This window comes from Mauremys reevesii, linkage group 6, assembly GCF_016161935.1.
Source record: "Mauremys reevesii isolate NIE-2019 linkage group 6, ASM1616193v1, whole genome shotgun sequence".
Taxonomy (NCBI): domain Eukaryota; kingdom Metazoa; phylum Chordata; order Testudines; family Geoemydidae; genus Mauremys; species Mauremys reevesii.
In genome coordinates, this window is record NC_052628.1 from 53,034,241 (window position 1) to 53,178,419 (window position 144,179).

At 40.1% G+C, this 144,179-nt stretch overlaps 1 protein-coding gene across 11 annotated transcripts; it reads right to left on the minus strand.

Annotated features, from left to right (window-relative positions):
* Nucleotides 1-9,586: 9,586 nt before the first annotated feature.
* TMEM161B (transmembrane protein 161B) lies at nucleotides 9,587-110,066 on the minus strand. Of its 11 annotated transcripts, none has more exons than XM_039543215.1 (14): nucleotides 109,191-109,681; nucleotides 105,327-105,504; nucleotides 87,720-87,823; nucleotides 83,806-83,889; nucleotides 80,288-80,385; nucleotides 78,361-78,517; nucleotides 63,771-63,922; nucleotides 63,140-63,200; nucleotides 61,159-61,299; nucleotides 57,532-57,645; nucleotides 56,099-56,273; nucleotides 52,523-52,619; nucleotides 51,700-51,812; nucleotides 9,587-9,622 (listed from the first exon to the last, which is right to left on the minus strand). In XM_039543215.1, the coding sequence occupies exons 2-14, from the start codon at nucleotides 105,381-105,383 to the stop codon at nucleotides 9,602-9,604; spliced, it is 1,374 nt and encodes a 457-aa protein (XP_039399149.1). In that variant the 5' UTR covers nucleotides 105,384-105,504; nucleotides 109,191-109,681; the 3' UTR covers nucleotides 9,587-9,601. The 11 variants fall into 11 exon arrangements, 9 of the variants coding, with proteins under 9 accessions (XP_039399149.1, XP_039399147.1, XP_039399150.1 ...); XM_039543213.1 differs by lacking the exon at nucleotides 9,587-9,622 and adding an exon at nucleotides 12,401-12,718; XR_005600098.1 differs by lacking the exon at nucleotides 9,587-9,622 and adding an exon at nucleotides 16,996-17,011 and having other exon boundaries at nucleotides 51,332-51,812; nucleotides 109,191-109,677.
* Nucleotides 110,067-144,179: the final 34,113 nt, after the last annotated feature.

Genomic DNA, 144,179 nt, shown 5'->3' on the forward strand with positions numbered 1-144,179 from the left:
GGCCCTTGGTTCCAATGTTTTCCTTGATCTTTTTTATTAGTTTCTAAATTATTTTCCACATACAGTATTCTCTGCTATTCCCCTGTGTTTTGTTCTTCTAGAGCCACAACGTGGCTGCTCCCCTGTCACCTCAGCCTGCTAGTCTCTTTGAAGCACTCACTGGCTCCAACACTGATGTCAGCTCCACATTCTTGCAGCTTAAAGATCTACATCCTTGGTGTGAAAGGCAAATACGCCCTGTAGCTGTGTGCTTACCAAACCATCCATCATCTCTTGCTTTTTGAACACATAGAGTATATTGGTGTGTTAGGGAGAAATTAATCTGGTGAAACTGGGGGGGAGGGGGTCAAGACCACTTCAGAAGAAATCTGCATGCAGATTCGTTCCTTCAGCAGCAACATCATCCACCCTTTCCCCCCTAGCTCAGCAAGCAACAAACTTGACCTTCCAGAGCATTTCAAGGATTGCAACTCTCTAGCCCCCTCCATTCCCTTCCAATAGAGCTGTGCGTTCCTCCTTCGGGGAAATCAGCTCTGGATGGAACCAGCGCTCCAAACCTCGCATGCTGAGACGGGCAGAAACAGGCAAAGGAGGGAGGCGGCTCATGAGCGTATCATGACATACCTAACGCTGACCTAATCCAAAAGCAGCTGTGGCAGAGAGAAAAGGAGACAGGAAGGGAGGAGGGGGAGGAGGAGCAGAGGGGTGGGGCACAGAATTCATGAGCTGGAGAGGTGATTTGCATCCCCTCTGATGATTGGCTGCCGGGTGGGGGCGTGTGAGGGAGGTTTTGTCTGACTGGTTTGCGGGGGAAGAAAGGGTGTTAATTCAGCTAAAGAACCGAATGGTACGTGGGGAGGCGAGGGGGCGCACAGTGCTGGCCAGGCCCACTAGGGGGAGCGGTGCCCCATCTTTGCCCTGGAACTTCTTCCTCTCATCCTCCCCAAGCCTAGAGAGTGCCGAGAAACCTGTGATCCCCCCCCCCCCACGCCCCGTTCCTCCCTCCTCTGCCTTCATGGGGGATCCGCTCTTTTCATTACAGGGTATCACCTCAGTAAATAGTCCGAGTTTAAAAATAAAAGCATTTCGGCAAAAGGAAGGGCAGGAATATAAGGCGAGTGCATGAAAGAGAATGTGTACGTGGAGAACACACTTATACAGACAGACGCACACTCACACCCCACCTGCAGTCACACACACAACACAGTAATCCAGTCATATACTCTTCATTGGCAGGACAAGCTTTACAAGTGTTCCTACTGTAAAAAAGACAGAATTCCCAGGCAGCGACAGTACATCAAGCCTCATGATCCGGCTTGTCATGCACAACAGCCACACACAAATAGACATCCACACACACACAGGCAGTCGGACACTACATTCGGGGCGCACGTAAATTTGGGAAGAGATCAAAAATAGTATAAACTAATTCACGTCATATGAGGTGTAACTGTTTCCCAAGGATGCTTTCCAGGATGCCCCAGAAAGCTTCACCTGAAAGGCAAAGAAGCCACTTTTTAAAAAAGATCCAGCTTATGTCATTTGGTAAAAGTGGAAAGATTCGCTTTTAAAAAAAAAAGAAAGTCTATATGTGCACTGTGGTATGTTTTCCTAGGTCTTTGGGATACACAGCTCTTCAGAAGCCCTTCACTTAGCTTGCATGGACTGCACACAATAGGCATAATTAAATATTCTATATAAGAAGAGCTACCTCTGTATTTACTATTCTGTTCAAATATTTGATCTCTTTGCTTGTTGACATTTTTATGGGGGGGAAGGGATGAGGGACACTTTCTAGGAATTTAGTGAAGAGGAGAACACGAGAGTGATGCTTTAGTTACCTGCCCTCTTTTATATTGCATGTTTTGTTTCGTTTGCTACAGTTAATGTATGAGATCATTACTATTTATTATCATTATGACGATATCTTACAACTTTGTGTAGGAAAAACTGGTGGGTTGCTAGGTCAAATTTTATTCTTTACACGCCAAAGAAATCACTTCCCAAAAGACATCAAAAGCATTAAATCCGCCTTCACTTTTATTTTGTTCTCATAACTTATTTAATATTTATATTAAACTCGTTTTCTTCCATTATTTCATCAACTGTGGCTTTAGACATATGTTAGAGAAGTAGTAAAATACTAGTTATCTATGCCATTTCAAAGCTTGATTTAGTCATAATTTAATTACAAAAATAACCTACCAAGGAATGAGTACTTTCATTGAAGCGATCATTTGGAACAATTTGCGTACAAAAAAAATGCTTCACATTTTAAAAAGTGCTCATACGTGTGTGTGAAGTGCTTTTACGGTCCAACATAAATTAATAGTTCATAGTAGTATATCCATAACGTAGCAGAATTATTCTCACGCTCTCATCATTCTTACAAACAATAAGTAAGCAATTGTCAAGAGGAACATGTATAAAACTGAAACTTACACCTAAAGTGAATAAGAAGTGTGACAAACTACCTATAAACTGATTATTGTCTGGTTGTTACTTCAACGCTTTCAAGGAGAAAAGTACAGAATACATCAGACTCTTACCAAAAAGGAAAAAGAAACTAGATTTCTAAATTATTCCCTTAGTTGCTCTCTGGAATCCAGTTCCCTGATTTATATTATTTTTAACGAGGTGTTATGTTTGTCCAGAAGCCGATCTGGAGTTTAAATAAGAGGATTTAAGAATATTTTCCTTCTGTAGCCGCCCCTCCTTCTCCTCTAAAAAATAAAGATAAAATTCAGGGCGGGTGGAGGGATCTACTGCTCTACTGCCTAGGGGAAAATATGGCTACAAGTAACATGACTGCAGCCTGAGACCGCTTTCATTTTGTTTTAATTTAGCAAAAACAAATCTCAGCACTCTTCTCTCCGATGTTTTGATTTACACAGATTCAGAGTCATCAGCCATCAAATGTCGCTGGCTATACACACAATAAACCCCATTTGCACATATGTATACACCCATGTCTATAGTTTAAACATAGATTGCATTGCAGATTCCAAATGCATGGAAGTAATTGTAGTAATTTCTAAGGGAGTTGCACATGACAAGAGCCTAATCCAGGTTGCTGTTTTCCTTCTGTGGTGCTGAAGTGAATCATCCCGTTGCACCTAAATCTTGGGGCTGTTTGTCTCACTTGCAGGTAAAAATCAAGGATTTCTTTCTTTAAAATTAACATTTTGCTTAATTAGAACTTTTCCGCAGTGAAAGGGAGAGAACTATAACAATGAAAGTGGTGCTTAAATAAAACATCATCCTGCGGAGGCAGAGGGAAGCCGTCATGAGCTATCTTTTCCCCCTTAAAACAAACAACCCTTCCCTCTATGTTTTGCGACTGCAGAAAACACGCGGGGGTAATCGAGGACACTTCCCGAGTTCTGTGATAGTTTCTCACGGCTCACTCAAATTCAGAGAGATTTAGCTACAGACATTTTGTTAAACCCTGCACAAGAATGAAAGCTACTTATCATGCGTCCGCTGTCTCGTGCAATGTGTTGTAGCCAATTATAAGCAATTGAAGCAATCATCGTTGTTATGGGAGAGGGAGGGAGGATTTCAAATAGGAATCCTATGGCTTTAGGACGCTAATTTGGGGAGATTGGGGGAGAAGCATCTACCGAAGTTATACAAGGGAGAGGAAAGGCGAAATCTATAGCATCAATCCAACTTTGTTTGTTTTCAACCCCCCCAAATGCAGTTTTAGTTACACCCGTCACATCAAATCCACTCCCTAGTTTGTCCAGTGCAAGGTTAAAATAAGGGCCAAAGGATCCACCCCCTAAAATAGGGGGCACCTGGAAGCTTCGCGGGACTGTGGTTTCAAACCACAGCTACTAGTTTGCGAGTGGAATGGGGCTTACTGGTGCCACGGCTCCAGCAGCGGGTTCGCCCGCTGGCTGGTGGGGGACACAGTTCTCAGAAGTGCTCGCTTGGACTCCAACTGCTGCTATTTGATGAAGTTCTATGAGCACAGTATCATGGAACCATAGCGTGTCTCAAGGTATCAAGATGAATAATGTGCCTCCAATGGTAAAGAGGACGGTTTGCCATGAATTCTACCCTTATTCCTCCTCTTCAGCTTCAGAGCTGCTCGGGGGAGGGGGATATATCAAAGCACTGACGTGTTTCCCCAACACCACTTTAAAAAGAAATATTTTTAGCAAAGGGAAATTTGGAAGAGTGAGGAGGCGATGGCAGTTGTCACAGTATAGCTACAAACAGAACGTGAATTTATGCAAGAATCAAAACAAGCAAACAAGCCAGATCAATATATTTCAAGATGTTACCAAATCGCCACCATAGCGACCCTGTCAACCTCTTCTTCCACTGCGTAAGCTAAAAGGTTGCAAGGTTTGTCCATAGCACAGAAATTCCAAGCGTAATTTCTCCACGCAGTGGAACAATCTGCGAATGCATCTGTTCAGGGCCTGATCCTGGTCCCATTGAACGCAATGGCACTCTGCTTTGACTTCAGAAAGATAAAGATAAGTGCGCATGTTTGGCCTAAAGCCTTCTTTTACCTCTCAAGAAAACTTGTCCGACTCTGTGAAGCGTTTCTACGTCCTGCTGCATCCTCGGCACAAAATCTAAGAAACGGTGATATCAGACGAGGAGTTTGGAGAAAATATTGTTTATCTCTTCATTTAGCACAACACTTAGGAGCTGGTGGGGACGAAAAGCACCCAACAGCTGTGGGGAAAAAAAACATTTCCTTGCTACTTCACTGTACAGAGTGTGTTACATGACTAACATTTATGCTGCTAGAAGGGAAACAGCCAGTTTCCACAATGAGAAAATTTACAGTGTTGGATAAAGAAATAGCCTTTGGTTTCTGGGAAGTATCGCTTAACTCAAAGTATTTATGTTCCAAGCTAGCAAAAAAGTTTGGGGTTTGGGTCTGTGTTTTGGTGGGACTTAAACATACATGTAATTAATTCTAGACTGTGTACTAGCAGAGACTTGTATATTAAATGGATACTTGGAGAGATATTTAAAATATTTTACCCTTATACAGTTCAAAAATATAATATCAAAAATGTACAAATTTACAGAAATCTGATTGTAAAAAGCTGACACTAAGGTGTTCTGTTTGTTTTTCCAGCAAAGAGATTTCACTCATGTTTTAACTTAATTTTAAATTAACTTTAAGTCTAACAAACTGCACATTAAGGCTTTTTAAAAAAAATGTGAAAGATCTTACTATCTGTAAACATAGTACAATAAAAAGGATCTATTTTACTCTATAGAGGAGTTTCTTACATAACTGCATAATAGCTTGAAAAGTCTATGCATAGTGCCTGAATAATTTAACAAATATAACTGTGACACCCAGTGCAAAGTTGTGCTTTGCTGGGTGATATTTAACATCAATACCAAATCATGTTCATCTTGTTTTTCATAATTCTTTCAGTTTATGAATCCTGAAAACTGTGTAGCCCATAGTTAGTCCAATATTTGCTGTGCTATTGTAAAAAAGCTCACTACCAAATGTAAGGCTTGTAACAATAAATATCACTTCATTGATATAAATGCTGCAAGAAAGCCTGCAAGTTTCCCCCTCATCCCAGAATTTTGAGACATCAATTCATTACATTTCAAAAGAAAAACAGATGTAAAAGAAATTATGGCTAATATAAACTTTCACATAAAGCTGATCTGCTCCCCAAATCTCCTCCCCACACTGTCCTTCAACTATATAGTAAACACTATAATTATCATAATTTTCAAACTTTTTCATATTAAATCACATTTCCAAACTGTGCAGCATAATAGACATATGAGCTACACATTTAGAAAGCTGCCAATAAAATGTTTAGCTTTATGATTGAAAATAATATTCCCAGAATAATTTGGAAAGTTTTTGAAGCACACAATAATTAGGTTGGCATAATAAACGTATTTTTTTAAAAAAAGATGGTAGAAAAAGTACAGATTTTTTTGCAACACAATTACAGGGCACAGGGTATACAGGATTGTAAATAGGACTGCAAACTTAGTATTCAGTATTGAAAATTGTTAGCATTATTGTTGAAACTGCTATTCACAGATGAATTTCATAATCGATGCAATATTCAGAATAATTAGTGCTAAAGATGGTAAACACAAATCTCAATTTAAATAAAAATGTGTCAAATATGCAGACATTTTGCAACAGTCACATAAAGCACAAAATATTCAGTGTATTTGAGTTTTACAGGTTCACTGGTTTTGTTTTTGCAAAAGCTGTAATTGTTAATACAAAACAAATTAGAGTCTAGAGATTTTTGTTAGTTCTTATGTACCACTCATAACACCTAGACTTTGTGTGTCTGCTGTCAATCATCGTTTCTCTCAAGTAAGATTTAACAAGGTAGTGTAGGGAAAGCTCTATTCGCATCCAGCACTTCTAACAGGTATGGTAACTCCATCTCACATAGATGAAACACTTCATGGAAAATTTCTTTCTAGGACAACAGACACTGTGTGAACTAAAGGAGAGTTGTACTGGCTTCTCCGTGCCATTGGAAACGTTTTGTTCCAGAAAACGTAAAGCTCATGGAAGTTCATGGGAAAGGTCTGCCATGTCAGAATCATGTGCTTTTGGTAATGGCCTGAAAGTATTCAGTCAAGGAATACATGGCTGGTTGAGTTGAGTGCATTAATACCATTCATTATTTTGTAATTTTCTCTTGAGAACAGATGGTTCATTTCACAAATTACGCAATCAAGGACTGTCTAAGATGTGGGCTATGATAGTATCCTTGTTGTTGTCACTTTCCTCCTGTTGTCGCCATAACTACTAGATTCTTTTCACCCCTTCTTGCACACAGATCATTTAATCTGAGCAACATTTTTAGGAGTCATTTGATTACAATAAAGAATAGTTTGTTTTCACTTCAGCCAAAATTCTGATAAATTCATTCTCAGGTTACTAGGGACAAACATATCCCTTGACAATAATAGTGGCTCTTCTCCTCCCACAATATCTCAGAGTTCCATCATAGGAACCAGAAGATTATTTTCACCTAAAATAGACCAGGAAATGAGTATACTGCCAGTCAGCCCATTGTTATTTCATCTGATTGCACAAGCTAACTGAAGTCAGGCCCCAGACGTAGCTGGATGGGAGCCTCCATGGACAACTCAGAAAGCTGCAGGAAGTAGTTTAGAGATGCAGTAGGAGGCACTCTGGAACTGTACTGAATTAATTCCCCCATATGATGTAACAGATATTGTTTTGCAACTGAGACATCAAGTGAGGTCATTACTTGTGATCATTAAAAATTCCATGGCATTTTTCAGGAGGTAGGGGCACATTCAAGTGAGAGTAATTACATTCTATCTAGTAACATTTCCTTTTGCATATGATTGTTCTTCTGCAACAAACTGTTGCATACTGTGGCCATCTACTGTTACAAAATTGTTGTCCCCCAATCCTGCAGTGGCTGTATTTTAGTGGTGATTCCTTCCCTTCATCCTATATAGTTTGTGAAGTGCTCTGGGTGAAGAGAGCTATAAAAATGTAATAAATACAAAACCCTCACAAAAATACTGAGGGCCAGACCTTAGGCCTCTTTTCCAGCTGCTTTGAGCTGCTCAGGTACCACAAAAGCAACTGGAAATGCTGCAGATGGCAATTTGCTTAGCATAGTTGAATTCCTTTGGTGGTAAAAGCTGGTGTGCCCAGCTCCAGGTCACCCATTCCCAGCCCACCCAGGCAAAGGAAGCATGTTAGGGGTATGCTGAGACAGTAGGGGCCTGGCCAGTGCCCCGGCACTCTGGCAATCCCTGATTAGTCCAGGCTCCTCTAACTGACCCCTCCCTGTCCCACCAGGTGCCCCCATCTTGAGGAAGCAGAAAGATGGCATAGGGCCTGTGCTAAACATAGCTTGGTTGGGTCTAAGAATCAGACTCAGGATATTTGTCACAGATCTGGGAATGCAAACCCTGTTTGTCATTAGGGATTTTTTATTCATTAATTATTATTATTATTATTATTCTGACGGTGTTTCCAGTGGAAAGGGGCATGGGGGAGCCTCTCTCTAGCACACCAGCGAATACAATATAAACAGGATACTTAACTATTAAACTTGGGACATTTTGGTGGAATGCCACTTGAAATAAACAGACACCAACATCAAAATACAGTAAAAGCTTTGTTATCCAGCATGTTGGGGAAATGGGGGATGCTGGTTAGTCAAAAATTCTGGGTAACTAAAAGTTATACTTACCAATGGAATACCAATTTTCAAAGAATTAGAATACAATAAAATGAATAAAGTATAAAATAGTATGCAGGTACTCACCAATCCAGTAGAAGTACTGCACTGCAGTGTGCTTGGTTTCTTGAAGTACTTACGTGTATACAGGTAAAGTTTTCTATACAGTAGGTTATCTTATGACACTACATATCACTATGGGCAGTGCATGGCATACACCCAGACCACTAAATATACACTTAACTCTAAATTATACTGAACATAATTTAATCTTTCTTTGATGATTTGGAAGACACCTCAGTATCTGGCAGTGCCTCAGTGTCATCATTATCAACATCAATTATCATTGTAGATGTAGAAGGTGTAGAAGATTGGGTTGAATCTGTAATGACCCTATGACACACCCTAGAAGATGCTTTTTTGAATAAATCCCTGATATCAGCTTGCTTACTTGTCTTCTGCCTCTTTTGCATAAAAGTAGAGTGCACAATGTGCAATTGCATAACCTCCTGGGCAGTATATTAGTCCCAGTTACTAGATTGTATTGGGAGATATCAGAAATGCCAGTTAATAGAGCTTTCCGGTTGATAAAGTGCCAGATAACGCAGGTTTTTGTGCATATAAATGTTGAAATGAATATAAATATACAGCTTTTGGTACTGTAACATCAAGGAATGAAGGTAGTTAGTCAGAACAAGTAAACAAAGACAGCATACTTAGCTGCTGGTGGCTATTAAAGAATGTTTACCACTTGCATCAAAAGCTGCATCAAAGACTTGGCCAACACAATCTTGTGTTTGTTGTACAGGCCAAAACACTTGTAAGCATCTTATTACTACTTGTCTGAGGCTCTCTTCATCCAGTTGTGAAAAGCAAAGAGCTTTTATAAATTGTCCCATTACAGGAGCACCGAAGTCTCTGTAAGATCTTTTCTTTCTAATATTGTTTTATCTACAGCAAAAGAAAACTCCACTTTCCTTTAATGATCTGATCTTGAAGCATCTCTGAAATTGTCTGAAGTATTTCATTTGGCATAGTGTTACTCAGTGGCAATTTCAGAAGAGACAATGCTACTTTGCATTATATCACCTTATATTTTTCCATAGAGACGTAACAGGGCACCCCAAGGACTTCTGGGGACCCTTTGTTAAATTTCCACAGGCAAATTGAAGGGAAGGTTGGGCTGAGTTCCCTGCTTCCAACGGAATTCAGCTCAACTCTGGACTCTGCTAAATAATCCTTGCTAGAGATTAGTTTTATTCCTGGGGTTATAAAAGTACTTCAGAAGAACAAAATATTTTCCTTGGGCATACTTGCCATTTTTGCAGTCTTGTGTATTTTCTAAAAGATCTCCAGTCCCTTTCCCCCGGCCATCCAAGTTCTCCTCACGGAACACCTCACAAATTCACTAGGCTTTTCTGGAACAAAGTAGAAATATTTCCAGCAAATGCACTTAATATAACCTGATTTGCCATTTGGTTCTGCTGCTGCTCCCTTATATTATGGGTATGAGGAAGCATTTTTGTTTCAAGGGAAAACAAAAGAATATCCTCTGTCCCTCACTCCTCCACACAACAAGCACGTTCACCCTTACCACAGCCTAAGTGGGGAGAGGGAATTTTTGTGGGACCTACTAGTCCAAATATTGGCATCATATCATTGCCCTCATATTGTACATATTCATTACTTTTTGTACAGCTCCTTAAGGGCCAAGTGCTTACAAAGACCAATTTATTTTTTCAGATTAATTTAGTACTCGTGAAAGGTACTAGGACTGACAGCTCTGGGTACTGAAACTGTTTATCCCCAGAATGGGTACACCACAGGCAGTGCAACATCCCCCCCACAGCCTACCACTATGCTTGTTTTTTTGACCTGGCAGGAGTACTTCCAGAGATGAGGAGGTAGTTTTAGACTCCATAGGCCAAATCCAATTGCTACTGAAGTCATAGAGCATTTCCATTTACTTCAAGTAGAGTTGGATCATGCCCCATGTCCATTCAGTTCTCAGTCTTTGTGCTGAGACTTACATCAGTGCTAATTATTGCCAGATGTGGTATTTATTGTGATATGGACACCCATCTCCTAGGAAATGAACTGAGTTCAACCAATGGCCACTGAACAGACATCAACTGGTGATAGCTGGGCTGCCCTGGGTTGGATTTGCACAGGCCATCTAGAGGCAAAAGGTGCTGTATTACTAATTCTCCAGGCCAACCAGTCACCTCACCATTCTGAGAGAATCTGGAAACAATCTGTTGTAGCCTAAATCATAACTGAAGGTGAGGGAACAGGAACCCTTCTGTGCCTACCTCTGCTTCATGGAGTAGTTGCTGCATTCAGAGTTCCTGAGCTTATTCACTCACTTACATTTCTGACACAGCTCTTAAAAAAAAACTTGCCACTTATTGCCTGACAGCAAATATGCCAACAGTTAGCTGATAAATAAGAACTTCTGTGAAGAGTGACAAGACACTAACCCTGTTGCAGATTGTCTGCCTGGCAGACAACAGTGAAGCATGTTTTCAGCCAGAGGAACTGGAAGATTTATTTACTTTTTGAAAATCATTCTTGTCTGGTTACCTCAATTCTGAACTAGAACACAAATTTGAAGGCTTTTTCCTAGTTAAGATTTTTATTGACAATTATTTTTAAAAGAACATAAATACACACATGGTACACTGTACTTGGAAGTATAAAATTAAAAAACAAAGAAAGTTTTCTCCCCTGACAAATCCTGTCCCAAATGTCCATTTGGTTAACTAGTACAACAATGGGAATAACTAGATCCTAATTATTTCACTGTATGCAAAAAACCTTTGATCAGTTTGATCAGCAGATATGTATAAGACCATAATTCAGCCAGGCAGTTAAGCATATGCTTAACTGTAAGCATAAGAGTAATGTCATTGACTTCAGTGGGACTCATATGCATGTAAGTACCTTCTTGAATAAAAGTCTGTATTTCTAGGAAGAAAAACTAGATGAAGAGCAGAAAGTTGATAATGGGAGATATAATTTTAAAATTGAGACTTGTCTAGTGGCTAGAACAGAAGAGTAGGGGTTACACCAACTGAAGATCTGACTAAGACTTAGAACTTTTCGTATCTACTTTTGGCTATGTAGCTGGCACACTTTAAAAAAAAGGTTTCTTAGGAAGAGATGTTTCAAAAGTGTCATCAATTTTGGGGTGTCTAATTTTAGATATTCAGAGCCTGATTTTTCACTTGTAAATCTCATTGACTTTAGTTGAGGTTGTGAGTGTTTAACACCTCTAAAAATCAGGTCCTGGGTATCTAAAGTTGGGCATCCAAATTAGAGGAGACTTTGAAAAGTTGTTTTTTTAAACACCTCTCTGTACTCTCAGTTTATTCATCTGTAGATGAAAAAACATTTCCTTTCGAAGATCCATCAGCCGAGGGCTGTTACTGAGATAGGCACCTCAGAGTCCATTGCAGTAACTTGTTGAGTAGAATCTTTAGAATTTAAATTTCTTCCCCCAGCACGTGGCACAGATACAGGTCGCAAAAACTGGATTTGCTTTTTCCTCCACCATGAGTAATAGGATAGACTCAGTCTGGGAAAGAAGCTAGGACTCAGCTCAATTGGAGCTAGGTGCCTTAATACCTCTGAGGATCTGAACCTTAGTTCTTATCTCATAATCACCTTTCTTCCCCCTTCCACCTCTTCCGCCCCCACCCAAAATACTGTTCTCTATATTTGCTCTTTATTTTTTGCATACTCCATTTCCAAAGTAACCTAGAAAATAATGGTAATTAGCTGTATAACCAAGCCACGGTATTTTATCTGTAGATTCCATTGTTAAATATCTATTAGCTTGGCTCTTCAGATGAGTTATAATGGACTGGTAGGTCTGAAAATAGGCATAAGCTTTTTCAGGGGGTGAGGAATAGAGGGGGACTACTTCTGACTGATGCCACTTTGTAGCCTGATGCCCCATCTCCATGACATAACGTGAGCAGAGAGTTACTGTACACTGGTAAACAGCTGCTGCATTCACGGCTGTCCTAAAGCGTTGCCAGATCTATATGAAAAGTGAGATCTCTGACATGCTTGTGGATTTCAAGAGAGTCAATCCTGATTTACGCTGATGTAAAGTGAAAGGCGAATCAGACCCATTGTCTTCAATAGATGAAAGAAAATATTTTGTTTCAATTCCCATTCTAATAAAAAAAATTCACTGCCATGATTAATATAAAAAGAAGTTGTTACAACAATGTGTGTGAAAACAATTTTTGCACCTTTTGCTATAAATATGCTAGTTTATTGCATTTGTTCCTCTCCATATCCTGGATCCTATGGGATTGTGACATCAGTAGGCCCAGTAAATACAAAGGTTATTTCCTCACTCCCCGTCCTCTTTGCTCTCATACTTTGCTCTCATTGAAAAGTTTTCCTCTCTCCTTCTTTTGCTGCTATTTGTCCACAGCAGTTGCTTCTGCTTTTGCAGGAGGTGCTGATTCTGTTCAATTACTCTGGGTGGGGCTGGCAAGCTAAGGGAAAAGAACAAAAATAAAAGTTGACAATCTTGTGTCCAGGGCCAACATTAGGAGTTAGCTGCTCTGTGACATACAAACCTTAACCCACAGTTCACAATCTTTTAAAATCAGGTGGGTGGGGGCTGCATGCATGCACTCACACAGGCATGGGGAGTGAGGATCATTAAATAATCTCAACTCCAAAACTGATAGCTTAAGCCTCATACAAGAAGACGTATGCATCATCTGGGCATCACTACTACCACATACATCAGTACTAAGAGACAAAATATTTGTCAGTCTAGTCCTATCTATAAAGGCCACCACGCCACTTTCCTCCAAAAGACTTCTAGAATGAGAAAAAAAAAGTTAAAAGAGCAGAAAACAGGGGGTAAGTTACAAAAAAAATACATTGGTTTCTCCTCTCAGATACTAGGAGGGTGGGAAGAGAGAGCTACAATAAAAGGTGAGTTACTTTCCTTGTTGTGCTTCTTCTTTTCCCCATCTGATCTATAGGGAAAGTCAAGGGCAAACAGCAATACCTAGAGAAGGAAATACCTGATTGTACTGGAGAACCTTGCAACTGAAGAAGGCTCTTGCCAAATGAGGGGCAGGCCTCAGGGGCATCACTAGATGAAATAGGGGTCTTTCCAACAATAACGAAGGTACCAATCCTGAGAGACTAGCATTTCTGCTGAAAGAAACCAGGAAATGGCAGGAAAGGTAAAGGACACCTATTGTGATGTGGGATACATTGGACAACAGGACAGGGAGAAAAAGACTGTTGATAGGAGAGAAAAGGTTTCCTCTAAGGAAGAGAGAATGCCATCAGGCCAAAAGAAAAGACTTTTGGGGTTCAGAGTGTAGATGGATCTAGAGACTCAAATGACACTGAAAAATTGCTCTGGCCCAGTGAAGGGAGGGAGCCGAACCAAAGATGTCTGATAGAGCCTGAAAATTGTCAAGAGAGACAAGGGCCTTTGCCATTCTGGTGTCCAGTATTATCCCCAGGTGTGAAAGGACCTGAAAAGGGAAGTAGATGGGAACTGTCCTGATTGCAAAGGAAATTGGGATGCTTGATACTTCAGAATCTTGTCCTGTAACCATTTCAGCACATCTGGATCAGGATGTGGTTGCTTTAAGTAGGTCTACACTTGTGGCAGTGTGTAGAATACAGACACTGCACACCCAGTTAGCATGGGTATAAATAGCAGTGTGGACCATGAGGCATGACTTAGGTGAGTAGAGCACTTTACATGCCTGAACTCTAGGGCATATGCCCTACACAGTTCTCTATACTGCTGTTTTCATTTGTGTAGTGTCCTGCTGCCAGAGCCTTTCCCCACTTCAGTTAAAGGCTCTGGCAGCAGGAAAAAGCTCTGACAGAGGGGAGGCATTGGGGAAAGATTTCTGCAATGGGGACCTGCTGGAGACTCCCCCAACTGGAGCTTTTTGCTGCTGCATGTAGCTACACATTTCAGTGACAAGAGAGGCTAGAGCCTGCTTTTACTATGCCCTGTAGCTACGAATATAGTTCCTGTACCCTACATGCCACTATTTAAGTGTAAACAAGGTGTTAGGGAAAGAGATATATTACCCTCCCCACACTGATGAAGGTTGGCCACCAGAACCATTAGGACCTTCCTGAAGACAAGAAGGTCAGGCAAAAGATCGAAGGGAGCTATGACAATCTAGTAGTGCTGTTTGGAAAACATGGCAACAGCCAAGTGGATGGGAATGTCCTGAGCTCAGCTGAGGAAAGAAAGTTGCCTCATAAAATGGACAGGAGAATAAGTGTGAGGGATTCCATTTGAAAGCTGCATTTGCAGAAGTTCAGGAAACAGAGTTTGAAGATAGGCAAGTGTGTTATTGGGTACTCTGCCCTTAAGAGCTGAGCTTCCCAAAACAAGAGAATGGGCAGAGCCCTATGAAGCTCATTATGCACAATTAATTGTAACCAGACAGAATAAAGCAGCTCTCTTGGAAGCTCCATCAGTAATCATTGAGTAATCACTACACACTCTGCTGTGCCCAAACTCGCCCTGCTTCAGTACCTTCCTTTCCAAGGGTCTATCATCTTTTCCTGTACTCCACTCTAACCTTCCTGGGTTACTCGTCAGTCTCAGCACACTCAGATGTGATAAGAAACAGCAGTATTCCCCTTCAGAAGCTAACTTTCCCCTAACCCCTTGGAACGAGCTGGGTCTGTCTTATACAGACCCCCATGCCCCTCCCACCTCCAGCAGCCTCAGAGGATCATGGTTAATAAGATCCAGCTGGCCTGCCTACAGTTGGTTGAGGCTTTTTGTTTGTTTGGTTGGGGGTTTTTTTTGGTGATGGGGGGGGAAAGAGGGAGGAAGGAGTTCCCCAACCCATGTGACAGTTCACTGTCACAGGACATATAACTGCCATTTGTGCCTTTGAAAAATCTCCCCCCTAGTCAGGGATGAAAGTGAGCTGGTACTGGCCCATACGCAGCCCACGTCCCTGCTCCTTTTGCCTCCCATATCGGCGGACCAGCCGGTAGGGTCCGTACTGGCAGGGCCATCGATGGGAGGGTACGGGGGATGAAGGGACGTGGCAAAGGACCCTCCTTAAAGTGTTGCAGTGGTCGGAGCCCCAGGCCCTTTTAAATCACTGCTGGAGCCCTGGGAGGCAGGGGCCAGGCAGCGTAGATGGGCTGGCTGAGGCAGGCTGCCCCCAGCCCCACCTCTTCTGCACTAGGCCCCACCCCTTCCAGGGGTCAGAGCCAGCCCCAGTACCAGTAAGATTTTATTATTACGTTCACCCCTACCCCTAGTTAGTCATTAAATGGCTCAATTTTCAGAAGTACTTAGAACTAGCCATTCCTTTTCACTTCAGTGGAAGCTGGAGGTTCTCAGCATGTCTGAAAATCAGGCCATCAATGCTTTATTTCCTGTATTTTAAAACTGTATAAAAAGTACAGTATACAAAATATCTGTGATAATATATTCACTTATTAAGGAATTCCTGATGAGTTCTCTGAAGAGATGACTGCATTAGACTCATAATTATATGAAGAGCTGGGTGAATACTGATGCAAAATTTATGCGAATATTGGTTCAACATTTAACGAACTTTCTTCAGCCATTTTCATGCCCTTTGTGGGAGATTCTGGCCCCACTGAAATAAATGGAGACAGGATTTCATTCCTTGTTTGCTTTCCTTGAATACCCATGCAAAGTGAATTTTAAGTACTCCCCCACAAATATTCACGCAAAGTGAGTTTTAATTCCACTTACCACAAAGCTTCATGCCAGAAATTTGATTATAGTTACATTCATTCACTCAGAATACCATGTGATTTCAAACAGCAATCAGTAAATGATACTAATGACAAGAAATAATTTTGAACAAATAAAATCTAAGAAAATTGCAATTTGTTTGCAGAAAATAGAAAATTTAGAATAAAATATTTGTTAGGGATATTCCCTCTTCTACTCATGAGTAACATATACATGAATCATAGTGTTTATGATATACTGTAGATAAGACATAGCTAACACTTCTTTCTGGTTTTGTGGAGAGGCGCTATTTATTTTACAATAGAAAATGTCACAATATCAATATCACCTTTCAACCAGTTCCTCCAATTTTGGCTTGGCTTCCACTCCTTTTCCAGGATGGGCAGCCATTTGCTGTCACCACCAAATGGACTGAAGCATTTTGAGAACTATTTTTATGTCACTTACAAAAAGGCTAAAAGGATAGATAGCCAGGAAAAGAGCTATGCACCCAAATCAAATAACTTATGCCAAAATAACACAAGGACAAGCAAGTGATGGAGGAAAGTGGTCAGAGTTTCTAAAGAACATCTGAAATAGAAGATCAATTTAAATTCACCAATTTATGCAATGCAGTGGTGATTTTATATAAAATATGTAAGGACAAGTGACCTCGTGTCCATGTGATTTAGCTGCTGCAAAGACTATGCATACTAAGGGGAGATAGACACTTTCAGGTGCTCTGACTCATTTTAGAGGCACAAACTTCTTCAACATTAGCCAACAAAATGCCTCAAAAAGCTTTTAAAAACATGATAATTAGCTTTTGGAATATCAAAAGCTTTCTCCCTCTCTGAAAGAAGTGAGGAATTGTTTTTAACCTGGCTAAACCCAACAACAAAATTAGGTTGACTTTATGATAGAGTTGGTATTTCCCCGCCCCCTCACCCCAGGTCAGAATGATACCTGTGCATCATGTAGGCACCCTACATAGGTGATGGTCTTGGCAAATGAATCTTATGGGCAGGAACATTCCCAGCCAGTGCATGTAGAGAAGACAAACCTGGGAAGATTAGGAGAGCATTTACAGGTTCTGCATATGACTGTACTAAAAGCTCTGTTGAATTGCTACAGTGCTGTTTGAGTCAGTAACAAATTGAAGCACTTTATAAAATTTGTAGCTCTTCAATAATTTTGAATCACTCTAAAGTGCTCGTGCTGCAACCCATATACTCTTTCTTAACCACTGCAAATATATAAAAGGCACATCATCAAAATGACAGTAATCAGCCCACTCATTCTCAGGTGTGAAATTATTCTGTATTCCCCCCACACACCTTGTTTTTGTTGTTTACCATGTGCAAAAAATGGTCATAGAGACACAAAGGAAAAATCCATTTTTGACATCCCCATGTAAGCAAATTTCTAGAACATTTTTAGATAAAACCATTCTCAGCTATTTTATGCCAGGCTGGCTAAGCGATCATCTGATGGTCTTTTAAACAGCCATCCCATGAACAAGAAGAGAAACAGGAATGGGGTTAAATGAATCTGCAGGTATATTCCTCTTAATTGTACAAGTGTTTTGTGTTGATAGTGAGGGCAAAAGAAAAGGTATACATGGAACTGTAAAGTGATGTTGTGTGTACTAAGACATACTAGTATATATTAAATTAATCATTTTCCCATTACCCACACCACACAGTGGAGAGCAGTATTGAATTGTCTAGTACAGGTGTTCATAACTGAAGTCCATATACATTTCTGCAGGTCTATCCACCTTCTTTTGCATGCACAGTTACTGTGAACATATGTGCAATTCTGTCCTTTGTAAATGTAAACCTTTGTTTTAAATGATTTGCATGTGCAGATGTGATGATTGTGCATTACACAAAAAGGCTGGTGGACCTCAGGCCTCAGTTTATGAATATCTAATTTTAATACAACTACTTTCCTTACACTGAAAACATATTCCTTTTCAAATTCATCAAAAACACCAGAATATAGGTGGTGCAGTAGGTTAACACTAGCACATTAACTTTGACACCAAAGTTCAAATTCAGATTTCTGTCACCAGTTGTAACAATCTATTCTCTGTGGGCCTGATCCCAAAAGCCATCAGTCTCTCACTGGCATACATTACAAAACCGCAGCACAGTTTGCCATACAAGTTTGTCTTTGCCCAGTAGCACTGAAATAGAGATGGTTACCGAGCTGCCTTGCTAGAATTGCAGAAGAAACTTCTGACATAGTTAAAGTAATCAGATAAACTATGTCAGCAAAAATGAGCAAGGTGAGCCAGTTGCAAACTAAATGGGCAAAACAGCAATAAGTAAGATAGCTTGGAGGGCATATGCACAAGAGTTCAAATCTCTGGGGAACAGCTTCATGCAGCTCTAATCAATTTTTAAATGTGCTTACTTTCATTTTTTTGTAACTGAGTTCAAACTAAGTATTTCACACTAATTTTGTAACTATTTATTTGCATCAAAAGACATGATAAACCTGTCACTAAATTGCCAACACTTCAATTAAGATTTCTCTTCCTTTATTAAAATTAATCAAAATCCTTTCCTTTGATTCAAATGGGTCTATGCAGTCATGCATTGATGTGCATGCCTGAACTGCCTGTTTACTTTACTGGGGTTCTGGGCACACAACAGTAAGAGGAAAAATCTCAAGTGCCAGAGAGATATATGGAGTGAAAACTGGTTTCAGATTGGTGTTCACATTACTATAAATACAAGTAAAAACAGAAAACAGGAAGAAGCAGGACCAGACTAGGTGGTCTGGGGAAGATGCTCTTAAACATGAGGACTGGCAGCACAAGCAAATGACATTCCACAGGCGTCCCCAGACAGTTTAGTAGCATTATGAAAGAGGGGTCTGCATGTGTGTGTGCTCACCCACACCTTCCACAAGATTAAGGAATTGCAGTTCTCTCAAATCTGTGTAAAGAAAATCCTAACAGCATAGGAGAGGAAATGGGCAGAAAGGGGTTACTATGGTATGGAATAGCCATGCCCTCCCAATTCCAATAATTCTTTAACTAACTGGGTTAAGTATGAGCATTGGCCCAATGGAATGCATATATATTTGGAGAATATCTGGGATAGAGGGGAGTGGTAGACTAGTGGAGAAGTCAACTGAAATTGAAATCAGCGAACATTGCATTTAGAACCTGACTTCTCCTTCAGTCCAAGTCACTGGGGATGTGGCAAGTGAAAAAGAAAAAATTTGGAGGAAGAAAAATGTTCTCTGTTACCTAAAATCAGTAGTTTTAATGCATTTGGAGACCACTGTTTAGAGCACTTCCTATCAAAGGATGCTTCTTCTGTGTTCAGCTTTAGAACATAGTGTTAATGTAAATAAATCCCATGTTAGTCCCAGAGGGACACTTATCTGACTTGAGTTGCTGTTTGTGCTAGCTTTTTTTTTTTTGGTGGGCGGGGGGAGGGGCGGGAACATTCATGTGTGTCTGTCTGTCTCCTTCACTTGGAACTCTAACATAAGCACATAAGAACTCTATGGGAGCTGCAACTGATCAGCACCTTTGAAGTTCAGGTTACTTTTATAGATGCCCAAATATGGATTTAAGAGGCTAACTTCAGATATCAAGGTTTGAAAACTTTGGCCTAAACCTCTCTTCATATGTTTCTCCAGCTATAAAATCGGATAATGATATTTACCCACAAACCTGACACTGTTTACATTTCTGATTCACGGCCAGTGCAATTCTGTCAGTTCAGCAGTGGAAACTTAATTTTAAACATTTTTTTTAATTGACAGACCTACTAGAAATACATTGAAGTGATTATTTTAAAACTTCCTGAAGAAAATTCATTTGCATAGTGATAAGCTCTCATATACAACAGCACTAGTCTATTTTCAAAGCATTCACTTTCTACCATATTTTTTCTCCCTCATTCTCTTCCAGTTAACATTTTACACCAGCAATAGTTATTGTGTGCTCTTCATCTTTAAAGGGACACTGTCAACATGAAATCTAGTCAATTTGTTTGAAACAAAGGTAAAAGGTTTCAGATATTACACATGCCCATGGGTTCCACTGCCAGTCTGAGTTAAAAGTAGAGTTTTCCACCTGACATGATATGAAATAGAGAGACAAGGTAGGTGAGGTAATATTTTTTATTGGAGCAAATCCTTTTGTTGAGAAAGACAAACTTTTGAGATTATACAGATCTCTTCTTCAAGTCTGGGAATGGTACTCATTGAAGGAGAAACTGAGGAATCATCTGCACCTCTCATGCTCCAGAAGAGACCACCTCCAACTAGAACTAATCTCATACTCCCACACACTGGAAGGAAAAAAAAATCAGGAAACCTACCTGAAGATCAGGCAAGAAACCCAAAACAACTATCAAAAACCCTAACCACAGATATCCAACAAAAAACAAAAAGCGGAACCAACTACAACAACTCCACACCTGCGGAACTATTAACTAAGGTTTGTAACCTGTCCTTTAAATCGGCTTCGGTACCCGATGACTGGAAGTTAGCTAATGTAACGCCAATATTTAAAAAGGGCTCTAGGGGTGATCCCGGCAATTACAGACCGGTAAGTCTAACGTCGGTACCGGGCAAATTAGTTGAAACAATAGTAAAGAATAAAATTGTCAGACACATAGAAAAACAAACTCTTGAGCAATAGTCAACATGGTTTCTGTAAAGGGAAATCGTGTCTTACTAATCTATTAGAGTTCTTTGAAGGGGTCAACAAACATGTGGACAAGGGGGATCCGGTGGACATAGTGTACTTAGATTTCCAGAAAGCCTTTGACAAGGTCCCTCACCAAAGGCTCTTACGTAAATTAAGCTGTCATGGGATAAAAGGAAAGGTCCTTTCATGGATTGAGAACTGGTTAAAGGACAGGGAACAAAGGGTAGGAATTAATGGTAAATTCTCAGAATGGAGAGGGGTAACTAGTGGTGTTCCCCAAGGGTCAGTCCTGGGACCAATCCTATTCAATTTATTCATAAATGATCTGGAGAAAGGGTAAACAGTGAGGTGGCAAAGTTTGCAGATGATACTAAACTACTCAAGATAGTTAAGACCAAAGCAGATTGTGAAGAACTTCAAAAAGATCTCACAAAACTAAGTGATTGGGCAACAAAATGGCAAATGAAATTTAATGTGGATAAATGTAAAGTAATGCACATTGGAAAAAATAACCCCAACTATACATACAACATGATGGGGGCTAATTTAGCTACAACGAGTCAGGAAAAAGATCTTGGAGTTATCGTGGATAGTTCTCTGAAGATGTCCACGCAGTGTGCAGAGGCGGTCAAAAAAGCAAACAGGATGTTAGGAATCATTAAAAAGGGGATAGAGAATAAGACTGAGAATATATTATTGCCCCTATATAAATCCATGGTACGCCCACACCTCGAATACTGTGTACAGATGTGGTCTCCTCACCTCAAAAAAGATATTCTAGCACTAGAAAAGGTTCAGAAAAGAGCAACTAAAATGATTAGGGGTTTAGAGAGGGTCCCATATGAGGAAAGATTAAAGAGGCTAGGACTCTTCAGTTTGGAAAAGAGAAGACTAAGGGGGGACATGATAGAGGTATATAAAATCATGAGTGATGTTGAGAAAGTGGATAAGGAAAGTTATTTACTTATTCCCATAATACAAGAACTAGGGGTCACCAAATGAAATTAATAGGCAGCAGGTTTAAAACAAATAAAAGGAAGTTCTTCTTCACGCAGCGCACAGTCAACTTGTGGAACTCCTTACCTGAGGAGGTTGTGAAGGCTAGGACTATAACAATGTTTAAAAGGGGACTGGATAAATTCATGGTGGCTAAGTCCATAAATGGCTATTAGCCAGGATGGGTAAGAATGGTGTCCCTAGCCTCTGTTCGTCAGAGGATGGAGATGGATGGCAGGAGAGAGATCACTTGATCATTGCCTGTTAGATTCACTCCCTCAGGGGCACCTGGCATTGGCCACTGTCGGTAGACAGATACTGGGCTAGATGGACCTTTGGTCTGACCCGGTACGGCCTTTCTTATGTTCTTATGTTCACACCTATAGAACACCTCTGTGGAGAAACCATGACACAAGATCCACCACATGGACACTACATGACACCCTAAAATCATCACTTCATCAAGACTACTCTCCAAGAGACTGAACTTCTGCCCTATCACAGAGTCATATACCATACTAACATGTGGAGAACTAGAAAAATTATTTTGCTTACACAAAATTTTTTCACAATGATGATGACACCATTCACAGCTACCACATCCCCACTGACAATCATAAGAAAAAAGAATCCGCTTACTGGACACCCCAGAGTGGACGAAACCACACATTTGATCATTAAATTGATTGATTCTGGAAAAAAAATGGACTGAAATCCTTAAATACACCCACCACAGTCTCTTCACTGCCAAGAAGACAGCTATATAGTCCCTGAAATCCAACCACCAGATAGTGAAGAAACCAGCAGATAAATGGGTGCCGTTGTAATCTTCAACCACGATGACTATGTCAATGAGGCCAATCGACGAGATATCTGAGATACAAAGACGATATTTTCATCCTCTGGACAGATGACCTGAACTCCCTCATAGATTTCCACAACTTCAACCACCACTCATCCAAACTCTCTCTAGAACATTCTCCACTAACATCAATTTCCTGGACCCCACAGTCAGTTTCAGCAATGGAATCTTACAGACAACTATATGCAAGAAACCCTTAGAACATCACATCTACTTTCACAAATCTAATAACCACCCCAAACACCCCAAGAAATCTGTTCTCTCCAGCCAGGCACTCGGATAACACAGAATATGCTCCAAGAAGAAAGTCTGGGATATACACCTTAACACACTTAAAATCACCTTCACCAAAAAAAGGACACTCCACCAGAGAAGTAGATTGCATCATGGAATGGGCCACCCAAATACCCTGAGAGAACCTGCTTCAATAGAGAAACTCGCCTCCTCCCCCATAGTTGCCACCTACCAACCCACACTGGAACCCATATGGGGTATCATTAAACAATTACAAGCCAGTCTCAGTGAGAACTATGTCCTGAAATCTTTTTTTCCTGAACCATCTCTTCTGGCCTTCAAACAACCTCCAAGCCTTGCCAAACTCATCAGCAGAAGCAATCTCCCCACAGATGAGGACAAACCAACTCAAAGCATCACCAGACCCTTCCAAAACAACAGATGCAAAAGCCAGCACTCAAAGTCAGTCAAACTGACAGGGCAGGCAGGTCAATGAGGGAGTCAAGAGCCCATCTTCCATGTGAGCGGTGGCTGCCAGGGAAGATTAGAGCTGAGCAAAGGAAAATGCAGCAGGCCAGAGCTAAGCTGGGGGGAGAACAGAGGGCCAGAACCAGAGGTGTCAAAGAAGCAGCTCAGAGGCAGAGCTGAGCTGGAGGCAGAGAAGCTGCCCAGAGCCAGGGAGTTAGAGCCGTGGAGACCAGCAGCATCAATGGTGAGCCAGGACTGAGCTACAGGGGGACCCATGGGACCAGAGCTGGAATAGCGGAAGGCTGGCCACACCACAAGTAATACTAGAGCTAAGTGTGGTGAGCAACTGGGGATCCTGGGCAGAAATGGCCCAGTGCAGGGAGATGTCACCAGACAAGAAAGCCCTGAAGGCCAGACTTGGAGGGGCGGGGGTGCATGAACCTGCTGGGATGGTTGATACTGGGGAAAAGAGTCCTGCCCCTAGAACCTGGGGGTATGTAGTCACTACCAAAGCAGGTGTCTTACCTGCAGTATCACTGCAACACAGCCAGGTCCTGGGGAGGAGGCCTGGTATATATAAGGAATAGACTGTAATTTTCTTAAGTTCCAGAGACTACTGTTCATGGTGTTCCCCATGCCCATAAGGTGGGGTTCCTTCTTCTTTGAATCTTTTCCATTTTTCCTTTGTTGTGTTTGTGTTTTTACAGTCGCTGTTTAATAAATTCTATTTGGTTTAAACTCAATGTAGTGATCACTCGGTCAGGGAAGTGGCCAGTGAGGAATGGGGACACCCTAGCCGCTGTCCTATGTGACCCATGATGAGACCAGGAATCCTGTTCCCAGCCTTATTGGGGTTATGAGGACTCTGCCACAGGAGATTTGAAGAGGAGTCCTTGAGGTGAACCAGGCATCTGGGTAAAAGGAGCTGGGATGGGGACTCAAATCCTTTTGCTGTCTGATTACATCATGGTAATATAGAACCCAAGAAAATTCCCCAATAGTGGGACCATTCTCTCACTTACATACACATGCCTATCACAACATGTGGTATACCTCATCCAGTGCACTAAATGCCCCAATAATAACAACTATGTGATTGAAACAAGACAATCATGTTCTTGAATCAACTCACACAGAAAAATGATAAAAGACAAAAACACTACATCACCCATGGGTGAACACATTTCACAAAGTGATCATTCCATATCTGACCTTTCAGTCCTCATCCATAAAGGAAATCTGCACAACACATTCAAAAGACGAGCTTGGGAGCTTAAATTCATAATTTTGCTAGACTAAATATCATGGGCTTAATAAAAACACTGGATTTATGGCTTATTACAGGAACCTGTAACCTACTAACCCCCCTTTTTTGTCCTACAAAGGTGTTAACAGGCCACCTCACTTTGAATGGTCTCTTACAATACATGTTAACTACTTATGCTAAATAATCTGTTACACCCTGTATTTAGCTGTGAAACTGGTTCTCTTCCCAGAGCTGTGAAAGATCTCCATGTAGCTGGAAAGCTTGTCTATTTATAGGACCAGAAGTTGGTCCTACAACATAATATTACTTCATCCACCTTGTCTCTCTAATGTCCTGGAACCAGGACAGCTACAAAAACACTGCAAACAACTGTGTGAAATACCCACACAAAATAAAAAATGAATCTGACCAACTATACAGTATCGACCGACTACTGGGAGATACAGTGAAATGGACTGTACACTAATTGCTGCCAAATACACACCAAAAAAATCTAACCTTGCAGTTGCAGCATTCTTAAATGTTACTTATTGCAATAACAGTCACTGCACAGAACTAATTCTTTGTCTGACTGTGTCCCTTTAAATATAATATTTGGGTTGTTAAGAACATGATACGTAATTGTGATTTAAGGTACATCAGCTGTATATCACTGTGAAGCTGAGTGAGGCCTAATTAGTGCTTGGATAGAAGACCTCCAGAAAAGGCCAAGGTGCCAGAGGGAGTAGAGTGTGATATTCAGTAGACAGCACTCTTCCCTTTGGGTAGGCTGACCAGACAGGAAGTGTGAAAAATCGGGACAGAAGGTAGAGGGTAATAGGAGCCTGTATAAGAAAATGACCCAAAAATCGGGACTGTCCCTATAAAATCAGGACATCTGGTCACCCTGCCTTTGGGTTACATTTGATGCTGGGGGAAAGTGTTGCTGCCAGTGCAGGCTTCTAGAGGAGGTGTAAGACAGATCCTAACAACTTAGTCATTAAAAAGCTTTTGTCGCTTCCCATAAAAATATGGGTATTCAGCTAGGATGATGGGGCTAATTTCTATTTAGGCATCTGCATTTTGTTCTTATTCTCCTTGCAGCTTCAATTACCTACATTCTTCTTCTTTACTTCTTGCTCTTCCGGGTTGTGCTACTGTGCATTGTTCCATCCCAAAAACGTATGCATTATCTTGCTGGGGGCATGATTCACATATGCACACACAGCCTCCAGGTAACTGTTCTGGGATCTTTTGGGATGAAAGGCACTTTATTAATCCATACTATCAGGCAGACTTATACAAGGGACAAAATACACACAGTTTGGAACCAGTTTTCCAGTGACCCTGTTTATAACAGCAGACTTGTGAAGCTGTTATATGTATCCTGATGCTGTTTTATTGACTGTTGGGACGGACGCTTAAGTGAAACCTTCTCCATATTATGGGGTTCTTTGTAGAAATAAATTTTTTTTTTAAACACATTATAGCTGAAGGTAACGTGTAATAGCCAGTTATACTGCAGGCTCTAATTCAACAAGGTACTTGAGCACCTAACTAATTTTAAGAGCACCTAACTAATTTTAAGCACATCTTCCATCCTCTCCCCAACTTTATCTGACATTCCTCCCCACACCCACCCACCCAACAGTGTTCAGGCTTTTACTACATTTAGCTTACAACAATATTAGAACAATCTTGCTTGCTGCTGCCTCTCAAATTTTGAGACCGATGCTGTAGTTTGGCATTTTTATTTTTGAGTATAGAATATTAAACCTTAAATGAATAAATGTTTTAAATTTCACTATTCACACTTTCATATACAGCAGACAAGCTTTAAAACAGATAACTGGCAGACAATTTCTTTCAGTATTTTGACAATTCTATTTTTATTAAGTATATGGTAAACCATTCAAATACAAATGTTTCATAGTTATTTTCTCAGGATTTGATAACCCTATCACATAGAACACAGAAATAAACCTTATACAATTTTTTACACTGTTGATTTAGAAGAATCAGAAGATAGATGAAAATTAGGATTCTTGAAACAAGCCATCTATTGTCAAATTGAATTCCATGTAAGCAACACACTAGCATGTAGATGTCCTGACCATTTCAATACTTTTATTTCTCAATATTTCACAACTTCAGAAGCTTAACATGAACTAATTCAGATGTGAAAAGGTAAGAAAAGTAAATGAAAAAGTTCAACATGAAGGAAAGCATGTGTCTGTAACTTTTCCAAAGTACCACTATTCCAAGCCACTTTCAATTTTCATGTTACAGAATCTCGTTACTTGCAGTTTATAATAAATATTTGATATTTTTAAAGAGCTGAGTAATTAAGTGAACACAATAGATTCAGAACATTGCACAAAACAATCCATGCAGGACAAGGAAACCATCATTCCTAAACTGCAAACTCCACAATCACATCCCAAGTATGAGGGGAAACAGCAGTTGGGGGTCTGATTTTCTTTTTTAATAAATTTTAGTTTAGTTAATAAGAATTGGCTGTAAGCATGTATTTGGGTAAGATATGAAATATTCATTAACCTGGGAGGTAATGTATCCAGTCCTTAGGAATTGGTAGAACTTTTTTAGCTGATGAATAAGGTTTTCAGTAATCCTCATCATATTTGACTTGGGTGTCTGGGTGGAGGCCTAAGGCTGGGTTACTTTAAGGGAACTGTGTTGTTGGCTTCTGGGTAACTTGTGAGGTATTACAGAAGCTGTTTTGTGCTGGCTTGGTAAATCCAAGTATTGGAACATTGACTAGCTTTGGGGATTGTCTGACCCATTCTTTGCAGTTCACCTTAAGTGACCTTGGTTGGCTTCCCTGGGACTCCGGTCACACCCCGATACAAACAAATTAGTACTTCCCCTTTCACAGAGTTAACTAGCGATTTTAGGGGGCAGTAACTATCACCCATCATCTCATACATGTTGGTCCAATCAAAACATCTCTATTACATACTGTCATCCTGACTTTATCTTTTAGGAGCAGTCAGTGTTCTATTATCCTTGGGGAATGGTTTTGTACCATCCTTAATATCAAAATGTTCTGGTACCACTTGATATCAGGATGTGTTTGTGTGTGTACTCTGTGAGTAGCACTTCTTAGGGATGTGTATTTCTGCAATATCAGCCCTGTTTCTTGCCAGATTCTGTGAGCCTCATAGCAGGCCTCTGATACAAGGGCTTATGTCTCAGGCTCTCTTCCTACGACTTGCATCCGACGAAGTGGGTATTCACCCACGAAAGCTCATGCTCCAAAACGTCTGTTAGTCTATAAGGTGCCACAGGATTCTTTGCTGTTCCTACTACAGTAGCTGTACTGCTTCACAGGGACTGCACCATCAATGAGACAAGATGCCTTCAGTAAAAAGGGAACAAAATCAGGTGCAGGATTTAAGACATCTATTGCATGGACACGTTCCACCATCCAGAAAGGGCTTTGCCTCTGAAAATCCCTTGCCCCAAAATACCACCATGGAAGGCTACAGAGTAACAAAATGGTGGGAAATGCCAATTATTTTGGAGAACCTGGTTCCTTCAGAACATCTTCCTCTAGGCACTGACCGTGAAAGAAAACATTTGTGTACTCTAAATCAAACAAGAGCTGAGATGGTAAAATCTGGTAACAATATGACCAAATGAAAGCCAAGGAATGACCCCAACTGCGACTGTGGAAAGTCTAAGCAAACACTCGAACAGTGGGTGATGTAGTGCTCTGTCAACATCCTGTATGCCTAAGGAACTATCTGAGGTAAGTGAAAACAGCAGATCTTGGCTGTGGTTTTGGAGTGATAACCTATGATGATCTTGAATTGTACAGCCCCCCCGCCCCAATTCAGCCAGCTACAGGAGTAGGACATATGTGCAGTGCTACAGTTCCAAGCTTCTCTTCTCCTGCAGCTTCAACTACTGGGCATCAAATTGACGTTCCTTATCCCAAGCAGTATGTAGCCTTCGCGGGAGCAGGAAACAGGCAAAAGAAAAAAGTTGAGATGGAAAAAGGATTCTAGAGAAGAGGTAAGATGGACAGAAAAGTGGCAACTGTGCCAAAACATGACACGAGAAAGACAGAGGCACGTCTTCCAATCTACCTTTGGGGCCTCCAACTAAAAAAGGCTGAGAAACACTGCACTGGATTATCAGAATCATCTCTGAGCAAGTTGGAATACTTCAAGTGCCATTACCAAAATCCAGTTTTCAAGTATTGTATTAACAATTAGGAGACCTAGGGAGTGGCACAGAATTCTCCTAATGTATTCTGCAGCCACCAAAAAAACAGCCATCTCTAAAAATCCTGTTGTTTGCTTTCTCACATAAGCCAAGGAGTTAATGTGTAATGAGAATTGAGATTTGTATAAAGAGGGCATGGAAAAAGAAATAAATAAGGGACTAAGAATAATTATATCTTAATTCTGAGAACTTCAAAGAAGACACAGTGGGTAATCTAGGTTCTGAATTTGGAGCTGCCATTCCAGACAATAGTTTGATACAGAGCCAGCACACAGAAAAGCATTCGCTAGAAGCCAGATAGAGACTGATTTCTCATAACTTCAGCAATGTCTCCCTTCCTGTCAAAAACTTCCACTTGTTCTTGAAATGAGAAACTCAATAACAATCTTATGTAACCCAAACTAGGAAAAATGGATCCTTGGCCCTGTGACAGACTAATATCATGGACAAACCTTATGGAATTAAGATACACAATTCAGTGAAGTTAAAACATATTGAATTTAGTTTAATACCTTTGTGGTACATTGTATTAAAAATGCAATTGTGTATGTGTTGTCATAGAATTGTATGACTGGGGATGCTAATATAATTCTTCTGTTATGAGCCCTTTGAAGCCACCTCCTGGACAGGATCACATATACTAGTTCAAACTGGATTCTCCAGGGACCAACAGAATTTTGGATAAATAGTCTGTTTTTAAAAGGCTCAGGGCCTTCTTCCTGATCACTAAATGGACAGGACCCCTGTCAAGGTTCCTCCCCCGCTCTGAACTTTAGGGTACAGATGTGGAGACCTGCATGGACACTTCTAAGTTTAATTACTAGCTTAGATCTGGTAACACTGCCACCATCCAGAAATTTCAGTGTCTGGATCACTTTGCCCCCCCAAAACCTTCCCCTCCTGGGTAGCCTTGAGAGGCTTTTTCACCAAGTTCCTGGTGAACACCGATCCAACCCCTTGGATCTTAACACAAGGAGAATTTAACACCCCCCCCTTCCCCCACCAATTCCTGGTGAGTCCAGATCTAATCCCCTTGGATCTTAACAAAAGGAAAAAGTCAATCAGGTTCTTAAAAAGAAAGCTTTTAATTAAAGAAAGAAAGGTAAAAATTATCTCTAAAATCAGGATGGAAAATACTTTACAGGGTAATCAGATTCATATAGCCCAGAGGAACCCCCTCTAGTCTTAGGTTCAAAGTTACAGCAAACAGAGGTAAAATCCTCTCAGCAAAAAGGAACATTTACAAGTTGAGAAAACAAAAATAAGACTAACACGCCTTGCCTGGCTATTACTTACAAATTTGAAACATGAGAGACTGATTCAGAAAGATTTGGAGAGCCTGGATTGATGTCTGGTCCCTCTTAGTCCCGAGAGCGAACAACCCCCAAACCAAGAGCACAAACAAAAGACTTCCCTCCACCAAGATTTGAAAGTATCTTGTCCCCTTATTAGTCCTCTGGTCAGGTGTCAGCCAGGTTTACTGAGCTTCTTAACCTTTACAGGTAAAAGAGATATTAACCCTTAACTATCTGTTTATGACAACCCCTAGTCCCTAGAGGGCCCCAATCCTTTGGGAAGGGTTGGAAGGACTGGTACTACTGGGCCCCCTTAAGTCATAAAAACAGTCATACTGGGTCAGATCAAAGGTCCATCTAGCCCTGTATCCTGTCTTCCGACAATGGCCAATACCAGGTGCCCCAGAGGGAATGAACAGAACAGGTAATCATCCAGTGATCCATGCCTTGTCACCAATTCTCAGCTTCTGGCAAACAGAGGCTAGGGACACCATCCTGGCTAATAGCCATTGATGGACCTATCTTCCATGAATTTATCAAGTTCTTTTTTGAACCCTTTTATAGTCTTGGCCTTCACAACATCCTCTAGCAAAGAGTTCCACAGGTTGACTGTGTGTGGTGTGAAGAAATACTTCCTATTAATTTCATTTGGTGACCCCTAGTTCTTGTGTTATGAGTATAGCACTTCCTTATTTACCTTCTCCACACCAGTAATGATTTTATAGACCTTTATCACATCCCCCCATAGTCGTCTCTTTTCCAAGCTGAAAAGTCCCAGTCTTAGTAATCTCTCCATTCCATACTCAATCATTTTTGTTTTCCTTTTCTGAACCTTTTCCAATTCCAGTACATCTTTTTTGAGATGGAGCAACCACATCTGCATGCAGTATTCAAGATGTGGGTCTACCATGCCTATATATAGAGAGGCAATATATTATTTTCAATCTTATCTATCCCTTTCTTAATGATTCCAAACACTGTTCACTTTTTTGACTGCCCCTGCACATTGAGTGGATGTTTTCAGAGAACAATTCACTACTCCACAATCTCTTTCTTGGGGTTTAAATTAGCTGTTACCACTCATCATTTTACATCTATAGTTGGGATTATGTTTTCCAATGTGCATTACTTTGCATTTATCAACATTGAATTTCAACTGCCATTTTGTTGCCCAGTGACCCAGTTTTGTGAGATCCTTTTCTAGCTCTACACAATCTGTCTTCGACTTACCTATCTTGAGTAATTTTGTATCAGCTGCAAATTTTACCACCTCACTGTTTATTCCTTTTTCCAGATAATTTATGTATATGTTGAATAGGACTGGTCCCAGTACAGACCCCTGGGGGACACAAGTATTCACCTCTCTCCATTTTGAAAACTGACCATTTATTCCTACCCGTTGTTTCCTATCTTTTAACCAGTTATCAATCCATCAGAGGATCTTCACGCTTATCCCTGACAGCTTACTTTGCTTAACAGCCTTTGGTGAGGGCCCTTGCCAAAGGGTTTTATGAAAATTTAAGTACACTATATCCACTGGATCCCCCTTGTTCACAGGCTTGTTGACCCCTCAAAGAATTATAGTAGATTTGTGAGGTATCATTTCCCTTTCCAAAAAGCATATTGCCTTTTCCCCAACAAATTATGTTAATCGATGTATCTGACAATTTTGTTCTTTATGACAGTTTCAACTTGTTTGCCCAGTACTGAAGTCAGGCTTATGGGCCTGTATTTGCCAGGATCACCTTTGGAGCCCTACCACATTAGCTATCCTCCAGTCACTTGGTACAAAAGCTGATTTAAAGGATAGGTTAAATTGATAGGTTTCATGAGGGATGTACCTGAATACTTGGATGCTAATATCTGAACTGTATCAGTATATATATTCACCTAAATTTAAGTTAGTGCTGATTATGTACTATATGTATTTTATGATCTTTAAACCAACCTTTGTACTTTAAATCTGTCCGAAGTTCCTTTGCTTTCATGCAGCATGGCTGCTGACCCTTGTGGTACCCCTTTACCTGCATCCACCATGCAATTTTTTCATAGATGTCCATGTTTCCACAGCTGATCCGTAGCTGCGGGTGCACAGCCTCTTCTCCCCACAGACCCCGTTGATCCACTGACTGCTGGCTACTGTAGGCAGGAGAGCATCTAGGGTGTACTCAAAGTCTGGGTGCTTGTTCTGATCAGAAGCTGTGATGAACTTGAAACCCCAAGGAAGCCCCTTGCATGGGTTCTGGAAGGACTGCACCAGCCACAGCCCACACTACAGTTGAGGTGATTTCAGGTAAGTTTATTAGCATGCGTGTAGGCTCTTTTATTGTTTTTATGCTCTAACATTTTTTTATCTTAACTGGGTAGTAATTTATAAGTGTGTGCCATCATGCTGTTAACTGATTCAGAAAAGAAAGAAAGCAGTCCTGGTCAGGCAGACTGCCTGTTGCTAGGGATAACACAGTGAAGGCAGGAAAGGAAGAGATGCACGTCTCCACCCATGGGAGGTGAAGACCACAGACACTGGAAGCCTGGAGATATGTCTACACTATGAAATTAGGTCAAATTTATAGTTTTTTTAGAAATCGTTTTTATACAGTTGTGTGTCCCCACACAAAATGCTCTAAGTGCATTAAGTCAGTGGACTGCGTCCACAGTACTGAGGCTAGCATTGACTTCTGGAGCATTGCACTGTGGGTAGCTATCCCGCAGTCTCCACTGCCCACTGGAATTCTGGGTTGAGATCTCAATGAATGCCTGATGGGGCAAAAACAGTGTCGCGGGTGGTTCTAGATAAATGTCATCAGGCCCCCTCCTGTGAAAGCAGCGTCAATCATTTTGCACCTTTTTTCCTGGGTTACCTGTGCAGATGCCATACCATGGCAAGCATAGAGCCTGCTCAGATCACCATCACTGTATGTCTCCTGGGTGCGGGCAGATGTGGTACTGCATTGCTACACAGCAGCAGCTCATTGCCTTTTAGCAGCAGACGGTGCATTACAATTGGTAGGCGTCGTCGTCGTCATACACCTGGGTGCTCTTTTAGCCGACTTCGGTGAGGTCGGTCAGGGCACCTGGGCAGACATGGGAGTGACTCAGTTAGGTCATTCCCTTTTCAAGTTTCATCTCATGGAGACTCAGCCCTACTGGCAGTCGTACTGCACCATCTTCTGGCGAGCACCCAGGAGCTGATGATGGCTAGCAATCGTAATGCACTCTCTGCTGCTAGCCTAAGATGAATAAGATAGATGGAGTGGATCAAAACAAGAAAGAGACCAGATTTGTTTTGTATTCATTTGCTCCACCCTCTCTCCCTGCCTCCCTCTCTGAAATCAATGGCCTGCTAAGCCCAGGGTTTTGAGTTCAATCCTTGAGGGGGCCATTCTGTGACAGTTGTTTGTGATTCTCCTTGATGCAAAGCCACCCCCTTTGTTGATTTTAATTCCCTGTAAGCCATGTTGTCAGTCGCTCCACCCTCCCTCAGAGCAATAGCCCAGAGCAATTGTTTCGTGCCTTTTTTCAGCACAGACACCTTAGCACTGGGAACATGGAGCCCGCTCAGATCACTGCGGCAATTATGAGCACTGTAAACACCACACACATTATCCAGCAAGATATGCAGAACCAGAACCTGCAAAAGCGAAACCAAGCAAGGTGACTGCAGTAGTGACGAGAGTGATGAGGACATGTACATAGACTTCTCACAAAGTATGGGCCCTGGCAGTGTGCATATCATGGTGTTAATTGGGCAGGTTCATGGCATGGAACGCTGATTTTGGGCCTGGGACATAAGCACAGACTGGTGGGACTGCATAGTGTTGTGGATCTGGGACGATTCCCAGTGGCTGTGAAACTTTCGTATGCATAAGGGCACTTCCATAGAACATTGTGACTTGCTTTCCCCTGCCCTGAAGTGCCAGGATACCAAGATGAGAGCAGCCCTCACAGTTAAGTGAGTGGCAATAGCCCTGTAGAAGCTTGCAATGCCAGACAGCTACCAGTCAGTCGGGCATCAATTTGGAGTGGGCAAATCTACTGTGAGGGCTGCTGTGATCCAAGTAGCCAACGCAATCAAAGAGCTGCTGCTATCAAGGGTTTACAGGTTAACATGCAGCACAAACCCAACCCCCCCCCACACACAATTCTCTTGGATCATAGCCACGCGGTGGGGGGAGGGAGTGAAGCCAACAGCAGGGAACATTTCTGTTCAGCCACAGGCAAACAGCCCAGCAGGAATGGGCACCTCTGGATGTCTGCTTAATAAAACCACCCTATTTCAACCAGGTGACTATGAATGATATCACTCTCCTGAGGATAACACAAAGAACAGATGTTTCAATGCCAGCAAACACCAGGACCATATGCTGCAATGCTTTGTTCTGCAATGATTCCTGACTATGTGCTACTGGCCTGGCGTGGTAAAGTGTCCTACCATGGAGGATGGAATAAGGCTGCCCTTCCCAGAAACCTTTTTCAAAGGCTTTGGGAGTACATCCAGGAAAGCTTTATGGAGATGTCCCTGGAGGATTTCTGCTCCATCCCCAGTAGCTGTACTGGCCGTGAATGCCAGGGCAAATCAATCATTGAACAAGCTTGCTTTTAAACCTTGTATAATATTTACAAAAGGTAAACTTACCAGAGGTTCCTTCTCCGCCTTCAGGGTCCAGGAGCCCACCTTGGAGGGGTTTGGGGGGGGGGGGTACTGGCTCCAGGTCCAGGGTGAGAAAAAGATCCTGGCTGTTGGGGAAACTGGTTTCTCCACTTCCTTGCTGTGAGCTATCTTCGTCTCCAAAACCCGCTTCCGTGTTGCGTTCTACTCCATTGACGGAGTCAAAGCACAGGGTTGGGGTAGTGCCGGCTGCATCCCCTAGAATTGCATGCAGCTCATCATAGAAGCGGCATGTTTGGGGCTGTGACCCGGAGCGGCTGTTTGCCTCTGTTTTTTTGGTAGGCTTCCCTGAACTCCTTAATTTTCATGCGGCACTGCTGCGAGTCCCTGTTATAGCCTCTGTCCTTCATTCCCTTGGAGATTTTTTCAAATGTTCTGGCATTTCGTTTACTGGAACGGAGTTCAGCTAGCACGGATTCGTCTCCCCATACAGCAATCAGATCACGCACCTCCCATTCGGTCCAGGCTGGAGCTCTTTTGTGGTTCTGGGACTCCATGGTCACCTCTGCTGATGAGCTCTGCATGGTCACCTGTGCTGATCAGCTCACCATGCTGGCCAAACAGGAAATGAAAATTCAAAAGTTTGCAGGACTTTTCCTGTCTACCTGGCCAGTGCATCTGAGTTGAGAGTGCTGTGCAGCTCAGTCACAATGGAGCACTCTGGGATAGCTCCCAGAGGCCAATACCATCAAATTGCGTCCACACTACCCCAAATTTGACCCAGCAAGGCTGATTTCAGTGCTAATCCCCTCGTCGGGGGTGGAATTAAGAAATCGATTTTAAGAGCCCTTTAAGTAAAAAAAGGGGGGCTTTGTCGTGTGGACGGGTGCAGGGTTAAATCGAGGTAATTCTGCTAAATTAGACCTAAAATCGTAGTGTAGACCAGGCCTGAGAGTGGGTGCTTTTGCTTGACCCACGGAGGATGAAGATAGGTGCAGTTGTGTGAACTGTGATGGTCACCCTCCTCTAGTGGCTAGTGAGCTACGAAGTTTGAGAGTCTGCTATTGTTTCTAATTAATGAGTTCAAGATTAGTAGGAACAGAGTTCAATTTCTACCATTGGCCCAGGGTAGGGGCATTGGTTAGTTATTTATTTTTGTTAACCATAAAGTATTACAAAAATCATGATTTTAACACAACATAGAAAAAAAGATCAAACCATGCTTAGGCCCCCAAGCCTGTCAAAACAAACTAGTGAATAGATACTGGCAGTCACCCACTGAAGGCATCGAAGGACAGGGACAGAGTCTTGACCACATTGTTATCCTTGCAGGATAAGGGCCTTTGTTTGTATTCTTATATTTTTAACCCTATACAAGAGAATCTAAAACGGGCTTGGGACCAATGGCTGCAAATGACCAGGTAAAAATCTCTTGTTGGACTGGAAATGTCTTAAATTCCACATACAATGATACAAAGTACCGGTAAACTTTAAAAATAAGAGGAAACTCCAACATTTAAACTGAGAACTTGTTACCAATATTGTTCAAAACCTCACAAGAGCTACAAAGGCAAGCATGGCTAGCGTAGATTTTCTTCTGAAGTGTCATTGTGCCATTGTTTATGACCTCTTATTATAAGAGGGAACAACCCTTTGATTATACGCTTCCCTAACACCAGCTGTATGGCTGAAGTTGTTGTAGGAGCTTTGGCCCCTTTTATAAAAGTCTTCAAAGGCGCACACGCACACACACACACACACACACACACACACAAAGAATTTATTTACAAAAAGTCTAGGGACAGACAGAAGCTAAAATATTAGTACGCTGAAGTTTCTCCTCTGACTTGTGGGCTGGATAGGAACATGCCAATACAACTACAGCTTATTCCCCACTACTCAAAACTCATGGGCCAAGCCTCAGAAAATTACGAGTTATAATTAACAAAAAACCCAGTGTGTTTGTTTTACTGTTTTCTGGTTCCTGAGCCTTTAGGTTACACTTTGGATGTTTTAAGCTCTTCTCCACAACCATAAGGGCTATGAACTTATTTTCTTAACGTTATCACTGAACAACTGCAGTAGGTGGGGTCTTAAGAACCTCAAACTTCACAAGACCACGGGAGTTGGCAACACTAATTTTTATGGTCTAAAATGAACTAGGAAGCAACTGAATAATAGCCTGGATCCTCTTAGGAGTTAATCTTACCTACATGAAAGATGGACAGTAGTGCCCAAGAAAGCTCTGCCAGCTCCAGCACTCTGTTAGAAGAACTGATAGCAATTAAACACATCACTTTGAGGAACCAGTATTCAAGGTGCTCAAGACAACACAAGCGAAGTTTGAGCACTGGGGAAGTTCCAGAAGATTGGAAGAAAGTTAATGTTGTGCCAAATCTTTAAAACGGGTAAAAGGGATGACGCAAATCATATAGGCCTGTCAACCTGACATGAACCCTGGGCAAGATAATGCAGTGACTGATCTGGGACTGACTCAAAAGAATAAAAGGAGGATAATATAATTAATTGCAAATCAACATGGGTTTATGGAAAAATAGATCCTATCAAACTAATTTGATATTTTTTGATATTCCAAATTTGGTTGATACAGGTAATAGTATTGGCGGAATATATTTAGACGTCTTCTAATGGGTTTGACTTGTTACACCACAACATTTTGATTAAAAAACTGGAACTATATAAAATTAACATGGCGCACGTTAAATGGGTTAAAAATTGGTTAGCTGATAGGTCTCAAAATGTAATTATAAATGGGGAATCATAATCAAGCAAGCCTGTTTCCAGTGGGGTCCCGCAACTATCTGTTCCTGGCCCTACTCTAACATTTTTATCAATGACATGGAACCAAAAAACACCTCTGATAAAGTGTGCAGATCACAAATTGGGGGAGTGGTAAATAATTAAGAGAAGTTTTTGATTCAAAGTGATCTGGATCACCTGGTAAACTGGGCACAAGCAAACACTCATTTTAATACAGCTAAAAGTAAATTTGTACATCTAAAACCAATTAATGTAGGCCATACTTACAGGATGGGAGACTATCCATCATGACTCCCAAATCTTTCAGAATCATTGCCTCCCAGGATAGTCAGACAAATATGAGTATCCATTGTGATGTTGTGGCCAAAAGAGTTAATACAATCCTGGGATACATGAACAGGGAAATTTCAAGTAGCAGTACAGAAGTTATTTTACCTCTATATTTAGCACTGGTACAACTGCTGCTTGATTATTATGTCCAGTTCTGGTGCCCGCAATTCAAGAAAGATGTTGATAAATTGGAGAGGGTGTCAAGAAGAGCCATGAGAATGATTAAAGGATTAGAAAAACATACTTTATAGAGATAGACTAAGGGCTTGTCTATACTTATGACTAAATCAGCACTGCTGCGATCAATGCAACAGTGTCGATTTAGCGGGTCTGGTGAAGATCTGCTAAACCGATTGGAGAGTGCTCTCCCATTGATGTCTGTACTCCAGCTCCCAGACAAGTGTAAGGTAAGTTGGTGGAAGAGTGTCTTCCATCAACACAGCATGGTGTAGATACCACTCCAAGTGGACCTAAGTTACGTCGACTTCACTTATATAATTTACATAACTGAAGTAGCGTAATTTAGGTCAATTTACAGCTTCAGTGTAGATTAGCCCAAAAGGAGCTCAATCTATTTATTTTAAAGAGAAAGTTGAGAGTGACAATTACAGTCTATAAGTACCTACACAGGGAACAAATATGTAATAATGGGCTCTTCACTCTAGCAGAGAAAGGCATAAACACAATCCAATGGCTGAAAGTTGAATCTACACAAACTCAGACTGGAAATAAGGTGTAAATATTTAACAGCGAGACCAACCAATGGAACAGTTTATCAAGGGTTGTGGTTGATTCTACATCACTGACAATTTTTAAAACAAATTTTGGTGTTTTCCTGAAAGATATATTCTAGGAATTATTTTGGGGAACTTCTATTGCCTGTGCTATATAGAGGTCAGACTAGATGATCACAATGATCTCCTCCAATCTTAGAAACTACGAAAAAGTCTCTCCATGACCCCGATCCTGCAACTGGCTCTCTGGGGGCAGATCTTTGTAACTGCACGGAGCCAGTTGTAGGACTAGTATCAGAGGCATAGCCGTGTTAGTCTGGATCTGTAAAAAGCAACAAAGAGTCCTGTAGCACCTTATAGACTAACAGACGTATTGAAGCATAAGCTTTCGTGGGTGAATACCCACTACATCAGACGCATGAGTTGTAGGACTGTTACTCACATGACTAAAGCCTCATCTGCACACAAGAGTTGTATTGCTTTAACTATACCAGCATAAAGCACTACAATCCCACCAGTGTGGATGCAGCTAGGATAGCTCATTCCCAAATAGGAAGTGGAAAAATACTATGCAGGTATAAGCACATTTATTCAGGTACAACTGGACCCACACTAGGTGATGTATCAGTTTAACTATATCGATTTAAAAAAAATTACCCCAACCCTTATACTGGAGCAAAAATAGGACCAGGCCTATGATGACAATCATGTCACAGAGAAGTAATTAACCCTCCCTCCCATGCACAAATTGAACTAAAACATTACAAGTGTGATAAATTTCTTCCTTTAAAGTTTCTAAAATATGTTTTCAAAACACTAACAAAAAATCAAGTTGTTTGTGGGATTTTTTAAACAAAGCTAAATCAATGAAACATTTTGACTAGCTCTATTCAGTTAATTAGGTTGTCAAATAGTTCCTTGGAAGTCAGAGTTTTGCACAAATTTTCAGAACCAGTAACTAGTATCATTTGCAAGATTTATAAATATACAAAAATCAAATTTAAGAACGAAAAACATTTATAGATCTTTGGTTTTAAAAGTTGCCTTATTTCAGATTTGGGCAGCACTGTATAAAATAATGGAAGTTATACTGCAGCCCAGTATATGTCATATAAAATATGTATATAACAAGTATATGTCATTTAAAAGGTCAGGTTGCACTGCATAAAAGCAAGACATATGCCAACTAAAGATTAGAACACTTCTATTACACTAAGCAAATTCTAAAACACCAGCATTGCATCAAACATTAAATCCCTCATTTGAATTAAAGCTTTAAATAGGCAAGCAGATTAAGAACATAAGAATGACCACAGTGGGTCAGACTAATGGGTCCATCTAGCTCATGATCCTGTCTTCTAACAGTGGCTAGTGCCAGATGCTTCACAGGGAATGAACATAACAGGGTAATTTATTGCATCCTGTCCCAGTTTCTGGCAAAAAGAACAGGAGTACTTGTGGCACCTTAGAGACTAACAAATGTATTTGAGTATAAGCTTTCATGGGCTACAGCCCACTTCATCGGATTCATAGACTGGAACATACAGCAAGAAGATATTTATACATACAAAGAACATGAAAAGGTGGAAGTACCCATACCAACTGTAAGAGGGCAGTCAATTGAGGAGCTGCTATCAGCAGGAGGAAAAAAAAACCTTTTGAAGTGATAATCGAGATGACCCATAGAAGGTGTGAGGAGACTTAACATGGGGAAATATTCAATTAGTGTAATGGCCCAACCATTCCTAGTCTCTGTTCAAACCTAAGTTAATTTTATCTAATTTGCATATTAATTCAATTTCAGGAGTTTCTTTGGAGTCTGTTTTTGAATTTTTTGTTGTTGTAAAATTGCCACCTTCAAGTCTGTCACTGAGTGGTTAGAGAGGTTGAAGTGTTCTCCCACTGGTTTTTGAATGTTATGATTCCTGAGGTCAGATTTGTGTCCATTTATTTTTTGGCATAGAGACTGCCGGTTTGGCCAATGTATATGGCAGAGGGGCATTGCTGGCACATGATGGCATAGATCACGTTGGTAAATGTGCAGGTGAACGAACCCGATGGCATGGCTAATGTGATTAGGTCCTATGATGGTGTCACTTGTATAGATATGTGGACAGAGTTGGCACTGGGCTTTGTTGCAAGGATAGGTTCCTGGGTTAGTGTTTATGTTGTATGGTGTGCAGTTGCTGGTGAATATTTGCTTCAGGTTGGCAGGCTATCTGTAAGCGATGACTGGTCTGTCTCCCAAGATCTGTGAGAGTGTGGGATCATCCTTCAGGATAGGTTGCAGATCTTTGATGATATGCTGGAGAGGTTTTAGTTGGGGGCTGAAGGTGACGGCTAGTGGTGTTCTGTTATTTTCTTTGTTGGGCCTGTCCTGTAGTAGACGACTTCTGGGTACTCTTCTGGCTCTGTCAATCTGTTTTTTCACTTCAGCAGGTGGGTATTGTAGTTTTAGGAATGCTTGATAGAGATCTTGTAGGTGTTTGTCTCTGTCTGAGGGATTGGAGCAAATGTGGTTGTATCTTAGAGCTTGGCTGTAGACAATGGATCATATGGTGTGTCCTGGATGGAAGCTGGAGGCATGTAGGTAAGTATAGCGGTCAGTAGGTTTCTGATATAGGGTGGTGTTTATGTGATCATCACTTATTAGCACAGTAGTGTCTAGGAAATGGACCGCTTGTGTGGACTGGTCTAGGCTGAGGTGGATGGTGGGATGGAAATTGTTAAAATCCATGGTGGAATTCTTCGAGGGCTCCTTTTCCATGGGTCCAGATGATGATGTCATCAATGTAGTGCAAGTAGAGTAGGGGCATTAGGGGATGAGAGCTAAGGAAGCATTGTTCTAAGTCAGCCATAAAAATGTTGGCACGCTGTGGGGCCATGTGGGTACCCATAGCAGTGCCGCTGACTTGAAGGTATATACTGTCCCCAAATGTGCAATAGTTGTGGCTGAGGACAAAGTCAAAGTTCATCCACCAGGTTTGCCGTGATATTATCGGGGATACTATTCCTGAGGGCTTGTTGTCCATCTTTGTGTGGAATGTTGGTGTAGAGGGCTTCTACATCCATAGTGGCCAGGATGGTGTTTTCTGGAAGATCACCAATGGATTGTAGTACCATCAACCACAAACAAATTATAAAATTATAAAATTTTATAAAATTTTCCACCCAACAATGACTGGGGAGCTCAAAAAGCATAATCTTTGTATTTCACAGAATTTTATTAAATTAACATCAAAACTTACAATGAGCTTTATTACTATGTTCATCAACATCAGGAAAATGCTGCCTGACACATGCTAACACTTTTCAAGCAAAACAGAAAATTCTTCTTTAATTCTCCAAATAAACCATTAGCAGCACTAAGCAACAATTTCTTACACACAGTGTAAAAAACTAATGTATAGTAGCTTACAGGAACAAGTTTTCCCCAAACCGTGTGCTACATACATTAAATATACTAATTGCTAAAGCCATTTTTAAGAGCTAAAAGCTCAACGCTCTATAAGTGCTTCCTTTGGTACAAACTTAATTCAATGCAAACAGTTCAATTTACAAGCACTTTACATGTAACATGCAAAATAATTACCTCCAGACTAGGCATCTAATAATGTTTATTTCATCACTTTTTTTCCCTGCTGAATCAGACCAATCACGTTTAATAGATTTTTTTTTAAAGCTTAAAATTTAAAGCGTGCAAATTCTTATAAAATATAGTTAAAAGTCAAGCTGGCAGCCCACTGTCCTACCAAAAGCATTCAACAGTACATAAGGCTGCTATTAAAAAATACAAAAATTAAAAAAAAACTGTACAACAGTTAACACTGGTCTCCTGTTTTGGATCCATTATGTTCAGCCCCCTACGTCCATGTAATTCCTGCTCTTTTGTATCCTAGATTTGACCTCATTAATGCTCAACTCCTGCAGAAACTTCCACACTTGCTAAACTTTAAACCGATGAATAGTCCCATTGAGATCAAGTTAAATACACAAGTCTTTGCAGGACTGGCGCTTAAACTACAAACCTGGAGCAAAGCAGTTGTTACAAACTTCTTTCGAAGTCAACCATTCCATTGCAGACAGTTCCAACATTATAGAATTGTAATTTCTTTAATCTCAAGTATGAAAAAAGTGTGAAAGTGTAGGAGGAACTGAGGTGTTCTTACAAATACTGTAAAGGGAAGGCAGAATTCTTGGAATATTTATGTGATAAAAGCAAAATCAACTTATTGGAAATTAAAAGATATATATGGTTAAAATATTAGCCATGAGAATTTATTTTTCCACATTAATCATCTATACATATACACATACATACACACACACACACATATATAAATGAGTTAAAATTAAATTCCCATGGCAAGTTTTTAAGGACTAGCTGATCTCCTTTTAAGAAAATGCAGGCTCTCTTCTAGGTATGCATACCTACCAAGAGAAGCACAAAGGCATGTGCACAACTTTAGAAAATGTCTGTTTGAAATGTCATTTCCTAGAATCTGCTCTAGAATGTGCAGGTCCAGGCACTTTAGTAACACCTTGTGTGCACAGAAGATGGAGTTTGTTCTTTGTATAAAAGCTGTTGGTAATATTGTACCCTCATCCTCTGTTTTATTTTTTTTTTTTTAAATGATGTGGCTTTGCCAATACCAGTTGGGTTCCACTATGTTAGCAACTTTTGGAAGACCTCTGCAGTACACCATAGGTGTGCCTGATTTTAAAGCACTACGCCATGCAACTTTGCTCAGAGCAGGTCTAATCAATATGATGTTTTAAAACAGTGATAACTGGTAGACAATCAAATGAAGGTGCTCAATCTTGCCAAGATGGTGGAACTGAAAGTGTTTTTGAAAACTCAACCTAATCTAGAAAGAGGGGCTTGGAAGTTTTCCGTAAGATTTGGCCTTTTCCATTGGCAAATACAGATTTTTCATCTCTTGTTCACAATCTGTTACTATGCCAGCACAGTTCTAAGAACAGGATGTGTGGATCTATGTACCCATTACTAACAAAAGCTATCTCAGTAGCAACAATTGTGAGGTTATACATAACATTAATTTTAAAGTTCTCAGTAACAAGGATAGATTTAAAAAATATTTACAGTCTGGAGATGTGTACAGTTTGCAATAATTTACAGTTTACAAGAATTTTTAACTTGAGTGAAATTCTGGGCCTAAACAATTTAATAGTATTTTTAAGTACAAATATTTGCTTATACTTAAAAGGGAATGATACACTAGGATTAAAAGCAGGTTTCCCCCCCCCCCCATTTCTGCCACAGATAAATGTTTTCCCACGCTTGTTCTTGAAAATGTTTATCTACTCAAATTATGCAAGATAGTTAACAATGCAAGATAACTAAAGTGGAATATGGGCATGATTTAAGATAGGAAAACCAGAAACAGGAGAAATAAAGATTTTGTTGGCACACCACGTTTACACATGTAAGAATCAGATTTACAACATGGAATTTTTGGTACACTTTTCTTTGTTTTACCTTTTATGAAAAATATTGTGAATACCCATCTGCTTTTGAAATACATAAGACAACGGGACATAACAGGTAAACAAAGTTACAGAGAATACTGAAAATTAGGGCAAAGCATCATTTTATAAGCATAAAACATAAATCAGGTTTAAAAAATACAGCAAAACTATCACACAAAGTAATTGCAAATGGACAACCAGTAGGATTATTCAAAAAGTTGCTTCTTTAAATGCTACAGAGGTTTACTACTTGTGCTCCTGGGGGAATTCTGCACCACTGTGCACATGTACAATTCATATCCCCTACAAAAATGTTTTGCTTTCCTGCAGAAAAATGACTTTTGACAGGGAACCAAAGGGAAGCTGCAAAAGCAGTTACACGTCCCTCAGGCAGCCTGGGCATGTTGGCTTGGGTGCCTAGAGCAGCCAGTGGAGATGTAAGTCACTGCAAGGGGTGGGAGAAGATGGGCTGGGTGTGCAGACATGCAAGCAAAAAAGAATCTGTCCCTCTCACTCCCTATTGTGGTGAATCCCATGTGGAGGGTTAGGGCTTCTGGGGGTTTGGAGGTATGTGTGAGGTAGACTCTGTCCCTTCAGGCAAAACAGAATGTAGCAGCCTGCCAGCTAAGTTGTTCCCATAGTTGTTAGTGAACTGTTCCCATTCTTAGTGAATTCCCCCTGGGAACATAAAACAGGCGTAAAAGTTTTAAGGCTCCTTTACATTGCCAGAATGGTTTAAAGGAGCCTTATTGTAAATGACAGTGATCTTATCAACGCTTATAGTGCTTTAGTGATTAGAACTGGTCTAAATTTTTGGACTGAAAAATTTTCCTATCAAAATGTGCTCCAAGAACTGTTTACTGTCGGCCTTTCTGGAAATGGTCAGTAGCAAATATAAATTGTGAGTTTGACTCCCCAGCCTTTACCTGCTCTTCAATTGCCTATGATGAATACTGAGCATATGGATGCATATATTTGTTGACTAATAACTAGAAATAAAGGTGCATCCGATGAAGTGGGCATTCACCCACGAAAGCTCATGCTGCATAACGTCTGTTAGTCTATAAGGTGCCACAGGATTCTTTGCTGCTTTTACAGAACCAGACTAACACGGCTACCTCTCTGATACTAGAAATAAAGAGTCAAACCTAGCTACATTCTAATTAGACAAAGGGAATTTGGGGATTTCCTCCAAAACTCCCCACTCCCATGCTCCATGCATTGCATTGTAGTTTAAATAAATTACCAAAATAATTGAAACTGGCATGGTTATATGGCATTATTTTTACAAAATATGAGGAATTTTAAAATATTCTGCACAGAATTTTTAATTTTTAAAGCGCAGAATTCACCTAGGAGCGTACAAAAGTCATGAACATACTGTGTTAACAGAGATTGCAGATCTCAACTTCTTCCCTTCCCTGATTTTGAATAATGGGAATCTGAACCTAAGGAACTGTTTGGTATTTACAGACTGATACCAAGCTTGTACTTGTTATAAATTATACTTAAGTATATACTTAATATATATTAAGTATATATTTATTATGCTTATTAATTAAGCATATACTTGTTACAAATTCATCAATCTGGGCTTCAAGTTTAAAAAAGAATCAACATGTAGAAACATCTGATCTAATTGGAGGCACTGACATGAATAAACATGAGGACATGTTCCATGGCATCAGCATTACAAAAAAATTTAATTTGCATTAAAAACACTGTTACAACAAAAGGTATAAAAATACATATATACTGGTTCTCAAAACAATGACGAGTACATCCTTATTCTCCTGACAACCAATGATGGGAGATTTCCAAAAGGACTTGGGCTGTGGTTTACTTTTCTCTGGGCTTCAGCAAATAGCCTGAAAAAAGTTACACACTTTGTGGAAAAATGAAACAAACTTCCTTGTAAAAAAAAGTTAAGCAGACTGCAGTAAGGAAGCCTTAGACCAAAATCCTGACTGGTGCAATGTGGGTATGCAAGTGAGTAAGAACCACTTAGGGAGGCTTTTCCCATCCACCCCTCCCATCCCCACAGCAGCAGGAGGGCATTCCAACCTCATGCTGGGAATGACGACTAGGTACCGCACCACAATGTTGCCACTACTGGCGAGCATGCTGGCGCTTTTCAAAGGAGAAGCAACATGCATGTCACTGTACAGCGTGACTGGCTGCCCTGAGCCATCTTGCCCAACAACAAGACAGTGTATCCAATATTTCTGTTAATACTTGTACTCTCCAGAGTAAGTCTTTATCAGAGAGGCCAAGATTTTGCCCTTAATACTTCTTTGGGGGATTTATGCTGTAGATTAAAACAACAGTCTTACCTATTTGTTATTTTACAGTAAATGTTCATCTTAACATTTAGAACACTAGTAATCTGCTGTCTTTTATTAAGATCCCACTCTGACCTAGGAACATTTCTTTAATATAAAACACTTCAGCTCCTTTTGCCTGAGTATTTTCATTCATGATTTCTATTTTTACTGTGGACATTGTTCTTCAAGCTCAAGTAAAATGTTTAGTAGCTTTGTGGGGGGAAAAACCAATGGCAATAGACTATGTGTAGTAGTAAATTTGGGGGCTATTTGGCTGACAACACAAAGTTCCTCTATGGAAAGCAAGCTAAGACTTAAAAAGGAAAAGTGTAACACTGTTCTTTGAGAACAAAAAAGTATAGAAGCTTCCATTTTACAGCATCACTAACTTCACAATATTGTATCTATGAGGACAATTTTCATGGTCATATAAGTTTACTGTTAAACATATTAAACCTAAGACATCAATTAGCAGTGGTGAATTCTGCACCCATAGGTGGCTGACAAAGAGAGAGCTGTTTGGATGAGATTAGCTGGGATTTTCTGTATACAATAACCATACTATATACTCAGAAGTCGAGTGTTGTGGTTTAGACCTCTAACGTATCTTCATGGCACAGTGCTTGCTTCTAGGTAAGTTTGACTTTACAATTAGAGCATAAGTGGCTCCCTGTTCACAAGTTCGCCATCTCCTTAGAATAAAGAATAGATGTTATGTAACACTGGGTTTGAGCAATGAATCTTCCAAGGCAGCTCTTCTTCCATATAATGCTCGGCGTTCTCTCTCTCGGATACCACATGCCTTTTTCCTTTGTTGTACTGGTTGATTCTTATGTAAGAAAAAGAGGTTTAAAAAAAAAAAGAAGAAGGATACAGAATTTGTGGTTGCAAACAACTGCAAACTTTTAGGCAGCTGGGAAATCCTGAAGACCTCTAATTACTGAAATATCTACATGCTGATAGTACAGCCCAAAAGGCACTCCAAGGTGCCCTGCAAAGTGAAAAATACTGGTTATTGACCTTTTCTCCTTTCCTATGATGTATAAAAAACATTTGTAAGCTTAAAAAGAGTTCCTATCAGGAATTCATGGCTGGTCTTCCCTACTTTTTGATGACAACTCAGAGGTCTCAAGCCTGGTCTAGACACAGACTCCTACCAATTTAACTAAAAAGATGTTATTTTAAACCAATTTAGTTAAACTGACGCAAGTTCATGGTTTGCTATTCTTATTTCAGTTTAGTTTAATCTTGTTAAAAATAAACAGATCAAGTTAAACTGAAATAAGCCACTCAAATTCAGTTAAAACACAAACTTCAATTTAGGTAAACTAGTGGGTTTAAAAATTACACTCTTTAGTCAAGTCCTTGGGCTCACAAGCCACATCTTCTTAACGGAATGGACAGGGCTGTTGAATCTTTACCAAAAACATCTTATCTCCCAGTTCTTTTTCTCAGAAAGAGACCATTCATGAAGAAGGCCACACAACATTAGCCTGACTAAAAACTGCTTTCCCAGTCAGGTTTCACTTGCTTTATATTTCTGAAACCTATTAGTTTTCTGCAGCTGTCCATACAATCCTCCAAAAGAAACTAAGAAAACCTTATTTTTGTAATGTAAAAAAGGAGAACGCCTGCCAAAGTACATACCTGATAAGCCTTCTGTATACATAATAAAGATGCAACAACTAAAAAAAGAGCACAAACCTACTTTTTCTTTGCAGGTTACTGATGAGAATGGCAGACAGATACACGAGGGTAAGAGATAACTACAGATGACTTAAGATGAAGCACAAGACAGGTTATTCATTTGCTCATGAAGGTGACATTCAGCTATAAGTCAACAGATGTGTTTTATACCATAATCACTATAGGAATGTCTTTTTTTTAAAAAAAGACTTCTTCTTTGTCCACTTCCCCCATGTCAGAAAGATTTTCTGACCTACATAGGTTTTGTACAAGAAGTCCTCTAGATTATGCAGGATCTAAGTCAATGAAAGTCACTGAACGGAGACTATCTTTCACCCATAGCCAACCTGCAGAACCACAGAGTTGGATGCAATATTCAAGAGGCAATGGCTAGAAATGGTAATCAGAACAAAGATAGAAAGATAATCAAGCTGTTTCTTGATGTATCGATGTCAGTTCTCCAAGTGTATCAGTTTGATCAGTGTTATTTCTGAAGAGTAAGACATCTGACACTTGTTAACAGCTCTATAAAGCCCAACCATATTAATAATTGTCTTATATAAGACACACGTCTTTTTTATAAAAAAAGTCTTATACAATCACTTAATTTTCAGTTAGGAGCGGTGACAACAAATCTATGGGGATGGAAATTCTATTCATGTATAGAAATGCGGGTCTTCTCATGGGTTAAGTATCCTTCAGAATCTAAATTTCATTGCTACTCTTCAAGTTGCAATGATAAGCTTCTTAAATAGATTGATACAACTTTGAAAGCTGAGTTTGCAGTCAGAATGAAACACTAAGAGAGACTTCCCCCCCCTAAATGGAGCATTAATAGGGTCCTACCAAATTCATGGCCATGAAAAATGCATCACAGACCGTGAAATCTGGTCTCCCCCCGTGAAATCTGGTCTTTTGTATGCTTATACCCTATACTGTACACATTTCACAGGGGAGACCAGCATTTCTCAAATTGGGGGTCCAGACCCAAAAGGGAGTTGCGGGGGGGGGGGGAAGGTTATTTTAGGAGGGTTGTGGTATTGCTACCCTTACTTCTGCGCTGCCTTCAGATCTGGGCAGCAGCTGTTAGCCAGACACCCAATTCTGAAGGCAGTGCACTGCCAGCAGCAGCACAGAAGTAAAGGTGGCAATACCATACTATGCCATCTTTACTTCTGTGCTACTGCTGGCAGAGGCTCTGCCTTCAGAGCTGGGATCCTGGCCAGCAGCCATCAGTCTCCAACTGCCCAGCTCTGAAAGCAGTGCCACTGCCATCAGCAGCGCAGAAGGGTAGCAGTACTACAACCCCGCCCCACAACTCCTTCATGAGTCAGGACCCCTACAATTACAACATCATGAAATTTCAGATTTAAATAACTGAAATCATGAAATTCACGATTTTTAAAATCCTATGACCCTGAGATTGACCAAAATGGACCATGAATTTCGCCCTAAGCAGTAACCTTGGAAATCTAATTGTAACTACTTAAAGGCTACCTTATTCTTTCCATTGCTAATCATATACAACACTCACCCACCAAATGGGACTGTCCAGTATTGCTGGACCTGTCAATCATCTGAAAGGGCATTTCTCATAGGAATGTTTCAAGTTTTGAATTTATGAAGTCAAATATTCTTTAGGCCATTCAGGTAGTGAATGCCATTGTCACTTATTAAAAATTAGGGTATAAGTGAAGTTTACAGCACTGTTAGCTATAAAGTACTATATCCTACAGTAATTGGCAGGATCTTAAGAGGTTTTTCAGGATATTTAAGAGGGAGTGTGCACAGCGGGGGATGCAGGTGAGAGGTGGCGGTATATAAAACTTATTAAGGTAACAGCAAATGAGCTAAAATATTTTTGAATGCTTTCAAAGCCATTTGAAAGAGAGAGGAATTGATAACTCTCTCAAATCCTTAATTTTCAGTATTCTTTGATGCTTTGTTTTCTCATACCACAGATTTACAACATTTAAATTAAACATTTTCTAAGTCTTTCCATTTCTGTTTACTATATTCCAAGCTTTACACAAATAATTCAAAGAAACCCAAAAGCGTTACCCATATTTTCTATGTATGGCTAATATTACTTCCTCATACTAAAACATCTTTTTGCAGTACACTTTTTTTTAAAGTAAATTTTTTAAAAAATAATTAATTCTCAATTCCGCATTTCTGATTACAGTATACACAACTGAAAAAAAAACTGTCATTCTAATTTGTTCTCAAAGTACTCAACTTAGGATCTGTTATTCAAACTAAACAAAACTTGTCAAATTCGTACTTTACTCCTCCTTACTATACATTTTAAAATTAAGGTACAGAAAATATATTTCTGAGACTAAAATATCTTCAATATTTCTACATCAGCAGGATAACCTCACATTAGACTAACAAATGAAGATCACAGAGAGCAGAAAAGATAAGAGTAACAACTTCTGGGTCAATCTCTTTCAACAAAATTGCAAAGGTTCTTTATTAAAGTTAAGTACCTTTGTAGAGGCACCAAAAATGAATAGCCCTTTCAGCTGAACTTTCAAAAAAAATTTAATTTTCATTCAAAAAGAGATCTTGAACTCATTAGGTACATATATGTCCCTATCCCACTGCCCTGTAACATACATTCAGCAACTTAAAGAATCAATATTTATTTTTATAGACTCCATATATATTATATATTTAATATATAATATATATACATATACTTACAGATACATACACACTCAGCAGGATTATAGGTATCCTTTTTAAACAGTTTGATCAGTGTTGATAATCTATTCCAATTATTTTGTGAATTGAATGGAATTTATCTATTACCTGGAAAAATGAAATTTTAAAGACCCAAATGGAATTTGTGGATCAATAGTAGCACCAATACTGTTCTTGTGAGGGTTTATATGGCCATTACTTTAAAATGACTGCAGGGATTGAGACAATATATATTTTTCTAATATTCTTCTTACAGCATGAGCATTCCTGCACTTCTTAGGCAGCAATACTTGCTGAGTCCATGCATTTGTTCCTACCCTAAATTCAAATATTACATAGCCTTCTTTACTGTAATATACAGTATTTCTTCTGTCCTGTTGGACTTTTTTGCTTTTCACACAGAAAAGTGATCAATATCGTTCCAACAGAAATTATTCTCTCCCCATTGTATGGCTCAGTTTCAAGACTGTTTAACTAGGCAGCCACCATTAGTGTTACTTGTACCTCAATACCACTAAGAGTCATCAGTCAACGACTGAAGTAATATACAAAGTTTTGAGGGCAGCTTACTGTTAATGGAACACAAGGTACTCACAGGCACTACCCTTTTAACTAGCCCTCCAATATCAGCCACACAAAAAGGTTAGTCACAGTTCCAATACCAAAATTCAGCAGTTAGTTACTTACCATTCGGTAACAAAAGTTAAACCCACTTGTGATTTGAAGCAACAATATTCACCCTGAGAATACAGAGGAAGCATTTAAGAATAAAATCTGATATGTGTTTTTCCTTCACGTATGCATTCTTCCATTTTTTCTTCAGCCCCTCTGGGGTACATGGGTTTGAACCGAGAAGTTAACTTCAGATATTTCCTTTGTGAGCTGATTATTCATGCCACAGTCAGATACTGGTGATAGAAAAGCCCAAAAAGGCTTGTGAAGAAGAGGCAAGCAGCAATCCACCAGGTGAGAAAAGACAGGAGTCCTCGGAACAGGAGAGGAGTGAAAATGTTCTTTAGGCTGCCCAATGCCATTGTTATTTGTACTACAGTTACCTTCATCTTCCCATCAGCAGGTGGAGACTCAGAATAAACTGAATTGGGGAGTGGACTGTTCTCCATTGGAAAGTCAGAGCTAGATTCTGGATAGATGCCCCAGGAATAATTACCTGTTAAAAGTAAGATAATAAATGAAGCAACTAGATTCCAACTCTTTTTACTTCAGTCAAGTCTATAAATATAGCAGCAGTACCCATGACATATTAGAAATAGAAAATTCTTCCTAAATAACTTTCTAAATATAAAATTGCAAAATGCCTGATGTCGACTCCCTAATTACACTACAGTAGATCTGGTAAGACAGTGTAAGACATATCCTTCATGATGGTCTGGTGTTGCTCTATTCTTTTATTAATACTAGAACAAAATCCATGCCTCATTTATAAATAGTGGTCAAGAAGTCCATGCAGTTTTAAGGATAAGACTTGAATTAATATTAGAAAATGTCATTAACAGATTTCCATAAAATGATACATGTAAAAAGCATAATTGATAGTTTTTTACATTTTATAAACAGAAAGATCCATGTTTCAATATACATAAAACATCTCAATTTGTTTGTTATACTAAATAGTTTGCCTGTTGGATTATTAATCACAAATAGGAATTAACATCTGGTTAACAAGTGTCTTAATCGGAAAGAAGACAGAATAGTCTTAAAGCTACTACTTTAAATGACAAGAAAACATCTTTCTATATTATTGGTTACACATGATTTCTTTTAATGGACAGATATAAAATGATAAAAGCCTTTCATAATAGGATCAGAAAATTTTTTAGTAAACATATGCACTGTTTTCCTTTATCAAATTTTGCTTACCTAGTGTTTTCAAAAGCAGAGTTGTATGAAGCAGCATTACCAAAGGTGCCACATACTGCAATGCAATTACACAAAGGTAATAAAATACTCGGGCCACCTGAAACCAACAAAATCCTTATGAGTGACTTAGAATGCAAAAAATCTCAACACAGCTGACATGTTATGAATGATCATAGCAAACATTTAAATACAACTGTCAGGAAAACGGAGCAGCTTAAAGAAATGTGATCCTTATGAGAGAAGCTAAATTCTAAAGATTTTTCCCACCAGATTTTTAGTGTCTAAAAATACTGTCTTCAAAAAGACTTTTCATGAAGAATTTCAGACTTAATAAAAGTTTCATAATACCTAAAGAGCTCATTACTTTACTAGTTATTTCCTTACAAAAGGCAGAGTTAAAAAACCCATTCATCTCACTTTTTCTAAAAAAAATCCTATCATTCAATGATCTGCATTTCTATACACTAGAAGTTTGTTAAAAAGTAGTCTGAAAGTTAATGTACTTTGGATAAAAATTTTCAAAAAGTGCTGGAGTGACTCAGAAGCCTAAGTCTCATTTTCAAAAGTGACTTAGGCAAATGCTTAAGTCCCACTGTCTTTCAATAAGACTTTGGCTCCTAAGGGTCTAAGTCAGGGGTGGGCAAATTTTATGGCCTGAGGGCTGCATCTGGGTATGGTAATTGTATGGCGGGCCATGAATGCCCAGTGGAGGAGTAATGTGGGGGGGGGCTCTATAAGGGATGTTACCGAGGAGCGGAGGGGGGCACTCATGGGGTGTGGAGCCGGGGGGGGAGGGCTCTACTGGGGCAGCACTGGGGACTCCTAGGGTCCCTGCCAGCAGTGACACCAAGACAGCCGTACCAGGCACCATCACAGGCAGAGTCACCCTAGCTGAGATGGTTGTGGCCCCTGGGTGGTTTGAGGCTCCTAAGGGTGGGGCCATGACCGGGAAGGGATCAGGCACGCTGCTGCATAGGGGCAGGGTGAAGACATGCCTGCACAGTGTGGCTCTGCCTGCCGGAGGATGGTGCTCAAGGGAGTGAGAGTCGGGGACTGGAGAGCACCAGGCAGGCGGAGCAGGGCAAGCCCCCAACCCCACTCTCTGGCAGGAGCTAGAGAGCCCAATAAAAATGCCTGATGGGCCGGAAGCTGCCCATGGGCCGCAGTTTGCCCACCCCTGGTCTAAGTTCCTTTTGGGAAATGGGACTTAGGTGCTTTTGTTTAACAATGTAAGATATTAGTAAATGAAAATGGTCAGAAAAATGAGAAATACAAATAGAAGCTCCATGGTTAATTTAAGTGGTTAACAGAATTCACTTAAAGAATCTTCACTTCAGATTTAGATTATATTTTATTGTACTCCACTTTTAAATTATTTTATTTCTTCACAAGGAGTGGGTCCTCCTCTCCTAATCACTAATGTTACATTATTTATACACAACTGTTGACCCAAAGTGCTGGAGAAAAAATAAGAGGACAAAGTCAAAAAACAAAATCAGCAATGAAAAAGTCAACTCTATATCTTAAGTAAGAACAAAATATTGGCCTTGCCTAAAGGATGAAAAGGCATGGAATTCTTTAAAATAGCACTAAAAAGAGGGAAGGGTTTTGAGATGAAAATGTGTCAAAAAGACAGTATGGGGAAGAGAGTTCCAAAACACTGGGTACTGAAGAGGAAGTATGACAACCATGGAACCAAAGCATAAGATGATGACTGTTCTCCCCTTTGATAGAATATGATCAAACAGAAAAATAGCAACCAATAAAGGAAAAGGATTTCCTGGTTACAGCAACAGAAGACCAAAAAGAGTGGAGGTGATACATAAACAGTAAGATAAAACAAAAATTGATTTTGTTCAGTGGCTTTGGACTGACTGAAAAGGAGGATTTTGGAAGACTGAAGTAGAGGGCAATGTTTGGAACAGGCTTTTGCTATATGAAAATTACAAAACGTATACACCTCTACCCCAATATAACGCTGTCCTTGGGAGCCAAAAAAATCTTACCACGTTATAGGTGAAACCACGTTATATCGAACTTGCTTTGATCCGGAGTGCACAGCCCCACCCTCTGGAGCACTGTTTACCGCGTTATATTCAAATTCGTGTTATATCGGGTCGCGTTATATCAGGTAGAGGTGTAGTTAACTGAGATATTTAGATTTCAGAGCAGCAGCCGTGTTAGTATGGGTACTTCCACCTTTTCATGTTCTCTGTATGTATAAATATCTTCTTACTGTATGTTCCATTCTATGCATCCGATGAAGTGGGCTGTAGCCCACGAAAGCTTATGCTCAAATAAATGTTAGTCACTAAGGTGCCACAAGTACTCCTGTTCTTTGAGATATTTAGATGTTGCATTTTCCAGATAACATGAGAAATATGGGTGCAGAAAGATTCTGATTAAAGAACTCCGAGGCTCCTAGCAGCAACAACTGGACTGATTCTGGTACTGATGATCGTGAGAAGAGCCCTGTGAATAAATCCACCTTAATCCTGAAGTCCCACACTAGTCACCATGCTTCTGACTAAAAACTATGGGCTAGAAATCCCCTTTGAAGCCCTTTTACGGCCATTGCTTAATATTTTGCAGGTGACACAGATACTACACTAATAGTCATAGTGATAAGTACTATTATTGAAAAACCTAAAATAGACAAGCACATTTTTGTGCTATATGGACACTTTCCAGATCACATCTCCCATGGGACAGACTAACATGCTGCACTCAGTACTTCTCTGCAAAATGAGCCTATCCCCCCAAATTGTTGCATAGTGGCCTTACAAATTTCTATCCACCCATTTGGCCACAGTAATTTGACTGCTAAAAGAAATAATTATTCAGTGTTATCATAGTAACAAGATGGACAAGTATTTGTACATCCAGGCTAGTACATTTTTGTGACACTTTTACAAAATTGCCCTATCATTCAGCTCTGTATATTAAAAAAAATGCTTCCATTTTATGCTATATATTTGTATATAGTTCCTTTCACAGTTCAAGGATCTTTGCCCATTTAGCACAATATACAGCCATACAACCTTATCTTTGCCTCTGAAAGTGGGAATATAACCACACCCTTGCTTCTCCTAACAAAGCCACCCACTGCCTCTGTGCCCACCATATGTCTAAATCACCACTCATTCATACACTCCACAGACCTTTGCAGAAGTCTGTGTCCCATTAATCTGGGAAATACAGTAGCTGATTGCCAGAGATTATGCTGGACAAAAAGGTTGCGATGGGTACAGTTCTGTGATTGCCTGTAGGGTCTTCTTAGGACATGGAGCAAAGGAAGCAGAGTTTAGCTGTGTGGCTGTGGTGTGTGGAAAATATCAGTTCAACTCTGCATTTTCTGGATTTGAGGGGGTTTCCCCTTGCAATGGGAGCCTTCTTGTAAAAAAATAAAAAAAAAAAAAAAAAAAAAAAACCACACTCAGGAAACCTCCCAGTTTACAATTTTTGGATGTGAATTCTGAGCCTGTGGAAAGGAACAAGGACAGGGCAATGTGTTGTGCCTAACAAGCTATGTTAAATCACTTCATACATTTACCATTTTTCTTCCATTCTACTTACCATTTTCTGCAGATCAACCGTACTTATTCTGCCAGCCTCCTTTTTCATCTGATCCACACATTTCTGTGCTAAATTAAGGTAGGCTTGCAGGTGTTTGCGCATCATGGCCAACCGTAAAGCGCACAATAGGATAATTATCCACAGTCGTACCGTATCAAATGTTGCTTCTGACATTCTGTGGATCATAACAGCATAGTAATATTCTCCAAATGTCACCCCTATATATACTTAATGCTATGTATCTGTTTACATTATATTATCTGTACAAAAAACTTGACGTCTTGAAGGAAATATTTAATATAATTATTTACATAGCTCATGTTCAAGCAATATACAATTTTCCTTTCTCCCTTAATTCCTTACACTTCCCACTCATGCCATAGCATTAGGCCTATATAAATATCCAAGTGACTGCAATGGGAAAACCTGGGAAGTTCTGTCAGTATTGAAGATTTCAAGCAATCTAGAATAATAAGAACTATGCATTCCAACTGCTTTAAGATTTGGAATCTTCACTATACAGCTGTAAAATATCAACGGAAGTAAAGCCTAATTATATCTTTGGCCCTCTAACCAGGTTAAATGCCAAGTCACTGCAACAGTTTTTCTAATTAAAACAAAACAAAAACACTAAAGTACAAAAACTCAAATTGTAATTATATTGAGTTCACTGCCAATGCAACTTTCTTTGGCATACAAAGTGGTCACAACTATTAGACAGCTTTTATTTCTAGAAACAAAACAGTAAAAAAACTTTAAACTTATTTTTACTGTGATAGTTATTTTAATTTTTTCAAAAAAAGAATTACTTAGCTTCAATAAATAAAGTGACACTGCAGCCTCTCTCCAATACACAAATCAGGAAACATGTAGGGTATGTTTACCACTGAGACTATACTAGTATAACCTCCTCTACAAATGAAGTTAGCTACTCTACTGACCACACTGCAAGGTAACACCCCAGCTAGAAAGAGTGATTTGATTAGCAGCACAGCAATTCTATTAGAGTGACTGGATTAGTAGCTGATGAATTATGTTAACTCAGCTGCTGCATCACCACTACATTATTAGCTCTCAGGTGTCAGCAGCACTTGAGCTTCAAAACACATCCCGTAATAGGCCAGCTTGTTCAAACTTAAAGCACCACTTAACTCAAGCTAGACATCTGTGTGCACACAGAGTTGGGAAAACGCTAGTTATAGCTTGAGAAATACTGCAGTGAAAAACAAGCCTGGCCTATGCTATAGCAGCTTCCTAAGGATATGGTGGAATCTCTGCAGGGCCTATGCCAAGGATTCCTTCCATGGTCAGAACCAGGGATTTTAAGGCCCCTTTACGTCACTTCAGCCCTTTTACCTGGCATAAATGGAACAGAATGGGGGTGAAGAATCTGATCCTAAGACTTCAGAACAAATGTTAAAAAGGAACCTTACAAAGGTATGCTCTCTTTGCCCAGAGGTGGGTTCATAATGTAGTCCTTGGTGATTGGTTTTACCCACAATAAGACCATAAGTAAAGGTGCCAAGAAGTTTATATGCAGCAATGTTCTGGAAGGAAAGAGAAAAGGAAAATATATTTCATACATACGATCATTACACTGGTAATCCAGATTTTCGTACCTACCAATTGTTGAAAATAATGAGGCTTGGCAGAATATGTTTTAATATATTTTGACTGATAATATCATTGTTTAATTTTAAGCATTCTTTTCAATTTTTATAGATTTCAATTTTCACAGTGGCAGGAATTTATGAAGCGAGTCAGATAATTATTTAATGCCGGTAGTCATTCAGTGTCAAAAAGTTAAAGCTTGATAACTGTAAAATACAAAGTTGTAAACATCACATGTAAAAATATATAAAGTAAATATCCTTAAATAAAACAAACTTAGGAAGCATTTTTCTGACTTTGCCTATCAGTAAATTTCAAACAATCATTGACGGAAGTATCTTTTCTTCAGTTTGTATGTATGCCGAAATAAATGTTTACTGACATACCATATATACTCATTCATAAGCTGAATATTTTTGGTAAAAAAAATGACGCATCAAAGAGCGGGGGTGTACACCAAAATTTGATGATTTTAAACTCTATGGCAGGGGTCGGCAATCTATGGCACGCATGCCAAAGGTGGCACACGAGGTGATTTACTGTGGCACACTGCTGCCAGCCTGGTGTCCCCACCGCCAGCTCCTGGCTGGCAGGGGCCAGCAGATGGAACCCCAGACTGACAGCGGGCTGATCAGCCCGCTGCCAGCCAGGGTCCTGGCCGCTGGCCCCACTCAGCCTGCTGCCAGTCTGGGGTTCCATCCGCCGGCCCCTGTAAATGTAAAATGTATTACTGGCACATCAAATCTTAAATTACCGCAAATAAATGAAGACTTGGCACACCACTTCTGAAAAGTTGCTGACCTTTTCTCTATGGAATCATTGAATCTAATACACTGTAGTTTTGTTTACCTGGAGCATCTGCAGGCATGGAGCCCCTCAGCTTCCTGTGGCCGCAATTCGCCATTCTCAGCCAATGGGAGCTGCAGGAAGTGGCTCCATGCCTGCAGACACTCCAAGTAAACAAAACGTCCCGACCCGCCAGGAGCCAAAGTTTCCCCTGAAATACAGGGTCAGCTTATGAAAGGGTCATACAGTTTTTGCTATTTTTACCTATCCATTTTGGGGGGTTGGCTTATAAACGAACAGGCTAATGAACGAGTATATACGGTATACCAATAAAAATCAAATCCTTCCAAGACTAAAAATAATGTGGGAGTTTCTCAATAAAACTGTGAGAAAGTGGTGGAAATAGATAATTTTTCTTTTCTTCAGCATGCTTACGGGATTTTAACAACAAAAGAATTAGCCACGCAATTTCATGATAATGATTAGATACTGTGGTGAAAGGTGCGCAACTTTGAATAAACTCCTATTTCAGTGTATTCTAATGAACCATAAGGAACCATATGTTACACAGCAACATGGTTAGTGACAGCTGTTGTAAATATCTACATTGGTATAATGTATGTTTAATCTAAGAACTCAGTATCTCAAACTGATAATTATGGACAATATTCAATTCCATTAGTGGAAAGTGAGATAAGTAACACATATGAATAGTTTTGTACTATTGAAAAGATTAGTTTGTTATTCACACAGAATCAGGGAAATATTTATCATTTCTGGCAAGTCAAATTTCCCAATTTTGTATAGATTTTCTTAATTGGGAACCTTGACTAACTCAAAGTGAAATTTGGTACTTGCATACAATTATAGCTGCTCAGAGAGAAAACATTGAAAGATAGTAGATCATTTCTAGAATAGTTACTTTTAAAAGTATTGGATTCACAGCAAATTAAACTGGATGGTTAAAATAAAAACCAAGTTGTGGGAATGCAAAACAAGAATGAACTTTTTTTTTTTTAAATGAACCTATGGCCTGTGCAGATAAAGCCCATGCTCAGTTCCTCTCACAAAGCTAATATCAGTACAACCTCAAAAGGGCTTGATTGTGCACCCATTAAAGTCAATGGAAATTCTATACCCACTGAAGTCAATGGAAATATTAAGTGTTGGTGCCAGAGCAACATTGCAATATTAGCTGAGTCAGACTGCCCATATTCCCATATCTAAAGAAAGTGCTACAGTACAATAGGGGAGACAACCAGGTGACTAAAAATTTATCCTAAAAATATCAGATGTCACTCAATTAAAACACTATTAAGACTCTTAAAACCATCTGTATTTGTATTTTCAGACGCATCTCATCATGCAGTCTGAGTAACCCACTGGTTCAGAAATAAAAAAGCAGTGCTAGCGATGCAGTGTTGCTAGGGAACACTACAGCATCAAGGAGCAGCTCAAAGCAGCTCAGCAGCTTGTGAAAGGCTTTTACCTGCTCTTCTGCTTATTTAAGTCACACCATTAAATTAGTGGACTAGAATGTGTAAAGGGGTGGCAAGAATCCATTTTTGTCCCTTGGAGTAGTGTGAAAAAGGCTGAAAGCGCTCAAAGCAACCCATGGTAAAGGGGTGGATGGGTAACTACAGAAAACACACACACACATGGTGCTGCTGAAAGAAAATTAAAAGGATTATCAAAATTAAACATTAAAAATAGCCACACCAACAAGATTTTTTATTCTATACAATATGTCACCAAGAACAAGTATAATTAAATATAAGGATATTACAGTCCAGGATTGTCAGTGGGGATTAGGTACTCAGAAAACCCTGAAGGGAAATTTAAAATGTATTAAATAAAACATGTCTGAATTTGGGCCTCTAACTAGGTAAGAAGCTAGATTTGAAAATGTGGCTTTAATCTGGTGTCAACTCCCACGCCCCAATTAAATACCTTTGATTATATAAATAGCATCATAAGTAATAGCCACTTACCTATTCAACCTTATTGAAAATGACACTTGCATTTTATTCTTTAGCATTTTAAAAGATGCTATTCTATGCCTGCTGCAGTTTGAACTTGCTCTTCCTACATAGTTTCCTAATTGCAATGTATTTAATGTGTAACAAATATAAAATGAAGTTGCCAAGTTTCAGTCAGAGGATTAAGAGAGAAAGACAATTAGGGGTTATTTTTTTCTGCTTAGTTTTGTTTTGCTTTCTTTTCTTTTCTTTATTGCCCTCCTGAAACCACTTCTCTCCACACTAGTCTCTTTCTGTTTTCTGCCCCTAATCTTACAAACAGTCAGGGAACAGTGCACATCTGAAACTGGCAGTGTGACTCTCTCCATCACCATTTCCTAATCTGCCTAAAAATGTGACCAAAGTGGAGAGCCAATCAGTGTGAAGCTCCTATACGAGGAGAGAAAAGAACATTCCTTTATCAGCTCTCCAGTCATCTAGCGAAGGCCGGTGGTAGGTATGGATGGTGCAAAGGAAACTAGCAGGCCTGTTGGAAGACTAGAGAAAACAGGTGGGAAATGGGGGAGGAAGTCCTAGTGAATCACTAGTTTCTCACTGGAAATGAATTGTATTACTTCTTTGTACATAAAAAAAGATATCAAAAGACTGAACAGCACTTATCTATGTATATATATTTTCTCTTACTGTGTTATTTTTCCTGTTGCTAAATTCAGAGCATCCAGATGCATTTGAGCCAGTCGTAAGCCAGGGAATGTCAAAAAAGCACCAATAAGTGAACAAAGAACAGCCAGGAACAGTTTGAAAGTTAGTTTAGACACGGGACCTCTACAAAAAAAAAAAAAAGAGGGGGTGGTTAAATTTTAAAGGTTTTTCCCCCCCGAACACTTCATCCCATCTCCCCAATAATTAATTATTAAAAAAGGGCAAACAGCAAAAAGGCATTCATTCAAGATTTTGAAGAAAGCAGTTTAACTCCATCTTGCTAGGATGCCAAGACTAGCTGAGCCTACAAATTACTAGCAATAGATTCAGCAACGTAGAATAAAAACTGAGTAAGCCCACGCAGACTGTACATTTAAAAAAAGGCCAGAAAAAACTTCTACGCAGAAAATAGAAACAATCTTCCAAGAAATATTGTGTACGTTTGGCACTATGTAGAAAATAATCTATAAAAAAAGACATTAACTGTAAAACACAAAAAATAATCCTTCAAATATTGAAGTCTAGTGAAGGTCAAGAAATAAAAACAGCTAGCAGAAATATTTAACAATGTCAACATATTGTGCTTGCATTCAACCTTTACTCACTAAGTAGCTCTCCAGTATCTTAAACTATTGTTACTCTAGTTACCTATCACCATTACATAAGTGGATAATTCTAATTCACTTATCTTCCAAGATGACGACTTTTTAAATTATTGAACCATTCAATATTTTCATAAATGTAAAATGGATTTAAACAAAAAACTAGAATCAAGTATTTGAACTTTTTGCACCCCTGTGTTCAGGATTATGCAAGAATCAGAAGACCTAAATGATGCAATACAAATAGAGATTACTATTAATAGGGGGCAACAAACAATAGAGTCTAGGGACCCATACAAGAGAATTTCAGTAGATGCATTCATAATCCATCTCATTCAACTCTCAAGAGATGCCATGACCATGCAATCACTGCCTGTAAATTTCCAAGATACTGCAGTGAAGTTCAAAAGGGAATGAGGACAGACAGGCATTAACTGGAAAATTAATTGAAAAGTTAGCAAAGCACGATCAGAATAATTTACAAAGAGGACAGATTGCAGATTAGGAAATGCAAAATGTTCAGTAGAGGTTATTTTTAAGGTTGATTTAGTTAATACCCAGAGTCCTCAGATACCCCTTCCCAAAATTATATTAAATTAATATGGTAGTTTAGAATTAACACCAAAAGAAATTCAGTCATGTTCCCAAAGCCATCACAATTCACTTCATACAAGGGTAAGTATTACTGACATCCTCTAAATATTTTAAAGCATAAATTAACAAAACAGATATATTTAAAATATTACTTGCAAAAGGGACTATTTATAGTTATTGTGATAGTGTATGTGAGCAACATCACTTTGATTATAGGATATGCCTCTGTCAGTCACATAAAACTTGGGGGTCCTGAGGCAGATGGATCATATTTCCACAAGAGGCAGTATAAAATAACAGTCTGAACACAGAACTAGGAGCCAAAACTGACTTCTGCTCTCAACTCTACCACAGGCTCCATCTGTAACCTTTGGCAAAGCATTTCACCTCTCAGTCCTCTTATCTATACAGTGAGGACAATACTTATCCTCAGGAGGTGTGTCGAGGTTTACGTAATATGAAGATGAAGTGGTTATATAAAAAGTAGTAGAAGAAAAATGCTTGTAATTTTGAACTGTATTTAATAATTTAATCTAACATTTGATTTTTAAAAAAAAAATTAACAAAAAGCATTAGACCAAGCAAGACGTCAAGTAATTTGAAAGTAGAGCATTGATCCAGCTCTTTCACATTAATAAACACAGTACAAGAGCAAAGCACACGAGTGAATAATCAAGAGACAAAGGCTCACTACCAAAAAACAAGTGGTATGGTAAAAAAAAATTATATTAATGTAAAGCACACGGGTGTACTTTTCAGAAACTTACTGGGATTCCAAACCTTGCTTTTCAAGAAACTGCACAGCACTTTCTGAAAAATTTGAAAACCCTGCAGAGAGAGATTTTATTTTTAGATTTTATTTTTTAAAAAAATCATAGTGCAAACATGGAATATCTCTTGAAAGAAAATGCTAGGAAACAGAACATCTTTTAAACAAGTTTTCATGTCTGATTTAGCTCTTTCATGTGCTAATTAGTATGCCACAATGCAATAAAACTTGGTTATTAGCAGGAACAGTCTTTGAAAACATCCCTTTGATATTTGTGCACTCTATGAACATGAATAAAATTTACATTAATTCTTTAAGAATATAAGTAATTTTTCAGTATCAGAGGAGCCTCACTTAACTGTGTGAGGTTAAAAGGGGTTAAAAATAAAAAAGGTCAATGAAGAGTTAACAAAAAAAACAAACAACCTACACAGAAAAATACTCTAAAGTAAAGCAAGGCAATTACACAAGATGTACTTTTAATAAAATGTTTGGGAATGCAGATTCAAAAATGTCTCTAAAATAGAATTTGTTTTAAAACAGATACTCTAAAAAAAGATATCTGAAGGTATAATATTGATACATGACATTAAAGTAAACAGAGCTCATAAATATTGTCATAAAATTACCTGATTCAAGTCCAAATTCTAGATAATTTTCAGTTACAATAAGGATTGCCATGGCTTTGACAAAGAAAAAAAAGCCAAAGGTGACACAAACAGATCTTTCACCTCCATCTTCTACTTTGAAGTAGTGAGTGGTCAATGAGAACAGTATCTTGCTACATAAGAAAAGTTAAGGAAAAGTAATTTGTAGAATAAAAAGAATTATACCTTAAGATGACTAAGAAGCTATTCCATACATTTTGCTCTAGATGTGCAAATTGCAAATAATGCAATATTTTTATTAGACCAAATACAGACAGAATTATGCTTCATAATGTTGGAACATTTATTATGCAACTGACATTACATGACAAAATGGGATTTTGGAAAGATGCCATTTAGAATTTTTTTCTTTTGACTTATGGTCATAAATATCCAAAATATTCAATTATTTTACAAAAATTAGAATATTGTTCTATATTAAAAACTTGTTACAAGTTAATACTTCTAGGAAAAATGGAAGCTTGCAAGCCAATACACATTTTCCAAAAAACAATTGCACAATATTTATCAAATGCTGTAATTCAAGATAATATATTTAACTCTAATATTCAAAATAGCCAAGGTTATATCTATAAAGCAGCAAATGAATACATGCAATTCTAACTCCCAGTGGTAGTTGCACATCCCAGTGTCTTAAAGTTTCTTAATTATGAAAATCTTAAATAGCAAAATCCTGACTACTGAAGTCAACGACAAACTCCCATTGACTTCAACAGGGTCAAGACAATGATTTATAGGAAGGAAATGGATTTGTGCCCACTTTTTGCTGCTTCTTTATATAGGAAAAAAAACTCAAAAGTTTTACTTATCCCTTGCTTGTTTTTTACTTCAGAGAAATCAAGATGTCTAGTTTAGTCATCCCTCTTTTCCTGAAGGCCTTTTTTTGAGGACTCAGGAGGTATGGATTGGGAGCTCTCCCTATCCTTAACTGAAAAGAGGAACGTTGAATATTTAGCACAAAAGCTTTTCCTCAAATATTTGTTAAGCCTTTGAGTTACACAAGTGTTAAAAAAAGTCTGTCTTTTTTTTTTTTTTTAAACTAAATCATATCCCCTCTCAATCAGGCTTCACTTTCTTGGTACTTATGAGAACAAACCCTACTTATTTCCAATAATTTACTTTACTCATTTCATAAAAATGGAAATTCTATAAAAATGCAGTGACCTATATATAGCCTTCTTGAAAAAAAATCAGGGTAAACAAGACAAATATTTCTTGAGAAAACTTTTTGGTATTTTAAAAAACGCTGACCACCTGGACTGTACAGAAGTAAGCATTTTTATTACTATGCAGTTTATTATCATGTGTTTGAGAGTTATCAACTATAGAAGTTAATTATTAGCAAACTAAAAACAAATCAGTAATACCTAGAAAGGAATTTCAAAAGGGAGAGGTAGAGATTCTACATATCTTATGCACTCTGGTAAAGTTCTTTCATATAACCTATCCGCCACAAATATGAACATCTAAGGTCGCCTGATCTTTTATTAAGCATTTTTTAAACTTTCATTGACTCCTCCTCCTTTTAAATGCATTTCTAAATATAATTAGATCCATAACTGCATAACAAATTAAAATCAATTTTTCACTATATACTTTCAGCTCTTATTACTACAAGCTGCAGTCTGCTGTAATTGAATTTATTTTTAAAGTGCAGGAGATCAAATCCATATTCAAAGAAAATAGTTGTGTCAATGAGACCACACTACCCATTTAGAACAGAAAAAGGCCATAGAAAAAACATGAAATAAATGTAAGCCATAACCTATTTTTCCATTACACAACACCATAAACATTTATATTAGTACAATATTTTTAAGATTATAAAAGCATTTTAAGAACAATCTATTTTACTTAATTCATTTTAGTGAAAAAACTTTTGAATAGCAAATGCGCTTCTGGACACACTTTTTCATAACAGAATATAGAGGATTCAGTGAGGTGTTGTACTTCACTACTCTTATCTCAGTGCATGTTTCCCTGCATTTCACTAACATGTATATAACTAGAACAATATACCCTTTAACAAGTGGTTTTCTAAGGGATCTTAAAATTTCACCAATAGATAAAATAAACGTTTGGTGAAATTTTACGATCACTTGTATCTGTGCGCGTGTAAATACCTTATAGGAGAAGTACATAAATAAAAAAATTCTCTTGAAATTTTAAATTTAAAAAAGTCACACCTACTGGATTGGTGGTATTTACCTACACATTTTAAAGTGCTTTATGTAGACTGGCAAGCGTCATTGACATTTTATAGATTGGAAAACTGAGGCATAGTGTGATGAAGTAGTAAATGGCAGACTCATGAATCAAATCCAGACCACCTGACTCCGTCTTCCATACTCGTCACTGAATGACAAATGGTGATATCCCACAACGTATCAGTCACTTGTGGTAATTTGCATTTTCTTCATTTTGTGCAGTTTGGATACGATTTTTTTAAATTACTTAGTTTAGGTCACATGGGGTATTAAAAACTTGTAAAATCTGTGCAAAATACTCTATTAAAGTAATCCTGAAGGGGCTTAAGTAAATAGCAATTCAGGAATTCCTTCACACTAACTTACCACATTGCTATGATACCAAGGTTAATCAATACCTTACACAGAACACAAAAATAAATTTATTTTGCTGAAATATCTGCACATGTACTCTAAAAATGAAAAGTAGAAGAGCAAACTAGTCACTGCATCCTATTTCTATTCTGAAATAGCTTCTTGCCGAAAGAGTAAATTTGATGCCAATCACCTCTCATAGACCTTAATTATGTCAAGTATCAGAGGGGTAGCCGTGTTAGTCTGGGTCTGTAAAAGCAGCAAAGAATCCTGTGGCACCTTACAGACTAACAGACGTTTTGCAGCATGAGCTTTCGTGGGTGAATACCCACTTCGTCGGATGCATCATGCTGTAAAACGTCTGTTAGTCTATAAGGTGCCACAGGATTCTTTGCAGCTCTTAATTATGTCTTAACTGAAGTTTACCCATTCCACCACCCAGTCAAGTTAAGGAGACAACAGAAGAAAAAAACCATATGAAAAGTAACGAGTCACCTGTCTCGCTCCTGAGTTCTCATAGCATGATAGGCTGCACCCAACAAGACATTTTTGGACGGGAAATTATTTTTCTTAAAAGGATTAGGAAACTTAAGTTACTTAAAAGGCCATGTTTTTATGGTTGTACAAATGAAGACAAGCTGCTTCCAAAACGCAAAATACCTATTTTTGACCACACAGCTAACTACCATTGCAACAGTCAGGATCACGTGTGGGACTCCATTTAAAAGCATGTTCCCCAGGGAAAAACAAAACATATGCTAACATAACTTAGGCATATTGTAAAAAAACTTTTGTCTTAAGATGTCCCAATCAGTTCTTACCATATCAGATTTTTTTTAGGGAATTTCCTCCTTATTAATTTTAAATTGAAACACATTCACTGTCCCAATAGATGCTATTGCTGAAAGATCACTTCTCCCATTTTCTTCCTCTCTTGTGCCTCCCAGTGCTAGGGATTCAGTTTTAAGTTTGTAGGATCTGTAAGTATGTTGGCTATTAATTGCTACGTCTAAATTGTAATCGAGTGTCTAGCCTTGGGTTTTTCTTTTCTTCTTTTTTAAAGGCAGTATGAACAGCAGTCTTCAGAATCATGAAATTTATCACTCTACAAGTAACCGGTTATCCTAACCTACAAACCAGTTGTATGCCAAGATTTGAAAACAATACAGTAACAAAAACACACTACTCAAAACATATTGAGTTTTGACAAAGAAAAATGTTACTGCTTACAATGAATCCTGCATCCTCTCAAAATTATTAAATGCTAGTGTGATATGGGCCAGGTGGTACAGCAGGCCTTCTAACTGCGGCCTCCAAGGTACAGACTGTCATTGAATCTTCCTCAGTCTATCTGGAGATTAAAAGCTTCACTGTTCTGTTCAGCTATGAGGCAATAAAAGATCTTCCTGTACTGAAACTCTTAATCTCGGTTGGCAACTGTGTGATAACTTACTGGGGATGTCTGTCATTATACTTTAAAGTTTTGAAATGTATCATTCATTCAAGACTAAGTTCCCGTTGAGAAACCAAAAGTATACATGGAATAGTTTGCTGTTCAGAACTTCATACTATATATCTATTCCATCAATATATAAAAAGCTACTATTTGCTTGTTGCACTGAATCACAACTCCTGTAACAAATAACTGGAAAGCTCTCAGATCAGTCATCACCTCTAATTTCCATAGGATTCTGTTGGCATCCTAAAATACAACAACAAAACAGGGGTAAAAGCATCTATTATCAAAACAAAAGCTGTTCTGGAATTAACCCCTTATTGGCCATGTTGCCTTCTGTTGATTTTATGCAGTTCAGAATATCAATTTTGTGGGCATATTTATAAAACCTGACAACTTAACTCTTTGGGCCAGAGCTGTTTGAGCAATTGACCGTGTGCTCCCTGGTCATGGGGCCATTCTATGCTGGCACTGGCCCCTCAGGTAAACTGGAGTGGAACTATACTATATTCTGGCTGCCAGAGGCCTTCATGGGCCCTGCTGGCAAGCAGGGATCACTGCTGCAATCTGGCCATGCACCCTCCAGATGCAGAAAGCAGTGGTGGTGCTGATGTGGGAACTTGCAGCCCCACCCCACTTAGTGAATACTCCCAATGCATGGGGAACCCTCTAGCTTCAATTAAATCGGATTTAAATTTTTGTACTACAGCATATTTAAGGTAGGGTAAAGGATTTTAGGGGGTCTAAGGAAGCTTGTTTTAACTGCTTGTTTCCTTTGTACATAAATTATAGTGTTATTAAATGAAGTGGCAACACCCAGTTCTAGGTGCCCAGTATGGTTTACTCATTATTCCTTCTTACCACAAGACATCAGACTACACCCAATAAATACATTTGTGGGATTTTTTTTTTTATTTAGAATTAATCAAGAACTTGAAAATTCATTCAAAACAAGAAGTATGGCTATCTGTAAAAGTTTAGATATTTGCTATTATTGGATTACAGAATTTAACAACTTCAATTTCATTTGTGGAGCGTTCGTCTAAGACGAAAGGCCACAGAGTCAGGGTTTTCATGTAAAAATTAGAGCTGTTTTTTTCTTCTACATTATTAATTTCACTAGCCTCATTCTGCAAATTGCACGCTAATGAAGAGGATCTTATTAGTAGATTTTCATAAATGCACACACAGAAAAGTACTGATGCAAACAATCATTTTTTCCTCCTCTAATGGGTTTTCCCTTCTCTTAACCCACAGTAGCAGTCAATGCAGACCTCCTGCTGCAAGTGCTAATTCATTTTGTCTTACAGTGCAAACTTTCAAACTCCTGGAATCAAGATAATATGAGGTCTTAAAAATCCTTTCTGGGGCAAGATTTGTTATTACTCTGATTCAGTATTGCTATTTTTGGCAACAAAGTCCCACATATAAATCCGCTAATTACAAGAGAAGAAACCTAAAGTCAAATTTTAGTGGACATTTATCTATACAAGTATTTTTGTAGAAATCTTAGCTATTTATCGATGTGAATAAATCTTTTCACTTGGTCAGTAGTTGGTACTTACATGTAACAATGTCCAGTGGAGGGAGAGGTGGGAGACCAGTGAGCTCTTGAAGTTAACCTATACCTGTTGTATACATTACAATATACTCCAATTTGATTTAATATAGCAGCAGGAAGGTCCAATAGCTGACAATTTTGGGTATGAACAAGTGGTTAACTTGAAGTTATTCTATCCATTCATGGTGAACTTCAGAGAGCTCTAAGGTCTCTCTCACACACACTAATTTATGTAAGGCTGCACGCTTGTATTACAAAGCTTTACTCCTGGGGGAATTCTGCGTCACTGCACATACACAGAATTTATGTCCCTGAAGACTTCTTTGCTTCCTTGCAGAAAAAATGACTTTCTGACAGGGAAGCAAAGGGAAGCCACAAAAGCAGTCATGGAACCTTCCCCGGCAGTATGTTCTGGGTGCCCCTGGCAGCCAGCAGAGAGGTATATCACTGTAGGGCAGGGGACGGGACTGGTGGCTCCTACTCTGTGCTGGGCTCAGCGGCTAGTCCCGGCTGGGCTGGGGAGGACGGGACTTCCTCTTCCCCTGCATGACATCCGGGGCTGGGTCAGACCCACCTCCAGATTTCTCCCCCAGCTGCAGGAAGCTCTGCAAACTCTCCCCATAACTCCTCAGCTGCAGAGAGAGGGATTTCTGTACAGGGAGCTGCTCCCCCATCCGCCCAACCCTCGTGCATCCAGACCCACTCATTCTCAGAGCCTCACACCCCCCTGCACCCAGAACCCACCCATTCCCCCTGCACCTGGACCACCCCGCTGAGCCACCCAGATCCCAACCTCACTGAGCCCCAACTAGCTGCCCCTGAGATAAGGGATACATTAAACACACACTCTTTGGAAAACACAAGAAAGAAGAGTTAAGACAGTAGTTCTCAACCTGCGATCTGTAGCTCGCCTGCGGCCCATGTGACATCCTCATAGCCATCCAGGTAATATATATATTGTGTGGATGCAGCTCACATGACACACAGGAAGCTGCATATGTGACCCACAAAGGCAAATAGGTTGAGAAACACTGAGTTAAGGTAAAAACTGTTTCTGATCCCACACTGTCCATTCACTGTCCATCCAAATTTAAGAGACAGCCTTACTCTTAAACACTACATCTTCAGCAGTGACAGTGAGCCCTCACTAAAATATGTCTATCCGATATATGTACAATCATAAGATATATACACCGCTCTCCAAATTCATCCTAGTTAGAGGCAAGATATTGGTGTTGCTTTCTTGTCTTAGAATTCATTTGCACACCAAACACCTATGCAAAACTCAATCCACCTTCTCAACATATTTCAGAGTGGTAGTCGTGTTAGTCTGTATCAGCAAAAACAATGAGGAGTCCCTGTGGCACCTTAGGCCTGGTCTACACTGGGGGGGGGGGGGGTAAATCGACCTAAGATATGCAACTTCAGCTACGAGAATAGTGTAGCTGAAGTCGATGTATCTTAGGTCATCTTACCTCACGTCCTCACGGCGCGGGGTCGACTGCCACCGCTTCCCCATTGACTCCGCTTCCGCCTCTCGCCACAGTGGAGTACAGGAGTTGACAGCAGAGCGACTGGGGATCGATTTACTGCGTCTACACTAGAGATCCATCACTTTCTGCAGATCTGTCGGATAGTGTAGATCTGCAGAAGACTTAGAGACTAACAAATTTATTTGGGCATAAACTTTCATGGGCTAAAACCCACTCCGTGCATCTGATGAAGTGGGTTTTAGCCCACAAAAAGCTTATGAGGTGCCATAAGGACTCCTCGTTGTTTTTATTTCCCAACATAGTTCCCTTATCAGTGGTTCTCAAACTTATGTGAATGGGCCCCACTTCTTTGTGTCTGTAGTCATTTACATCCCTACAAGTACATATGCTGCTACCCAGCTCCCGAAGGCAGCACCGCATCACCACAGAAGTGATATTAGTCAGTGCCCCATTGGCACCCTTTCTTCTGTGCTGCTGCTGCTGCCGCCGCCACTCCAGGGCTGACAGCCAGAGTCCCACCACCTCCAGGTGAGGGATTGGGGAAGGGGGAGCCTCCCAGTGGGGGAGTGCGGGTGGGGCGGAGGGGGAAGAGAGCCTAAGTGAGGGCTGCCTCCTGGTGAGTGATTGAGGAGGTTGAGGGAGGAAGGGCTATGGCTGTTCCCTTTATCCCCGCCTTCCAGGTGTTTACGGCCCTTCTGCACAAGCCCTAGCCACCCAGGGCTGAGAACCAGAGCTCTTTTAAAAAAGACAAAGCACACAGCTCACACCTCCCTTGGGAGGCTCACCCTACAGTTTGTGAACCGCTGCCTTACATCATATAAACCAGTTACTTTACTATCTCCAGAGCTCAGGTTTCCTGTAGCTACAGAAATTAATCCTTGTAATACCCTTGTGCACTGGATATTTAACATGCTACATAAAGTATAGTAGCCATATTTCTATGTCTGCAAGCTGCTACAGATTTCTTAAGGTGTAGATGCAAACTTCCAGAATATATGGGATTTAACATGCTTCTATATATCAAGATGGGTGGATGAACTGCCGGACATACTGGCTTAAGAGGGACACTTGAAAATACTTTGCACACATAGGCATGCCATACATATTGGAATACATGTTCAATGGTAGGTCAAAGGTAAAATACCACCCCAAGTAACCTTAATGTTTCTATTATTTCCAGTATTTAAACTGTTTCCCCCGATCCCATACAGGATTTGGTTTTAAAAGTTTTACCTTAACTTAGAACTTAATCACTTTTTTCTTCTTCTTAGACTACAACATTAAAATTTTTTCTTTATAGCCAATACACAACCACTAAAAAGAAGTGAGCAAATGATAATTTGGGACCATCTATAAAATTATTACAGAAAGCAATCAGCAATTTTACATTTTTTCCATCCACTAGTCCAAATAAAAATACTTTTCCAGATTCTCTTTCTGAAAGCAAACTCTGCAGATAAGCAGAGCCATGCACATGCTAAGATCTTTTAAAAAGGAAGAGAAGAGGTAGAGTACTGTATATAGTCTACTCTTCAACTGTAATGGTTGATTGCAGATGTATAATTGTAACAGTGCACACAGGAGCTCCATTTAATGGACTCCAGTCATATGCGGTTTTCTACATTTCAACATTATATTAGAACGTGTAGAGACGACTTATTGCATTCAAAAATATTCATTGCACATAATTTTCTTATGTATCAAAACAGTCCCTTAAAGTGTGTATTACAGTATGTTAAGATGATCACATGTAGATGTATGGTATAAAAAAACTAGATAAAGGGGAAAAGTATAGCTAAACTAAAAAAATTTCAATGCCATACCAACTACAAACTGAACCCCCTAGAGTCAGCAGTTTTGTTTTACAATTTACAATCTTCCTAAAGCACAGCTTGCTTGCATATAACAATGTGGCTTATAAGCAGAATATTATCACCTTCGGAATCTGATATAAGACGACAACCATATTAAATATTTTAAAACTTCATTTGTGTCTTGGAGTTTCATGCAACTGTGGTATAATTATTTCCACCAAATATTCTCTTTTGAAAGCTTGTCACAATATTTTAGAACATCTCACATGGTCAGAGAGGGACTAGAATTTGGCTTTTTTGCCTGGTTAGGTTACTTTTTTTTTTCCTCTCTCTTTCTTTTTAAACAGTTGAGCAGCATGGCACCGAGTTATTGCTGGCAAGAATGTCTTCCAGTGTTATGGGGGTGCTTTTCACTGGGTCTGGATATCTGTGATCGGGGAAAAAGCAAGAGCATTAGTACGTGTCGTATTTCCCTAAATTCTGATGTAGGGTCAGGTGGGATTCAGCATGACAATGTCATGGGGAGGATAGTAAAAGAATTATGAGGACAACTTTACCCTGGCCAGGGAAATTTTTTTTTTAAATGTGGATTTCATCAGGAATTAGACTCATAGCTTCAAGGAGGCTTTCAACAGGGTGGGTTTCTGGGTCAATCTAGGGGTGAGGTATTATTTGGTGGACTCTGTTCAGGGTCCAGCATTGGATGGTGATCATTTCCAATAGCCTTTGTACTCTGCCTCGGAGGTGTTTAGGTGTCCCTAAACCTCTAACTAGCAGAAGCTGGGATTGGACAGTGAGAGATGGATCACTTAAAATTGCTCTTTTCAGTTCATTACCTCTGAAGCAATTGGCACTAGCTGCTGTCAGAGACAGGAAAGTGGTTTAGATGGACCATTGGTCTGACCCAGAATGGCCGCTCTTATATGCTGGTGTCCAGCAGCATTCCTTCAGTGACTACCGTAGACAAGCCAAGAGGGTAGCAATGCTGTCAGATAATGAGAGCTATGGAAGTTTGTAGAAATGGAATTTAATTACAAGGCCTTTAAAGCCTTGGTCCCTTTGTTTGTGAGTAAAGGAAAGCAAAGTAGGAGAAGATTTAAATCTCCTAGAAGATTAGATATTTCAATCTAGATTTAGTGACATTTGTTTTGTTTTTTATTACTTGGGGTATATAATGAAAGACAGCATTCTTTGTTTCATATTATTGAATGCAGTCTAAGTCAGTGGCGAAGCACTGAAAAAACATGGTATTTTAAGAATAAGAACACAGAGCCTTTCATGTATAACAAACTCGGCTAGATGACAAACGCTGGCCAATTCTGACACAGCTAGCTTCTGCTGGCTAGTCAGTGCAGCATGATCTGAAGGTGGGTAGTTGAGGAGGTTGTGCAGCTCTGCTTTTCACATCCCACCTAAAAATCTAGGGATTCTCCTACTCTAGAGCTAGAGCTGATAGACATACTATTTAGTATGAGAGCTGAGGTAAGTTTATGTTGGGCTAATTGTGTAATCCAATTATCCTAGCAGTGCAAATTCCCTGAGAGGATGATGTTCTTCACTGCTTCAGCAAGGAAGCCTCTATATGCTCAGTGACTAATGATATAGGTGGGTCTTCCAAGTTGGCTGAGGATTTTATATCCATCGCTGTGACCACGGGATTGTTTTAGGTGGCTCACCTTTAGGCTCAAATGGGGATCTATTTTTTTTTAAATATAAAGATTAGACATTGAAGGGCGAGATATTATAGATATTCCATAGAACAAATAAGGTTGGGGTTCACTGCTCTTGTCAGGGCAAGTGATCCATTTTGGTGGTCCACCCTCACAGACTAATAGCTGTCTCAATTCTATTGCTAATGACAATCTCTCCCAACGCAAGGGAATTTCACGATACTTTTCTGGTAACACCAAATGGATTTGGACCAACCTATCTGCATCCATGGAGGGGAAGGGGCAAATGGCCAGCATTCTCTGGAAGCCAGCGGGGAAGTACCAAGTCCTTTACTAGTGGACATGCTCATTCCCTTTTTGGGAAGCATGTGTGCAGTTTATACTTTAAAAAAAAAACTTAACACTATCTTCCCAGTCACATATAATCTTTTTGCTTAAGTTTGTAAAAGATGCGTCAACTCACAGTATCTTGATTCCTTGAACTTTGACCTGTGTCAATCTTGATTTGGTTATGGCACAGAGTATGATCAGACAGACCAAAGATCTCCCCTGGGAAGTGGATAAAGACCAGGTGTTCGCGCTGATATTAGATTTATTGTCACCTTCAGTTCCACTAACCCTGAAGTTATCAAATCACTTGCAGATCTTCATGGGACTGGAAGGTGCTGCCTGTTACTGGCTTCACTCTTTCCTCTTAAAGAGAACCCAGAGAGTAATAGCTCTTCTGCCTCATGAGCTTTAGTGTACAGGTCCTGGAAAGTTTCTTCTATACCACACTTCTTTTTGTGTTTGAGGTCTTTTAGGAAGCCTACCGAAGAAATCTGGGCTAAGGCACTCAATATGCTGATGATGCCAGCTCTTCGTTTCCATCTCATCCAATCTGGAGTGCAATAAGAGCACCTCTTTCAGTGCTTGGGTGAATCTGAGGCTCAATCCAGATAAAACTGAGAAATGTTGCGGTAAATATCCAGCAGCTACAGTAATGGCCATGCATCCGACGAAGTGGGTATTCACCCACGAAAGCTCATGCTCCAATATGTCTGTTAGTCTATAAGGTGCCACAGGACACTCTGCTGCTTTTACAGATCCACACTAACATGGCTACCCCTCTGATACTTGAGTAATGGTTGTGTGTACCTTTGAGACTGAAAATATGTATGTCTATCATTTGTTTCCCATAAATACAACTTGGGGTTTTTGTTGGGTTTACACTTATTCATAGATGGAATGGAAATTGCAACCAGGTCTGTGTTTTATCACCTGCATCTGAACAGAAGGTTGCAACCACTTATCTCAAATGCCATCATAATCCACACCTCTGTCACCTACGACTTCTCCAATATACATACATGGACTACTCCTTAAAGCTATCTGGAAAAATGAAGCTAGTCCAGAATGCAGCCACCTACATGTTAAGGGGTGTATCTTTGCCCAAGCACCTGAAACTTTTTTTTTTTTAAAACACTAACTACATTGGTGTCCAGATACAGTTTAAGGTGTTGATTTTGAACAATAAGGCCCAAAATGGGGAAAGCAGGCAGGGATAGGCAGGCCACACAATACTTCCACAATTATGGTCAGCAGAAAAGTATGAGCTGGTGCTCCCTTTGAAAGAAGGGGAGCTTGTGACAGGACATTCTATGTGAAAGCTCCTCAAGTTTTGAAATCCACTCTCTCCTTCAACTTACAATAGCTCAAATATAACAAGCCTTAGGGGGGTGCTGTAAAAATCTGTGGTTTTGGTTTATGTACTGAGAAGGATGAGGTCTTTGGAGCAAAGAGGTCCTTGTAGTGATGTTATTTTTTCTCCATTTTCTTCTATCATGGATTGTTTTGGGTTTTTTTTTTGTTTTGTTTTTAATACTCTCAGGGCACCTACAGTGTGGGATAGGTATCTTCTGTATACTTTAAACCAGGGGTCGGCAAACCTTTCAGATATGGTGTGCCGAGTCTTCATTTATTCACTCTAATTTAAGGTTTTGCATGCCAGTAATACATTTTAACGTTTTTAGAAGGTCACTTTCTATAAGTCTATAATATATAACTAAACTATTGTTCTATGCAAAATAAATAAGGTTTTTAAAATGTTTAAGAAGCTTCATTTAAAATTAAATTAAAACGCAGAGGCCCCTGGACCGGTGGCCAGGACCTGGGCAGTGTGAACGCCACTGAAAATCAGCTCGCGTGCCGCCTTCGGCACGTGTGCCGTAGGTTGCCTACCCCTGCTTTAAACTGAATCATTAATATAAATAACAGTTATATTAAGATTTACATCCAAATCATTTATAAAAAAAAATCAAAGTAAAGACTTAATATCCTAGCTACAGCATCATTTAAGTTGCATGACGACTAGACACTGCTTTCCAATTACTTTCTAGTAAGACAGTACCATGCCTTGAACAGTGCAAAAGCCACTGGCGAAAAGTCTTTGAAGTGGACTGCTACCACTTTCCATTCTTTCATAATGTGATTTAACCACCTGCCCAAATGTACATTATTCTTCCTCACTTCTGCTCTCCCAGTTGAGGTAAGGTATATACAACTAGTTTCCCCTCTTCTTCCTTCCCCAAAAACCAGGGAAATGGTTTCATATTTCTAGAGCACATGTTGCCAAGAAACAAGGTAATTTTGCCTATTTTAAAACCTGCATAAATATGCATTAGACCTAAATTGGATAAGTCAAATATTGATATTTTATGGTACAACAAAATGAGATTACATCATCTTTACATTAATTGAATCCCTGCTTTTCAAGTACCATGCTAACAAAGCAAGCTCCTCCAAGGATGACAATTCAACTAGTAACTAACTGCAAATGTTTTCTGGATCTCATCTGTTTTTCAGGCTATACTGGGTACCTTATCAGTACAATCAAGGCATACATTCTATTAACAGATATAGATAAGCAGAACATATACAGATGCAAAGGTTGTGCCAGCTCATTAACAGGGCTCCAAAGTTTTACTTGACACCTACTAGCTGGCACTGATACCAAGGATGGGTCACAACAGGAACTCCCATGGAGTATCCATCTGGTATTAATCCTACCATAGCAGCTTTCAATATCTGGCTAGTAGATGTTGGAACAGCAAGGAAGTCATTCAGTCTGCCTCCTAACTCACCTCTGCCTCTGCTCCCTTCATAATCAGGCTCTCTCGCAAGCCAGTCGCTTCATCACCTCCCATCTCTAAAGTCAACTGTTTCCTCTCCATTCCCTAGAAGTAAAAACCCGGTCATTTCTCATTGCAACTACCTACCTCATGCATTCCTGTCTCTTACATTCACCTGGTCCAGCATAACCGAACAGTTAGCTACCTCTCTAGCTGTTCTGACGTTATATGCCTCTGCATAGTTTTCACTATACTTCTACATTATGTTCAATTCTTCATCTCTGAAATTCTGTACAATACCACCCCCACTGCTCTCATCTGTCTACACTCCTTCTCACTTCCTAATCTGTTACCTCTCAAATGACTCCCTATGACAACTCAAATGACTGATTCCTATTCTCAACATTACATTCTCCTTCAAACCTGCCTCCAGCAACAATTAATAGATGTGTTTATATGGCAGCTGGACACATTATTCTGTACTGTACTATACTGCTCATATTAACACTAAGATTTTTGCTGCCACCTTTTAATCTTTTTTGTACCTTTTCTCCTTGATTGTATAGTTCAGCAAAACAAAGTTAGTTCAGAAATACTACACCATTGTGACAAGGCTGATATTGCAGGCTTACAAATCAGCATTAACATTTCCCTTTTATCGAAAAAAATGAGGTAAAATTCACGCACTCATGAACAAAATCTAGTATTAAGACTAAAACTATTGAACGTAGAATGCATAGATAATGTCACTGGCATCCAGGATCCTTTTCCAAATGTTAATTCTGCAATAAACAATCCACTACTACCATCTGCAAATTACAGGGGGATACAAGTTATCATTTGAAAAATAATAAATAAAATGATTTAGGAACACCGCAAAGGATACATGGCAAAAGCCAAAACAAGCAGACACCAAACTATGCTAATATTCATTTCCTGCGAGGGCTTCATCAAACTGTAGTAGGCTTCAGTTACCAAGTACACCACTGTAGCTGAAACTGTGAAATCCACCAACCACTGATATTCAGGAAAATAATGCAATGCTGAAAAATAAAGGTTTTCAGGAACCAAAAGCATTAGTGAAATTTTTTTAAGGCAAGCAATGACAAAATGAAAGAGGGAACACGTGATTAAAAGAAAATATTCTTAAAGTCTTTACAACTGCTGCTTCTTGATGTCCAGGTAGATCTAAGATAGTCAAGTAGCAGCAGTGGCAAAACAGTGCTTCTGCTCTTCTGTACTTGGTAATTTATCCAGGCCTTTTTCACTTCTGGACCGGATTATTGTAACACAAAGTACAATGAGTGGAATTCATGTGTTAACCCTGAGACCTCATCTAATGCAGAAAGTTCAAGTATTATGAAGTATTTAGTATTCAGGTTTTATGCACTGCTTGCTTAGGGATGCTTTTTGAAAGGCGAGTCCTGCACTTAAATTCCAAATATGAAATGACTTCCAATTTATTTCCAGATGCAATTCGAGACAAAGCACCAAATAGTTTGGGTTCTATCTACATTAAATTTTGTCATCTAAGTGCTTAACAATTTAACTGTAATGTACACTTAACATTGTGTGTGGAATTGCTCCCCCACCCTTCTAAAAATCAGAAGATTTTTTTCTTCTGGATTTTGATGGTCTCTGCTGGTTTGCAAAATAATCTGAAATTATTTGGCTAGAAACCAGGGATATGCCATGCCTCCTGCACAATAGGGGGTTTGCACAGAGAAAACTTCTCTCCTGTCAACTTTAGCAACTGCATCGAAGTGAAGCTCCTAACTCTAAAATGTAAGAAAAATGCACACTAATCTTTAACTCTTTCACACCTTACAACTTCAGAGACTAAGTCAAAGGCTTCTGGCAAAGCACTTATCTTAATTTAACTGTAATCAAAACAACTAAACTGGTTGCAATTCAGTTATTTCAATGCATTATAATTGAATCCTTTTTTTAAATGATACAGTCTAAGGTCTGCAGATGTGCTAATCATCATCTTTTTCTAGCAGAACTTTGCTGTCAGGAAGGCTCTTTAGAGTAATAGTCATCTTATTTCGTATTTATTGACATTTGTAAATTCTTTCCTTGCTCACAAGCTAGTTTCAAACATTGTGTCTTTCTGTTTTTGATTAAACATTTTAATCATTGTAATGGACAACTTAAGCTCTGTGGGGGTTCTCTTTCTCAACACAACATTTGCCTTATTAATAATAATTGCTATGTGTCATGGTCCTGATATTTTAGGGACACAACCTCCATTCCAGGAACTTTCGTCATTTGCATCTGCTTGTTTCCTCTAGTATCTCCTCGTGGTTTCTAAATATTTTACTTTAGAATGTCAGATATCTGAGATGTTTAAGTTTCCTCACCACCATAGAACCCATTTACTTCTAGTGGTTCTATCTGTAAAGAAAGTTTATTTTCCACATCCACCAATTATCTCATCTTCCTACACTAGCATACGACCATATATTGTCACGTTTTCAAGTACACTGTGTATGATCTGATCCTTTCCGGTGTCCTCTTACATTGCTAGAGATGTTTGTTGTAGCAATATATATCTGTTATGCTGGATTTCTCTCATTCATTCTTCTCTTTAATGCAGATAGTAAGATATCAAGCAAGGAACAAGAGAAGAGTTCTACTTCTTGCTTTTCAGCTAATTTCCTTCTTTGTAACAAGTTGTGTTTTTACGCTCTCATTAGCCATAAAAATATTCCAGTATATATCAAATAATATGTACTTGATGGAAAAAACATATTGTAATCACAGAATATATTTGGGATAACATTCAACCCAATTACAAAAATTTATCTTACCTAAAGTGTCCACTTCAGTAACTGACTTCGTTTCCAGATGAAGATCAATATCCTTAGGAATGGTTAGGGGTTTATTTTCAATATGACCGTTATATTTTCTGTAAAATCCATGCACATAACTAATCAAAAATCTATTCATTATAACTTTACTTTGATTTCCATAGTAAGCTCTTTAAAAGTTGTTACATGATGAACATTTTTCATATTTGAAGTTTTTATATATAAAAATGTAATTGAGTTAAATTCTACACACAACATAATAACTGAGATGAGGGTGTTTATTAGCTTTACCATGTCAAAGTTTGAAATACTATTCTGATTGTACATGCGCATCTAAATTAACAAGGAATGCCAATCTGAGGCTTTGAAGCTGAGGCTCAGGCATCTCAGCTGGAGACTGACAGAAAGCAATGTTAAAAATCATGCGGAGAGAATACCACCTGTCATCAGCTGGAGTCTGTAAGTTGCTAAGAAATATTTACTGGAATTAATCATCAGTTATCCAGCTTTGAAGATAACTGGTGTTGTTGGAAGAGAGGGTGGATCAGCAGCACAGGACATAGGGGCTCTAGCTCAATAAGAAAAGGAGGAAACATTTGGTTTCAACAGTCTGTTAATATCTGAACAAAATACAAACACTGACTGGGACCATGGCTCTCTGCAGTCTTGAAGCCTGAGAGGGTATGTCTACACTAGGAAAAACAAACAAACAAAAACCCTTGCAGCAGCAAATCTCAGAGCCCAGGTCTACAGCACTAAAAACACTACAGCACTAAACAGCAGTGTAGATGTTACCGCTCAAGCTGGAGTTCAGGCTCTAATATCCGGCAAGCAGACTGGGCCTCAGAGCCTGAGTGGGAATGTCTGCCCTGCTATTTTTAGCACCATAACACAAGCTTGAGTCTGTAGACCCAGGCTCTGAGACTCGCTGCCTGGGGTTCCCCCCCCACCAGCGTAGACATACCCCCCCTTAGAATACAAACAGCCTGTTATGCTGCAATAGTTGGCAAGTACAATCCAGCTCAGGAGTCTCAAACTCGCGGCTCGTGGGCCATCTGCGGCCCACGAACCTCCTCAATGTGGGGCTCCAGCAGTTTTGGGGCCGGGTCTCTCCCTTGGCCCCACCTGACACCCCTGGAATCCCAGCAGCACAGCAGAACTGAGCAGCGTCTCCCTGCTCACTCCACGTGTCTGCCAGCCCCTCCCTGCAGCCCCGGGGTGGGGCTGTGCCTCCATGCACTGCCCCTGCCCTGAGCGCCCCTGTGGCCAATGGGAAGCTGCAGGGATGGTGCCTGGGGGCAGCAACATGCGGAGGCCCCCCAGCCCACCCTGCCTTGGAACCCCAGGTAGGCGCTGCACCCCCCCAACTCCCTCCCAGAGCTTGCACTCCCTCCCCACACACCCCCAGCCCCAAAACTCCCTCCCAGAACCTGCACCCCCCCCACGCACATCCCAGCCCCCAAACTCCCCTCCCAGAGCCTGCACCCTCCCCTTCCTCCTGCACCCCCAGCCCAGAGCCTGCACCCAGCACCCAAATGCCCTTCCAGAGCCTGCACCCGACCCCCGCCCCCACCCAAACTCCCTCTCAGAGCCCAATCTCTCATCCCTTTTGCACCCAAACTCTCTCCCAGACCCCAAACCCCTACCCCAGACCTCCTCCCCCGCCCCCCCAAACTACCACCCAGAGCCTTAGGCAGATGGTGTAGAATTTTTTGTGGGGGCAGAGTTTTGGGGGGTGGGTTCTGGGGGGCATGAGTGATATTATTGGCCCTCTGGGAGGATCTGAGGACTGGAACTAGCCCTCTAAGATAAATTGAGTTTGAGACCCCCTGATCCAGCTCATCAGATGATGTAGATCCCTGCCACACCAGTTCTCCTGTTAACCACCAAATAAAAACAAGTTTAAGACATTTTTCTACTCCTCTAAACAACTGTTCTACACTCAGAGTCATACATGCAGCCCAGCACATTTATTGGTTATATATTCATATGTTCTGATGATTATTATAAGGTCGGTGTGACTTTTATAAGTTATACAGTATGTCAATTTTATTAGTGTGTAAATACGATAGGCACATGTCAAATTACAAACGGTGACTGCAAGATGTTTTTTCCATGTTTCAAAAAAGTTTTGAGACTAGGTGAACTATATTACCGAGTGCTACTAAATTTAGTAGCAATTTTTATACAGAAAAAAACTGAAGTTTGTACATATGCACATAATGGTGTATTATATTCCCTGTCAGAGCTGAAACCGCATGATGACTTCTAAATGAGAGAAATATGCAGGCTGGGGATGGTAGAAGGTAGTTCAGATTGAGAAAGACTACTGACGATTGGACAGTAGTTGGGTATTGCATGACTTAGCTGCTTCTTGTCTTGCTTTTTATGGTTTGCATTGGTGAGATATACAGTTCAGCAATATTAACTCAAACCTTGAAAGTTTTGGTGTAGGAATTTTACAGATTACTAGTAAGTCTGTATCAATGATTGATAGCTATTCATATGAATACCTATCAAGATTGATATATTACTAGTTTCAGGGGCGGCTCTAGACATTTTGCCGCCCCAAGCACGGCGGCATGCCGCGGGGGGCGCTCTGCCGGTCACCGGTCCCTCAGCTCCGGTGGACCTCCCGCAGACACGCCTGTGAGAGGTCCACTGAAGCCGTGGGACCAGCGGACCCGCCGCAGGCATGCAGCCAAAGGCACCCTGCTTGCCGCCCTCCCGGCGACCAGAAGAGCGCCCCCCGCAGCATGCTGCCACAAGCACGCGCTTAGCGTGCTCGGGCCTGGAGTCGCCCTTCACTAGTTTATACGTTTAGTTATTTTTGCTCTAATTTGTTAAAACAAAATGAGAGAAAGGCTTATTGATGACAGAAGTTTAAACATTAGAGCTGTAAAAGTTGAAAGAAATATTGTATAAATTCTTAATCTTTATTTTCAAACTTCTGCGTGAGCAACAGATTTTCAAGCTGAATGTCAACACAAGTCAGAAGATTAAGCTAAGCAATAATACAGAAAGACTGCTTTCACATCTGGTGAATAGACCACAGATGTAGTTTGTGAATGATTATAAGATAATAGGTCTCATAACAAAACATTAAAACGAGTTTCCTTTTAGTTACTAGAGAATATCTCAATCTCCAAATTCAGTACACAGTTGCAGCAAACAAAGTAAACAGAATGTTGAAATGCAACAAGAAATTTGAGACTGATACTATGAGAAAAAGCTGTGTTGACAGAATTCCTTTTAAAAAAGAAGTCAAATTTGAGCTTTTTTTAAACTAAAGACTGAACCAAACACCTTCAAAGTTAATTAAAAATAAATTTCAAGTCGGTTAAAAATAGAAGTAGAGGGCAAATGGCAGCACACCTTGCACTCAAGCTATGCCCTACACATTATATTACAAAATTATAGCCTAGCACGGAAGAGAATGTCTTGGCAAAATCAGGTGGCAAATAAGTCATTGTATGCAGTATATTAAAGTGTTTAAGATTATTAAATAAAACATTTACCTATCTTTTTTGCTTTTCCCCCTTTGTTGCTTCCCTGCAAGAATTCGTAATTCTTCTTCAGTGGGATGTTGATACCATCGTAAACTAAAACGGAAATTTCAAGTTAAAACACAATACAAAGAAGAGCAATTAAACTCATATTTAAGTGAGAGTTGTAAATTACAGATTAAAGCATCTGCTACCTACCGTTTTTCAAGGAAATACTTTACCTCTGTGTTTGGGAGAGGGGGAGTGGCAGGAAACGGAACTGTGACATAGCTAAACCTTCATTTCTTTTTGAGGGGAACAGAAAAAACTTTCCAAACAAACACAAGTACTTAAGTTGCTCAGATCCTAGAGTTAGTAAGTGAATGCATTGACAGTCTTAAATTTTACAAGAAAAGCTCCCTTACACATTGAAATACTGAACTGGTTTAAATTGACATTACAAATATAGCAATTAAGGCCCCGTCTAAATGGAGGAAATTGGAATAGCTATGACTGTCATTACACTGGAATAACTCCCCTGTGTGGACACTTTTGAAATGATTACTCCTCTCAGAAAATGGGTAATTATTCCAGAATGAAGTCATTTTGACTCCAGACTCAACTGTCCACATGTGGGAGCTACGCTGGAACAGCTATTGCAGAGAGTATGGAGAAGATGGAGCTGGCCAAATCCTCATGTGGCCCTATTTTCTATCCCAGATAGGATGTAACTGCCTAGAACCCTGGGTCCTTCAGTTCCAAAAAAAAGGAAGTTTACGCAAGAGTTCTTTCTCAGTCAGGTGGGGATCCCTTACATCAGCCACATTTTCATTCTGAAATGTTGAAGCTGTAGGGGTAGGAGAGTCAAAGTATTAAAGAAAACACCACAATGGGAAAATGTATCTGCACTTAACTTAAAGTTTATTTTCTTAAAGTAATAAGATCCACAGATCTGTTACTCCAGACTGACTGTAATTAGGGGCCAGAATCACATCAGTTGGTCAGTGACAGCAAGGGAATAGGCTGTCAATTTCCATCTTTATTCCGGATAATGCAATTTGTCTACAGGGCAGGCCAGATCTGTGGACCTCATTACTTTCCCCTTTTTAAAGATAGGTACACGTTTGTCCTTCTCCAATCCTCTGGGACCTCACCCATCTTTCCTGAGCTCTTAAAAATCATCGCTAATGGTTCTTAGATTGCTTATTGTCCTTAAGTACTCTAGGGTGAATTTCATCAAGTGCTGCTGTCCTGAATACATTAATTTATTGAAATATTCTTTATCCTGTTCTTTCCCTAATTTGGCCTATGTTCCTTCCCCTTGGTTAATATTAATTGTGTTAAGCATCTGGTCACAGTTAACCTTTTCAGTGAAGACTGACTCAAAATAGGCATTTAACACTTCAACCTTCTTTGCATCATCTGTTATTAGTCTCTTTCCCCATTAACTAATGGACCTAGACCATCCTTTGCCTTTCCCTTACCTCTAATGTATTTATAGAGCATCTTCTTACTTCCATTTACATCCCTTACTAGTTGAACTCTTTGTGCCTTAGCCTTTCTGATTTTGTCATGCTACTCTTTTATTCTCATCCTTGCCAATTTGTCCTTGTTGCCACTTTTTGACTTTCTGGTCATGACAGAGCTACAGCTATAGTGGTCTCTGAGGCTAGGTCTATACTGGGGGAGGGGGAGAGTCAACCTAAGATACGCAACTTCAGCTATGCAAATAGCGTAGCTGAAGTTGGCGTATTTTAGGTCGATTTACCCGACTGCTGCCACTTCCCCGTCGACACCGCTTCCACCTCTCACCACGGTGGAGTTCCGGAGTCAATGGCAGAGCAATTGGGGATCGATTTTATCGCGTCTACACTAGACGCGATAAAATCGATCCCCAATAGATTGATCACTACCCGCCAGATCAGCAGGTAGTGTAGACATACCCTTACTGTTCTTCCTGTCTTTTCTCTGCATTGGTATAGTTTGCTATTGTGCCTTTAATACTGTCTCTCAAATTGTCATCTCTCCTGAACTCCCTTTCTCCTTAGATTTCCTTACTGTGGGACCCATGTCAAAGTCTGCTTTTCTGAAGTCCATTGTCTTTATTCTGCTGCTCTCACTCCTTCCTTTACTTAGAAATCATGAACTATCATTTTGACATCACTTTCACCCAAGTAGCCTTCCACCCTCATTCTCAACCAATTCCTCCCCATTAGTCAAAATCATCTCAAAGCTGACCTCCTGTTATTTTTTCCACCTTCTTAAATAAAATGTTGTCCCAAACACATTCCAACTACACCTCTACCCCGATATAACGTGACCCGATATAACATGAATTCAGATATAACACGGCAAAGCAATGCTCCGGGGGGGGGGGGGGGAAGGGGAGGGAGGGCTGCGCACTCTGGCGGATCAAAGCAAGTTCAATATAACGCGTTTTCACCTATAACGCGGTGAGATTTTTTGGCTCCTGAGGACAGCGTTATATCTAGGTAGAGGTGTACTTGTTGGACAGTGTGTTTTCCACATTACTTTCCAACTAATATATGGATATGGGTAGTTGAAGATCCTCTGTTACTACCAGGTCTTGTGTTTTAGACACTTATTTTGTTCTAGAAATTCCCCACCTATCTCCTCCTGTGTTTGTATTTTGTTTTTTAAGGGAACATAGGAAAGGGAAGAAAAGAATGCCATTTGAAAGTATCAAAACTCAAAAAACTCAGCACACTGGCAATTCCTTTTTCAAGTGAAGATGAAAGAGTTCATTAATTATTTTTAGAGCACTCAAAACTGTGCTGCTCTAGTGCTTAATATGCTGCAGATAACACCCAGCAGTGAGAGACCTTGCACAGACAAAAGTTTATCAGTTCCATTCAAATTTAGTTTATCTACCTGCAAATTACCATCCTTCCCCTCTCAACAGCTCCCAATATGCATACAAGTTAAACAGGCCATTCTCAAATATCAATATATAAATAGGTACACTTTGGGACCTCTAGTTATTTTTCAAGGACAGGGGTTGGCACCATCTTATGCTCAAATAACTGCTACCCTTATCAATTCCCACAACTCCACCTTGTAACAGGATGGGAGTGGGGTTTTTTACTGCAGAAGAAAATGGTAGTGGAAAATCACGTAGAAATGCTGGTAAGATGCTTGGAGAATGTACACATAATCCAAGTGTACTTCTTCAGAAATCATTGAAAAAAAGTGATGATTTGGGACTTCACTAATAACTTAGAAGGTTATTGTTAAAACCTGGAAAATGCCCTCTATGAGAAACAGTATAGCATTTTCTAATGATGTAGAGTTTCTTTGGAAGAATAAGCCAACTACAGTTTTCTAAAATTTAAGATAAAGATTTACATTCACAATAGCTGCTGTTTTTAGTTATTATGGAAACAATCATACTGGGAATGCTCCCTTTGCAACCCATTATGTCTGTTTGATCTATTGTTGCGAGGGAGCAGTATATTGAAATTTACACAAATCTTACCCTATGATGTAGTAAGAAAATAGAATTTTTGGTAAATTTCTAAATACTGCTTATATGAAAGGCAAAGCAAGAGTGGAATCGTTAGGTACACAGAGTCATTGCAGAGAAAAGTTGATCACTGTGGGAGAGCAAGAACTAAGCTGTACTTTATTAGAAAGTGTTGTACAGCTCATCTCTCGAAAAAAAAAGTCAGCCAACTAACAGCATGCTTAACTGTATAACAACCTTAACATAGTTCCTTTACAATGAGAATTTCATTATATTTTCAGTCTATGGTCTGATGTCACAATATTATAATCTTCTACATCAGGTACAAATGATGCAAGTGGTTGCATTCTGCTGGAAATGGTTGAAACCTTTCCTGATTAGTTTAATTTTCCAATTTCTAGACTCTATAACAAGTGTCACCACATCCATATATACTGTAGCAATTAGTTGTTTCTTATCTTACCTGCCACTACAGAGAAGCCAACGAGCTAGAGAATAGTGAGGTATGATCTTCTGAATGACACTAGCCATCACCATGGTAACCACAAGTTGTACACCTATCACACCCTGTGGAGGAATAAGTGAAGTCAATATATGTAAAAATGCTGAAGTACAGACTTTTTATATTTTAAAAGCAACCTTTCATAGGAAGTCTAATGAAGGTTTTTGTTTGTTTGTTTGTTTTTTTAAAACGAGAGCCTTACTACATCAGTTTCATTAAATGCTCTGAGACTTGCTACACTCAGTCCTAGACCTGTTCTAAAAAAGGTACTGCTAGGCCATGGGACCAGTAATAAATGTAACTGTCTGACAGCTCATGAATCCTTAGCAGTGGCGGATTTAGAGTTAGTGAGGCCCTGTGCGCAGCTTAATTTTCAAGCCCCCCTCCCCACCCGCAGGACCCAGACAAGAAAAATAACACTCTCTTATCTCCCCAACTCCCCAGTTTTTCATTCTTTTTTTTCCCCTTCATCCTCCTCCAATATTATAAGTAATAGGAAGTAAATGGCAATACAGTGAGGTACCTTGATTGGGGCGGAGGTTGGGGTGTGGTGGGTTGGGCTCTGAGACGGAGTTTAGGTGTGGGCTCTGGGCTGGGGCAAGGGGTTGGGGGATGGGATGGGATGAGGGGTGCAAGCTCTGGGAGGAAGTTTGGGTGTGGGGTGCGGGCTCTGGGCTGGGGTGCAGGAGGGGTCGGGGGCAGCACTTACCTTGGGTGGCACAGTTCCCAAAGCGGCTGGCACACCCCTGTGGCAGCAGCTCCTAGGCAGGGGGAGGGGAGCAGGTGGTGTCTGCACATCGCTGCCCGCAGTCACCAGCCCCGCGGCTCCCATTGCTGCAGCTCCCGGACAATGGGAGCTGCGGAGTCAGTGCTCGGGGTGGGGGCAATGCGTGGAGACACACACCCACCCCCCAACCGCCAGGGGCCGCAGGGACATGCCGGCCACTTCCCTGAGTGGCACAGAGGGAGGGAGGCAATGCGGGCACCTTAGCCTTGCTGCTGGCACATCTCTGCACACCCCTTGGGGGGGAGAGGGGGCAGCAGGTCTCCGTGCGCTGCCTGGGGCGGGGGCAGCACGCAGAGCCACCGCCCCCCAGCCAGGGGGAGTGCAGAGATGTGCCAGCAGCCATTGGCTTCCAGGAGCAGCATGGGGCCACCCGCCACAGAATGCAGGCAGCCTGCCTGCCTGAACCCTGCTGCGCCGCCGGCAGGGACTCATGGGCAGGTTGTCAGATGAGATATGTCCTGCATTTTGGGGGTTCCCCATCATTGGGGGGCCCGTGCCACCACACTGTTTCATGGTAAATCCACCTCTGATCCTTAGTGCTAGAAATCCAAGAATCAGGGATTTTTCTGCTTTCTAGGGTACAAGCCATTTATTTCTGACCATGGCATTTCACAAGATATCAGACCTTAAAATTATGTCACAGATTACCATCTTGGTTTTTGTGCTTTCTTCAATTCAGACATGATTTTAACAACTGATAACTCTAGCAGGTTTGTGAAGTAATTCATATCATCTGTAAGAAAGCTGGAATTCCAGGTTTCAAGCAGCATAAAGCAGTTTTTCCCAACTTTAATGATTCAAGAGATAAAATAAAATCATGTTGGAATTTTGACAATTGACGGTGTAGGTGGAGAAAGGAAAGAAAAAAGCAAGATGTTAATCGAGGTGGCACAACTTTAAAGTCTAAAACTTTGACCACATAGCCTGTAACTCTTTGGGAAGATTAATAATGTCTTCTTATCCCTTGTCCTTGACCAAGTTTTGATCCCTTGCTATTTGAACAAAAAATTCATATAAGATCACAAAAGCTTTTTTTAAATTAAATTTCACTCTATGCAACTTCCATGCTATATAACTTTTCCTTAAAGTTCTACACTAAAAATTTAAATGCTTTACCAATTGTAATTCCAGTTTTGTTCTTGAATATGCAGCAGTACACCCCATAACTTGTAAAATAAAACATTAATAAGTTCAATATTATGATACGAGTATATCAATTTGCTTATTTAGGATTTGCATATTTGCTGAGCCAAGCAACAGCGTTCTTAGTAGCCAGATGGAACCCTGAGAGACCACAGGCTGAATCTGATTAGCAGGCACTCATTGACAACGTGTATTATGGTTTGATCTGCGCCACAGCTTGGATTCCTCGAAGACCCCAATGGTGCTTGCTGGTACACAGCAGCCTTGCCCAGTCCAGAATTGGCTATAAAGAACCCACTAATAACGTGACAGGTCAAAGCTGGGCAGGCAAGCAGTAGGGTCTGTGATGAGGAACTGATTGACGGATAATGTTAAGCATCAGTTTTCCCACCACCAGGACTATGTTGTCACATCATGGTGTGGCAGCCTCAACCACAGTGGGTGTTGTGGTGAAAGATATGCAGCTGATGGACCTAAAAGGTCATTGAACAAGGGCAAACTTGGGTTGGCACATACCTTCTCAAGCAGTTTGCCAACTGCAATCTCCCTCATGATGTAAAGGGGAGCAATGAAAGATAGAAGCCATGAAAGATGAGTTGGTTGGAGGGTTCTTGTGATGATGCAGATTGTTGAGTTGAGTTGCACGTCAACAAGTTTGGTGTGTGCCAACTGACTCCATATTGGCGCACAGTACTCAGTTATTGAATTCAAGATGGAAAGGACCGAGGTCCATAGGGTTGGTGCATCCGCTCCCAATGAATGAACCTGCCAGTTTGCTGTAAATATTGTTGCATGTACTGACCTCTGCTGCTGCCTTGTTCAGGTGACTTTTGTAAGTAGTGTTCAGTCAAGGGCCACACCTAAGTAAACAGGGTACACTTCATGCTTCAGCTTCTGGCCATTCATTACGATGTTTAGTTTCCTCTTAGCAGTGGCTTGGTGGAGGTAGAATGTGCTAAAGACTGTTTTGCTGGTGCTAGGCTGAAGACACCATGTCTTGCAAAAGTTGGCCAGCTTTGCAGCATCATCTCTTGGGGGTTTCTCCAGCGCAGAGAAAGTCTGAGCCTGGTAGCCCACAGCATATGTCATCTGCATAGATGAGCTTCCGCACCTGGGTTGGTGGCAGGTCACTGATGTATAGATTTAAAAAAGTTGGGGTTAGGACAGATCCCTTGCATAACCCATTCACCCGTTTTCTTCCAAGAACTTGTTTTCTCACCCACATGCACCCTGAACCATCTGTCTCAGAAGAGCAGTTCCCTGGCATCAGTAACCCAGGGTGGGAGGACTCGATGTTTTAACAAGCAGACCTGTGTGCCACACCATATCATATGCTGCAGTGAGGTCAAGGAAAATAAACGCCCGTTTTCAGATTTCTTTGAAAATAGTTTTTCATTAATGTGGTTAAAGCAAGTACTTGATTGCACGTGCTTAGACCTCCTTGAATGTCGAGTAAGCAGTCTTTCAATATGCTCTCCACCTCTAGTGTTATTCACTGTAAAATTAGGTACTCTAGAACCCTGAGAGACAGAGAAAGCAACAATATCAGGAGATAGCTTGATGCCAGGTTTGGGTCTTTACCAGGTTTTGGGAGGTCAACAACTTTTGACATGCACCAGATTTTCAGCAGTCTTCCTTCATTGGTGACCCTTGTGAAGAATTGAGCCAGCCAAGAGCACATGGGCCAAGATGTTTCAGGAACTCTGGAAGGATGTTGTCATAGCCAGCAGTGGTGCCAGATGTTATATAGCCCTCTGGAACTGCAAAAAGTTCAGGGAGAGCTCTGGATTTGTGCTGCTGCGCAAGACCTTTCACTCACTCTGGACTCAACTATTCATTTCTTTTTCCATGTGTGTCTTTCCCCAAGCGAAGCAGGTGAATGGCTACTCTCAGATGATCAGCTTGGTTTTGGTGATTGCTCGGCTACTCCAAGGCGACAAAGTAAAACTCCAGCATTTCTGGCTGGAAGAAGAAAAGTTCAGGTACTTCGTTTTTTCCTTTAATCTGGCTCAGCAAGCACAGCTCAAAGCTTCAAATAAGTCCAGGTCATCAGTTGATCTGTACTGCTTGAATAGAGTGGCAATGGATCAGTAGTCTCATCATGCCACCTATCACTACTTGGCACAGTCCGGGAAAGCTAATGATCCTCCTAGAAAACTGAATTCTGCAAGCTTATACTTGAAGAACCCTGGTATCAACACTTCTGCTAACCCTAAGAATGTGCAATCCCGCAGCTTCCACACCACTGAGCCCACACTCCAAGTCTTCCAACTGAACGTTGAGAGTTTATCTACAGCCAAGCGGCACTGAATCAGAGCTCTTGCTCAATATATTAACTGACTATGTTAAGAGAGTCATATATATAAAAAATATATACATTACTTTTAATATGATTTAAGCACCTTAAAACAAATAGGTTAAGATACTATAAAAATATTAGGTGAGATGAAGGGAAGAAATCAGTTTAATAAATGTGGAGCTAAAAAAATTCTACTTCTAACAAAAGAAGGATTGAACAAAATACTTCCTCTGAATACTCAGTGACTGAGGCTCCCTTTAGCTTAGTTGCAAATAAAACCTTCTCTGGAATCAAGTCCCTGCTCTGAACATTTCCTGGTCAGCCTGACAACTTTCCATTGTGCAAAAAATCCCCTATCCCTCATCTGCTTATTAAGTCCCGCATCCTTTGAATTTGTTACTATCTTGAGGAGAAGTTCCATCAACATTTCCACGAGAGTGTTTTATCAGGATATCATAGAACCATAGGACTGGAAGGGACTTCGAAAGGTCATCTAGTCCAGTCCCTTGCATGCATGCATGGCAGGACTAAGTATTATCAGACCATTCCTGACAGGTGCCAGTCTTCTCCCTCACCCCGTCACAGGCTCAAGGACTCCCTCCCTCAGGGGGTCCCACGGGGAGACAGATCAGCATTGTATATTGCTAACACAGTTGTAAGCATTGCAAGGCTTTTGGGGGTGGAGGTCAAAGGTATACGTGTGGAATGGAATATTCGCTTGAAAGGAGCAAGAGGCCAAGAGGGGGAAGAAGAGCAAAGAGCAAAGAATGGGTTAACTCAATACTCCAGCTTGCTCAGTCAAAAAATAAAGCACCGACTTCAGCCCAAGACCGCAGCTCACAGCCGACGCGGCTGCCTGACAAGAAGGAGCGGGGCCTGGATTCCCCCGCCCCCTCCCCCAACCAGCCGTAAGAAAGAAGGATCCAGCTGAACAGACCTGCAGAGGCAGCCCAAAACAAAACAGCAAAGGCCAACACGGGGGAAAACAAAGTCCCGCCGGTGTGTTTTTAAAAAGTTGAGAAGACCACAGAAAGTCAGTTTGGACTGGTACAAAAAGCATCAGGAGCCGAGATCCCTGAACAAAACACCCACAAAGGGAACCCAGGACTTAAAACCCTCCTGAGAGCTGGAGCAACTCGGAAATTACAGCAGACCCCGGATGACCTCGGCTCAGGACAGAACTCCCATCCACCCTTTCCCCTCGTCTTCTTACATTACACCCAGGCTTGGCCAGCTGTGGTTAGAGCGTCTGTGAATATGAAAGTGAGTTAGGGCTTGGGGCACGAATGCTTTCTTCCTTTCTCTGAGTGACATGGGGAGCACCCATCACTCTCCGCTTTTATTTTATTAATAAAAGCTTTAAAATTTAAATCCTTGGTGTGTTCGTCATCTCCTCCCCAAATGATCCTGTGGCCTCAGCCTAACCACCTGACACCTCAGGCAGATTGGTAACTGAAATCTGTCACACACACCCGCACCCATTGCCTCTGAGGCCTTTTCCTTACTGGGGAAAAAAGGTAGGTTTTCAACCCAAATTAGCTAACACAAGTTACCTAATATGAGGTGAAATCCCCATGAAAACAAGGTAGTTTGTAGTTTTCACATAACATACCAGGTCCAGTGGGTGGTCTTTGCTGCTTATTAGGTATCTGTATATTTGGGCGTCGGTTCTCACATCCACACAAATTCATCTCCTTAGTCAAGTTATTGTTATGAGACATCAAACCTACTAAGGTTATGAGAGTCCATTATGCACATGATCAGGAATTATTGTCCCTGACTGTTCAAATGGAGTTCCTCTTTCCCCAGAACTCAGCAAAACACCTTCAATACCAGATTAATGCTTTGATTCTCAAAATGGAAAAAAACTACAAAGAAACATCCTATATCAAGTCTCACCATTGCATGGTGTGTTTGTGGTCATTAAAAGTAACTATGTGGTTTATAGGTTTCAAAGTGGTAGGGTTTCAGGTGTCAGACTCCAAATTTAAATTTTCTTTTATATTCTGTATTATCTGCATAAAATACAGTAAAGCAAAGGCTTGCATAATACCCTCACACAACATGACTAGCAAATAGTTCCTGTATGTGTCACTATTTAGCATGGTATAACATGACTGTCTTGATCTAATTTGTGGACAGTTCGCCTAACTATTTATAAAGCCCCATGGTGTGGTTTGAGAGCCTCCCAAAATGATGTGTATGCATAAAGGTATATATCTGTTTTTCTCTGTTCCTGATTTTTTTCTAGAGAAAGAGGCGTATTTTATTTATTTTGAAAAAAGTTTTGCAGGCAACCTTTACACATCACAAAACCCAAAAGGGATATACATCCTATTTAAAAACAAACCCTTTACCAGTCACCTTTTAAAGCTTCTTTTTTAAAAAACAGATTGAGAACAGTTATGGCCTTTCAAGTTCCACCTTTGCCAGTTTGGAGTAAGATTGTGTGTGTGTGTGTGTATTATATAATACAAAACTATAACTTATAGAATTCATTCTTCACTCGGGTTGTTGTATTTGAGCTACGCTTTTTCACAATTGCAATCTTGGTAAAGATATGTAACATAAAAAGGCTATCAGCAATCAGAGGGTGACTTTCAATCTTGGGCACCATATCATGCCAGACATTTTCCCACAATTTATTATGGGTAAGATGTTATTACTTGCAACCATTTTTTAATCTTAAGATTTCACTCTGCACTACCCAAAAATACAAAGTTTGTGACTTTAATGTCATGCTGCCAGATTGCAGTTTACTTCTCACCATATCACAATACCACTACTAGTGACACTGCATTCAGTGGTTTACTTAAAGATTCATATTTCAATATGTTGAAAAAAATCCTGATATTTCAATAAAGAAGCCATGAGGCCCTTGACAATTACTTGAAAGGCATTCCCCCTTGAATCTGTGAAGAAGCATAACACAAGCACATTGGGAAGAACTTATATAGAACATTGTATATCTTACCATTCTACTTTTGCCAATTTTGGGTAAGACCGTAAACCATATTAATTGGTAATTGAAGGTGTTAAAGTAAGCATATAGTGAAATAATCTGAGTAAAAATCCTTTACTCTCATTTCTTTCACTGACTTGTTTTACTAGCTCTCCAGTCATCACAGGATTTATCTTCTAAACCAACAAAATTTGTAAGTCTCTCTTTGCAGGTAAAAGCTATATTGTAGTCAGGATGCTGGCATTTTTAAGCACTGATACAGAAAAAAATGTACATTTTATCAGAAAAGATGTTCCATAAAGTCTACTGGGGCAGACAAGGTCTGAATTTCTAATACAAAAAAGCTAAGAAAAATAAAAAACATTCCAAGTCTCATTTACGGATAAAGAAACAGTATTTTTCCCTTTAAGTCCAATGGGGAAGCTAGCACAGCCATTATGTAGCACTTCACTCTAATCTTTGTGACCTTTTTGCAATATAAAATTGTGGTACATTTTACATACAAGCCAACCACTTAATAGTTGAAAGACAAGCTATGATGTTATTTACATTTTATTCCATAAATATACATAATCCCCCAATAAACTGCATGTGTGCCATACAAGCAAACAAATACAATAAATAAAAATGCTCAAAATTCAGAAGTATCAATTTCTGAAAGGTAAGAACATTTGGCCAGTAAAATTCTATATAAAATAGAGACCTTACAGGGAGACCTTACACTATAATAATCCTTTTTTCAGAAAACTACATGTAGATTCAGAATTGGTCAACAAAAAACACTGCTTCAGTATTAATTTATATCTGAGCTGTTCTCTCTCTCTCTCTCCCCCCCCACTACCCTTTAAAAAAATAATTACAACTCTGTACTCCAAGTGACAGCAGGATTTCCAGGAATTTGAACATCATGCCTACAGAGCTTTTCACCTTCAGATCACCAATATAAACCCAGACCAGGTCAATGGTGACAGAACATTGTTAACATATTACAGCTGTTCCGAGGCATATGTTAAATGAGTCAATCAGGTATTCAGCAAACAGAACCCAAATCACAAAACTGCCACTACAATTAACAGGCAGCAGAGAGACTGAAGATTGAACAGGAATGGAAACTGAACTATTCTTTTAGCCATAAAAATGGTCCTTTCAAAATCAGATTTAAGGCACCATGGCAGGGTAGAGTGGGAAAGTTTACAGTCCCACTATGAGTATTGTACTTGTTCTTTAGATCATTCAAGTTTCAGATATTTGGACTATTTTTCATACAAATCATACACTACTTTTCACCTTACTAAATTTGTATTGCTCCCTATTCCCAACTTAGAAAGCCAATATTCTAAAATTAGATGTCATCGACCATTGTGAACCATGTAGCCAAGAACAATGAAGTCTCTGTTGCTTGCACAGGATATAGCACACCTTTCATTAACAGTCCTTTTAATGGAATTTCACTGGGAAAATGTGTATGTGTTTCAGTGCTAGTGCTGTCACCTATGCTAAGTTGCAGGGTAGACAGGGCATGGAAATTTTTACCACATTGTCTTACATAGAGTTTAAAATGCTAGCAGCTGCCAGTGCATTATTTACACAAGTACTCTTAGCAATGAAGCTGAACTCATGTGGGCAAGAGTGGGATGTTTTAGTAAAACAGTCCTAGGACAGACAAGACGCTTCAAGGTTCCTGATGCAGCCTCCTATCCTTGAAGGACCTCTAAAGTTGAGGGGGGCGGGGGTGGAATGAAAAGGGAAGGTAGAACAAAGTGTATTCCGAGATCATGACTTTCACATCATTACTACTGTAAAAGGTATATAGAACTTTGATAAGTTAAAAACAAAGTGAACAGAAGTAAAGAATGAATAATTCAGATAAAGCTGCAAAACACATGTATCACTTATCTCAGATACGTAATTGTGCTATGTTTACAAATTAAATAAAATAAAATGTTATAGATAAATACTTACCTAACACCCAAATTCTCAAAGTACTTCTCTCAAAAGGACATTTCTATATCCTTATTTTATAGTGTGCGGTTGGATTAAATAAGTATTAGATAAGAATTAAATCCAAGCATACCAAGTCAAGATCACCAAAGTTAATAGTTGTATGCCAAGGCTCCATTTCAACATCTCTATATTGACTTTGTTCAAGGTCATTTTCAGACACAAGAACAATCCAGGATTTTTTCCTTTTGATCTCAAACATACATGTTTGGCTTTGTACCTAAAGACCAGATCCTGCAAACACTTAACTTTAAACACAGGCAATTCCATTTAAGTCAGTGAACTACTTACATGCTTAAAATTAAGCTCAGACATAATTTTTTGTAAGATCAGGACCATAACTGAGAATTCACATGAATACCCACAGACAGCCAAAGAAGACGACCTGAGAAACTGGCTAGTGGGATCCATAGCAAACTTACAGTATCATCCCTAGAAATACAACTTCAACAAGAAACGCTTTGTAAATCCACAAGTCTCAGAAATAAGATTCTAAAGCAAATGCACAAAAGTCTTCTCTGAAGTTTAATTCAGAACATACATTTACTTTAACTATACTTGCAAACACACACAAAAAAAGCTGAAAAACTTTCAAGTAGTAAAAAACAAGTATTGTGCTGCATTTTCAAGGTCACCAAGGCTCTTAGTAGAATGTAGTGCAATACCCTATATCTTTTCCAGCCCCAATTATGCAACAATATTTACAGAGGCCAGAAGTTACATGTGATTGGGGGGACAACGACCTGAAATGCCATCTGACCAGGGATAGGACGTTTCCAAATTAAAAATTACTTCCCTTCTGTTCAGTTCAAGGTGGGGAGGAAACAGTGGCAGTATATGGTCATATGTAATACTGACTCAGAAGCATAACCTTTTATGCTGAATAGGATGTACTAGCATTTAACATTTATATTCCAGTAGCTAGAGGCCAACCAGGCTGGGACCCTAGTGTGCTAGGTGTTCTACATAGAAAATGGCAGACCCTTCTGCAAAGAACTTAAAAAGGAGAATATATTCTATGGATGAGACAAAAAGAAGAGCTGGTCTACACTAGGAACTTACATTGGTATAGCTACTTCTCTCAGGGCTGTGAATTCTTCTGTTGACCTAGCTACTGCCTCTTACGGAAGTACATTCCCTGAAGTGATAGGAGAACCCTTCCCACCAGCATAGGTCACATCTACACTGTTGTGTTTTAAGTGTAGAAACACCTTAAGATGTGTACAATTCTTAGTCAATCTGGAACAGTAATTACAACTAGCTATGTGCCCACTGTTACAAAGTTGCACTTTTCTGTATGTACAGTATAACATTAATATGTACACTTGTATTCTGGAGCTCCATCTTGGAAAAGTTCAGAAGGTCTTTTCTTATATTGAAGTATAAATCAATTATTACTCAAGTGTGTAATAGCAACCCAAAACTAATGTGTACATAGGTCACTGAGACACCAGGTAGGAAGGACAAGGAAGATAGAGATAGTGATTATGAGAGAAAACATAATGCCTTTGAGAGGACACTTTCATGTAGACATTAACCTCACAAAACATCTGCAAGACAAAGTCATATGATTTCTATCTAACAAGTAGGTTTAGTAAGAGTGTCTTTAAAGGCAATTTAAGTTCTGTATATATTAAATGTTAATAAATCTAATTTTGAGAAAGGTAACTGCCTCTTAGGGTCCTACAACAGTCTCTTGTTGAACAGTTTTCCTGTTTTTTGTTGCTTTCTTGTCTCTACTGTTGTATAAGACAAAGAACCTGGGAGCACAAATAGACTCAGTAAGGGATGTGCAAGCTCAAAGTTCTCTGATGTGCATGCATACACCACCACCAGACTCTCACAGACATTTGAAAATGCTTGCAGCCACTTCCTTTCTGAAGGATGCCACCCCTCTAGAGACCCATAGAAGAGTGCTCGCTGCTTCCCAATGATATCACCACCACCACCTGCTCCTCCTCTGCACACCACTGTGGAGGTGTTCTATAAAGAGATTTGAGGAAGAAAGGGATTCTGGTGTCCTCTTGCATCTCGTGCAGACACTTTTGTGAATTATTTAATACAGCATTTATCACCAAAGTAAAAAAGCACCACCTTGCTCCCACTCCAAAGTCCAGGGACTCTGGGCACCAGTGTGGATAAAAATAGGATGCTTTTTTTATTTAAATTAAATACAGATTTTTAAAAATTTACCTATTTAAAATTACATTTGAAATTATGACAACCTATGTTGAGGCCTAAATTTACAATAATCTATTAAAATAATTTAAATTATTTTTTTTAAATAATATTAAGCAGTACAAGTTTGCTGCCAAAGTTTTAATAAGTAAAACTACTGATCTGGTGTAGGTCACTGGCTAAGCACCTGGAACCAGAATCTGGTGAAGCTTTGGAAAGCAGTAACCAGCTTTGGATAGCTGTAGCCTCTTCTGCATATTCTCTTCATTTCAGTTTATTCAACTAGTTCATTTCAATGATGAGTTCATTCAAAGTTAAGAAACCAACTGGGAGCTGAAAAAGCAGAAAAAAGTTTTTCTTCCAGTCTATGATAAGAAGTAGGTGTGAGAAGATGAGATCTACTAGTTCTAAAGTCCTGAAGGACATGGTGACCAGAAACAATCAGTTCAATTCACTAACTATAGCTAATGCTTCCTTCATTTAATAAATCAGTTTTAAAGGAAAAGCAAGTTTGATAAGAAAAAAGTTGATCAAAAAGTTTCTGTATCCAGGGATTTAAGGTAGTTTTATTAAACTAATAAAGCAATTTTAAATTGATGGTTTATTGCATTTTTAATTGGATTCAGTTTCCATCCAGATAAAGCTTGACACAAATCACAAGAATTAATCATCCAGTAAAGAAGAAATGCATCATTCATCATTTTCTAACATAATAAAAAATGCAAAATTTATGAATCTAAATAAACGCAAGTTAAGCTATATAATTGCTTAAATAAATGTGCATAAGTATAGTGCATGCACCTGATTAGCAAAAAGAAGCCACAGATTTAGTGTAAAAGCTAAACCAAGTTGCAAATCAACATGTTTTAATGGTTACCAGCGAATGAAAATTAAATGTGTCAAAAATGGCATAACCTGTTTCCAAGTCACTGATAACTCGGAAGAAAATTATCTTGAATGCTTATGGATCAATGTCCTAACAGATAAATCACAAGATGATATATTAAATGGTGTCTGCTAGAGACCACCAAATCACAGTGGCGAACAGAATGACCACCTCCTTACAAATCTATCTACAATGCATAGGAAAAAAACTTCATAATCATGGGGGACTTCAACTGGAGTGACGTACGCTGGAAGTCTCATGCTGCAAATAGTAAAACATCCTTGGACTTTCTAAACATTATAGAGGACAATTTCCTAATTCAATAAGTGCTGTAGACAACACAGGAGAATTCTTTATTACAGCTAGTCATAACAGATAAAGAAAAACTGATCACAGAACTAAGCTTTAATGGTAGTTTAGATACAAGCGATCATGACTTGATCACAATGTGTTATCACATTAAAGCACAATAAAGTCTAGAGCAGTAATATATATACTTGTTGCTTTAACAGGGCCAATTTCACAAAGTTGAAAACAATTATGAGTAAAACCAGCTGGGATGAAAATTTGTATCAGAAAAATCTGAATGGTAATTAGTAATCATTTAAGAACACTTCACTAAGTGCCCAAAGAGTCAATCCCACATTTCGGAAAGAAGGTGTTGCTGGTTATAAATAAATAAATAAATAAATAAAACTGAACTAGTTTAGAGGGGAAGTGAAGGCAGCTATAAAAAATAAAAATAATATATAACAAATGGAAGAATGGGGAAATAGACAGTAATGTTTATAAATCAGAAGTTAGGAACTACAGAAAATTGAAGAGGGAAGCCCAAAGACACAAGGAGAAGTCTACAGCCAACACAGTTAAAGACAATAAAAAGTTTTTAAAATATATTAAAAACAAAAAGAATACTAAACAATGGCATTCCATTACTAGATGGAAACGGTAGAATTATCAATGAACTCTTCATTATTAATAAATATTTCAGTTCTGTATTTGAGGAAACAAATGATATAATCTCATCCTATGGTGATAACACACTTTCTATTCCCCTAGTAACTTTGGAGGAGATTAAACAGAAGTTACTGCAGTCAGACATTCTTAAATCAGCAAGTCCAGATAATTTGCATCCAAGAGTTTTTGGGTTGAGGAGCTTGCTGGACCATTAATGTTGATTTGCAATAAGTCCTGGAACACAGGCAAAGTTCCACATGATGGAAAGAAAGATGTTGTGCCAAGTTTTAAAAAAAGTAAACAGGATGACCTGGGTAATTATAGGCCTGTCATCAATCCAAAGCAAGATGATGGAGCATCTGATACACGACTTGATTAATAAGGAATTAAAGAGGTGTAATATAATGCCAATCAACATGGGTATATGGAAAATAGATTCTCTCAAACTAACTTGAGACCCTTTTTAGATGAGATTATAAATTTGGTTGATAGAGGTAACAGTATTGATGTAATATACCTAGCTTTCTGTAAGGTGTTTGACTTGGTACCATACAACATTTGATTAAAAACAAAATATAAAATTAACATGGCAAACATTAAACAGAATAAAAACTGGCTGATTCTTTACAATGATATTTTGAGACCTAACAATCATCATCAAGCAGGTGTTTTTTCAATGGAGTCCCACAAGGATTGGTTCTTGGCCCTATGCTATTTAACATTTTTATCAATGACCTTGAAGAAAACATCATCTCTTCACTGATGAAGTCTACAGATGACACCAAAATTGGGGAGTAGTAAATAATGGAGAGTGGACTGGTCACTGATTCAGAGCCATCTGTATTGCTTGGTCAACTGGGCACAAGCAAACAATACGCATTTTAGTAGTACTAAATGGAAACATGCATGTAAGAACAAAAGATGGGGGCCTCTATCCTGGAAAGCAGTGACTGAAAAAGATTTGGTGGTCATGGTGGATAATCAGATGAACATGAGCTCCCACTGTGATGCTGTGGCCAAATGAGCTAACACAATCCTGGGATACATGAACAGGGGAAGCCACAGTGAGAGCAGAGAGGCTATTTTACCTCTGTATGTGGCATTGGTGCAACCACTGCTTGAGTACTGTGTCCAGTTCTGGTGGCCACAATTAAAGAAAGATGTTGATAATTGCAGATGATTTAGAGAAGAGCCATGAGCATGATTAAAGGGTTAGAAAACATGCCTTACAGTGATAAACTAAATAGATTGAGCTCTTTTAGTCTAAACAAAGAAGATTAAGGGGTGACGATTACAGCCTATAAGTATCTACATGGGGAACAAATATTTAATAATGGATTCTTCATTCTATCAGAGAAAGCTATACTACGATCCACAGGCTGGGAATTGAAACTAGACAAATTCAGACTGGAAATAGGGTGCATACTTTTGACAGTGAGGGTAATTAGCCACTGGAACATTTTATCAAGGGTTATGGTGGACTCTCCATCAGTAAATTTTTAAAACGAGGTTGGATGTTTTTAAATGATATGCTCTAGGAATTATTTTGGGGAAGTTCTTTGGCCTGTATTATACAGGAAGTCAAATTCTGGCCTTGGAATCTATGAAAAACTTTTCTTTGCGAACCAGGGTGGATTTGATTTAAATCAAACTGATTTAAATCACTAGTCAGGAAGACTCTATTTAATCGATTTTCTACATAAAAGTGCATTCTCGTTGGTTGTTATGACCTTAATACATATTCTTCCAACTCAGAGATAGATGTAGGTTTCATTTTTAGAAGGTATACACTATACATTTTTAAACAGTGATTTATTTTGAAAACTTTTCAGATTAGTTTTACAGCTATATCAGAAAATGAACAATTGTTTGGTTATTTCATTTACCAAAGGTAACTGAAGCAGCTATTTATGAAGTCATTGGGAGGTGAACCATCTCCAATTCAACAGGTTAATCATTAATATTTGGAGGATTTTCTTACTATGCTGTATTAGGAGGAGAAGACATTTAAATTGTTTTATTTAACTAAAACAACAACGTTATATATTCTGGATTTTTTTCTTCAACAGCAAACATATAATATTTTAACAAAACAAGCATACGTCCCTTGCTTCTTACATTTATCTCCAGACTTCTTCTCCTAGTCCAGATCTATTCACTGAACTTTTTAAAACTTCGCACTTTTAGAGAGAGGTAAGGGATTGACTCTGGGTACGCAAATTTGCAGAGGGACAATAGAGTTGAGGTCTGTTATTTCTCACCTCTATATATTATTTATTTTAAAACATTTTTGCTGTTAACAAGCATATTACCTCTGGAGAACAAATCCACAGTCTGAGAACTGCAAAATTAAGCATCTCTGATGGTATCTTCTAGACTGAGCACTGAGTCCCATTGGGTAAATAGAAAGATTAACCTAAATAATCTATACAGAAGCCCCTGGAACGCCATACAATTGGGTCCCTAATCCATGAACTGTTGGAGCTCATCTACAAAACTTTTCTTAAACATTACATGCATATATTGCCTCATACTATAGAAACAGAATTTATAATCCCTATTCCATGATGAGATATCTTTGAGCTATAATGTATCTTAATTAAAACTATCTTTAGATCGGATTTTTTTTTATAAAATGCTTTTTGAGGAAAAAACCTATTTAAATAAAAAAACTTTTTTTTTAAATCGTTGATTTTTATCCACCATTAGGAACTCCATGCCCATTCCAACAAGTCACCATTTTTGCCAGACACACACTCCATTGATGGCCATGAGCTCCTCTGAGTATCTGGGAGATGGAGAACAGTTTAATATTCAACCCCAAGGCCTGGTTTACATGAGAAAATTAAGTCGACTTAACTACATCACTCAAGGATATGAAAAATCCATACCCTTGAGCAAAGTAGACAGCACAGGGTCAATGGAAGAATTCTTCCTTTCATCTAGCCACTGCCTCCCAGTGAGGTGGATTACCTATGCCAATGTAAGAACTCTTTCTGTTAGTGAAGGTAGTGTCTACAGTGAAGCATACAGCAGTGCAGCTGTGGCGCTGTAGCATTTTATTGTGTGTAGACATGCCCCAAGTTTATCATACAAATGACAAGTGATCCTCCCCAACCCACCAAGAGAGGTTATTGTTCTGGACTTTTGTATCAGACCTTGAATGCTTTTATATTCTCCTAGACTCGCAGGTGATTCTTAATTTACTAAGTTTTTCCACAATTCTATTTATAAATAGGCTGTCTATTATAAGAAATAGAGTTTTGCTCTAGATGCAACTCAAGGCCATGTGAGCATACAGACAACCTGATTATTTTGTGAAATGAACGCTCTCTTGCAAAAGCGGATGCTGGCAATTAAGTGGACTCTGTGGTTATCCTCTGGCCAGAGCTAAAGTACTTTCTGTTATACAAGTGGCATCACTGAAGCAACTAACCCAGTGAGCACTGGAAGGACCCTCAAACACTAACACATAGTACAATGCATTGTGGAATCACCTGCCACAGGGAGAACTAGTCCAGAAAGCCTAACCCAGCTACAATGGAAAGAAACCAGATTAAGTTTTGACATTTAGTAATGAAATCTAAAGTGCCCACTCACTCATGCTAAATGAAAGCAAAAAGCCATCCTAGTGAACATGTGGATGGGGATGGCTGAAGCTATCAATTTCTAAAGTATTTAAAGCTTTCATTTTATTAAAAAGGTAAATTTCTAGTCTTCGTGATTACAAAGATCTCTTTCAAAAGATGAATGGGGCACTATCTTCCCACTTCTGTGGGCAAATCTCTAGTACCTCTGCTACACAGCTCTCAACGCTCTGACTTTGCCTACACTAGGACTTTTGCACAGTCTGTTAAGCACTAGTAGAGGCATTATTAGATAGTCCGGCTCTTTCCACCAGTGCTTTCCACGGTTGCAGCTGCATTGATACTAGACTAGACAAACTATGCAAAGAGTTCTTGGGTGGACACACCCTAGAAAAAGTAAAGCTAGCAAAAAACTGTTTCACTGATGCTATTCAGAGCCCCAAGAGCAAAAGTGAAACTGTCAAGCATCAAAGAAATTTAACTCTCCTCCTAGACTTTGAAATTGGTAAATACAACCCAAAAAACAGAGGAAAAAGGTATCACAGCTGAGAAACCCCTCAGGCAGGTGGCTTTGAGGTGCTGGGAAAGTGAGAGAAAGTTGCTCCTCCTCCATTCCAGCAGCTGGGACAGGAAGTGGCTCCCAATCCCCCAAATTACTCAGACATTGACCAGCTTGGATGATGATATGAAACACTAAGTTTTCAAGCAGAGTCCAAGGACAGCATCCTCTGACCTTTGCAGCTGCTAGGTGTGAAAAATGGGACATACCAGGCTTTTCACAACACTGGAGTTCACAGCCAAACCTCCTTCCCCTGCATCTTTCATTGTGGCCTCTGGCTAATAGCTTTAGCTTACTGTTTAACAGACATCTGGTAAAAGTTTTTCAGACTCTGGATTGGGTAACAACCACATAGCCAGGGTTATAAAACCAACAAATTCTTCTTGCCTGTATGGAAAAAAAAAATACAACTATATTGGATTCCCTACCAAGTTTCCTTAACATGACTATGGCTATGTCTTTGTGCATTTTTACACTGATAACTAACTCATTTGTGATGAATTTGAACAAAAGATGACAATGATTATGGCACAATGTGTGTTGACCACACCAGATGTTTTAATAGCTAGCTGCACCACAGTAAAATTCATGCTCAAGTTCTACTATCTAGGATCCGTTGTACTGGATAACATATCTAGAGGACGCATTTAATTCCTCTAATTAAAAAGGCAGCCACCACTTTCAACCAACTTATCAAGCATATGTGGGATAAATGAAAGTCAGCATTGAGCATCAAGATATGGGTGTACCAGACATTCATTTGAGCACACTGTGGAGAGACTTAGACCACCTACATCCGAGGTAAGAAAAAGCTAGACACCTTCCACACCCGCTGTCTTTGATGTATTCTAAATGTCATGTGGGAAACCAAAGTTCTAACACTGAAGTATTTAAGAAAGCAAAATTACCAAGTCTCAAACACAGACAACTCCTTGGCTTGATAATCTGCGCCCGGTGGACACGATGGACACATTCCAAAGGGCTCCAGTATGGAGAACTTGCAGATGCTCCAACACCATTGGGCCAACCGAGGTTCAGAGTCAAGGATGGTTGCAAGAGAAACTTGAATACCTTCAGTGTCAACACTGCAAGCTAGGAAGATTACTCCTGGGAAAATTCTGTGCTACTGTAGCGCAGCAGAAAAATGCACCCCTCTGCAGATTTTCTTTGCTTCCTTGCTGAAAATGGTTTCTATGGGGAAGCAAAGAGAAGCTGCACCAGTACTCACTCACCCCTTCTCAGCAGCTCAGACACATCTGTTCGGGCAGCCGGGGGAAAGGTAAAAAAATCACTGGGGTAAGGAGTCTGGGGATGCCCCGGCCACCCAGGGACATTAGTCCCAGCTGGAGTGGGGCAGCAAGGGGGGGACGCAGAGGGAAGGGGAGGACAGAGACCGAGTTCCCCTTTCCCTGCACAGAGCAGCCAGGAATCACACCATTTTCAATTATTTTGGTAATGTATTTCAAAATACTTGTCAGCAAATAATTGAAAATGGTGTGATTATATTGTTATAGTGTGTTATTTTGACAATTAAAATATGCAGAATTTTACAGAATTTTAGAATATTGTGCACAGAATTTTTAATTTTTTGGTGCAGAATTACCTGAGGAGTAGAAGATGCAGATAAGCAACAGGCTACAATAGAGGGCTGTACTGCACCAGAAAGTCATATAGGTTGAAGATAGATAGCTGACAGAGAGGAAAATGGAGAGATGAGAAATGTAGCAGGCTTCAAACACTAGTAGCTTACCAGCTTCTTCTGGCCCCAGGTTATGCCTACATTATCTGTGGCAAACTGCTATCACTTCAGAATTGGACTTTTTAAGTGCTTGCGATGCTTACACCATTGTCTTTTAAGATGGACGGTTGCCATTCCATCACAGAGCTAACTCAATGTAAAATCTTAGGGGAGACAAGACTGTAGTTTTTACCTCAGTGTAACTAGTCAAAGTGAACCCTACACATTCCCATCTGGGGTTGATCCTGCCTACCTATATCAAGGTAAAAGTACAGAGTGAGATGGCTAACATTCATTATCTCATTGTAAACACACACTTTCAGCAAGGAAGGCATAGCCTTACATTAGGGGCCTGTCTTCACCAGACTTTTGACTGACAATTAACTCAGGGTACTTAACATTTGTGAAGGCTTGGGTGGACACATCTCCCACATGTGAACTAAGTGATCCAGTCACTCAAGGCACAAAAGTCTAGTGTAAACATACCCCGCTCTCTATACAACTGAAAACACTATGTGTGGGGGGGGAGGAGCGGGGGGGATTAAGTTTACCTTGAAACACTAAACTGCAATACCCTACAACAATGATACTCAACTAGTGACTAACTCATGATCCATTTGTTTCTCTTAGCTGCAGCTCTCTTTTTGGGCTATGAAAAATTTTCAAACAAAATCAGATTTTTGAGCTGCTAAAACTATAATGTTGAATATGCATAAAACTGATTATAAAAATTGTTACTCCTCTCTTGGCAATATCAAGATCTCAGCTACCAATCTTGATTCAAAGATCTGAAATCTCAAAGCAAGTATTCCAGAATTATTTCAGAAGTCTCATGTTTAGTAAGTTAACAAACCACAGGTCTATGTGACCCATAGAGTAATGAAAATAGTAATAAGTAAAGTAAAGATGTTCTTCCACACATCATTTACCAGATTACTCTACAGCAGGAGTTCTCAATATTTTTCTTTCTGAGCCCTCTCCACTCCGAACATGCTATAAAAACTCCACAGCCCTCCTGTGCCGTAACAACTGCTTTTCTGTATATAAAAGCCAGGGCCTGCATTAGGGGGTAGCAAGCAGGGCAACTGCATGAGGCCCCACAAAGCTAAGCTGTTCAGGCTTTGGCTTCAGCCCTGGGTGGCAGGGCTCAGGGCAGCATGGCTTCATCTTTCTGCCCTAGGCCCTGATGGGTCTAATGCCGGCCCTGCTTGGCAGACCCCCTGAAATCTGCTTGCAGCCCCACAGGAGGCCTTGGACACCTGGTTGAGAACTACTGCTTTACAGCTCACAACTATTTAATAGAAATCCTTGTGCCTGGGCTCTGTAAGCTGAACGGTTTGAGTCATGCTTACATACCATTGTTTTTTTCTTGAATCTTTACAAATAATAAAAAAATCAGTTTCTGTATAAAAGATGTTTTAGATTCCTCTCTCTAAACAAATATCAAAATACTTACTGCATTCATTCTCAGCCCTGGTCTTTACATGAGAAGTTGCACTTGTGTAATTCAATTAATTTTAAATACCACTAGTTACACAGGTGCAAACACGTAGCATATTCCTTATTTACAGTTTTAAAAAAGCTTAGCTCAGTTTAAGTTTACTTCTGGGAATGCACTAACAGAACTAGATCAATTTTGAATCAATTTAGTTTGTTTTCAAGCCCCCATGCCTATCCATTATTTTACTTGGCCAGGCCTGCTATTACTTTTAAGTCTAAGAAACAAAACCTAATGTATTGCATTGAAGTTGAATAAACTTGGGCACTCCATTAGTTACTTACAGTGGGTGGATGAAGAAAAGCCAGCGAGAACATACGCCAGCTCCCAGCAATTCACTAGCATGTTGGGGTAAATCCTGGCCAACAAGAGTTAATCTGATGCTCCCCCCACGCCGGAGAGTTGCAGGCACAGATGTCGAGACCACGTCCGGGGTAACACCCTCAAACACCAGGAGGAAATGCGCGGCGGTAGTGAAGAAAATCACTTCTCCCTTGGCTCGGAAGCGGAACACAGAGCTACCTACCGACCATTTCTGCCCCACGCTCGGGAACTAGGCTGAGGGGGACCCCGCCAAACCCAAAGGGAAACACAGACCGAGGAACCTCTCACCCCCACCCTTCCCACTGACAGGCTGCGGGACCCGCACCGGACACAAGCCCCCTTCCCCACGTACGCCACGAGCCCACCCGCACAAGACACTGCGGCCCCACAGGAGCCACCAGCCGAACCCCCGGGCCGGGCACCGCGGCCGCATTGCGCTACCGGAACGCAGCCCCCACGTCCCCTGCAGGCCCAGCGGGGCCCGGCCTCCCCAGTGCCCTCCCCGTCACTCACCATGTTGCTGCTGCCGCCTCCCGCTGCCACTCCAGCCGCCCGGCCTCTCCCCGCTCCCAGCGCATAAATCCGCGCGTGCCCCGCACAGGCAGCTGCCGAAGGCTGCAGGGGAGGGGGGATCTCAGCGCGTAGTTAGCCAAGAACCCCGGCAGACACCGGCCCCGCACCGGCTTCTGACCGGCTCACACCTCACAAAGGTCACGGCAGGACCCCACCGCCCAAGGACCTTTAGGGCGGCTAAGCCAATTGCCTGCACAAACTGGAGCCCGCACTGCAGCCCGCACCAGATCCACTGACTTTCTCGCCTCGCCGGGGCGGCTGACAACACGCAGGCAGGCAGGACAGCCGCCTGCCCAGGGCAACAACAGTATCTCTGCCGGCTTCTTTCCGTCAGGCGCGACGGGCAGCCTAAACCGCAGAATGCTCAGGCGGCGGCGGCGGCAGGACCCCATTCACGTGACACGGAAGGTCACCACCAGAGACCCCACGCCACGAGGGACAGAATGATCTAAGGCGCCCACCTGAGTTCCCAACCCCTTCTACCCCGCCCCGGCCCGGCGGCCCCGTGTGAGGGGCGGCCCCGTGTGAGGCCCGGCGCGCAGGTGGCTAAGAGGGGCCGGCGGCCCTGGGAGGCCGGATCGGGAGAAGCGGGGGCGGGGGCTGGGGCTGGGCCGCCTGCTCGGATCGTTCTCCGGGGGGAGGGTCGTGACCGAGGCAGGGGCTGCTGAGCCTGACGCACTGAGGTCACTGGTACAAACAAACCGCGACTCGGAGAGCGGGGGCGGGGGCAGGAAGGTGCCTCTTGTGCGGTTGCGCCGCCGTGACTCCCGCCGGCCTTTCCCTGGAGCAGGCGCGCTAAGAGCGGCAGACATCTTGGGAGCGCCGCTGAACCCGGAAGTGGCGCGGGTGGTGTTGGGTGAGAAGCGCTTGCGCGGCCCCTGTGGGGCGGGCTCGGGTCCGCTGCGGCGGGGACCTGCAACTGGTGTAGCCAGCGGCTCCTCCCTGCCTCTCGCCGGCTCTCGTGGCTGCAGCCCTGCGCTTGTGGCAGCCTGTGAGCCCTGCTCGGGGCGGGGGGAGGAGGCAGCTGCAGATTGTTCCCCGGGAGCCGGGGACGCCGGTACAACCGGCCTGCACGTGCCCCCGGGGGGGGGGCACCCTGTGCTCACGTCACGCGTCCCGCCGCCCTCCCAACCAAGGGGGCTGCTCCCCACGCCAGCCCCAGAGGGACGCACAGGCCTAACCACGCCACGTTTCCCTTGCCCCTCTGTAGCGATCTGCTCCGCCATGCGAACGTGCTAACCTGGGGTGCTCCATGCCCATCACCACAGCACCTCCTAATTGTGGCCCTCAGCACGATCGCCCTCACAGCTGCTAGGGTCACATTCATTGTCTCCCCGGCATGTGCCCACCTCTATTTGTGGCCCCCAAGAATCCATGCTCCTCGTCTTGAAGTCCATCTACTCACCACAAGCGCACACTCCTGTGACTATGTGTGATCTTCTCAGCCACCCTGCATTAGGAGAATCCCCTTGTTGGTCATTGCAGGTGATGCTTCAGAACAGGGAGTTTTTACACCTGTTGACTGGAAGGGGTAGTTTTGGGAGCAGAATATTTTGTGATGGCTGGAAATTGGAGTTAGTATATAATACCTTTCCCCAACAGAACTATAAGAGCTTTAGCATCTCACACTCATCCAACCTGGAAGCAGGCCTATCTCACACACAAGAGAACATGTACCGTCTGCCATTCATTCTGGAAGCAATTGTATAGTGCACATGAGAGCTTTAACTCACCAACCACGTTCCAGTCTGGAAACAACCCTACTACACAGACACAAGAGTGCATGAGATGCCTACTACTAGCCCCCCTCCCACACACACAAGAAGCAAATGTGCCTACCACCACCTGGTCTGGAATTGTCACCCTGACACACATACAAGGCAGCTCACTCCTCCTTGGCCTGGAAGTAGCCCCTTCCACATGTTCCCAATACAAAGTGTTGATGGCCACCACCCTCTGGTCTGGAAATAGCTGCACCAAGATGGCATTCAAGTTCACCGCTAGCACCACCCAGCCTGAAAGCTTCCCACACATACCCGAGAAAGAGAACATGTGCCTATTGTATTGTATCCTGGAGTTTCCTCATCCCACCCCTACACACACAAGAGACTACATACACTCTGCTATCCGCCCTGGAGGCAGCCTACATGCACCAACCTCACTTCTATCTTAAACCAGCCCTAGAAGACAGCGTGGGTTCACTTTGTTCTTGTTCACTCAGCTTAGCTCACCAAATCGATGTGTGCTCCCTTTGCTTCCATGCTGTCCCAACAGAACATGCCTTCACACCAACACCTGGCTCCAAGAAACCCTTCCCAGGAGAGCACACCCATTTTGACAAACTGTAATTGAAATAATAAGGGGGAAATAATTACCTCTAATCCTGCTTCTTTGATACCATGACACAGGATTCCCACTCTTGAAGCTGAGAATCAAGAATGTGAATTCTGCATGAATGGTGTCTTTAAAGAAAACATCTTCTGTTTATGTACATCTGTCTGTATAAAGACTAACGTAAATTGCAGAGAATCCCAAAAGTGGGGAACAACAGCAAGATATTTCAAAAACTCAAATTCTCACATATATCAGGAAACGTGACATTCTAGCAATCATCATGGAGACTCAAACAGACATTCTGAATTTTTTTTTAAAAACACACCGACCAAAAAAACCCGAACTCAACATTATGAAAAGATTTCATTGGAATGTCATTCAGATGGTTCTGGCATATTTAAATTCTATGTTAGTAACTTTTGGATAACAAATTTATTAAAAGTTACTTAAATTATGTATTGCAACAGACTTAAAATGGTAAAACCACTGACAGTTTTAGAGGTTGTGACATTTTAAAATAATTTAACTCAAAGCATTAATCAAAAAAGGGAGGAGGAAAAAGACCTCAAATTACCAAAATACAAAAGGTATACACTAACTGAAAAGATACAAATCTCATTCATAATATAAAAACCATTAAATTGAAAAGCAACAAATTTGAAATTGCTAAAGTATTTTTTAACAAAATACATAATTTATGGAACTCTCTGCCACAAGATCTTGCTGGTAAGAGCTTATGATGATTTAAGAAAGGAGTAGGCATTGATAATGAGACCATCCATAGTTACATTAGACAGAATTAAAAATATCTTAGAGGTTTATACTCTAAAACATGAGGATTTATATTCCTTCTAAAATATTTGTATTTCAATTAATGGTGATTAAAGGATGTAGAATAACAGGCAACACACAGACACACAATTTGACTATAGTCAATGTAAGCACCACATGGAAGTTGTCTGTAAGAGGGACTTAAATATGGACTGAATAGGGACTTTGCAAGTGAGCTCAGGAAGATTGTACCATGGAATATTAAATTACACTGGTAAAAGCACCTGTGTTCTGTCTATACTAGTATTTTCTCTAGAACCTGTAGAGTTGTCTCACTGGGAAATTTTCAGAATCATGCTAGGGTAGACAAGGCCTAAGTGCCTAGGATTAGGAAATAACATCCTTTAAGGTCACTTATCTTGCACTTTTTTCTGAAACATCTGGTATCAGTCATTACTGGAAACTAGATACCAAATTAGATAAATTACATCTGATCCTGTATGGGAATTTCTGTGTTCCTATTATCCATTTCAAACAATAACGGGTCCTTAGTTTTGCAGAGTATGACTACATATCACAAAAAATCCTAAGGTTTTCTGTGGTGGCTCAGATCCATTCTTACTTCTCAGCCTCTTCTTTCACTTCCTTCAATTCTGTTTCTTCCATAGTGTTAAACTTATTCCTCTAGGTCATCATTGTCTCTTCTTTTCTGGTCTACACAGGAAAAAACAAACCTTGAATAATATGTCTAGGACACAACTGTATTCCAGTGGGGCTGTTCCAATCTAGAACTAGGCCTCAAAGGAACCTTATCATGTACTATGATCCAATTTGGCCTAGAAAGCCTATGACATAACAAAACCATGACATAACATGGTGTGACATTATCTGATTAAAATATGACCATATAGATCATTATTGCAACCACTGTTATATATTTGCAGCAAATTTTGTATAAGGGTTGTCAAATGAGGTGTCTATGAAAAGGTTATGATTTGCTGGTGGTGATTATGCTATCTGTATGCATGTATCATTTTTGTATTTGTAGTAATAAATATTGGCTCTATAGCTGGATTTCAAATGTTGGCTGCTGGGGTAGCTAGCCAGCACATATTGGAGGGACTATTCTAATTAAGTGGTTCATCAAGAAACACTTGGTTGATGACAGACCATCGGAGACGCCCATCTACACTGAGTGGACTGTCCTGTAAACATGCTGTCTGGAGTGTAGGTAATGGCTTCCTGCAATGACCAGGGCCGGCTCTAGGCACCAGCATTCCAAGCATGTGCTTAGGGCAGCACTTTTCAAGGTGCAGCACTCCCCCCCCCTTTTTTTTTTTTTTTTTTTTTTGCTTGGGGCGGCAAAAAACCTGGAGCCGGCCCTGGCAATGACTGAAGGAAATTGGCCATGAACATGCGACTTGCCCATATGACTCCAAACTCTAACTTGTTGCTGTAATTTTCCACAGTAAGAACAATGAGATGCCCTCCACATGGTGAAAGCTATAAAAGGACCTGAAAACTCCTCCATTTTGTCTTCAGTCCTGCTTCATTCCTCTGGAGGAACTTTGCTACAAACTGAAGCTCTGAACAAAGGACTGAATGACTCATCCAAGCTGTGGATGTATTCCAGAGACTTGACTTAAGCCCAGGGGCGGCTCTAGAAATTACGCCGCCCCAAGCAGGGCGGCGCACTCGCCGCCCTTCCCCAGTCCCGCGGCCGGGGCAGAAGTGTCTGCGGCGGGGGCGCTGTTTCCGCGGCTCCGGTGGCGGGTGCGCTGGTTCCGCGGCTCCGGTGGAGCATGCCTGCGGGAGCTCCGTCCGAGCCACAGGACCAGCGCACCCGCCGCAGTCATGCCTGTGGGAGCTCAAGCGGAGCCGCGGGAAGAGAGGACCCTCCGCAGTCATGCCTGCGGCAGGTCCGCTCGTCCCGGGGCTCCGGTGGACCTCCCGCAGGCATGACTGCGGAATGTCCGCCGGAGCCAAATGCCGCCATGCCGGGACAATGCCGCCCCACGTGCCTGCTTGGCGCGCTGGGGTCTGGAGCCGGCCCTGCTTAAGCCAGCAGTTTATTCCATCACTACTACAAGCGTGAACCAAGAACTTTGCCAATACTGTATGTAATTAGTTCCTTTAAACAATTTTAACTCTCACCTTTCTTTCATTCTTTTTCTTTCTTTGCATAAATAAACCCAGGGGCGGCTCCAGGCCCCAGCACGCCAAGCGTGTGCTTGGGGCGGCAAGCCACGGGGGGCACTCTGCCGGTGCCGTGAGGGCGGTAGGCAGGCTGCCTCCGGCGGCTTGCCTGCGGAGGGTCCGCTGGTCCTGCGGCTTCAGCACGCCTGCGGGAGGTCTGCCGAAGCTGCGGGACCAGCAGACCCTCCGCAGGCATGCCTGCGGGAGGCAGCCTGCCTGCCATGCTTGGGGCGGCAAAATCCCTAGAGCCGCCCCTGAATAAACCTTTAGATTTTAGATACTAAAAGATTGGCATCAGCATGATTTTTGAGTAAGATCAAAGTTATATATTGACCTGGATGTCTGGCTGGTCCTTTGGGATCAGAAGAACCTTTTATTTGATTAGACTAGTTGTAAAGAACCACTCATCTCTGAATCCACTGTTTTTGGTGGTGATATAAGAACTGGAATGCCTGAGGAAACTGCCTTTATGTTTTCTTGTTAGCCAGTGTGGTAAAAGGGGAGTTTAATTTTGTGGCTGGTTTGGTATATCTTATAAAAGAATAACCACCAGTTTTGGGTTGTGTTTGACCTGTTTCTCAGCAGTTCATCCTGAATGTGGCATCCTCAGTTGTGACCCACTAAGGCACGGTTACACATGGTTAGCACATAACTATTTTGTAACTGGGTATTCTGATATGTTTGCTGTGTAGGTAGAGTATCAATGGTACAGAAAGGAAGGAAACTGCTTCTAGTAAGAAAACTGTTGTTGCACCAGTTAGCTGCCATGGAAGACAAAATCTCAGCAATATTACAATATTCTTTCTAGAAGCAGTTGGCAGATTTTGGCACATTCCACTCCACTTTCTAGCTGACAAATTTTATAACCTTATTTGGAAGATCCTGTTTATGTTGTCTCCAAAATAACATCAAAATGTCCCAGAAATTTTCAAATGGAAAATTCTAATGAAAATTTGTATGGATAATAGCTTGAGAAATCCAAAGAAGACCACAATATAAGGTTAATATACAGCAATTGAAGCCATTGGAGTAGTGATAGAGAAATATGCATTCTATGACAAACCCACCTATGCTGCTTAGAGCACATGATTGACAAAGGATGTGAGGCAGATCCAGAAAAAGTCAAGGCTATAGTTAAAATGCCACCACTAAAAATAATGTAGTTCCTTGGTATGATAAAATGTTGGGGGAAAATTGCAGGATGACGTATTGGAAAGAATCTGAGAGATCCCAAGTCTTTCAAAATGCTGGGTGTGAGCCTGGATGTCGATGTAGTAGTCTAGCCTAGGATAAGACCTATCACACAATGTGAGATCATGCAAGTCTTGCAGAATACACAGAAGGACAACTTAAGACCCTCTCATAATGCCCAGAGCTATGTTCATTATGCCTATGAAAAGATAGTACTAGATTTGTGTGAAGAAAAGGTACATACCTCTCTAGTAGTTAGGATTTCTACAAATTTAGAAAAATTATGACTAGGTCTTGCGGGACCTGCACATTATCAGGCATAGAAATTTTTAAAATATATCTTTTCTTGTTTGGGCATTATAGAATAAATAATTACTGAAATAGATGACAGTTTCTCATCTCTGACTCCCAAGTTTTTGCACTTCACGGACATCAATTCCAATCTATCGATAGTACCGATTTAGCCCCTATTATAGTATCCGTCCATCTCACAGTCTTTAATGTATTTATCATCACAACACCCATCTAAGGTAAGGCACTACTATTATCTACCTGAGGCACAGGGAGTCTCTGTAACTTGCCCGAAGTTAAACAAGAAATCTAGTGGAGCAGGGCCTGGAATCCAGGTTTCCCAAATCCTACGGTAGTACCTGAACCAGTGGGTCACCCTTTCCCATTATCCATAATGGAATGGATACACAAACCAAACACAGAAAAAATTATTAACATTTGTGAAAATGTCTGTGCATACATAAAATTTATTTTTCTGTGAAAGTTCATTTAATTTTATGTTTACATATAAAACAATGAAAAACAAGTTTATCCTTATATTTTTCTTTGTACATATTTAAAAGTAAATCTGTATCATGATCATATTTATGTGAAAATATATATTGTTTACAGCAAGATTAGTTATCACAAGTGGAAATATTTCACTTTTGATACTCCAGTCAAACTGACGAGTTTCTCACTTTTGCTCTTTTCCTTCTTAGTTGTAGGCATCACATGTATATGGTAATATATCACTAACTCTGGTAATACATCATTAATAAAGGATACTTATCTGACAGAATCAAAATATTTATGTTGTCTATGTATTAAATTTAGCAAACAAACTAATGGAAATATTTGCATATATAGCCCTTACAGGATCAGGGTATAAATTAGTAGCAGAATCAAGAATAGAAGCCTGAAATCCATATTTCCATTCTTTTGCTTTAGGAGAATGACTAGAACAAGTTCCATTCCCATATGTGGGATCTCTTTTTAATTCTTTATTTTGTTGGCAGGTTTCCACCCTAACAGCTGGAGAACATAAGAATATTGCTTAAAAGGTGATTGACTTGCAAGAAAACATTAAATAACATGTTTTTTAAATTATTAAAATTTATTCTGTTAAACTATGAAAAGGGGTTGGTTATTGGGTTTGGGGGGGGGGTGTTTCAGGGGTTGGAAGGTTTGAATTGCTTCTCTTTCAGTGAACCATTTTGAATCCACTGTGTAAAACAGACATTTTTCCAACATTCTTACATGAAAAGTCACATGTACTTGGGCTTAGAGAGTGTTACTTAAGTTAAAACACTGCTTCATTGTTGTGTTAAAGAACATAAATAATTTATTTTTACATAGGAAGGTAAGACTTTTTGTTTTGTTTACCTAACTGAGACTATATGCAAAAGCACACTTGTTTTTTTGGTTACCTTGTACTCCCCTCACTGTTCTCCCACCAGTTTGCCTCTTTTATCCATCTGTTTCATCATGTCATAAAGCCAGGATTGTAAGATTGCAAACCCTCTGGGTTCTTTTTCCTGCATGTTTGTGTAACACTTAGCAGAATAGTATCCAAATTCCTGACTGGCCCTCTTGGATGCTATTGTAAAATAATAATTTTCTATCCTATCTACTTCCAGAGAAAAACAACCTAGTAATTTTGTTAAATCTACATTGGAATTATAAGTTAATATAATGAATCATCTATGAAAATATCCCCTTTCGTATATTAGTTCCTACACATATGACACACACATAAAAATATTACACACTAAGTATATAAAACATATTCTTTTCACATGAGAGGACAATGGACACATGATCAAACTGTGGACTCCAGGTTTGCTACTTAAAACAGGGCAGGTAACAGTCCTAACTGTACCCATTGTATGTTCTTTTTCAAATGGCTACTGTTATTTTGTACAAAGAAGCTAACTTGAAATTTACTTCTGATGGTGAAAACGTATTTCCTTTGTGCTCTAAGAATCAAGTTGTTCAGCAGAAAGTGCATTCTTGCTGAGCAGTGTAGGTAGAACTGAAAGGCCCGTGGTGTGTTATGATTTGGCTTAACCACTAAAAACTAAAATGAATTTTAACAATAAATCTCTTCTTATGAGTGTGTCCTTTTAAATAAAACTGCATGGTTCTGATATTTTCTTTAGTTTTCACTTACTTTGTTTTAAGATATATTAAAGTGCTTTAAAACTGGTGTTGAAAGAACAATCAGAATTTAATTACATTAGCCACAGGCGAGCATAGGCTGCAGTTTTACAATGTGGTATTCCTATGTAAAGATCTTATCATGAGTGAGAGGACTACAAATTGGCAAAGTGTTCCAGATACATATAGCACAAAATGTAAAGTTCTTTGCTCTTTCAGTGTGAGAGCTAATAGCATATGGTGAACAATGAACTCATATCTGCAGTGCAAGTGGGGAAAAGAGCTTATGTAGGTTTGCAGGAGCTGGACCATTGAAGGTCTTATAGGTCAGAAACAGAATTTTAAAATCAATCCACTGCTTCACAGGAAACTAGAGTAATGAACAAAGAAACTACAGTACGTTCTGAGGCTTGGGAGCAAGTTAACAACCTGACAGCAGCATTCTTCAAAAGCTCTGCAAAAGTGCCATAGGCCTAGTCAGTGTTTGCATTCCTGAGGCATCCAAAAATATGTATTCCAAGCACTTGGACATATTATTACTTACCTTCTACTGATTCTCTCTCTATGCAACAAAAACAACAGCAACAACAAAGCTTTACTGCCCAAGAATATTCTGTCCCTTCATGTTTATGAATATGCGTAAGTAAGTTCTACAGTAAAGAAATTACATTAAAACCTAATACTAGCAAATAGGAAATCTTTCCCATATTTGTAATCCATGCACATGCTTCTGCATTCCACACAAGAATGTGGATTTGTGGTGTTCCTGGGATGAATAACTGTGAGTGGGTGGGGATCAGGCAGTGACTTTCCTCTTGTTCAAGTCCAACAGTGCCAGAGGGGAAGCCTAGGGTTAGGAGAAAAGTTTCCACCCACTCTAGTATCTCTGTCGGAGGGGAAGATCAAGAGCAGGTGGTGAATTTCCTATGCCTCTCTCTCTTCCCATCTGAGGAAGAGATAGGGCTGGCTCATGAACAACAGCACAGAAATGCAGGTGACACCCAGACATGTGGAATCCCAAGCAATCTCTCATTTTTCTTTTGCCTAGGCTGCCCCCAAACCCAATCCAATAGCTTTACCACACCCCATTACTCATGCATGTAAATCACTGTGCATGTAAATCACTGTGACCCAGGGACCCTTTGGTGTCAGTTGACAGATGGAATAAGGGGTGCATAGGGGTTTGATGTCTACATAATAGTTAGCCACAGGCTAGCATGTGAAATCTCTACTGAGAACCCATAGCCTGCTTGTCATCATCATCATTGCAAAATGTATGTAAGGATATTATTTAAAAAGTTATGTATCTGTATTGAAAACTGTGTTCTTAAGATATAGAAGTTAAGGCTGTCAAGTATCAGAGCGGTAGCCGTGTTAGTCTGGTTCTGTAAAAGCAGCAAAGAATCCTGTGGCACCTTATAGACTAACAGACGTTTTGCAGCATGAGTTAAGGCTGGTCGCCAGAAGGTGGTAAACAGATTCTAGTCAGGCAAGAGGTAGTAGACATTTATCTTCCTGGGTGACAGTTACATACTGTGTCTTACAATGTAAGTCTATTTGCATATGGAGCTACCGCTAATGAAGATTGTAAAGTTAAAAAGCTTCACCTAGTGGACAAGCCACCAGTATGCTTGTTTTAGGAACTGAGGATTAGAACTGGCCTGGTTGTTAAGTGCTGGGAGAAAGACTTTGGATGAACTAATCTTTATGAGACAAAGAGAGTGCCTTGCTTCTCAACTCAAGGCTCTGGAAGGTTTATGATTTTATTTTATATGTAACCAATTGTTTCTAATATTTCTACTTACCTGCTATTAAATGAATCTCTGTTCTTTGATAAACTTAAAGCTGATTTCACTATAAACAAATCTGAGCACTGTGAGTTGAGCAGAGCCATGGTCTTGAGGTAAAACTGGTAAGCTGTGGTATACTGTTCCTTTGGGAACAGCAGATATGTGAGTTCTCTGTGTGTCCAGTGGAACAGGAGTGGGCACTCCAGGGCAGGGCCTGCTTTAGGCCAATTCAACCAATTCCCCTGAATTGGGCCCTGCCCCTAAGAGGGCCCCGTGCCCAAGCCTCAGTACGGCGTACCAGCAAGAGCCAGTGCACTGTACCGGGGTGGCCCGGCTTCCCCAGGGGGCAATTTAAAGGGCCTGGGGCTCCCAGCAGGGGCTGGAGCCCCAGGCCCTTTAAATTGCCACCAAAGCCCCACCACTGGAGCCCTGGGGTAGGTCTGCGGGGCTATGGGGGCTATTTAAAATCTCTGGGGCTCCCATTGCTTCTACCGCCCCAGCCCTTTAAATAGCCGCTGAAGCCCCGCCACTTCCCTGGGCTCCCACAGCTGTTTAAAAGGCCAGGGCGGTGGAAGCAGGGGAGCCCTGGGCCCTTCAAATAGCCCCTAGAGACCTAGGGTAGTGGGGGGCTCCAGCTGCCTCTGCCGCACCGGTTCTTTAAATAGCCCCCAGAGCTCCGCCGCTTCCCCTGGGCTCCCGCGGCTATTTAAAGGGCTAGGGTGGTAGAAGCAGGGGAGCCCCAGGCCCTTTAAATAGCCCCCAGAGCCCTGGGGTAGCGGGGGACTCTGGGGGCTATTTAAAGGGCTGGGGCTCCAGCTGCCTCTGCCTCCCCGGTCCTTTAAATAGCTGCGGGAGCTCCACCACTTCCCCAGGGCTCCCACGGGTATTTACAGGGCTGGGGCGGTGGAAGCAGGGGAGCCCTAGGCCCTTTAAACAGCCCCCGAGCCCTGGGCTGCTGCTGCTACCCTGGTGGGGGAGCGAGGAGGAGGGTGCACTCACCGTACAGGATGGGCTGTACCCGCACCCCTTGCCCACAGCCAGCCCTTGCTGCACCCCCTGCCCACACTGGCCCCTGCCTGCAGCCAGCCCCGCACCCTCTTCCTGCAGTCAGCCCCTGTCTCCAGCCAGCCCTGCACCCTCTGCCCTGCCTCCAGCCCCACACTAGCCCCTGTCTCCAGCCAACCCCGCACCCCTTGTCCTGCCTGCAGCCAGACCCTACCTCCAGTCAGCCTCTGCCCTGCCTCCAGCCAGCCCCTGTCCACTGGTGCCCTGCAGTTCCCAGGGCAGTAACCCTGCACACCTGCTTCAATGAGGGGGGCAGGGAGCAGCTGGGACCCACACATGTGCACACACCCCCAGGGAGTGGTGGGGACCCACACATGTGAAACGGAGCTCATTTCTAGTTCAGGCCCATCTTTTTTAAAAAGAACTTTAGGTAGGGTTAACATACATCCGTATTTTCCCAGACATGTCAGGCTTTTTTATTCTTAAATCGCCATCCGGAAAATATGGATGTATGGTAACCCTATTGGTACAAAAAAATACATACTGTGGCACATCCCATAAATCAGAACTTTTTATAGGGAACCGGTTGCGAAGAAATGAAAGCCTTTTTTTAACGTTTTTTTTTTAGTCATCCCTGCTGGGGCCCCGCCAAAAATGTTCAAATTGGGCCCCGCACTTCCTAAAGCCAGCCCTGCTCCAGGGGGATGCTTGGACAGTTTGGGGGTTGGAGTGTGCCTATTGCCTACCTGAAGAGGTGCAGTGGTGCCTAAGTAGGCTGAAAGGGGAGTGCTTGCGTTGCCTGTGGCTGGTGGAGTCCATGAAGTTGTCCTTGCGGGCACAACCAAGGCTTCCTCATGTTAAGGGCTGGTGGTAATCAGATGCTTTACAACCCTGGGTACACCCAGGAAGCATCACAATCACATGTGAAATCCTCCCCTTGGAAAAATCCCCTTTTGCTTTGGAATCTAAAAAAGTTAACAGTTGTTGCAGCTGAGGATACAGTTGCTATCTAATCAGTAAGAGTTAATAAACTGAAGTGGTAAACCAACATGTGAATTATGAAGGTCTTCCCTCACTAATGGGAATTATTCGGTGTCCCTCAGATGCTCATTATGTATTGTTTATACCCAGTAGTAAAGGCTGTCATTGCTTCAGTGGCATTAGCTGGAAATGATATTCTGTGATCATACAATAAAAGCTATTGAGGAGTTTTGTTGTTTGTACTTATTAATCTATCGCTCTGTATGTGCATGTGTGCACACTTGCTATTTATATGAGTAACTATTCACCCTATTTAAAGTAGAGAAAACCCTGAAAACATCTTGATGCAGACTGATTATGAAGAAATAGGGATGTTGACACAAAGGACCAAATTTGCTTCGATGTTAATTCACTGACTTCAACAGAGTTACATTAGAGATTAATATAGGTCAGAAGTATCTAAAATAAATGTAGTCAAGGTACAAGGTTCAAATTAAAAAGTAGAGCATAACAAGGCATCTGTTGAGTGCTTTTAATGATGCCCTGGTGCACCTTTTTGTGATGCCAGAGTAACCCTAAGGTAAAAATAAGAAGAACTATACCATCCTCGTATAATAAGAAGTGTCATAGAGGCAGAGTTAGCATTAGTTTTCTGGTATGTAAAGAAGAGATCAATGAATCTGGCTTCTGGTAAATGATGCAAAAAAAGTCATTGTTTTGGTGTTAACTAGGAATACACAATGCAGGATAACAGAACACTTGAGTTTTGAATGCTTTCAATCACACACTCTTGTCTCATTGAGATTAAAAGGAACTCTAATGTAAAATTTAAGGAAATATATTTGACAGATTTTTTAAAATATTCCTGCTAGTATATTTTCCACCATACAAACAGTTCTTCTAAGTTCATTTTAGCAATAGGTTTTAATATACAGAGCAGACAAACAATTAGTATATATTCTAAATAGCATTTTTATTCTTAAACATTTTTATCAAATATATTTTAAGCCTGTTATTAAATAGTACACTGATAAATTAACACTGTCCTACTTAATCTTATAAGAATAATCGTAAATCATTAGAAATTATGTAGCACCTTCAATCCAATAATCTTAATAGGCTTTGCAAATGGTAAGGGCAAGTCCATGTCTGGTCTTACACAGATTTACAACTGGGTAAGATGGCACAAGGAACTTTCCTCCTCCTCCTCCTGTGCATAGACTGAGCAAGCTGCAGTTCTTGAATGCCTGGCCAAAAGTTTCAAAAATGGGCACCTAAAGTTAGGTTCCTATCTCCATATTTAGACATCAAGTTAATGCAGCTGGGTGCTCAGCACTTTTGAAAATCTGGCCACTTATCTAGGTGCCTAGATATGGATTTAGCAGCATGACATTAGGCACCTGCTTTGGTCCCTGAGTAAAAGAGATGTGCCAAGCTAGCACCACTACAGACACCAGCCTCTCCAAAAGGATCAAACCTTTGGCTTATACCTTGTACCAGCAAGCTGAGCTGGCTCTATGGAGAGGGCAGAAAACATATTATAGCCATTCAAAGGGTAACATAGCCATCTACACTAAGGGGCACTATTTAAAGCAGGAGTCCCTATATGGCAGAGTGCCTCCATCTATCTATGGTTGTGACTTAAAGCCATGGTTAAGCCTAGGTATAATAATATTATTTTATCCACTGTACAGATTGGACAACCGAGGCACAGAATTATTAAGTGATTTGTTCAAAGTCACGCGGGAAGCCAGCGTTAGAGCCAGAATTAGAACCCCAGTCTCCTGATTTAACTTCAAGGCAGCACTGTTTTCTGTGGCCTGGTCTACACCCACAATTTGCACTAGTTTAATGCAATAGATTTTAAAATGGATTTGTTTAAACCAGTGTAAAATTGTGTGTTGACACACACACATTGGTGTACAACTGACCTATATTAGTTTAGCTTACATCAGTACATTTACTTAAAGAGGAAGATTAAGGAAACACTAGTTTCTCTCAGACCCAGAAAATGGAAGTTGATCTAAGCCATAAGACCAAGATTTTCAGAAGTGATTAGTGATTTGGGTTACCTCCATTTTGTCAGCCCAGCTTGAGATATCTTGAAGGGGCTTGATGTTAAAGGAAGGGTTCTCAATACTTTCTGACAATCTGTCCCCTTTAAAATGTCTCTAGTTGGACATTCCAAAAATGGAGACACCCCAAATCACTATTCACTTCTGAAACTCTTGGCCTAAATACGTTTTTTCCTCTTTTTTACCTATAGTATTAATTTCATAAATAAATCAAACCTATTATTCTGAGTTGTTTGAAATAAATGTAGATCGTTGTGGGTGTTGTTTTTTTAAATCATACATTTCCCCAGAATGATAACAGTTAAAATCTCACTCTCTTGAGGTGCAGTTATTAGGAAAGTGACTGTAAAAATGGCATTGTGTGGACCCACATTTGTTGTCTCTTACTGATTTCCATATTAATTGTGCAGGGACCATCTTTTTGGTCTGTGTTTGTACAGCACCTAGTACAATGGGGTCCTAGACCATTAACAGGGCTCCTACCTGAGGCTGTTCCTATAAATACTTAGTAAATAAATAATAATAAAATAATTATAATATATTGTTCTACTTCCCAACCCTGAATACCTGGGCTCTAAGAGTCAAACTGGGTTCTTTCCTTCACCAATAATAAAGGATCTGCTAGTCATGTTATACCCTCAACTATATCTGTGCCACCCCGTCTTCCAATTATGTCCTGACTGGTATCTATTCAGTCTCATTTTCTTCAGTGGGTTTGCACAAGTGTAACTCATAACAATTTAGTAAACAATTCTGTTGCTATATGAGAAGGAATAGAATCCAGCTAATTCTCCCACAATTGTGTTGGCTCAACCTTGCTGCTGTGTTAAAACCCCAACATATTTTAAGATTTCAACAAAAGTTTATTTTAATCTATAAACATGGTACATTGTGTCCTCTGCTTTTTACACAATTTACTGTATATGAAGGAAACCGCAGGGGCACAGGCTGTCCAAATTACTGTGTTTAACAAATATATATAACATGTAAGGGCTAACTATGTATATACAGTGCTGCTCTGGCAGGATTCTGGAGGCTTCTGAAACACCCAACACAGTCAGGGCCACTAGATGACACATAGGCTATTTAAAGGGATCCTACCCCATTCCTATACACTATAATGCATAAAATTGTTATTAAAGAAGTGTAAGAGGGAGTTAAATAAATGTGTGATTATGTATGTTTAGACCTAGAAATGGGCTTATTTGGAAATTTTCTAGGATCCTGATCAAATCGGTAACTATTATACAACCCATTTGGAAGGTTCTTTAGAATTCTCACAAAGACATTATCTGCATTTATAGTAACCATACATTTACTTTGGTTGGATATTTTTAACAAGGCACTGTACTTTGGGATTTGGGATTTGGGCAGAACAGACTCTTTCAGTGAAAAAGGATGCCTTTCAGCACTGGGGTCAAAAAGACCAACTTTTCCTGACTGACTCACCAGGCTAAAGAAAGAAGGACTAGGATTAGCCAACCAGTTTGTCCCATGGTACCTCATTAATAGCACCTGTTCCTGTCTCCTGTAAAAGTTCAACCCTATTTACTGTGCATCCCTCTTTCTTTTCTTTTTACCATTTCTGTCCTATCATTTTTACTTCTTCAGGACTTCAAGTCCGATATACTATTCCAACTGACTAGAGGGCTATATTCTGGCTGTAAGAAATGAACTCAACCTGATCCTGGTATAGGAAAACTGGTGAGGGAAAGGAGAAAAGGCTTTGGTTTCACAGCCACAACCCAAACAATATGACCAGTCATGCCAATTGCTGACCTGGTGAAAAGAGAAAGAGAGCCGCTAAGTGTCAGACTGCAGAATCCTGAGCCTTCTGCTGTCAAAAAGCTAATCATGAAATGGACTTTTTCTTCCTAGTTTTCTATTCCCCCAGGCTTATGTATGTTTAAATGGAACTGGATCCACCCTTTTGTAGATGTTTAATAAATATTTCAAATATGGATATAGAAGAAAAGCAAAACCAAGTCCCTTGTGCAAACCTGTGTACCCAAGTTAGCTGCCAATTATGGAATATAAGTTCAAAAAAGCCTTGAAAATCCTGGTATTAGATAAATACAACAATGTGAACAGGAACAAAAAGTAATAAAAATGTATTTTAATCTCTAATGAAAGAAGATATAATTGTGAATGCATATTGTACTACAGCCTATCTACCCACATAAAGGCCAAGGAATTGGGCTGTAGAGGCTGATGAACTGTGGAAGAACTAGGGAAATGAAATCCCTTCCCCAGCTGACAACCAGGGAGTGGGGTTAATGTGCAGAACTCCCAGGTGGCTATTCCAGCCTCTGGATGGGAATAGTAGCCACCAGTCCCTTCACATCACATAACCAGTGGTTTGTGTCCACTGCCCATTTTCCTGCATGCAGCTCCTGTTGGAGTCTTAAAGGATGCACAGGCCCTCGCTACTGCAGTGGAATTTCATCTGCAGAACAGACCTGTAGTTACAGTGATGCCATTTTTATACAATGTTGCCACTTTTAAAAACATTGTAAATCATATTGGGTGCCTTGGTAAATGGTATCTGATTTACATACCCCAGGCTCAGTGTAACAAACTTACAGGAGTGAGAAGATGCTTTGTTTGAAAATTATTGGACACACACACAGCCGAGACAGTTATCTCACAGCATTTTAAAATTCTGTTTTCTTCTTTTTGTCCACCTCTCCTGAGTATTTTTGATCTTTACATCTGCATGAATGCTTATGTAACACTTATTAATAGTGCATCACTTAAAAAACTCATGTAAGTTTTTCAGCAACAGCACTTTCCTGATGCTTCCATTATGCTCTAAGATTACAATAGCACTAGACCTCATTCCTCCATTTATCTTTCATTCTAATGACCTGAAAAAAGCAAAAAGAGACCTAATAACTAAGCACTAATTATTGTAACAAATCAAACAGTAGTCCCGGGAATTCAGTCACAATCTCTTATGGGCACTGAGCTCTTAAAACTCTCTCTTTCTCTCTTCTTCTGTCATGTTCAATCATCATTGCCAGATACTTTTTAAAAATTAATTTTCTATAAGAAAATGAATCTAAACAGAGCAAACAATGGCCTTCTTCTGAATGTTAAACTGAACATGGGAGTAAAATGACATGTTGCCTTTTGATATGTCTGATCCATATTTACTGTTAACTTCAAGTCACATTTATATATGAATATTTTAAAACAAAGTCATTACTATAGCTGAGTACTTACTTGAGTAAATATTTTACCACCCTGTCCCCCACCATATTCTTTTAAATGTATATGTTTGCTGATTAGCCATCTGCCCATACAGTGGATGAGCAGAAAATCAGATAATAATGGGAAACTAAAGTGATTAGATGGCTTTGTTTTGGATATTACCGATTCTGTAGCAAGAAAGATTCTTCTGAGTTTACTAGCATAGCATTGGTAAGAGCTGGTATTTTAAAATTGGGATGATCACCTTCCCATTTTTACATTAAAGTCAGCCAAGGTGTCTTTTGCCTTACAATTGGGTTAAGTACAAGACAAAAGATACCTTGTTATAGAACAAGGTAAAGGTCTGGGGAAATGCTGAAACATATGAGGTCATTTTTGGAGCTTTAAAATGAAGTTAGATATACAAATGAAAGCTACAATTACAAATGTTAAAGTAAAACTGATCGTTCACACTTAAAATTATCTCATATTTATGTTTCCCTCATTTCCTATTGTAGTTGCCTAGGGCTGTATTACTGGGTATGTCAAAAAGGGACTGCAGTACATGTACTACTAGGCAGTCAGTCAGTTATGGTCACTGAATTTCATATCAAATACCACGTGGCTCTCCCTATTGATCCTAAAAGGGGAGTTCACTTTAGTTTGTTGGTGCTGGATCAGCACCTTTGAGTAGGTAGAGCACCATGAGACCAGATGCTGTCCTCTGCCTCCCACTAGCAACAAATTGTTGGTACCTCCACCCTACCATGCTGCTTCTGACCTGCTCAGAGCTCCTTACCCATGTTCTGGAACAACCCATTGGTCAGTGCATGTTTCATGTCCCCTTTTGTTTTTGAATGTGAGTCTGTTACAACTACCAGCTAAAGAGCCTGACTTTTTAATTCAAAGCTGTAAAGGCTCATGTTTTTAGCTCGAGGTCCCCGGTTCTATTCCCAGTGTGTTAGCCAAGATGACATATTGTTAGCAAGAAACTGCCATCAGGTGGTGGAAGGACATCTACATAGACCACATCACTGGACATGGGCAATACCAGGAGGGATGAGCTGGAGTGCAGATGAGAAGGGCAGTCAGGAAAGTAACAAATACTTGGATTGTATTTTCAAAATGGACAACCAACCTAATTCTCAATTACTGAGGGACAGTCTCCACTGATTGATATATTTTGCTTTCCACAAACAAAACTCTGTACAACTGTTCATGAGTCATGTACCCGAGTATTCAGATTCTAATATCTAAGCTGTATTGTTAAATCTATTCACCTAAATTTGAGTTATTGCTGATTATGTACTCTATGTATCATATGACTTTTAAAAACTAACTTTGTGGCTAATCTAAGAACGATACCCAGATGTACAGACACTCTTTTCCCAACCTATATATTATATATATTTTTATAAATTAACTTTAATAAACATTTTAAATATGTCACTGAGTTTGCACCATTTCACCATTATGTTGTCATTTTATATTTATTTATTAGCACGTGTTGTTCTTTCTGTTTATTTACCATTGTGTGCTGGATTATTGTTCATCTGTTCTTGGAGCTTGGAATGCTAAATTAGAACAGTCCCTACATCCGCCATGGAATCCAAGAGCAGCCAAAGTGGCTTGCTGTTCTGAGCACAGTTTGGCTGGACTGGAGAATCTGGGCTTTAAGGCTGAGCCTGGGTAAGAACTGCAGGATTTAGCCTGACATCTCTATAGAGAGAAAATGTTTCTTTGTGAAATATTTACTATTCCAGTCCTGAGAATAACACTAATGATTGATGAAACTCTGATTCAGCTAAGAGCCTCTGCTGCTGACATCATAAACTGTTTTCCCAAGAAAAGAGAGGTGTGAGAGCTTCAATGGAATAATGCAATGGCAGTGGAATTCTGAGATCCATTTATTTCTTGGGTGTTTAATCTTAGATGAACTATCATTGCTTGGAAGATCGTCCCCAGCTGTACAGTAAGAATGGCAGACTCATGAAACCACTGGGGAAGAACAGTTTTCCTTGTAGATGCTGAGGCAGGAGAAGAAAGCTTATTGGAACATGAAGGCTAGAGGAGGGTTTGGTGGAGTTTTTCTTACTAATGGTGATGGCTGTGACTCAGGGAGGAGGGCAGGGATGGGCTATTGAATGTGGAGGGAAGGGCTACTGAATTTACAATTCAAAAAAAAATCCTGTTGCCTGTGTAGGGGAGAGGAGATTACAGAGCACCTGACGCAGGGGGAGCAGGAGGAGGATTTTCTTTGGATATGACGTACCAAAAGGATTATTGGACCTGTGACATAGTAGAAAGCAGATTACAAGGAACATTAAGAAGCCTTTCATGGCAGTAATACAATATAGGCATTGCATCATCAGGATCCTGGAGACCTTAGGTCTCCAGTGATCTCAGTCTGCTAAGACGTGTTTTAAAAATATATAAAGAATTAAGGAGAGTGACAGTGCTTTAACAAGACAAATGTTTGCCTCGCAGATGCCCCGCATCAGCCAAGATTAAACTGTGTGAGGATGGTGCTGTGTCAGTACCAGAAGAATGTGGAGATGAGCAAATCGACTGTCACAGATGATTTGACAAATTCTGATTTGCTTGTAGGGAAATGTCTGTTAATCCTATTAGGGAGAGAGAGAGACAGAGCGAGTGAAAGTCAGTTACTTGGAGCAGCTAGAAAAGTTCGGATCACAGGTGGATTTGATTTCTTTTCACGCGTGTGGTTTTTGTTCTTCCGATGCTATTCATCAAAGTCCCTGTAATTTCAGATGTCCGGTCAAAGAATCGGTTCCTCTGAACTTGTCCAGCAGGTGCAGGAGTTGTGTACAGCCAGCCACTCACTCAGGAGATGTCCGCTCTAGCTGAAGAGGAATAGCATTCTTCCATTCTTCACGTTCTCAGCCTAGGGAGGGAGAGGGAAAGCGGACCTCTTTCCCTTTGCGCGCTTGGGAAACGTTTGTTTTAACCCTCCTTCCCCAGTGTACGGCTGTTCCACCGGCAAGAACTGATTTAGAACCCCTGCTATGGCCCGAGATGGAGACACATTAGTTCTAATGTACATGCTTATTTCTATACGCACGGGGGGTGGGTGCATTTTACCCTATTTAAGGCTAGTTTTCAGCATCAAATGTTATCTACATCTGACTTTCAACGTGGGAGTCAACACGTCTGGGGTTGTAGGCTGGAGCTTTGCCCTGTCTGTGATGATTTATAAGATCTTACTGGGGAGGCTAATATTCCCCTTGCATTAGTCCTTTTGGTATTTATGTGTGTTGAGTCTGATAGAGCAGTGAGGCCTTTAGGTTTTTACATGTCTCCTGCCCCGTTAATGCCTTAGCCAACGTGTTGTTTGTCGTTGGGGCTTTGTCGGGAGATGGTTACGGTCAATCTTCAAAGTTGTTGTTTTGTTTTGCAGGATTGGACTAAATAATAAAAGGAACAAAACAGCCGGATATTTCTTTGTAAACGTTCTGATTTCGGCTCGATGTTTAAAGAGCGGTCAAATACATGCCCCCAGCCTGCCATTTCAGCGTGGGCTATACTGTACAAACGCTGTACATTTAAAAATAAAATCCAGGCCAATAAGGACAATGTAGACTCCTCCAGCGTGTAATATGCAAGTTAGTGCACCATTAGGTAGCCTCACACACAGCTCTTGGAAGTGGTGCTATAACTCATTTTCGAGGTTAAGGCAAAGAGAGAAAAGGAGAGAGGGACCAGGGTGTTTCATTTTAAAACCCAATCCGCTGATCTTTTTGAAAATTGAAGTTAGAGATTAAGGACCCGACACTCTCCAGCACCCCATATTTGCCCAGTTGTCCCGATGCCATCAGTGCGGCTATGTACAGAGTAAAGCGCTACTCAGTGGCAGAATCTGGCCTTACATTTTCGCACAAGAACGCGTGCCAGCGTTCGCTCTTTGGGGACTGAGTGGGTAGTTTGTGTGCGTTTGGGTTTTTATTTTTTCTCCCCTTTGGGTCTGCCTGGCATTTTGCCTGTTATGGAGCAGAGTAATCCCATAACTTTTAAAGCTGTGCATTCAGAGTCTGGACCAAAGAGAAACCGCCCATTACAGTGAAGTCGTTTATTCCATGCTTTCACTCTGCGTGAGTATTTACACCTACAGATATCTATAGATATGGACACACACTTTGACTAGTCTCTATAAGAAAGTTCCCTGGAAAAATAGGCAGCAACTGTTCTGTTTATAACATTTTGCTGCCTGTTCTCTTGCTAGGCATTCAAATATTACATTAATTATTGCTACTGCCTGTAACAATGTGGACTTCATTACAGTTCAGGGGATTTTTACCCACCTTCAGCTAACATTCATAGAAAAACTAGCTGCATTTTGTACACACATAAATTGATGGATCTCTTTTTTGTTTTGTTTGATAAAGGCTGATTTTGAACTGGAGGGACATTACAGTTGTCTTGTCAGTTAGTATGATTTGAAAGTGAGTCTGTGTAGTGCTTTAGCATGCCCTCAGCAATCAGGCTTTAGACTCACGAGGCTTTGATTGTAGGAGTTGCCTTATTTGCATTGATGAGGATGAGCCAGCTGCTGGAGCATACAGAACTGCACCTGACACAATCACTGAGTTCAGGATTAGCACAGGGAATCAGGAATCCACTACGCTATATGGCAATCTCAGCCCTACATTAGAGTCACTCATGCAAAATGACCCAAATTTGCAATGAACACAATTAGCAATCCAAAAATGCATGTTAATTTAGGGGCTGACATTTTCTTGCGTTTTACTTATTAAATATAACGATTATATGCAGTTTAGTATGCAAGGCTAAGAAAGAATATTAAGCTTCCACCCCCCATCCCCGAACCCTAATAAACATTTGAACTGTTAGATTCCCCCTTATATTTGGGAAGGCATTAAATTTTGTATTCTGCAATACAAAGGCTCTTTTTCTGCTATTTGCTTGCAATAATAAAATAAGGAACAACCGGTTTTTAAAGGATCATTTCAGATTTATAAGATAAAAATCCTTCTGTACAATTTTCCTCCTGTGTTCAAAACCCACACACACTTAAATCACTCACTACTCTTCTTCATAACAGGAAGATGTTTCATCAAAGTTAAAGTGAATGTGTTAGATTCTAACAAAGTAGGGTTTTCTTCCCCACAAGATTGTTGAGTGTACATATAAAGAAAAACCTGAGGTATGTTTCCCCAGGAATTTAGTGTAGGTATGTATTGAAATTCTCACCTATGCTTTGAAAAAACATTTTGCAAAAATTGAATAAGTGATAATTCGGAGCAAAAGCTTGCAGTTCAAAAGCTAAAGCTCCCATTGGAGAACAGAAAATTTAATGAGCTTTTAATGGAATGCAATGCTCAGAGTAGTAAATTATTTGTTAGTTGACGATGCAATCAGCATGCTGATTAAGGTTGCTTGGTTTTTTACTAAACATTAACTGAATGAAAACGGTTAGTCCTTGTTGTTCTGCTTGGGGGGCTTTGGTGAAGCAAATGGACTTTCAGAACAGAGATTGTCAATAAAGGTGAGTGCACTCCAGGTGTGATTTGAATATGGTGATAAAATACTTCTGATAAATATTTAAAAGCATTTTAAATCCACAATGTTCGCCTAGTGTATTGTGAACTCTGTTTAAAGAAACAGTGGGCCTAGAAAGGCCTCAGGACAGATCCTGTTTCTTTCTCTAGATATATAGATACATTTTATATTTCATTGCTAATTTTAAAAAATGTTACCTTCAAAATGCAAGTTTAAACATAAATGTATCTAAATCATAGATTTTTGTAGACGTGAGCCTGCAATAGGAAACAAAAATTACTAGGACACTAAAGAAAGAATGACTATTCTCTGGCAAGATTAGAAGAAAAAGTATAAATAAGCAATTTTAAATCTACCTGAATTTTATATGTAATAAAATAAATAACTGTTCAAATATTTAAAATGTTTGCTAAAAAGATGTTATTCTGAAGGAAACTCCATTTTTATATTTCAATTATATGTCTTCTTTTAGTGAAGGGGAGGAGTGGCATTAACACCACAGTAGAGAGTCTGTTTATTGTTCTCTTATGTCTGTTGACTGTAAATATTTACTCCATTGAATCTTTAGACAAGTCTTGGATTGAATAGATCATTTCATGCATTGACTGTGCTTCTGTTTTGAAACAAGGTTTATCCTTTTGGTCATCTGTTTGCTTTGGTCTATAGATTTATGAAAGACAAAGGGGAACTAAAAAAAAAGAATTATAGACGAGGGGCTTTCCATTTTATTGTTAACGATTACAAAGTTCTTCTATAAATCCCAATTAGCTTAATCATCGTGTTGTCCACTAATAATGATCAGGTACACTTAAAATCCAATAAATAACTATCTATGTGTTTTAACTATTCCTGTTTATGACCCAAGAGGTTAAAAGCCTTTGACTGGCATTTGACTTCTGACCTCATATAAATGTTATCTTATCAGTTCCTGCTTGTTAGCTTGTATTGAGTGCTTGTCCCTTATGGCTTTTAGATAAAGGGGGTTTTATTATATTTCCTACTGAAACGGAACCATTTGCTTTGTTCTTAGTCTGTAGTTTCAGCCCACATAGTAACCTTGTAACCTAACAGTTTTGCTGAATGGGCTGAAACCCAACTATTTACAGTTTATATTCAGTCTTATTTTTATCTTAGCTCACTGGGATGAATCTAATGATATTGTCATGTGGCCGTTTTGTTTTTATTAATAATCTTAAATTTAGATCCTACCTACAAACTAAGCTCTGAATATCAGAGATTTTTAATAGAGAATTTAAAATAATTGTAGGTTTGGTCAAGGTGAGATGAGTTAACCATGTCTGGAAACCCAAATCTCAGCAGCTTAATGAAAGAGCCATTCGATATATTTTTAAATTCTCAGATATATTATTTTAACACTCTATTTCATAAGCTTTTAAGAGAAAAGAATGGTGTAATGTTGCCCACGTCTTTCCTTGTGTACTGCATAATAAAGCCAGGATCTCTTTTTCTTGGCGTGTTTTTCTGTTGAACTGTGTGTGACACACGTACACACGTATAGACTTGTATATATCGCTATGATGACTAAAAGTACAGTAGGCATTGCTACTGTTATACACATATGTAATGTGCACTTGATTTATATATACCGAAATGTATCTAATGCTTTTTATTATCATTACTTGCAGGGATTTGGGGGGACGGCTGGGGGCGGGGGGCGAGGCGGAAGGAGAACAGCTCTAGTTCCTCTATCTGGTTTGCAAAAGAATAATGTGTTGCTAAAGAATAGTTTAGATTGATTTTCCTGTAGAAATTGGACTATAATCATAGGGAAAGAATGAAAAGGCAGCCATCTTGTGGGTGTCATCTTGTACTTTTTATCCTTAATTCTTTTCCAGTCAGCCTTTCTTTGGCTGTGATATTGCCTTTCACATTAATTAGTCTCGAAGATAATACATGATATATAAAAATATATTTACATCATTCCTTATGCTAGAGGAAAAGTTGCATTCCCCTTTGGCACTTCAAGCAATCACTGTCTAGCGGTTACAAGAAAACTACGTCTGCCTTGATATTTACTCATACATATGAATGAAACATCATTTTTGCATTGTAACGATGTGTTGAAACGGATTTACAAAAAGCAAATATGTAAGCAAAATTTTATTCTTAGGAACAAGATTAATTTGTCTGCAAACTAATATGCAGATATACCACTCAAGAAATAGGAAATCTGCAGCATGCTCCCATTTCCAAATTAACTTTGGGGTTTCTGATTTTATGATACCTAATGCTGGATTAATTTGTTATTGTTTTAATTGGTAATACGTCCTGCGTTGGCACTGATCAGTATGAGTGCTGTCAGTGTAGACTGTATTGAGATCATATTTTAGTAAAAAGTATACTTATTCCCAATTCCAACTTTATATTTCAACTATTATATTTTTAATTTTGGACATAGGTTAAATATATCAACTGCAAAAAGAAAAATATTCAAAAGAATACTGGTTCCTATGTAAATTAAGATATGATCAAATGTTACCTTCTGCCTTCATAAACAAAAATTCTGCATTCACTGATACGTTTTTTGTTAAAGACGAAAACCAGAAATACTAGCTCAAAGTTATACCAGTAAATATGTGAGAAATAACAGGTGGAGATATTCATCAATGGAAAAAACGTAGTCAGTGCTACACTCATTTAACATGCAGACACTTTGGTTCAGTATAAATAGCCATAGAACGTATTGATTACTGGCAATTTATAAATAAACTGTAATAAGTAGCATGAAAAGTATCTGTGGGTTGTTTGGAGACCTGCAAAAATATATTGTGGATTAATTTTTAATTCTTCTTTCTAAAAAACAGGCTTGAAAAGCAAAACAAAATAGCAGCAATAATTAGTGTTTGTTCAGCCCTTTGTAAATGCAAAGCTCTGTCGAAGTGCTAAGTGTTATTAATAACTCTGAGAACACAGATAATTCGTGACTTTTGAGTTTTCGGAATAATAATATACACACAGAGTCTACTTTCCATCCTCCGGGGAACATAAACCAAACTTTTGTTCCTTCTATTTCGGGGGGATTTTTAGAAAGGTTTTGCAGACAGTAATTGCAGAGATCTATTTCCAGGAGGAAAAATAAATGCGGATTAGGAGGGAAACAGTGATACTTCCCCCAAGAACCACTTTCGTGTGTGTTAATAGGGTAATAGACAAAAGTGACTTTTTACACTCTTTTACTTATCGGATAGTCCCTCTGAGTATGCTTTGATATGGACCATATTCTGATGACACTTAACCATGGGGAAATGGTTTGTTTAATTTCTAGTGAATGTGGAATTATAATAAATACATTTCACATATATATTTTATTTTATTTTGTTATGCCACTAAAAAGTCACTCTACTTCAACAGTACCAAAAACTGAGGAAGTGTGGGTCTAGACAGAACTCTTTAATTACTGCTCTTACTGTGTTCTATTATATCCTCTATCATAGTACGAATGTACAAAGAGAAATCCTTCAACTCTTTTTGTCTTCAGACACTAAACTTACTGTTGTTCTAGAGATTGTTGTGCGGTGTTCTTGTAAACGTGTCAAACTTTGCAGTACCTTATGCGCTTGCTTTTTATTCATCAGCTATAGTATTAATTCATGTGGCAGGCTCTGCTCCTTTCTTTCTTGAATAGGAACAGAACACCCTACAACGGATTAATTTCCTTGTATGTATAAGGATAATTAACTCATTCTCTTCCTTTTAAGGGTATTAGTATTAATGTTCTGTAGAATGCATGCACATATTTCTCTGAATCTGTTCATATTGCGACTCCACGCCCAAGAAAGTCTCAACTAAGTTCAGATCACTTATCTGATTGTCTCACTACTTACAAAAAAAAGGCAATTATTTTCAGGTGATGCACCTTCCCCACCAAAGAGCCCCAGTTGCAATGCAGAGAGCTAACAAAACAGGTTTGTTTGTAAGATGATCGTGCTGAACTTTCGAAAGTTGTAAAAAGCCGTTTGGCATAAAGTCCCCTAAATCAGACCTAAATAATTTTTCCGGCTAAGAGAGAGGAAAGTAGCTAGAGAGTCTGGTGAGACACGTAAATCTTGTCCTGGGCTTTGTTCGGGGTAGGGGCGAGGGGTTGCTTCTCAGTAACTCCCAGTTATTTATGTCCTGGGCCCCCTGCAGTGGGTGCTACCTTGTTGTGTATGCGAGTTGCTGCCACCCTTCCAAAACATCGCGCAGCTCGGGAAAAGTCAAGCACGGAAAAGTCCTGATTTTCATTTAAATAGTCAAAACCATGATGCATTTGGGCTATTGTGATAGGACAGCTCCCATGAAAAGATTATTTGAACTACAAAGGCATTCATTTAGGCTCGCGATGCTGCAAAAGGGCCTGCTAGAAATTAGCAGCCTGTCCTGGTATTTGGAGAGCAAGAGTGACAACTTATTGGAAGTTCTCAAGGAATCATTTATATTTCACACTCCACTAGGCAGCTGATTTGAGGTTGTCTGTTAGCATAACAAAGGCTCTGAGCCTGTGAACTTCAGAAACCTTTCGACCTCTTAGCTACTGGCATGAATAGCCCCCAGCCCTGCCTATAGAGATCTCCCAAAGCTCCCCTGTTCGTGGCTAAATTGTTAATCAGGGTAATTTAATATAGTTTTCAATATGCCTCATCTCTTATTGGGCAAGGTATTCACAGATTTCCCCCCTCCCGAAAAAAGTTCTCTTTCATTCAAGTGTGAGAGGGGCAGCTGCAGAGAGAACCCACCCCCCACTCCCTTCGAGTCCCCCTTGAAATGCAATGTAGCCACCACGGTGGAGATCAGAAGGGAAATTCACAAGCAGCAGCAATCCCTTTCCTTGGACTCCAACCTGAACCTGAAATTCCCGACTGTTTACCCCCGCCTCCTCAGCCCTCCCTCCCAAACAGACACAACAAAAAACTCGGGTCCAGCCATAACTGAAGCAATTACTCCGCCACAAGTTCCCATATGCCACACCTCCCCTCTTCCCCGCACAACCAAGACCCATCACACACAGCAAGTCATATAGCTACCTTGCCAGTTGCCCCCTCTCCCGGATAACCCAATAGTACAATAGCTCAGAAATTTGTCTCTTTCACCAACAGAAATTTGACCAATAAAAGATATTTGCTCTCTAGCTTGTCTCTCTAACATATATATGTGAACATTTATCTAAGTATTTATATGAGCTATGAGTCTTCTGAAAATGTATGCCACTCATACACACACACACACTCGCTCTCCTTTACTTACTTCAAAAGTAAATTTGTTTGCTGAAAAGAGACCTCTCACACATACATTTATTTTAAGCCAATTAAAATTAAAACCTAAGAGACCTTGTAGGACTTTATTCAATAGTATGAAAAACATGTATGAAATTCAGATTTTGCAATACTTATTGATCTCAAAGGAGATAAGAAATGCCTTTCCTTCAGTTTTCACCACTGCAGCTCTGAAGGAGTAAACCCAGCTACAGATCTTTCTGCACACAGACACGTTAACACAGTACTCTTATTGCAAATCATGCTTCTATTTCACATCAAGCTAAATTAGAAGAGCTGTTTCATAGGGGAAAAATACTGAAATAGCTATTTGCATTTTTCCCACCTCCTCCCCTCAAATTTAAACAGGCTAATCCATGGCTTCCAACTGGGCTAGTGATTTCGAAATTAAAATCTACACTTGATTTTTGTCCTTTTAGATATCTCCTTTTAGTTTGTGTGGTTCTTTATGCATATTTTTTTGTTCTTCCCTTGTATTGCCTGAGTTGGGGATCAGTATATTGTTTGCAGTGCATTCCTGGATAACCCTGGGGCAAATCCCTCTCTCCTTCTCACACCCCAAATCTGGTTATTTTAGTTTTCATCTGTGTTTTTTGACTCATTGTGTTGACAAAGGTTGCTGAGCTCAAAGTTTCCCTGGTTCAAACTTTACAGAGTTTTAGAGGCATTGATTCTGGATCCCCATTGTCTCGTTTTCTGACACATGCCCAATTGCTGGCTACACTGATCAGAGCTGCTGAAAGATGCGGGGGACAGTGTAGATTATTTGCTTACATTAGTGAAATGATCATGGGGACACAGGGTCTATTGAAGTCAACTGGAAATTTACAATTGACTTCAACTGCAGTATATTCAGGCCTTAGATATGCAATATCAATGGACATCTTTATGTTTTGAACATCACATACTACTTGTAAATAGTCTAATATTTATTTTAAATCCCTAAAATCATGTCCCAGTCACATTAGTATCTAACAAGTAAAGGCAGCTTTGAGAAAAGAACAAAGAAAACATAGCTGTGAGTATAACAGTTGTGAGTATGTTGAAATCTCAAAAACATTTTCAGTATTTTACTTTCCAAGAAATAAAGCTTTTGTTTTTCTTTGCCTTTTAGATTGTAAATGCTTTTGCATCTGGCGTGTATAGTAATAATACAATGTTCTCCTTAATTTTGAATTTCCTTATTTAAAGTCTACAGTTCCCTTGCTGTAATACTACTGTCTACCACTAATTTCCAGATTTTGGCAAAATATGTGCGTAAATATTTCCAATAAATAGACAAAATTTTTACTTTCCAAAACATGTATATTGAAGATTTTAAAATGAAATAAATAAGCTTGTGTCTTTCTATAGAAATTCAGGGAGGAGGGAACCTCTTGTTTCTTTTAACTATGAGATGGTGAAATGACATCATTTACATTTTTCCATGCTTTTGCTTATTATCACTTTTTCTTTTTTCATTAGCTTTTTTCCTTCATTAGAATTTATGATCCATAGCCATCATTACACTTTCACATCTCTGAGTTTCTGTTGAATTTTCTTTGAGAGGTTAATAAACATAAAGGAGGAGAAAGGATGTCTTTGCTCTATAGCATGCAAAGGTACGTTGTACTAAGAATGTTTTTAATTTTTATTTCAAATTATTTCCAGAGTCTTAATCAAAATAGTTATAAACCGAGTTGGAAATCAAGTTTATTTGGGATTAAGGAATAATGTGAGTTTCCTCCCAGAAAATAAAGAACTGTTTTGCTGCACATCAGGCTATATTTTCTTTTGGTTGTTTCAAAGCTGCTTGCATATAGTGGTACAATTTGGGCCTGTTGTATTTGAAAATAAAGGATGTATATTTGGGATGGTGTTTGACAGGGGGAATGAACGCAGACACCAGAACAATTATATTACAATCCCATTGGGAATGCCAGCACCAAATTTAGCCAGACTGATGGGGCACTGTCTAGACGGTCCCTTTTGTGTATCAGCTGTTTTTTCCCTGCTTTATTGTCCTCTCTGAATGTATAACTTGAACCTGCATATGGATCCCAAACATAACCATTCCTGCAACCCTACTTTGCTATAAAAACCTCTTATCAGCATCAGGATAATAATCAAATGCTTTGTGTATATAACGTGCACACACAATTATACAAATAAATAATAGTATTTTATATGTATACACAATTATACTATTTATTAGTGTAAGTGCATATGCAAAAGTTCATTCATACTAATAAATAGTATAATATACATGCACAATTATTGTACTAATATATAATATACACATGTCTTATAATTAAAATACAGTTTGGTAGAATTATCAGTTGAGGTCGTAAGGCTGATGAATAAGAACCCTATGTAGTGGCTGTGGTTCTGGTGTATGTCTTTCTTATTAGAGAAATGTAGATTAGGGTAGAAATGTTGCTCTCTTTTCATATACTCCACCTCTTCCCAAAAGAAGATAGGAAATAAATAAAACAAGCAGGTTTTGTGAAGAGGCAATTAGGAACTATCTTACATGTAAATTACAACCTTTCAATTTTGAAAAGGGCAAAGGATAAAAAGCAGGAATATTTATTAAATGTTTACACTGTAATTAACAGCACAGACTGCTCAGTTTTTCACTTATGAAACCTAATATAGATCTGGAATTAGGCATGTTCTAATAACCCTGAGCACTGGGGGCCACTTGTTTGAATTTTGTTAAGAAAAAAAGGTGCGGATAGGGCTAATATCTGAGGGGAAGTGACTACAAAACTGAACTGTATAATTTAATATGTACTTAATAATGAGGGGAAAAATATTTATAATAATCTGAAGTCATCATGGCTAGAAACATCCAATGAAGAGATTCTTTTAAAAAACCTCCTAGATAATATGAGCAAGTTATGAGACTCTACTGCACACAGTCTGGAAAAATCTGTAGTAGCAGGCCCCAGCATATGGAAATGTGCAGTGAACTTTCCAACCCCATACCAATAGCCCTGTATTTTTAGGTACTCCCTGAAACTATTTTCTTTGGTTACTGATGTGCCACGCTTTGCTTATAGCAAGTTAATAGCCGTATTAACGTAGTATCTGTTTTCTATCTTTGTTTATCAAAGACTGTGACCATAGCATTTGGGCTTTGCACTGGCTCCTTGCACCTTTCATTAGACCACACCCTTTTTGACTTTACAAGTTCATTACAGGTATGGCAGTGCAATTTCTGAAGCAGAATGTGGGTCACGTATTGTAGTAGTTAGCGAGGCTCTTCAGCATGCCTGCCAAGAGAACATCTGATTCTTGGGTACAAAACTTCTAGACATGCCTTTGACTTCAGTATTTTTGTTTCACCTATGTTCCCCCTTGCACTGCCTGGCACCAAGGCAAGCCAAAGAGCAAAAATCCATGCCAACAGAAGGCCTAATTCATAAAACTGAGGAGTGGTAACTGCAATATGTTTCTCCCTTTCTCTGTGTTTGCAAAAGCCCTCCATGATACACACTGTGACCGGGGCTTCACAGGGTTTTGGGAGCCATGTCAGACAATATGGAAGCAGAACTTGGGCAGTGCCATGCTATTCAAGTAGATATCTGTGCAGAAATTATTACTGCTTCTTGCATGCCTCAGTGTTCCAACTGGATAAAATCAGGAGTACAGCTTAGGTGCCAATGTTGAGCACCATTAGTTTAAAATAAGAACTTAACTGAAATGAACCCAGTGGACTCAGATTAGTTCCTAGTGAGCCACAAAGCGTATTCTAGTGAGCATCAGTTTATGGCCACCTTCACCCAATTCCACACTTAATCTAACAATAGTTCTACTTGCTGCATTAAAGCATAATAAACCATCAACTGTACTTTTAGGTATTTACTTTTTTCAGTCTAAAGAAGATGTCTCTTGTAGGTTGCAGAAGAAAAAGAAACTCCTCGGTATAAAGAAACTTGCATTTTGGCTGTATGCACTATACTTCATCTGTGGCTAAATACAGGACTCGAGATTTCGAAGTCATGATGCTTCATCCCATGATGCTTCATTCCTGCTCCACCATGATGCTTCATCCCTCCCTGCTCCGTCATGATCCATCACAAAATCTCCTGCTCTGGACAATTAGGATCTGATCCATTTTTGGGCAGGGGGTGGGGAGGGAGGAAGAATGTTTGCTTCCTGATTTCAGTGAATAGGGAAGGATACACAAACGTACTCAGTGATTTACTGTATACTCTGGCATGTCATGTGAGTTAAATGGTTGTAGAATTATGATTATAAGACTTAGTGCTTGAAAATCAAAATTGAAGTACAGAAGTGGTATGACCCACAATGACTGATAACTTCGCTGTGGACACTGGGCCAAATAGGTTTAGAGGAAATTCTGGAAAAAAAGCTGCTCCACATTGCTCACACCATTCAGAATATCAGGGTAAATCAGATTCAATAATTCATTGGGAAGTCCTGGTCACCTATACAGCTATTTCACACATGGTGAGGGCTGTGGGAGCATCAGTGGGAAAGTCCGCTGATGATGACCAACTCCTGTAGCATATGAGGAATAGACACTCGGTCACCTGTGGTAGAGTAAAGATTCACAGGTTAGCAACTGCTCCTGGTGTAAACCATTGCCAGCTACAATGATATATGGTGCACGGCAAGAGGCACAGGACAATGATTTTTCAGAACTGCATTGACAGGAAATGTGGGCAAACTAGTAGACTCAGTTGTCCCCTCAGTTGTCCATTTTATATGTGAATGCAGCTGTAAATTGCTATCAGGTCCCATTACATGTATGGTATCAATTTGTTGAAGTACAACCAGCTGTTATGGTTCCCAATACAATGTACATTGCATTATGCTGGTGTCATTGGCAAGCTTTTCCTGTGTCCAATGCACTGTAGGCAGCAACTCTGGTAATCTGGGAACAGTAATTTCCTTCTATTGAATAAATTGTGTGTAATAGAGCCTTCTTTTGGGGGCATAGCACAATGCTGTCCGTAAAGCAAGTATGTGATGGTCCATCTGTGATGGTACAGATGAGACGTGAATGCCATACAGTCAGATCACATGCTGCACAAATGCATTTTAGGGGGACTGGGAGCTAGGATATGTATACTCTCCATTGAGGCCTGCCCACTTGCCACCTCATATAATCCAAAGCACTTGCTCTTGTGGAGCATTTTCTCCAGCGAGGGGTGCAGAAGTAGCTGTGCAGGCTATTACTGAATGCAACCGGCTTTACAACTTCACACATGCCAACTGATTAGCTACAGAAAGCACAGCAGTTTACAAGTAATGGTCTCCATTGCTATTTAATCACGTATCCAGTTGAGGCTATAACTGGGAAAATATAACAGGGATACGAAGTGCTCAGATAATATGGCAATGAGCGTAGTATAAATGCCTAGGAAGATAAACTTTATTAAAACAATGTTTGATAATATAATGCTCAGAAGTCTTCCAGAGAATCAATCTAAGTTGAGTTGAGGAGTGCGTATAATATGCACCCTTTTCATACAGTAATGCTTAAATATGACAATGCTGAAGTTACAAGAGTACACATGATGCACAGCCACTCTCTCCATTTTTGTTTCTCCACTCCCAGACAGAGCAGCAGTCTTCTTTTCTTTCTCTTTGTCCTTCTTCTCCTTTCCAAAAGAATCCTTTCAAATCAACAGAGCTAATAGAGTTTTTATGGAGGTGGACCCCTACCCTGCCATAATTCTGTTTTCCAATAGCCCTGTTTATTTAAGTTAGACTAAACCCATTGAAATCAGGTTGAGAACAGTTTCTTGTAATCTTGAGTTATTTATAGATAAAATGATTTACATATTTGTGAGCTATCTGCTGTGAGCACAGTATTACTGCAGGTTTTTCTTTGGGGATTACAACACCGTTTAAGTTTATTTTCTTGTTTTCTACATCATGTTGTGATCTCCTAAAGGAAATAATTTATTCTCTTTCTTTCTCCTTGAGATAAAATGCAACTTTTGGCTACATGTTTTCAATAGAGTAATATAGTTTATCAAATAGCTTTGTCTGAGCTAGGATTGGAGTTTGTATATGGAAAGTATATGCTAACACACACACACACACACACACACACACACAGAGTTCAGCAACTTTTCCTCTTATGGTATAAGAAATCCAGAATATCTTTATATGACAATGTTGGTATTCATCTAG

Coding starts and splice junctions, on each gene's coding strand:
- TMEM161B (XM_039543207.1), bottom strand. CDS start 105,383: ATGAAAGATGCAGGGGAAGGAGGTTTGGCTGTGAACTCCAGTGTTGTG. Junction 57,646..61,158: donor GCAACAGGAAAAATAACACA/GTAAGAGAAAAT, acceptor CTTTCCTTCCAG/AACATTGCTGCATATAAACT. Junction 56,274..57,531: donor GGCAAAGAGAGCATACCTTT/GTAAGGTTCCTT, acceptor TATGATCCACAG/AATGTCAGAAGCAACATTTG.